This window comes from Oncorhynchus mykiss, chromosome 7 (assembly GCF_013265735.2).
Source record: "Oncorhynchus mykiss isolate Arlee chromosome 7, USDA_OmykA_1.1, whole genome shotgun sequence".
NCBI classification, from domain to species: domain Eukaryota; kingdom Metazoa; phylum Chordata; class Actinopteri; order Salmoniformes; family Salmonidae; genus Oncorhynchus; species Oncorhynchus mykiss.
In genome coordinates, this window is record NC_048571.1 from 45,079,094 (window position 1) to 45,223,272 (window position 144,179).

Sequence of the window (144,179 nt, forward strand, 5' to 3'; positions counted from 1 at the left end):
GCGATATCTTCGTCGCGTCCACCCGGTCTTCCATGTCTCCTGTGTCAAGCCCGTTCTTCGCGCCCCCGCTCGTCTTCCCCCCCCCCCCCCCCATCCTTGTCGAGGGCGCACCCATCTACAGGGTCCGTAGGATTTTGGACATGCGTCCTCGGGGCCGTGGTCATCAGTACCTAGTTGATTGGGAGGGGTACGGTCCTGAGGAGAGGAGTTGGGTTCCCTCTCGGGACGTGCTGGACCGTGCGCTGATCGATGATTTCCTCCGTTGCCGCCAGGCTTCCTCCTCGAGTGCGCCAGGAGGCGCTCGGTGAGTGGGGGGGTACTGTCATGTTGTCTTGTCTCTGTCCTTTCCCTTCACCCTGTCTCCCTCTGCTGGTCGTTGTTATGTTACCTTTTCTCCCCCTCTTTTCCCCAGCTGTGCCTTGTCTCCTCCTAATTACCCATTCACCCCGTTCCCCACCTGTTCCCTTTTTCCCTCTGATTAGGTCCCTATATCTGTCTCTGTTTCTGCTCCTGTCCTTGTCGGATTCTTGTTTGTTTGTTTATGTGTCTCATGCCTGAACCAGACTATCATCGTGTGTGCTGCAACCTTGTCCTGTCCTGTCGGAATCTACCTGTCCATCTGAGCCCACGTATGTTCGTCATTAAAGTACTCTGTTTGTTAATTCGCTTTTGGGTCCTCATTCACGCACCATAACACTCTGCCCACCAGTGCATATTTCCAAACAATGTTTGCATTCACTAAACTGGTTGTTTGAGTGTGACTATAATGACAATAGCATATCAAAACTATGTTGGTATTCTTTTGTGCATTATTTTATTATTCAATATAGATTTTTCTTATTAATATTGCTATTCTATTAGTAGGAGCCATAATTCATAAATGGCACCGTAAAGGGTTCTACATGAAACCATTTGGTTTGGTGAAGAAGAACCCGTAGGGTTTTATTTGGGTCAGTGAAGAAGAACCCTACGAAAGATTTCCATATATGAAGCAATCAATAGAACCATTTTTGGTTCTATTCTGCCAACCAATGGCTCCAAATTCCTCAATTTATGATAACTGTCACGCCTGCTCCTGCTCCCCCTCTCTGGCCCTCGAGGGCACCAGGCTGCCCTTCATTACGCACACCTGTCACCATCATTACGCGCATCAGCGCTCATTGGACTCACCTGGACTCCTTCACGTTGTTGACTGCCCCCTCTATTTCTGTCTGTTCCTCAGCTTTGTTCCCCTTATCAGCATTATTGTCGGGATGTTGTTTTGTTCCCTCCGTCCAGACGCTGTTCTTGTTTTGTTTGATGTCCGTTTTCCATTAAATGTTCACTGCCTGTACTTGCTTCTCATCTCCAGCGTCGGTCTTTACAGAATGCTGATTCCACTATTTGAAGCATCAGGGAGTTCTTGTTTTTTGTTTTTGGTGGTGACATCGGTTCTGGGTGCGGACGCCGATGGAACCGGGGGTGCTTCAGCTGGCTTGTCGGGCTTCCACGCCTGAGCTGGCTTCAGAGGTTTCCTTACATCGGTTGCCTCGGCAGGCTCCAATCCCATGTCATGCCTCAGCCGGCTCGTCAGGCTCCCAAGCCCCAGCTGGCCCATCAGACTCCCACGCCTCAGCGGGCTCATCAGGCTCCCACGCCTCAGCCGGCTCGTACGGCTCCCACACCTCAGCCGTCTCGTCCGGCTTCTACACCTCAGTGGGCTTGTCCAGCATCCATGCCTCGGCTGGCCCATCAGGCTCGCCCAGGTGGGACGCAGGGTGGTGCCCCTAGAGGGGGAGGTAGTGTCATGCCTGCTCCCACTCCCCCTCTCTGGCGCGTTCGAGGGTGCCAGGCTGCCCTTCATTACGCACACCTGTCACAATCATTACGCGCATCTGTGCTGATTGTACTCACCTGGACTCCTTCACATTTTTGATTGCCCCCTCTATATCTGTCTGTTCCTCAGTTTTGTTCCCCGTGTCAACATTATTGTCGTAATGTTGTTTTGTTCCCCCTGTCCAGACACTGTCCTTCCTCTCTTTGATGTCTGTTTTCCATTAAATGTTCACTCCCTGTACTTGCTTCTTGTTTCCAGCATCAGTCCTTACAGATAACCATCAGTTGATTTGGTATTGCACACACTTACACCCATACAATCCAACATACATTGTCCTGAACTGAACATGCTAACATTTACATTACATTTTTTTGTCATTTAGAAGACACTGTTATTCAGAGCGACTTACAGTGAGTGCAATCATCTTAAGATAGCTAGGTGAGACAACCACATACTGAGAGTGTCTGACACACTTAAACTCAATTTTATCTCGCTGTTGGTAAGGTAATGCTTTCCCTTTGAGTTCTAATCCTGTTTACCTTAAAGATTATGTCTCTGTCATAGCTCCCAGTCCTGAGACCAGCTTTATCAGTACTGAACCTTGACTATTCATGTGCATTTGCAGGCCAAGTAGCTTGTGCTATTTTGCAGATTATGAGTGCTTTAACCTGGGTCTTAGAACTTCTGTACCCTGCATCTTTTGAAATCCACTACTTATTCTCTTGAATATATATATTTAAAAAAAATCACAAATATTTGCTGATGTTTTGTGTGGACATGAGATCAGGACTTGGTTACTTCCATAATTCTAAGAGAGATTTAACGTTTTACCAATCACCGATTTCAACACAATCATCTCAACCATTCCAAACTATTTTCAACAACCAACAACAGAATTTGACTCCGACAAACAATCTTTATCACCGACATTATACAATATTGCATTTGCCTGGTCTTCCTCGAAACATTGAGTCTCATTTGTTTATATGCAGTGATCTTCCACCACTTCTGTGGTTATCTGTGAGAAATCTGGGCCAAATGTTCTCTGGTTGTTAATGCATAAGATTCATTACATGGCCTTAGGAGTGGCTGTCTAATCTGTCCCTACTTGAATTAACTGATCTCCATCTAACAGCTATTTAAGTATTGTCAAGAATAAGACTGCTATATGATTTAAGATTGACAGTGGACGGTGGTGGTGGGGGAACTCCATTGAAATCCAAGAAAAGCATGACTGGGTCGTGAAGGCCAATATAAATGGTGCAATAATCAGTAATTGTCACAGATCATCATTTTTTATAGTGGCATCTGGGAATCTGGTCAATGGTCCCATTCTTAATATACTGTACAGTGCCTTCAGAAAGTATTCATACCCCTTATTCAACGTCTTGTGTTACAGGCTGAATTCCAAATGTATTGAATATATTTTTCTCACCCATGTACACACAATACCCCAAAATGACAAAGTGAAAACATGTTTTTAGAAAGTTTAGCAAATTTATTGAAAATGAAATACAGAAATATCAAATGTACATCAATATTCACACCCCTGAGTGTGACAATACATGTTAGAATCACCTTTGGTAGTGATTACTGCTTTGAGTCTTTCTGGGTAAGTCCTTAAGAACGTGCACAGCTGGATTGTACAATATTTGCCCATTATTATTCTTAACATTCTTCAAGCTCTGTCAAATTGTTTGTTGATCATTGCTGTACCCCCCTTTCGACCCCTAATGTTTAATTGTCCGAGACTCCAGCCACCCTAGTCATAGACTGTTCTCTCTGCTACCACACGGCAAGCGGTGCCGGAGCGCCAACTCTAGGTCCAAGAGGCTTCTAAACAGCTTCTACCCCCAAGCCATAAGACTCCTGAACATATAATCAAATGGCTACCAATACTACTTGCATATCCCCGCCCCTTTTACACCGCTGATACTCTCTGTTGTTATCGTCTATGCATGGTTACTTTAATAACTCTACCTACATGTACATATTAACTCAATTATCTTGACTAACCGATGCCTCCACACATTGACTGTACTGGTAGCCCCCTGTGTATAGTCTCACTATTGTTATTTTACTGCTGTTCCTTATTTACTTCTTACTTTTATTTCTTATTCTTATTTGTACTGCATTGTTGGTTAGGGGCTCGTAAGTAAACATTTCACTGTAAGGTCTACCCCGGCACATGTGACTAATACAATTTGATTTGACAACAATTTTCAAGACTTGTCATAGATTTTCAAGAATATTTCAGTCAAAACTGTAGCTCGGCCACTCAGGAACATTCACATAGAACTGATTTGGCCTTGTGTTTTAGGTTATTGCCCTGCTGAAAGGTGAATTTAAACTCCCTGGTCTTTGTGGTTGAATCTGTGCTTGCAATTCACCACTCGATTGAGGGACCTTAATTTTATGTGCAGGGTACAGAGATGGGGAAGTCATTAAAAAAATCATGGTTAACTACTGTTATTGAACACAGAATGAGTCCATGCAAGTTATATGATTTGTTAAGCACATGTTTACTCCCGAACTTATTTAGGCTTGCCATAACAAAGGAGTTGAATACTTATTGACTCAAGACATTTCAGCTTTTCATTTTTTATTAATTAAAAATGTTTTCAACTTTAACATTATGTGGTATTGTGTGTACTGTAGATCAGAGACACAAAATCAAAATGTAATCCATTTTTAAATTCAGGCTATAAGACAAAAATAAACTTGGTTAAAAGGCTTGTGTATTACACTCTATGACACTTATACTGTATACCTAAACTCTGTCAGTGAAGAACATAACCCCTACTGGAGGTCTGCATCATATCTCTTCACAGTGTTACTGTGACAACAACCTTTTTGAAGGTATAGTATTGTATGTCCCTCTCAGGATATGAAGAAGCAATAACCACGATAAGACATTGGTACTATTAATTCACAGTTCATGATCGACATACAATACTGATGCTATACAGTGATGAAAAAAGAATTAGTTAAGAGATCAAGATCAATTCTGTTTTATTTAAGACATACTGTACCTTTGTGCAACATAACGTGACAGGGGACATTTTAAGTACACTTCTACTTTCATTCCAGACCTGCTTCTATTTTCAGGCGGCCTAGCGTCTGCTATGAAATCCCTGGGTATTCCACAGAGTTAGAGCAGTTCTCAGGAGATTAATGTCCATATCCAGACACTTACCTGTCAGCCAACCTGATACGATTATTCCAATGTGTGGCTGGCTGGAATGCACTTCCTCTACTATGGTGTAGTCTTCCTGTGTCATGCCTCGTCTAGAAAATGTCATCTGCCATGTGGTACACATAACTTCATGTATCGTTTGCTGACCTAAACATCATATTGAAAATGTTCCCCGGCACATTATAAAGTAGATCAATTTGTCTCTTGTCACGTTGACGTGCAATATATCCTAAATAAATAAATACAATATCAGATATCAGCATGCCAATATCATGCATTCAACATGACATTGTTTGTCAGGAGGAAACAACAATTAGACAAATATTTAACTGGATTCAAAACGGGCCCGTGGATTTCCTTTGTCCCCCGCTATTCCGATTACTGAATGTTTACCTCTGAATTCACCATTCTAATTGCTTGTTGCAAGTCAATTTGTTTTCTGAGAAAGTTGTTCTAATTGGAAAAAAATTACGAGAGCCTTCAATCATATGGTAGCAGTGTAGTGTTCAACAGACTTCATACAGGGGACCTGACCTCTGAAAACATGGAACATTTTGAAGGTTGATTTTCCTGTATCTGAAAAATAATCAATCATTTCTGTATTCATGAGAGGTTAACCTTGAGTTATTGATAATTAACCATCATTGTGCACAAGACTTTGAATGGATTGTCTCCAGGCAACCATATAGATTGGAAGCAGGATATTTGTTTCATGTGGGGAAGGTATATCCACACAATACCCATACGTTCAGCAGTATTGAGCTGCTTACAAATACCACCCTGGGTTAGCATGAAGGGAGACATTATTTCCTCTTGATACTTCTCAATGTTTTGACATCAGTGCATCTGATAATAGGGCAATATTAGCAAGAGCATGAAGGTAAGCAATATGTTCTGGTTTAACCCAAGTAAGGTTCAGTGATATTCTCGATTGACATAGCAGTTAACCCTAATGTCCTCTAAACCATTATGTAATCATGACGTGTTGGGAAAAAAAAACACTCTGGAAAGCACTGGACAACGTTTGTGGGTGCAACTGCCACTTTCATTAGTAGGGTCAGTGTCCACCGCAAGTTGCAGTGCATCAAATCAAAATCAGGTAATTCAATTCTGATTAAAACAATCTAAATTGCATGCACGAACAGACACTACAGGATTTGGATTTGTAACTGTTATGCTGAGCAAGGACCAAAGCATTCAGTTAAATGCTGATTGTGTTAAAAAAAACCTTGGCAAGGGAAAGCACAGCAACCATGCTGTCTTTCAGTGTTATGAGCTACCTGTTCATGGTAACTGAATGGTAACCATTAATGCAGAAGGGTGTCACACTGACTCCTGTGAATGATGGTTGTCATTCTCCCTGGCACTTTCAAAAGGGCACACACACCTGAAATGAAACACATTTAAAAAATATACATTTCAATTTGAAACATTTTATTCATTTTCAATTACATCTCACAGAGATACATTTTGCTTGTTAATACAATAGTATTAAAACAGTTATGCAACACCTATCAAGCACAACTCAGCCACAACTTGAACTATCTTGATTAAGAACCATGGAGAAAGAGTTGAATTAATCGAAAATGTTTGAGAAAATCTTTCCCAGGTACTGTATCAATGCACATTGACATGTTTTTCTGTATAGTTCTGCATATTGATCCAAGATGTCTGTGGTGGTCATATTTTTATTTAACCTTTATTTAACTAGTCAAGTCAGTTAAGAACAAATTCTTATTTACAATGACGGCCTACCCCGGCCAAACCCTCCCCTGACCCGGGCGACGCTGGGCCAATTGTGCGCCGCCCTTCGATACTGTTAAATGTTGACGATAGCATATGTGAATTTTCTTTCACGGAATCTGTCGGAATGTTGATGGCCGCCAGACAGCTCATACTGTCACTGTGCTCATTAAGGAATTAAAGGACAACCTCGGAGTGAACCATGGTCGTTCCCACAGTTGACTCATTCTTACAGAACATTTACAATAACAAACAAACAGGTCACAACAAAACACAGGGATGAGGCACACATAGGCAAGGTACTGTATCTCTACCATTAGAAAAGGACATCATGTCATTCTAAACAGAAGCTCGACACAGCCATGGGGAACTAAACATTTTGATTTGTAATTACTGAGGGACATAACAAACATCATTAAGGGGTATGTTTGCGCTTTCATTTGATTACTTTCATATATCCGCCATATAAATATCTCATGTAGATTGTTCTAAGGATTGACAATCTTCTCATATGTAAAAGCCTATCCTTTCGGCATAAAATCTAGACATAAAACACTCAAAAGCTTGGTTGACAAATTAATTTAAAAAATGCATACAGTAAGGCAATGCAGCTGCGTTGAATACTCTAAATAGTTAGCTGTTGATTTCACATTCTTGAGAAGTGAAAAGTACACGTAAAACACATCCTTTGCTGAGTACTTGACTCTGAAAGCTAGAGTTCATTAAAGGCAATACATGTTTAAGTCTTATAAAGTCAACTTTGAAAGTATAAAAAACATAACTGCACAAATCTTGCATGGAGCTGAGCTGAAATGGCCGTTTGAGTTAAGACCTGAAAAAGACAAAAACACTCATCAACAAACACATAGTACCTGTGGGATTCATCGTTATGAGACAGAATTTTGTTGAAGGCACTCTGGAAACCTTGAATCGATTGTACCAAAAGTGAATCCTGTGAATGGTGAAAGACAAAAACAGTTCTCTCTTACTGGACATCTTTGGTATCCTGATGGGGCCACTGCTGCTGCCATCCCCTCCATCACTCAGGGCTTTGATCTCAATGAGGTAGTCCTCACCAGAAGGGACCTGCAGTGCCATGCTGGTCCTGTTGGTCTCCACAACGCTGGTCTTCCCAAGCCAGTTCTGACGGTACAGCACCTAGAGACGGGAGAGGGAATATCATGGTATCTGATATCAATAATACAAATTTAAGTGACACAGTAGTTTGACATAAATGAGAAATTAGTTGTTTTTGGATAATGCCACTGTATTGTTTTTGAGGAGCTATTTTTTAGGGAAAAAATACAAAAGTATTTTTTTGTGCAGCCAAATAGTCTTAAGAAATTGTATTTGTATTTTTCAGAAGCCCCTTTCCAGAGGATGACATGAATTGCAAATTATAGTGTGAGGTGCTAGTGTGGCCCCCGTGGCGCTCCATGGAGGCTAGTGTCTGAGTGTGGAGCTTCACAGGCACTCAGCTGCTTCCTCACCTTCTCTTTCATATCTCTGAGCCATATCAGATCAATCAATTAGCGAAAGGTGCTCCATTGTAAATGAATACTTTAAAAGAAACCAGGACCTTTTCTGAGTCATAATCCTCTGCTGAATGCTCTCAGAGTTCAGATACTCAAGATGACATGAAACGCTTCCTGTTACGCAGGTTCAAACACTTTTTACTACTGAGCATTCAGAGGGATCAAAAGGCAGGAAAGAATGGATCCTCCGGGCGTTCCACCATTAGGGACGCCATTAGGGAAAGTGTTGCCTCAACAGCTATCCACAAGGACACATTTTGTGTGTTTCCATATCAGAACTTGGCAGACCTTCAGTCAAACATACTCAGTGGAAACCCAGAACAATGGAGAAACAGATTTGTTTTGTGTCATAACACCAGGAACAGTCTTTTTAATTTTGTACGGATTGTCCACACAATTTTGCATGGACAATCCATATGTGACACTGGAAGTGCTGAGGTTTATACTTCCACTGCGACCAGGGAGACATTAATAGATAAGACAGCTGTTGAGGTAAGCCAACAAACTGCATTTGTTTGGTTTTCAAAGATCCTGCTATTACACTGACAACACTCACCTTGTATCCTGTCACCTCAGACTCATTTCCCATTGCCTTGACATGTTCCCAACTCAAAAAGATCTTGGAGTTTGTCAAGTTCCACTCAATATTCCCTGGAGGTTGACTTGGTGCTGAAAGATATGCAATCATAAAGCCACACAAATTAATCACGTACGATTCCGTCAATAGCTGAAATTACTTCAAAATTACTTTCTCACTTTAAACATCCCCATAATCACTGCTGTTTGAAGGAACTACCCACTGGGCACACACTGGTTGAATCAATGTTGTTTCCATGTAGGGCTGGGCAATATGGCCAAAATATCATATAAAGGTATCTTTAAAAAAATGGACGGTATTTTATGTTTTGGAATAACAATAGTTCTATGTTTGCTTTATGGGTAGTGCAGGATCCTAGGGTGGCAGCACATACATTCTAAGTGATTTCAATGGGTCTTTCTCCATTCTACTTGTTTTATACTGTTCGATTAAACTTTTGCATTTCCTGCACTCATTTGAGATGTTGCTATTGCGATTTGACTTGCGATTTAGTGCAAAACACTTGGGTGAACTGTTGGTTCCATGGAAATATAATGATTATTCTAATTCTATAGGCACTTTGCATAGTGTTGTTTGACATGACGCTGAACGTAGATGCCAGGGAGGAGTTATTGTAACAGGGTAGGAACCAAACTGTTGATCATATGTCTCATAGGGGACCCTGTAATCTTTGGATTCATTGCATGTTCTCATATTCATGCTTTGCGTATTCCTCTTTGATTTGTAAGATACTGTTGCACAAACAACATGCTGATTTAAGTCTACACCATCACTGGTATTATCAGGCTGTTTAGCAAATTACATTTGCTCTGACTCATTTATTAGCTAGCTAGCTAGATAGACAGCTAACTAGCGATTGGCAGCTAACAAGATGTAGGCCAAACTTGCTAAAAAATACAAACTAGCTGTTTGCAGATGTAAGAAACACAAACTAACAATGTAATTATAGAATGCTAGTGTATTTATATTAAGAAGCAAAGTGAAAACGGCATCATAATCATCAACATTGTTGCATGTGCTGCATTGACCATGCAGACTGAACGCAAGTTTCTCGTGGTCGAGAACAACATTTGCGCTCATTGAGTAACGATCAGTGTTGCCAACTCCTCAGTAAGGAAAGTAGCTATTGGCTGTCCTAAAAGTCTCTATATGTCGCTAAATGACATCATCACCTAATTTGCATAATTGGCCATGTGCATGTAATTGTGATGGACTCTGTAGGAGAGAGGAATAACGTCGTGGGAGAGACAAAAAGTGAGTAAAAAATACCCTAAATATGTTGTTTGTTTTTTAGTTTAGTTTTTTACATCCCGCCCTGAATGTAAGCCAGGGCGGGAGCCAGCCAGCGGCGGCTTCCCACATTTTATTTATTTTTTATTTTACCTTTATTTAACCAGGCAAGTCAGTTAAGAACAAATTCTTATTTTAAATGATGGGCTAGGAACAGTAGGTTAACTGCCTCTTCAGGGGCAGAGTGTACCTTGTCAGCTCAGGGGTTTGAACTTGCAACCTTCCGGTTACTAGTCCAACCCTCTAACCACTAGGCAACCCCCCCATATGCGATTCATTTGCAGTCTGGACGCGGAGGGGTGAACATCTCCTGCTCTGACTGCAGCTGGGATGGACTGCTGCGCGAGGACTGGGCCGCCTGTGAGTGCTTTAGGACGGGGTGGTGGGGCCCACGGCAGCACCCGCTGCTCGTTTAGAAGAGTAAGAACGTTACGTGCTTTCACGTCAGAGTCTCCAAAAGTCTCCAATAACACCAGAAAAAGTTGCTAGATTTGTCGCTAGTCGCTTTTTTGAAAATGTGTCGCTAGATGGGTCTGAATACTCGCTAAATATAGCGACAAGGTCGCTAAGTTGGCAACACTGGTGACAGTGCGGGCTAGGAAAGTGCCATGGAGAAATGACGCAAGTAGTGAAGTAAACTCGAAAAATGGATGTTACACACTGCGTATCACATTTAACAAAACAAAAATTCAAATCCCGTTATAGAAGGTAAAGTAAAAAAAATTCCACGTAACCGTCTGCGCCGAGTGGGTCTCGAATAGAAGATAACACAAGAAGGAGGGATAGCTGATTGCTTTGTGATAGAGTTCGAGTTAGTAGTTGAATAATTGCATCTTACTCTGATAAGCTCATAAACACGCCTCCTCTCCCTGAGTTGTCAAGGTAAACAGCATCTTATCACCCATTTTTTATTTATTAAAAAACCCCAGAAGTGACTCTTCTTATCAACTGTTTTCATGAATGTGCTCAGTGTTGCCTTAAAAATGTAGCATTCTCTGTGTTGGTCTTGCCAACCCCAATTGTCTCACCTCTGAGAAGCAGAGGTTACATCATGTAGGTCTGATATCTGATTGGAGGTTAACTTTACAGTAATACTATTGGTCAACAACTCAGGTTTTGAATCCAAACAACTCAGATGCTTATGGAAGATCAATATTCATTTTTCTATCTCCTATTTGTTCCTGACCTTCTGTGGTGAGACACCTTCATTCTTTCTCTCTCCACACCATGGACTTTTGGGGCATGGCCTTTCAGGCTATGATTTCTGTCTCTCTCACTGACCATGCTTAGAATAATGCCTTGTAATGCTTGTTAATGACTTGTAACGTAAGCTTTATGCCTTGAATGTGAATCCATTCATTTTACAAAGTAGTTAAATACACTTGTATTTGGAATCCAGTCTCGTACCTTCCTTCATTTGCCTATTACTGTAACTCAACTCTCGCATATTGCTAATAATCTTTATGGAGTCAGATAAACATTTAAATAGGCCAATCGCATAGTCTTATTAGTCGCACGTGATGTATAATATACACATAAAAACATTTCTGGCCACTACACTGCTAATTCACATGTTTGTAGGTATGACATAATCCAATTCCATGCGCTAGTCTTGCAGTTAACATGCAGGCAAAACTTTACCCAGATGAGGATGTTTTGTCTCAGCAGTGCTGTTGATGTAGAGTATTCACAGAGGCTCTAAAGCCATTGAAGTTGTACTGTATACTGCTGCATTCCACCACAATTCCATTCATGTTAACCTCTGCTGGATATACAGGCTTCATATACGTGAAAGCAAACTTGTAAAGAGAAAAATGCTCAAACTGCATGTGACAACTGTTCCATCTTAGAGAATACTCACGTGGTTTCTTGGTGGTGACGTTGACTGCGGGGCTAGAAGGCCCTGCTCCAGCGCTGTTCTGGGCCCTGACTGAGATCAGATACACAGTACTGCCCTTGAGCCCAGAGAGAAGGGCTGCAGTGTCTGTGACCCTCACCATCTCAGCATCACTCTCCTGCATCCCCTCCTCCCAACAAAGGACCTGGAACCAAAGACATGAAGGTTATTCCAGACCTCCCGACAGCATTAAAACAGGATTAGAGACGCGTCCAGCATCGTTGTTTGTGGACCTGATAACCAGGTTCACAATGGGGGTCAAGCAACCTGGGCCTTCTCTACAGCCAGACAGTTCTGGGCTATATATACTAAGGGGAAAATGGGCAAGGATCCTCAGGGTGTTCCGTCATTAGGGACAGTGTTGGTTGTGGAGGAAATTGATATATGATGTTCACACTTGTGAGGGGAGATTTATAGAACACTACTCAGGCAGGGAAGCAGCCAGCGTATTAGGCTCCTTGGGAGACTGGAATAGCTGTGGACAGACCTCTTCACTCTAGATTAGATGGTGAGAAATATACCTTTGTATCCCAAGGTATTTTTCGGGGGAGGGGAAATTTCACGTTTTTGCCATTGGCAGTTCTATTTAAATGCATGCCAACCTATTGCTGAGTCAATCATCGTGAGGATAATACTGTATCTATCATGCTGTTTTCTGCTCTCTACCAGCATCATGATTCTTTGGATATTTTTCATACCTCATATCCAATGATCTTCCAACTGCTGGCTGTCTGGGTAATGGGTTCCCAGTACACCTCGATTTCAGAGGCTGACAGCGTCCGGGTCCACACTCTGGACGGGGGTTCAGAGGGCTCTAAGCATGACAAATTTAGACCAAGGACATTATCGAGAATGGTAAACATTCAAGTCAAACTAACCCAAAGCTTCCATTTCATCAGCATCTTGAGAAATAGTCAAAATAGCTAACCTTCCTCTGCGGAATACACTACAACCACATGGCTAGACGGGCCTTCTCCTTTGTTGTTGTAGACTCCAACTTTCACCTCAAATTGGGAGAGGGGAGGGACGCTGTCGTTCCTGAAGGTGTATCTTGATGCATCAGGTGAAGCCAGCACAGTCTGCTTCCATGTGCTTGTACCAAGAGGACGAAAAGCCACAACGTATCCAAATTCCTCTCCACTCTGTAGCTCCTCTGGTATTGGCTATGAGACAGAGACAATTTGACTGCATAAATTGTAGCAATTCTTATCCCTTCCCATTGGTTGAACTGAATATCAAATTACTACCTCATCTGGAAGTGTCAAATTCTGAACAGTGAAATACCACAACCTCAACATAATGCATTATATCCAAAGATATACACAGTATATACACATTCTGCATGATAAGTTCATTCCCTTTAAGAAACCCACAGAAACACCCATTCTGAGACATCGTCCTAGATTTATGCACAAACAATTTCCACCATCTCTGCATCTGCATTTTGATTTACACACCAGGGGAGCCATTTGGAACAGGCAAATAGCTAGGCAAGACAGCTCTTCTTTTAATTTAAACCCATTTAATTGAAGTCGCATCGCCGTAGAGAATTCTGTCAAAGCCCCATTCATGTCAGAAGAGTGATTTGAAATGTACATATTTGTAGGTATTGTATCTTGTAATTGTCCTTGACATACACAAGGAAAAACAAATGAATAATTTTAAAAAGGAAAGGAAAGAACACTGATCTGTCATAATAAAGATGTATTCTATAAGTCCGTGATGATCAGCAAGCTTACCTCCCATTGGATAACCAGTTCTCCCCGCCTTCCTCCTCCTCCACTCACATTACCTGGTGCTACTTCAGGAACTGGATGGACAAAAACAACAACAGTATCCAATATAAGTTTGTGTATTCCTCGGAGCAAAGGCATGTATTTGAATCCCTACTACTCCGAAACCATACGGAAGCCTTGATGTCACTATCATAGTGCCCCTCATCCTTGTACGGTTTCAAAGCAAAGGCTTAGCTTTTTGATGTAATTAACGAGCGCCAGTGCATGCTACTGCTGTTACTACAGTGTATTGCACTGCAGGAATACTCTTCCCTTGTGATTCAGTGGGCCAGGCGGAAGCACTCTGCTAACCCACTCAGAATAGACACTTTCAAGTCATTGCCTTATGGCAGGCGTGGGTATTTCACACGGCTCCTGTTGATGCTGCTGACATGAATTAATCATGGCAGAAATTCCTGAGTGCTGATGTGAACAGCGTCGGAATGCTATAAAAGGTATGATGCCTCCTGCTCGGGTAGTTCTAATCTGACAAGCAAAAGTTTCAAGTGTCAATATCCACATGGATAGATAGGCCACGTGGCCTAAACACACGAATAAATTATCTCTCACTTTCTTTTCCTATTAGGTCAATTATTAACATCTGTCTCTGTGTCAGTCAAATTGGAACAGAGCTGATTCTGTCTTCATTACACGTAATTAGCGATGAGAAAGACACAATAACCAGTGGACTGGCGTGAAAAGTGTATGTGGGTTCTACATGGTGAAATTCATCAGGGGCTGAACGGAACACTCCATGCAAAATGAAACTAATCAGACCGTTAAATTACATTTCCACCGTGGGGTTGATAGATTCACCACAAGAGGAAAAAGAGAAATGAGAATGTACCTGCCGCTTTTGTTCGAATCTGCTTGGATTGCATGCTGGGCTCTCCAACACCCACATTGTTGCTAGCCACCACCCTGAATTCGTAATCCACCCAGGGGTTCAAATCTATCACCGTTGCATGAAACATCTGTCCAGGCACAGAATCAGGAACTAGGATTAAAGAATTTAGAATTTAAATACATATTGATTCTCATCCACCAACAAAACACATTCATGTTATCAAAGACTGCCTGTGATACAATTAATGTCAATATAACTTATCCAAGAAGGCCCCCAAGATAACGAATGATTAAAGATAAATACTCCTGTTCACATCATTCATCCCCAAAGCTGACTGTTCCCACAGTATTCTGATAGTACAGACATTTTAAAGGGGAAATGACAAACTTCAGAAGCCCTTTTAAACCTCAAATACACTACACGTTCTACATTTCCTGCATTGCAAGAACGTTCTCCTGCAACCGGGTGATCAAATTAAGATCCTACATCTGTAAACAGTGTCTGTGAGGGATGGGCTGGCATTGTAGCTACCTGTCCTGACGGCCTGCCAGCCTATGGAGAAGGGGGTCCTGGCCTGGATGCTGTATGTGGTGACAGGGCTGTGGTTGTCAGGCCCAGACTCCCAGGAGAGCTGGGCAGTGGAGTCAGTGATTTCCCCCACAATAAGGCCCTCTGGGGCACCGGGAGGCCCTGAAATAACCAGCAGCACAGGCACAGAACAGGGAGACAAGGACAACCACTGTCAAATAGTTCTATTGTGTCAGCCAAAAAAAGGATGGCAAGGTTAGAGCAGTCTGCCCACAAAAGAGAGAGACATTTAATATTTCACACAGCAGAGATAAAGATCCTTCAATTGATGAGGGGAAATACAAAAGGATTCAAAAACGAAGGAGAAGAGGAAAATTTATGCATTGATTTTCAGATGCTCCTGTAGTCATTATTTAACACTGAATGAATGTCACGCAGAATAGTTGGCTGAAGTAAAGGGAATTAATAGAACGGGTGATCATGTCTGAGGTTGTCTAATTCCTCTGTAGATGAGTGCTACCCTAGATATGGTATATCTCTATGGGTGCTACAGTATGCCAGTACACCAAAGTATCATCACAGGGAGGAGGTGCGTGCGTACCTCTAACAATCAGGTGGGCTGCTGCTGAGACACTGTCCACCACAGTGTGTACCATGCACACATACTTCCCAGAATGCTTTAGCTGAATATTCCGGACCATCAGATCACCAGCTGATCCCTGATGACAATAGAACAGAAAACGTGTGCAATTTATCAACAATACTAGTGTCTCAAAATACAGTCATTCAATGTATATTTTTTTCCACATGTGTAGCACCTTTCATACCACTTATACAGTATACATTATGATAGATTTTTTTATCCCAAGTATGCTATTGCAGTAGCAGTGAGAGAAAAGAGCAGGTAGGAACATTGGAGTGACACTGATTTCAACACTCCTTGTGTTAAAAACAAAAAACACTTCCTGAAGTTTAAGAGCTCTGCCAAATGATGCTCACAGTGAAAATGTCAGTGTTATACAGGCCGTTTTAGTGCAGGGTCTTTGTGTGCTCAGCAGACCAGAGGATAAATCCTGTAGGCAGACAGATTTGTGTGCCTTTGTTCACTGGAGTGTCAGGTGATTTACTCATAAGATCAGCAACAGACTGGTTGTTTTAATCTTCATGTCCACAGGTTTTACCTGGCCAGGTCTCCATGTTAAATGCCTTAGTCTTGTCTGAGATGAACAGTGCCTTCAGAAAGTATTCATACCCCTTGACTTATCCACATTCTGATGTGTTACAGTCGGTATTCAAAATGGATTAAATATTTGTTTTTCTCACCCATCTACACACAATACTGCATAATGACAAAGTGAAAACATGTTTTTAGAAATGTTTGCAAATTTATTGAAAATGAAACACAGAAATATTCACCCCGCTAAGTCAATACATGTTACAATCACCTTTGGCAGCGATTACAGCTAGGAGTCTTTCTGGTAAGTCTCTAAGAGCTTTGCACACCTGGATTGTTTAATATTTGCACATTACAATTTTGTTTTATTCTTCAAGTTCTGTCAAATTGGTTGTTGATCATTACTATACAGCAATAGATTTTCAAGCCGATTTAATTCTAAATTGTAACTAGGCCACTTAGGAACAATTCAATGTTGTCTTGGTAAGCAACTCCAGTGTATGTTTGGCCTTGTGTTTTAGGTTATTGTCCTGCTGAAAGGTGAATTTGCCTCCCAGTGTCTGTTGGAAAGCAGTCTGAACCAGGTTTTCCTCTAGGATGTTTTCCTGTGCTTACCTCTATTCTGTTTATTTTATCCTAAAAAAAACTCTAGTTCTAGCCAATGACAAACATACCCATAACATGATGCCGCCGCCACCACAATGTTTGATGTGTTGTGTTGGATTTGCCCCAAACATAACACTTTGTATTCAGGACATAGTGCATTTCTTTGCCAAATTCTTTGCAGTTTTAATTTAGTGCATTATTGCAAACAGGATACATGTTTTTGAATATTTGTATTCTGTATAGGCTTCCTCCTTTTAATTCTGTCATTAAGGTTAGTATTGTGGAGTAACTACAATGTTGTTGATCCATCCTCAGTTCTCCTATCACAGCCATTAAACTCTTTAACTGTATTAAAGTCACCAATAGCCTCATGGTGAAATCCCTGAGCGGTTTCTTTCCTCTCCAGCAACTGTGTCAGGAAGGACACCTGTATCTTTGCAGTGACTGGGAGTATTGATACACCATCCAAAATGTAATTCATAACGTCACCATGCTCAAAGGGATATTCAATGTCTGCTTTTTTACCCATCTACCAATAGGTGCCCTTCTTTCCTAGGCACTGGAAAAACTCCCTGGTCTTTGTGGTTACATTTCTGTTTGAAATTCACTGCTCGACTGAGGGACCGTACCGATAATTGTATGTGTGAGGTACAGAGACGAGGTAGTCATTCAAAAATAATGTTAAGCACTATTATTGCACACAGAGTGAGTCCATGTGACTTGTTAGGCAAATATTTACTCCGGAATTTATTAAGGCTTGGCATAACAAAGAGATGGAATACTTATTGACTCAAGACATTTCAGCCTTCCTTTTTTATTAATTTGTAAAAATTTGTAATAATTCCACTTTGACATTATGGGGTATTGTGTGTTGGCCAGTGACACCAAATCTCAATTTAATACATTTTAAATGTAACACAAGAAAATGTGGAAAAGGTCAAGGGGTGTGAATACTTTCTGAACGCACTGTAGGTGTTGGTGTAATGATACTGTACAATTCAGGATGCTTGTGTGCGGAGGTTGTAAATATTCTAACATGTTCATATAAGGTGTTGCTTTACTGTCCAAGCTATGAAGCTTGTGAGACGAGACTACTGTGTGCTGTCTCCTGTACAGTACAGGTAGAAGGTACATACCACTCCTATCATCTCAAAGTGGTCCTGTCTGTTGAAATCGATGAGCTTGCCGTTGAAGAACCACTTAAAGGTGGGATCCAGGGAGGAGTCTCCAGACACTTCACATGGCAACACGATGCTCTCTCCCACAGTGGCATCCACACTCAGCGGTGGAACTGTTATCTTGGTTGGCTCTATTTGAGAATACAGAAAAACAAACACACAGGATCATGTTTACCTTGAATATGAATATAAACCTGCTGCTGGACAAAATGTACTTTAGACAAGATGTTTCAATGCAGTGGCAGCCTCCCCTACTACTAATGTAACAAATTGATCTTAAATTGCTCCCATTGGGAAGTGTCTTCCTCTCAATCCTATTACATGTTTTTTTTTCATGATGTTTTATTGATATAGTCTTGAGACTGAATAATTCAACTAAATGCAATCATGGTGTCAAATTAAGGGAAAAAAATGAATAATCCATGTATAACCATCAGTTATTAGAACAGCCACATTGAAATATGCCGCAGCAGTTCTTTTAAAATTAACATGCAATGTCTGACTTGGATGGAACAGAACATCTCTCTCCTCACTACTATAGATATAGGGATTTTCTACCCTCCGCTGTGTGACCAATAACTCACAGCTGACAAAACCAAGGATGAGTTATGTTTCTGTCAAACCAGCAGGAACATAAAACAACTATACATTTCATTATCAATTTCATGCTTGGCTTAGTATTTTTTTTCTTTCTCTAAACAGGTTTAAACCATCTGCTTAAAAGGTAGTGAAATCTGTGTCCGGAAAAGTACCTTTCACCACCAGAGTACCAGTACTGCTTGATGTCCCAAAGGGGTTCCTGGCCACACAGGTGTACCTCCCTCCGTCTGATTCGCTGATGTTGCTGATACGGAGAGTTCCATCCCCCATGATGGTCCGTCTGACAAGAATGAATGAACAGACAGCTGTTGTTATCAGGATCAATAATGATTTGATAGCCCTCACTGGGTTATATAGGGATTCGAAATACTATATTAGTGATTGATAATTGAGGAAAGGCATACAATTATATCAACACTTTCATATCACATCCATTCCGATATCCATGCTGTAGTTTGAATGACAACTATTTCATGAATAAAAACGTAATTATCTGGAAGATTGAATTCTCTACAAGCACATTTGCAGAGAGCAATTATCTTAGTTGAAGCAGAACAGATTTGCTGTAGGGTCGCCATGCTATTGACAGCACAAAAGATTAAATGCGTATTTTAATAGGATACACAGCGGGACACTAAGGCCAAAATGAGGACAGGGGAAGGAGAAGAGAGCAGCATAACGGGGAGAGATGATTCACTAATGGGAATCTTTACCTGCAGCCTTATCGTTATTCAACATGTGAGTGATTCCTCACGTAACCAGGACAAAAAAAGACCATGGTTTTAGAAACGTTCACAAAATACAATCCATAGAATGGTCCGTTGGAGGGATGTTGGCATACGCTGAGTGTACAAAACATTAGGAACACCTTCCTAATATTGAGTTGCACCCTCTTTTCCCGTCAGAACAGCCTCAATTCGTCGGGGCCATAGATTCTATAAGGTGTCGAAGGAATTCCACAGGGGATGCTGGCCTGTGTTGACCCCAATGCTTCCCACAGTTGTGTCAAGTTGGCTAGATGTTGTTTGGGTGGTGGACCATTCCTGATACACACAGGAAACTGTTGAGTGTGAAAAACCCAGGAGCGCTGCAGTTCTGGACACACTCAAACCTAGTGCGCAAGGCACCTACTACCATACCACATGCAAAGCAACTTAAATAGAAGGCTCCTGAGTGGTGCTGCGGTCTAAGGCACTGCATCTCCATGCTAGAGGTGTCACTACAGACCGTGGTTCGATCCCAAGCTGTATCTCAACCGGCTGTGATAGGAAGGCGCACAATTAGCCCAGCGTTGCCCGGGTTAGGGGAGGGTTTGTCCTGGGTAGGCAGTCATTGTAAAATAGGAATTTGTTCATATCTGACTTGCCTAGTTAAATAAAGGTTATAAAAATATATATATACACTTTGTCTTACCCATTCACCCTCTGAATGGCACACATTCTCAATTGTCTCAAGGCTTAAAAACCCTTCTTTAATCTGTCGACTCCCCTTCATCTACACCAGTGGTTCCCAAACTTTTTATAGTCCCGTACCCCTTGAAATATTCAACCTCCAGCTGCGTACCCCCTCTAGCACCCCCTCTAGCACCATCATTGTAAGCCTGCTACACACACACACTATACGATACATTTATTAAACATAAGAATAAGTGTGAGTTTTTGTCACAACCCGGCTCATGGGAATAATAATAATAACATAATAATAATCAAAAATGTTGCTCTTTATTTAACTATCTTACATATAAACCTTATTTGTTCATCGAAAATTGTGAATAATTCACCACAGGTTAATGAGCCGGGTGTGCTTGAAAGGATGCACATAACTCTGCAATGTTGGGTTGTATTGGAGAGAGTCTCAGTCTTAAATTATTTTCCACCAACAGTCTGTGTTTGTATTTCGTTTTTTTTTTATGCTAGTGAGGGCCGAGAATCCACTCTCACATAGATACGTGGTTGCAAAGGGCGTCAGTGTCTTAACAGTGCGATTTACCAAGGCAGGATACTCTAAGCGCAGCCCAATCCAGAAACCTGGCAGTGGCTTCTGATTCAATTACATTTTCACAGAACCGCTTGTTGCAATTTCGATAAGGCTCTCTTGTTCAGATATCGGTAAGTGGACTGGAGGCAGGACATGAAAGGGATAATGAATCCAGTTGTTTGTGTCATCCTTTTCGGGAAAGTACCTGCTGACTCAGGTGCTTCGCTATATCACATTTGACATTGTCGGTAAGCTTGAGTTCATTTGCACACAAAAAATCATACATTGATGGAAAGACCAGTGTGTTGTCCTTGTTAATGCAGACAGAGATGAGCTCCAACTTCTTAATCATAGACTCAATTTTGTCCTGCACATTGAATATAGTGGTGGAGAATCCCTGTAATCCTAGATTCAGATCATTCAGGCGAGAAAAAACATCAGCCGGATAGGCCAGTTGTGTGAGAAGCTTGTCATCATGCAAGCGGTCAGACAAGTGAAAATGATGGTCAGTAAAGAACTTTAAGCTCGTCTCTCAATTCAAAAAAACGTGTCAATACTTTGCCCCTTGATAACCAGTATGTTCTGTATGTAAAAGCGTTACATGGTCGCTGCCCATATCATTGCATAGCACAGAAAATACAAGGGAGTTCAGGGGCCTTGCTTTAACAAAGTGAACCATTTTCACTGTAGTGTCCAAAACCTCTTCCAAGCTTTCAGGTATTCCCTTGGCAGCAAGAGCCTCTCGGTGGATGCTGCAGTGTACCCAAGTGACGTCGGGAGCAACTGTTTGCACGCGCGTTACCACTCAACTATGTCTCCCTGTCATGGCTTTTGCGCCATCAGTACAGTAACTAACATGAGCAGCAGCTACGTTTAGCTACATACGGACCATTAGTGGGGGGATCCAATCTTGCAACCTTACAGTTAACTAGTCCAATGCATTAACGACCTGCCTCTCTCTCGTTGCACTCCACAAGGAGACTGCCTGTTACGCAAATGCAGTAAGCCAAGGTAAGTTGCTAGCTAGCATTAAACTTATCTTATTAAAAACAATCAATCATATTCACTAGTTAACTACACATGGTTGATGATATTACTAGATATTATCTAGCGTGTCCTGTGTTGCATATAATCTGACTGAGCATACAAGCATACAAGTATCTAAGTATCTGACTGAGCGGTGGTAGGCAGAATCAGGCGCGTAAACATTCATTCAAACAGCACTTTCGTGCGTTTTGCAAAAGCAGCTCTTCGTTGTGCGTCAAGCATTGCGCTGTTTATGACCTCAAACCTATCAACTCCCGAGATGAGGCTGGTGTGACCGAAGTGAAATGGCTGGCTAGTTAGCGCGCGCTAATAGCATTTCAAACTTCACTCGCTGAGCCTTGGGGTGGTTTTTTCCCTTGCTCTGCATGGGTAACGCTGCTTCGATGTGGTGGCTGTTGTCGTTGTGTTGCTGGTTCGAGCCCTGTGAGGAGCGAGGAGAGGGACGGAGGCTATACTTTTACACTGGCAATACTAAAGTGCCTATAAGAACATCCAATAATCAAAGGTTAATGAAATACAAATGGTATAGAGGGAAATAGTCCTATAATTCCTATAATAACTACAACGTAAAACTTCTTACCTGGGAATATTGAAGACTCATGTAAAAAGGAACCACCAGCTTTCATATGTTTTCATGATCTGAGCAAGGAACTGAAACGTTAGCTTTCTTACATAGCACATATTGCACTTTTACGTTCCTCTCCAACACTTTGTTTTTGCATTATTTAAACCAAATTGAACATGTTTCATTATCTACTTGGGGCTAAATTGATTTTATTGATGTATTATATTAAGTTAAAATAAGTGTTAATTCAGTATTGTTGTAATTGTCATTATTACAAATACATTTTTTTATTATAAATCGGCCGATTAATCGGTATCGGCTTTTTTGGTCCTCCAATATTCGGTATCGGTATCAACGTTGAAAAATCATAATCGGTCGACCTCTATTACACTTAAAGAAGGCCTGGGCGAGGCCAAAATGTCATAAATATGCCAAATTTGATTAATTATTTCTCAATTATGCTTTTAGATACAAATGTTTAAAAAAAAACATGTAAAAAATCCTTCCTCCAGAGGACCATTATATGTATTCAATTTCATGAAAATCCACAATGTGTGAGATCCTATCGAAACACTAAAATACATTTCCAAAAGGAAATGAAAGCAGATAGGACTAGAGAGCCATCTCTCTTGTAGCTGGGTGTATGGACTGAGAAACCAAGGGAACTAGAGCAACAATGGTTGAAAGGCACATGACTGAAATACTAATCAGGGACCATTAACAGCTGGGCAATTTTTTTCTCTCTCCATATTTCTATAAATTGACTGAAATATCACAATAACGATAAATGGAAGGATACGTTTATAACAAATGTGCACCGGTTAGCCTACACTTTAAAAGGTGCTATCTAGAACCTAAAAGGGTTCTTTCTCTGCCCCCATTAGAAAGCACTTTGAAGAACCATTTTTGGTTCCAGGTAGATCCTTTTTGGGTTGCATGTAGAACCCCTTCCACAGAGGGTTCTACATGGATAAGCAGGTAGCTTAGTGGTTAGAGCATTGGACTAGTAACCAAAAGGTTGCAAGATCGAATCCCTGAGCTGATAAGATGAAAATCTGTCGTTCTGCCCCTGAACAAGGCAGTTAACCCACTGTTCCCCGGTAGGCCGTCATTGAAAATAATAATTTGTTCTTAACTGACTTGCCTAGTTAAATAAAAGGGGTTCTCCTATGGAGACAAAGATTCCTTTTGAAACCCTTTTTTCTGAGTGTACTTTTGAATTATTACCGTACCCTTAGAACTACTACTACTACTTTGAATGTTGTAACTATCCATTGTAACTATCCATTGTAACTATCCATTGTAACTATCCATTGTAACTATCCATTGTAGCTATCCATTGTAACTATCCATTGTAGCCAATATAAGCAGACTTACAGTATTTCATTGAAAACTTCACATTTCACTAGTATAGGCTACTTATCATGACAGTAAAATGTCCTCGATAAATGGTTGGTACGGTCGGTGTCAATCATTTTTCTGTTTATCGTCCCAGCTCTAGGACCAGTGTTCTCTTTGATATTATTGACTTAATCTATTTGCGACATAATCCCCAATTATGTAAAGTGTTACAAACTAGATTAAAAAAGTGGTTTACATCACAAAAGCAACCTCATAACAAAGCAGTGGTTTCTACTCATTGTTTGCCATATTCCACAAACACCAGAGGCCACGGGGTGTCTAATGCTTGTACGTTATTTTAGAACGAACACAATGTAAACACATGCATAAATGATGCTGAGAACTCCTAGCTATCGTGACCTTCCGAGGCTGTGAGCTGCAAGCTCAGAAATCAAACAATTTCACTGCAGCTCTTAAAAATAAATACGTATTCACTCCAGCTGAGCTGAGACCCAGAGAGCATGTCTGACACAGGGTGCTTTGCGCTGATTTATTGACAAAAATATCAAACATTGAGTGATGGAGGCGCGTTGAGAACATGACCTGAGGGGCAATGAGCTGCAAAACAAATACAAAACCTAAAGAACTATCTGCTTTAAGAAAGAAACGCCGTTCCACGCCGTGCATTTTCTATTCTCGTCCAGATGCACAGCCTGTGTAATCACTTCTTTCTCCTTTTCTCCCATGACCGCTCCGTGGAATATGATACAGTAACTAATCAATCGCTCTGCTCACATGTTGAGGCAGGACCACTGAGTTACGGAAATACTATGGAAATGTGGCAGCACATATTGATTTGGGCCACAGCCCTAAAGCAGGAGACTAAGGAGAATAACAGAGCAGTATCACCAAGGCTCCTGTTCACAATCCGTCTGACTCAACCACACCACCCAAATTAAAGATGCAGAATTGGAGGGAGTATATGCCGGGGTGTGAGAGGAGTACAATAAACAGAATACTGCTGGTGAGAATAAGCTCTCACCTTTTCCCCCTCTCCTTTTCTCAACCACTCACTCATGCACACATACACACACTCACCCACCCACACACACACACACATTCGCACACACACACACCAGTATATAGCTGCTGAGTAAGATTAGAGAGTAAATCATAACCTGGGTGACTCATAAGGTAGGCAGTAGTATACTGGACATACACTGAGTATACCAAACATTAAGAACACCTTCCTAATATTAAGTGGCATGCCCTTTTGCCCTCAGAACAGTCTCAATTTGTCACGGCATTGACTCTACAAGTTGTCGAAAGCATTCCACAGGGATGCTGGCCCATGTTGACGTTAATGCTTCCCACAGTTGTGTCAAGTTGGCTGGGTGTCCTTTGGGTGGTGGACCACCCCTTGATATGTGAAACTGTTGAGTGTGAAAAATCCAGCAGCCTTGCAGTTCTTGACACAAACCGGTTTGCCTGGGACCTACTACCATAACACGTTCAAAGGCACTTCAAATCCTTTGTCTTACCCATTCACCCTCTGAATGGCAAACATGCATAATTCATGTCTCATTTGTCTCAAGGCTTCAAAATCTTTAACCTGTCTCCTCCCCTTCATCTACACTGATGGAAATGGATCAAACAAGTGACATCAATAAGGGATCATAGCTTTCACCTGGATTCACCTGGTCAGTCTATGTCATGGAAAGAGCAGGTGTTCTTAATGTTTTGTATACTCAGTGTATTATTCTCCCGCCCAGGCCTCTCCAATCCTGTTCCTGGAGAGCTACCCTCCTGTAGGTTTTCACTTCAAACCCAGTTGTAACTAACCTGGCTCAGCTTATCAACCAACTAACTACTAGAATCAGGTGCGCTAGATTAGGGTTGGAGCGAAAACATACAGGATGGTAGCTCTCCAGGAACAGGGTTGGAGAGGCCTGGGCGACTGCAGGGCCACATTTAGTACAGTAATTCCCCTGAGGCTAGTGTAGCTTCAGCAGCAGGGCCATGCAGCAGTGACACCATCCACACAACCCTTCTGGTGCTATGACCAGTACCTCAAATAAACTTGTGAGCTGTGAACCCGTGAAGCTGTGAGGCTTACATGAGAGGTTACAAGGAAGCATCTATAGCCACTGCTGAATACAAGATTGAAAGACCAAGGTCATAATCAACATAAAGCCCCTACCATAACGGTCACAGAACATCCCTGAATTCAGAGACATACAGAGAGCGATACAGTTCTTTGACATCAGCAAAAAGAGAGGGTGTTAGCAAAAAAAACGAACACTCGTCAACGTCAGTCCTCGTAAGTAGAGACATATAGGGTTGAGTCCTAGAGGCTAAGCATGGCCCCAGGAGAAGGGCCCTTTTACACGTGCCATCAGTGGCATGAGCAGCGATGCGTACTGTTCCTACGGCTGTTACTGTACCTCGTGCTGTCCTTCAGAAACTCTCCCCCTCTCCGCCAGGAGATGGAGGCCCTAGGGGACGCATGGGGACGGCACTCCATGATCACCTCCCCTCCTCTCTGGATCAGCATGGACTTCTTCACAGGACTGCTGGAGAAGTCGGGTGAAGAGGCTGCATGGGGAACAGAACAAACCCTGTTGCTACCATTCTGTTCTCTTTGACAAGGCACAGCAGCTAGCTATCGCATGTACTGTATGCATTAGCCAAACTGTCAAACGCATCCTAGTCAATTATATAAATTGGATTTCATGAAAAACCACTGGTTGGCTTTCTTTATCAAGTAAATATGCAAATGTGACTAAAAACCATGGCTCAGCTAATATTCACTGTTTTTGTTAATTTTCTTTTGGAGTTGGTTCTGCCTACTGACAGTGATTCTACACAAATGTCTTGACCTTGCGGTGTCTCTGGCTTCAACTTTCTAAACAAGACATAAACAAACACTCCAGACTAGAGTCCTCCAGACACGCTTACCTACAACTTTGAGTTCAGCGCTGGCATAGATGGCGCCATGTTCGTTCTCTGCCAGACACTGGTACATACCAGAGTCCAACAGGTTGATCCTGGGGACGGCCAATCGTCCACCTTCTACCAGTATCCTGTCCTGGTGGCAAGACATACACACCCTCATTAACACACTTTAGTATTGGATGTGTGATAAAACTATGTTTAAATTGATACTTTTAGAAATGCATAACCTAGGAAGATTAGTATCTGAACAATACAAAGGTTCATGCAAACGGTCAACTACAATTTAGATATTTTGGCCATGTAAGATTTAGCAAAAAAACAACAACTGTCAATCAGGATTTTTCTGCAGTGTAATATGGATATCTTCTATCTTGTGATAGTGTGACCTTTGCAGCAAACCTTGCGACGGGTAGACTTTTGAAATACAAACCGGCTTAATGTTTGATCTCATGCCTTTGATCTGAGATGAAAAAGGGTCTTAAGATGGGTAGAGTAGTTCTTAATGGAGTATAACAATGACACATACAAAAATGCTCAGTACAATGTTTAGCAAGCCATTCTCACCTCCGGCACCAAGGGCTCCCCGTTCTTCAGCCATCTGTACACAGGTTTAGGCTTACCGCTCGCCTTGCACTCCCACTGGAGATTAGCCTCGATGGCCATATGAACATCTTTCAACGTCTGGACCCACTGCAGATGTTCAACACCTGGAGAATAAAGAACACGATTTAGTAACAAAATGCCAGCCTTTATATTGACAGTTCCAATGCAGAACTGTTTTGTTGGGGGGGGGGGGGCTTAAGTCGTCCTAAAATAAATAATGGCACAAACAATAGCTCTATGGAAGAGCTGGAAGCTGCCTTAAGCTTGGGATGCCATTTGTATTTTTCTCTAAGGACCAACTGGCTATTGGCAGTATTCAAGTTGGCAAGACAACGGCTTAGCTACTTCAGAATGACTAAACAGAAAGGTTAATTGGTACAAATTAATTCCAGATTATCCTGTCATTATAATGGCCTTTCATACAGAAAAAGGTTTCCCAGGCCTGACTCATTATCCATAATTTATCCATAATTTATGGACTCGGAATTTTAATTCGACTTGTTTAGCTAAACGTTGACAAAAGACAGATGAACCCATTACCATTCAAGGAATTGTTCATTTTTATTAGTTATATTTAGGGATTTAAAGTTGAAAACCACTTGTTGGTTTGAATTGTTTCATTATTAAACAAATAAGCATTTATGAGCCTGGGAAATAAAATGAGGAAATCCTGTACTCTTCTGAACAGTTAAATGAATTATCGCCTATCACAAAAGCAACATACAACTGTTAATCTATATACGTTGTGATGTGATCATACTCTGGAATACGAGTTGTCCTTTGGCAACGTTCTTTCCTCTGGAGTTCTCTGCAACACACTCATATACACCAGCATCCTCCGGTCTGAAATATGGTATTTCCAGGACCCCGTTGGAATGATTGATTTTGATCTTGCCAGGGAGGGGATTCCCATCTGTTCTCCTCCATGTGATGGAAGGCACTGGGCTGGAGAGGTCAGGCAGGAAAGGTCACCACAGCCACATGCTTCACACTGACACTTAGTATTAATACATTAGCTGCCAGACATAGATATCTAACATTGTTGTGTGTCATGGGAGATGTCTGGCCAATGACTAATACAGTACATTTTCAGAATCTGAAATTCCATATGCAAAGACTATGTGATGCTGCTACAGTGTGCTTGCTAATGATCTCAGTTGATTAATGGTTACCCAAACTATCTGCACTGACCCTATCTTGCAATGACTCTATGCACACCTTCCTAATATTGAGTTGCACCCCCACACCCCGTTTTGCCCTCAGAACAGCCTCGATTATTTGGGGCACGGACTCTACAAGGTGTCGAAAGCATTCAACAGGGATGCTGGCCCATGTTGACTCCAATGCATCCCACAGTTGTGTCAAATTGTCTGGATGTCCTTTGGCTGGTGGACCATTCTTGGTACACACGGGAAACTGTTGATTGTGAAAAACCCAGCAGCGTTGCAGTTCTTGACACAAACCGGTGCGCCTGGCACCTACTACCATACCCTGTTCAAAAATACATAAATCTTTTGTCTTGCCCATTCATCCTCTGAATGGCACACATTGATCTAGTACTGCACATTGATCTAGTACTGGTACTCCATGTATATAACTCCACATTGATCTGGTACTGGTACGCCCTGTATATAGCTCCACATTGCTCTGGTACTGGTACTCCCTGTATATAACTCCACATTGATCTGGTACTGGTACTCCCTGTATATAGCTCCACATTGATCTGGTACGCCCTGTATATAGCTCCACATTGCTCTGGTACTGGTACTCCCTGTATATAACTCCACATTGATCTGGTACTGGTACTCACTGTATATAGCTCCACATTGATCTGGTACTCCCTGTATATAACTCCACATTGATCTGGTATTGGTACTCCCTGTATATAACTCCACATAGATCTGGTACTGGTACCCCCTGTATATAGCTCCACATAGATCTGGTACTGGTACTCCCTGTATATAGCTCCACATAGATCTGGTACTGGTACCCCCTGTATATAACTCCACATTGATCTGGTACTGGTACTCCCTGTATATAACTCCACATAGATATGGTACTGGTACTCCCTGTATATAGCTCCACATAGATCTGGTACTGGTACTCCCTGTATATAACTCCACATTGATCTGGTACTGGTACTCCCTGTATATAGCTCCACATTGATCTGGTACTGGTACTCCCTGTATATAGCTCCACATTGATCTGGTACGCCCTGTATATAGCTCCACATTGCTCTGGTACTGGTACTCCCTGTATATAACTCCACATTGATCTGGTACTGGTACTCCCTGTATATAGCTCCACATTGATCTGGTACTCCCTGTATATAACTCCACATTGATCTGGTATTGGTACTCCCTGTATATAACTCCACATAGATCTGGTACTGGTACTCCCTGTATATAGCTCCACATTGATCTGGTACTGGTACTCCCTGTATATAGCTCCACATAGATCTGGTACTGGTACCCCCTGTATATAGCTCCACATAGATCTGGTACTGGTACTCCCTGTATATAGCTCCACATAGATCTGGTACTGGTACCCCCTGTATATAACTCCACATTGATCTGGTACTGGTACTCCCTGTATATAACTCCGCATAGATATGGTACTGGTACTCCCTGTATATAGCTCCACATAGATCTGGTACTGGTACTCCCTGTATATAACTCCACATTGATCTGGTACTGGTACTCCCTGTATATAGCTCCACATAGATCTGGTACTGGTACTCCCTGTATATAGCTCCACATAGATCTGGTACTGGTACTCCCTGTATATAACTCCACATTGATCTGGTACTGGTACTTCCTGTATATAGCTCCACATAGATCTGGTACTGGTACTCCCTGTATATAACTCAATTCTTGTGTATTTTATTCCTCTTGTGTTACCGTTTTTCTTTATAGGTAAGAAAAACAACAACTCTGCATCGTTGGGTAGGGCTCGAAAGCAAGCATTTCACGGTTAAGTACACACCCGTTGTAAACGCTGCATGTGACAAATCCAATTTGATTTGATTTGAGACCTACTTTCCTAAGGCGAAACATTCCAGTTTCACTGATGTTCCTTTGGTGACATGAAGACTTTCGGGGAACTGAACTTCAATCTTTGGCTCATACTCTCCCATTACAGCTGTGTGAGGTGGAAGAACATCACATTAATTCAAACACAAAATGAACATTGCATTCTATAATTCAAATGAAATGCAAGAACTGTGGCACAGAGCAGGTTGGTAAAGGGCAAGCCTGCGTGTTAATATGCTTTACAACATCTCTGCTCCAGCTCAAATCTTAAGTGGCACACACTGTATAATCACTGGTAATGGGGTTGGTGAGGTGAATCTCACTGTGCAGAAATGTGTTTGTGTGCACGTGTGTGAGTGTGTCTGTGTGTGTCTATGCACTCTACATTTCCGGATATGTAAATGCGTAAACGTGTCTTTTCATGCAGAGGGAGAGATGGCTTTTCATGCCGCGTTCAAAACAACTGGGAACTCTGGAGAAAGAAAAACCGAGCTCCTACTGAGAAAAATCCCTTTCAACGGTCCTCCAACTCCGGCCTCTTTCTTAGAGCTCCAGTTGACCGACCTGGAGATCACTGGCGTCATGATTGAACCGTGTATTCTTTCGGAGTTCCCAGTTGTGTTGAACGCGGGCACCAGACCTACAGCTCGGTAGCGTGAATACTGCACAACCCCGATCCTGAGCAGCAGCTAAACAAAACACCGTTGCGCTCAAGACGACAAGATTTATCCCCTTAGCTTTTACTCCCCACCACGGTGCAGGCCAGGTCAGCATGCAGGATAAGCAGTAGCCAGTGGAGCCAGTGGAGCCAGCAGTGGAGCATGCTCACCGTCCCGGCGCAGCTCCACGGGGGTGGGCGAGCTGTACGCGGTGGCGTTGGTCATCATGTTCCTCACCACACACGTGTAGTTCCCCACATCGGAGGCCTCCACCTTGGCGATGTACAGGTTGCCGGTCCTCTGGGAGACGAAGCGGCGGGTATCCTGCAGCAGGAAACTTGGGCGTCCGTTGAAAACCCACGAGTATTTGATCTCTGCAGGGGAAGAGCACAGACAGCGACCGCAGAGGATCGTGGGCATTGACAGAGGAAGAGATACTTGTGCCAATGACATTACAAAATCTGCCAGTGTGGCGAAACTAAGGATAAACAAGAGATCAGGTTAGACTCTTGTACCTGTACTGTAGCTATAAAAAGGATGGAGACATGCAGTAGTTGCATCTTGTACTATCTATTAACATTGCACTTAGACAGTGTAATAAGACTTTGCCATTTCCAATGGCAGATATGTGCAGGGGGCAGTTCACAAAACAGTCGCACTAGCAGACGGTGGCACATCCGTGGCAGTCATGGCATTCTAGTCTGTGCCCACTGTTGCCCATCGACATACTCAACAGCAGTATTTCAAACAGTTTATCATTTAATAACGCGTCATTCAATCATGTTATGTTTTTTGTTGTTGTTGTTTTAGCTCGACAGCTTAACATGGCTGAACCTTGCTCTTTTCACGTCTCCAAGCATTTCAGAGAGCAAGCAGGGATCTGGATACGCTATTGAATTCCATTTTCAGTTAGAGGAGATAGCAGCCTCCTCCCACACGTACTACGGGTCAGTGCCACCGGCTTATGCCGATCACACAGACAGTGGAGAAAATTCTAAGTTCAAAAACATTATCGTAATCTAGGCTGGGTCCTTTTTGTCCTGACAGCCTTTAGACTCGGCGGCCCTTTAATGAGAGAGAGAGGGAGTGAAAGAGAGACAGAGAGAGAAGAGAGATGGACAGAGCGAGAGAGAGAGAGAGGGGGGGGGGGGGGTTGGAGCAGCGGGATCTGGAGACATCAATGTCAAATTAAGAGCTTCTTAAGAGACAGGGAGGGTAGGGTGGGCTGGGGTATTAGAACCCCTCTGATCAAGGAACACATTACATCCTGCAGTCAGTCTTTTGACTGGGCAGACAGTAAAGATCCTATTGCTTCCTTCAGGGAAACAGTGAATTAAAACGATCATAGTGAAAGTCAGGGCAGAGTGACAGACCTTTCATGATTAGAGAGTATTATGGAGTGGTTCTGCTTAAGGGTTGTGGTCTCACAGCAACAGAGGACTCGCAGAATTGAACACTGAACACAGACCATTTCAGAACACCTACTACTGATGGCTCAAAGTTGCTTGAAATAACATTGATATGGCTCTGCATTTCTGTATCAGCAATAACTTGCACTAAATTGGTTTGACATTACTACAAGTTATGACAGAAAACAAACATGTTTGCTTGGATCTAAAATCCACAGCGTTGTTCTCCAATTCAAAAATGTGTGCCTTCCCTCTGAAATCCACCTGGAGACAGCAGCATTGAGAAACACAATCCCATCAAATGTCTGGAAGAAAAACTAGAAAATATAAAATGAAGAGATGAAGGCATTTTGGGGAAAAGGAAGACAGATTGCAAAAAAAGGTGCGGTTTGAATCCCTCGTGGCCATTGATTCAGTTGGAAACAGAGAGTGGAGAAATGCTGGTACGCTGGCGTGAAATTGTGGTAGTGGCGCGGAATGGCTTCAGGAGTGCGGGGCACTTTGAGGGTCTGCTAATCAGCAGCACACAGACACGGAACAGACTCGCAGCTGTGCCACGGGATAAACGCCCCCCCCCCCCCCCCCCAGCACTGGAAGGAAGTGGAGCGCCGGAGGCTTACAAATGATAGCACGGTAGCGGGTCACACTGGGAAAGAGTGAGCTTGAGGCCATGAAGTGTGAGGGTATGAACTGGGGATGTAACGGCATTTGGAGTTTGGGGAGAGTTCAGGTAGATGAGGGATCCTGCTCCAGTCCAGTAGGACTGATCATAAAAGCCAATCCCACGGGAGAGGAAGAGAGAGAAAGTAGGATATGAAAGACTAGAAGTGAGAAGAAATAGTAGATATGAGATTAGAGACATGCAGCAGTGTTGGGGAAAGAAAGTGGGTGTGATTGTGAGGGGGCGTAAGATAGCTGGGGCGTGTGTGAAAGTGAAGCAGCATAGAATCAGTAAGGGTTGAGGATACAAAGCGTTATACACTCTCAGGAAAAAAAAGGGTTCCAAAATGGTTCTTCAGCTGTCCCCATAGGAGCACCCTTTTGGGTTCCATGTAGAACCCTCCGCGGAAAGAGTTCTACATGGAACCCAAAAAGGCTCTACCTGGAACCAAAAAGGGTTCTTCAAAGGGTTCTCCTATGGGGATAGCCGAAGAACCCTTTAAGGTTCTAGATAGCACCTTTTTTTGTTGTAAGAGTGTGGTACCTCCATTATGGGGTGGAGGGCCACAGAGCAGCACCACAGCCTGGCCTTCTCTCACTGACACTGTGTTCCTGGACTTTCTGCTGAAGTTCTGCAGATCTGTGGGGAGGCAAAGACAAAGTGGCTCTGATTACTTTCAGACGTCTATAGTTGAACCTCCCCTAAATTGCAGTGAGATTCTGGAGAGGGCATTTTCATTTTGAAGACCATGTTCCTCTCTATGCACATTGCTTGTACCTCATTTGCTTTACTTCCCTGCTAATACCACCAGTGACATGTGTGAACAGGGAGAGACATAAATACCTCTCTCTAAACCGGGGTTTTACGGATCACTTTCACTTTTCATTAAATGCTGCTGCATTACGAGGAAAAATAGACAGCTCCAGGGACCCCAAACCTTTGGAAATATCATTCAAATCCCAAGAGGGGGGCAGGCAAATATCAACAATAACAAAGTCTCATCTCATCCGAAGGCTTATCACCATTTAAATGAACATATCAAGTATGAGCACCCTTCCTGCATGAATAATACAAACCCCTACCCCCTGAGATTGGTTATAACTTCCCTAACGTAATGTGGGATTGGTTTGGTTTTGTTTAATTAGCTGGAGCCTGTCAGTAGACCTGCATTGTAAAAAGAAACAACATTGACATATGAACACCCTACCAGGTCTACCAAGGCATATCACTTAGGTGGACCATTCCAACTGGGTTCGTCTTGGCACTATCTCCAGAGATGTAAATACATGTGTTGATGGATTCATGGGAGAACTTTAGTCTGGAATGATGTTTATCTTTTCGCTGGCTACAGAGGGAGTGAATTTCACAGTGCATTTGAGTGAGAAGAAGAAGAGGTAAACGTGCCCATCTGTTGTTGAAAGCGCTCCAGATGATGTGATTTAGTCAGGGTGTAACATTAAGCCAGAGTTTAAAACCATTCGAAGATTCCGACTTACACTAATCACTAATGGAGCTGCAGGCTTAGTGCATGTCAACACGGCAATTACCCCAAAGTAACAGCTCTTCTCAAATTAAAACATGCTTCCGGAGTGAGAAGAAAACCCCTTTTGGGGTTCCTAACCTGAATGATTTGCTTGTGCTGTACTTAATCGTGCGTTAAATCGTGGAAAATCACATCTTCACTTGATGTGTCATGACTAGAGAAACAGACTGTCTCTCGAAGACGTGTCTCTAAAAAACACTAAATGTCTGAAATGGCAGTGTTTTGTTGTTCCTTCGTATTGCAGATAGGAGTCCAAATCTACTCACATGCAAACTGAACCTTGGCCTCCCTGCTGACGATGGTCCCAAAGACATTGGTAGCAATACACTGGTAAACGCCCCCGTGATGTGTTGCATGGGGGTGATTGATCAACAGGTTTCCTTCAACCAGGTTGTAGTTCAAATCCATGTCAATATATCTCCCATCAACCTTCCATCTGTAGAGCCGCACACACAAACACAAATGATTATTCCTCACGATCAGACAGTACAAACCAACATGGCCACAGGACAAAATAGTATTCTAAATGAAAATACTGACACGGGGAAAGGTATGAAAAGCTAAAGAGTTTTAAAGGACAGGCACCTACTTATAATGCGGGACTGGGTTCCCCTTTGCTTTACAATTGATGAACACCTTGTTGTCCTCAGACCTCAGGGGGAAAACGCTGTCACTTGGTTCTTGAGTGAAGACAGGTCCATGGCGTGCGTTTCTCTCTGAGTGAAAAGAGCTCCGCCGCTTTAGATTTACCTTGCTACCGACAACTATGCCTGAACGGCGAAAGCCAATCACTGAGGACAAATCATACATTGTGTGAACCTATACCCAACTATGTACCCAACCTGTTTTACTATACACACAGTAGTCTTAGGCTACAAGGACAGCCTCGCCACAGTGTTGACATGAGAGAGAACCAATACGACACTGACAATGAACTGATCCCATTCTCTACACCCTGTAGCTCTGCACGCATACTCGGACGCCGCAATTTACAGTGCACACGGACAAGTCATACAGGAAGTCCAGGGACATCTTCCACAGTATTCTCCTTCTTTCCATTTGAATTCCAACCAACGTGCAGTCTGTTGGCACACCCATGACACGGACGACAGCTCAGTCAAGTCTGCTGTTTTGGTAAGCTGCTGCCAACTTACCAATACACCAGAGTAATTACCCCATGTTACAGTAATTGACTCCACTGAAATGCAGCTATCGTTCCCTTAATGCGTAACCCCCCCCCCCCCCCCCACCGTCAGAACTAATCGTCTTCTCTGTTCCGACACACAGTAGGCTACAGGATCCTGTCGGTGGCTCTCCACAGCTACAGTCCAGGTTCTAATGTCCCCTTTGGAAATCAACAGTCTTTCATATGAACGATATGAGATTCTTTTTTTTATATATATATATTTTTTTACAGGTACCTAACCTTGAAGACTAGGACAAAGAGAAGTACTCCCTCCCGCATCATCATCATGCTAATGAGAGTGTGGGGGAGAAGCTTTGCCTGAGGTGAGGACCTCCTTTCCTTTCTCAGCCTCCAAGGGAGGTGCTTCATATCTCTGTCCTTTAAAGGAAATAAATGAATGAACCTTTTATAGCTGGTCTATTCAACCTGGGAAATGCTTGTGCTTCGTGTAATTTGGAGCGATCTCACCCTGGCTAGCAGTCACCCTCCAACTTGTCATCAAACTACACATGCACACTGAATATCAATTATATATGTATTTATGTAAATGTGAGCTCAATGATGAGGAAAATACATCAACCTGCACCAAGTAGAAGTCTTTGACATCTCCACATTCTGTTCCCCCCCCCCCCCCCCCCCCTCTCGTCATTGTCGTTTTTCTTTTCCAGGCTGCCTTGATCTGTACGTGTCCCTGAGAAAAGTGCTGACTGAAGATAAAATGCTAACTCAATGGAGATGGCAGCATAGATAACACAATAGCCACCTACTCCATACACTGTGTACATTTAAATACATTTGTCTGATGGCTTGTAAATATCCGGGCTTGACTTCCATTTAAATCTGTCAGCCAGGCGTGTCAACGTTAAATCCCTCTCCATTCTGTAGATAGTTCATAATACCCAGACATAACGTGTGGGAGATACACTGCTATATTGACACTCCAGATCTCTGTCTCTCGAAGGTCACTCCAGTGTACGGAAACAGAATTCAGGTTAGTAATTGGGACCTTGCAGGTGTTTGTTGAGTGGTATGGCTAAGAAGCTAAGGAAGTGTTATTGCCATGGAGATGAGCATAAAGCGAGACATACGACATGAAGAATGAGAAATACAAAATAGATTAGCATCATGGAAACCATTGTGTTGTGAGTTAATCACAAACCCTACGTCTTTCACTCCAAGTTTGGTCAAGTTTGACACATGATCCTTTGTGGTGGTATAGATCAAATGACGAGTGATGTCATACCGAAGGAAACCCCCTAACAGCATGCATCTTGGGTGAGAACAGCGTGATACTCTTTGAAGAGATAAGGAAATGATAAAACAGATAGAGGGGTGTATCGCTTGCAGAGGGGTGTATGCAGATCAGGTGTGGTATCAAAGGCAACGTGGGGGACATCTTACCAGCAAGGCAGTCCGTGAGTGACAGAAGGATTAACAGTTCCCATGGCAACAACATTTTCATTTTCCAAGGTCAAAGGCTTTCTTTCTTCCCATCCAATTGCCAGTGAGAGGGGAAAATTTCCTGTGTAAACTCTGCTCCTTGTAGCTGCGGAAAGGAGAAAAGACAAAATGGGCAATGTGACAACAATCCTTTTGCAATAGGCTATACACTGAGCCTGTTGAAAAATGGAGCTGGAATTGAGGAAAATCAGTCAACCATGAATAATGAATTCATCAAAATAAGCAGGGTCAAGATCCCGTGCCTGAGGGACAAGCTAGTAGCTGATCTACAGGAGCTGATATTTGGTGTGTACATTCTGCTGCTACAATATCTCCCAGGAGCACAAGTCAAGGGAGCGAGAAAAAAGATTCAAGGCTTACAGCAGCAACAGATGAGTAGCTCAACCGCCCTGCCAAAGGCCCTGTTTAGATTTCGCCGAAACTACTGGTTCAATACGTTTACACTGTGGAAAATAACGTGATACATACACAGATCTGCATGCATTTCTCTCTCCTCACAGCAGTGAAAAGGATGTGCCGGGGAGACGTCCGATGTGACTCTTGAAGGGCAGGGAATATGACAGCGCGGTGAGACATTTCCATTTAACCGGGCCTCTATTGAGAGAGCCAGAGAGAGCAATCCATCTCGAGGCAAGGCATGCAATCCACTTCGAAACACAGAGCAGACACAGACGATATCCTCTATGAAGCATCAGAGAGAACTATTATTGCTGTGAAGAGCAAAGAATTGCTGCTATACACATTCACAGGCTTTGATCAGCAGCTCCAGACAGAGAGGGTTAGGTATCAATAACATTAGCTCGTTATGATGTGCTGGGATTGGTAAATAAATACCTAGGCTATTACACAGGCCCGAATGGGAGACATTTGAATAGGTGCAAAACATCTCCGATATAAATTGAGACGGGAACACAGTTTTCCTAGCTTGTGATCATCTTCCGCGTGAACAGAATTCCATACACGGATAGGAAAGTAAAGTAAAAAGCTAAAAGGGAAGATAAATAATAATAATTCCCTCTGACACGAGGTGTTAAAACCATTACCTTTGTAAGTTACACAATGTGCCCAGCATGAAAAGCTCAGCATGAACTCCTACTGTACATAGGTAATGCAGGCTACTTCTTGACTCAGGTACTGCCCCTCCAGCTGTGGAGTTGAGCTAATGCCCACGTTGTACAGTTACACAATGTTCTTCCAGATGACTTTCTAACGTGAAGAACCAGATCATTTACGTTCGACGGCGACACTATTTCGCCAAACTTTTTTACATCCTTTTCTTTTCCCTCTTTGCAATCAGTGCAAGTCTCATTTCCTGTGGTGAGAAATAGCCATGTTGGAAACTTAATAGAAGAAAAGGGGGAAGAGTAGTAATCAGGAAAGATAAAAAGGGCTTAGATCTCAGTAGGGATGAGAAGAGATTCAATTAGATTCATTATCTTCTTTATCTTCTACTTTTTTTTAACCTGCTGCCTTTTTTCCCCTAGTCATTCTGCCCACAGCTTTTGCCCTGAATCGCAATCAACTACGGAGGAATAAGTCAGTAACAGGAAATTTGGCTGATGCCTTCCCTTATGGATGATGTATCTGTCTGACGTAGGGGAAAACTGACGCTGAAACAGTACCCATATAACAATAGACAGACCCCCCCCCCCCCTATCCATTGCAATACCATTTGTCTGAAATACCACCAGTCTGTAATACCATCAATCTACAGTCCTTGGTAGGGGTGTACAGTATGTACCATTTTGGTTATATTAAGTTTGTGTGCAATTTTCAACTCTCTGAATCCTTTTGGGAATATTTGCCAGCCAACTACCCAAAACGGCTATTTGCAATCAATAAATTATACATGCCAGCTACTGAGCTGAGTCATTCACAATCAATGTGATCTAAATTCAGGCAAGCTTGCCAAAAAAAATCAGAGCACACAATCCTCTGGCAGAGTGTGCGGGGCAAAGAAAAATAGACAGTAGAGATGTACATTGACCAAGAGGGGACATTCTTTCTTTTGGTCCAAGTAGATCCTACTGTAACGATGTAGAATCAGGGCTTTGAATACCGATCCCCAATCATCATATTCTGGCCAATCCAAATCATTCCATTTTCCAACTCCAAGAACTGCTGCTGCATGCTGTAGGGATCATCCTGGCACTCTTATCCACCCAGACAGGTGCTACACATTGTTCATGGCTGAGTTGATGTCAACTCAAACATACCGTAGAGCACCAAACTTGAATATGAATTGTGTAGTAGAGGAGTGGAATTAATCAAGCCATACCTGTGGCGACTAGGATCACTGAGGAGTTATCGCTATTTATGGGTACTTAGAGGATCGGGAGGGCAGGGGAACCATTGCAGTCCATTGCCGAGGTTGTCTAACAAGGCCCTGAAGCCTAAAGTCATTAGTGTCCCTGCTCTGCCAGATGATCGATGCTAATTTATGTTTGGTCTAGTCAGCTGTCCAGTTTCACTTTCAAGCTGATCAACTTTCTTTTGTCTCCTCGCTGTAGCACGTCCTCTCCCCCTGGCGCTCAAAGTCAAACTCATGGAGCTGTTTGCCTTTGCCCCATGGATGGAAGCTATGATTATGCTCAGCGTCAAGATGCAGAGCCTAGATTCCCGGAAGTGTACGGTACGACTGAGAGAGATGGCACTGTTCCTCTGTCAGATAGCACTGCTCTGTTTTTAACGATGCATACGTCCTGGGCATCCTTGGGGAGGATGTGTTTCTTGGTCACAGTCCAGAAATTTAAAGTAGTTGCTCATGATCCCCATGATTAATTTATATACCAGAGAAAAATACAATGGTAATAATTCTTGTGCCCAGCGGACGGTGGTCGCAGGTGTTGGAAACACCAAGTGGGATGAATCCGAGCTAATGGTGCCTGCAAGGGAAAATATCTGTCAGGGATTAATCCCTGATAACACTGTGGTTTAGATCACGTGCCTCTTCTCCCTCAATGGCCTCCCGAGATTAAGATAGCTAGCTGGAGAGAAATGATTCAATGAGGTATGGGTATCGACACGGCTGCATTCTGGTCTGACGCATTGGCTGGTTTAATGTTCATTACTGATGAGCAGCATCCCACAGTGGGATATGTAAACTAGGTGGAACTGAGAGAGAGGATGCAGTTGAACTCTGTTGAACAGAGTTCCACTTCATTAGTTCCTGAGTAATTGGCTATAACACGTGACCATGGAAAATTAACATCAGCGGCCTAGCCAGAGGTAATTAAGGCATGTTTTTGGAGCTTACCCCTGTAAATAAGACTAGTACACAAAATCCCACACTCGTGGTTTCAAAGGCCTCATTTTGTTAGGGTTAATCATGGCATAGAGTGCTTGGACCAGGCTGGACTACACACTTTCTCTGTGAAAGTTGCAACGCCAAGGAGGGGAGGGGAAGGGTGCACTCAAGAGATACAATGTTGCAATGGACAGACCTTAATTATTGCTATGAAATATTATACCGGAGGTACAGAATGAATTAAGTCTTGTCCATCCCCTTCCATTTATGGCCTTATCACATCAAAGCTCGCCTCTCCAAAACACTCCTGTAATCTCCTTGATCTCAGATTACTGTCAACCCGTTTCCATTCATGGGGGAGCTGGAGCTAGGCAAACACTATGGCGGCTGGATGTCAATCAGCATTTACTGGCTAAGGGCTAAACATGTTGCTAGCTAGATGAGAGGAAGAGTAACATTGACGAGTACCATCCTGTTATTTCCTGTCTTGCTCTTCAACATTCACGCCAACCCTAAAGTGACTTCACAGAGTCAACAGGCAACAAAGAGTGAAGGACGAAGATACAGTAGCTCAAATTAACCCACAGATGAATCTTTACACTCATACGAATGGCTGTTGTCCTTGAGGGGAAGAGAGCTTTTTTCAGTCAAAGTGTTACAAGGGGAAGGAAGTGGTAAGATAATGGTTATCTGGAGGGCAGTCATGCACAGAATTGAAAGTAACCCATTCATTCTAGTCCTTACAGCTTGAAATCTGTGATAAGACGATACTGTAAGTGCCGTCCCCAATAATGTAGCTAACACTGATCAGCACCAGGGACAGCTGCAGATACTGTATGTTGAATATTCACAGCCCACTATTGCTGAATGTAATGTGGGCGTAAAGACATGAATACGCACAAATTCACACGCACACATGCACACACGCGCACACACACACACACGCACACGCGCGCACACACACACGCACACACACACAACATAGAAAAATGGGATTACAGTAGCAACAGCAACAGCTCTTGTACCTTAAATAACACCCACAGTCGCAGTCTTTTACAGTATGAAATAAATCACCAGCTCCACTGACAACCATGTTTCCCACTGATTGAGTACTCACAGAGTAACTGGAGAGAGCCCTCTACTTCCCCAGGAGCTGAGACACAATCAGCCCCTTCCTTTGGTCTGCTAAGAGAGAGAGAGAGAGAGAGAGCTCAGAGACCGTGTGAGCTGAATCTGAAGCCGGACAGGAGCCACTGAAATGGTGGGAGCTCGGGAAGCTCTGTGCCTTGCTGCTGCTATCGGTCTGTAACACAGTGTGTATCCCTGATCACAGGGAACATTTCTTTGTGCCCTGCCCCTTCATGGCGCCGCACAATTATGGCACCACTGATGCCAGCAATCCACCACGGCAGGATTCAAGGATTGTCCTTGAATTCCTGAAGAAAAGAGTGTCTGGATGTGAAATAGTGATACAAACGTGAAAAACAACACTGCAAGTTTAATCCATCTGATCGACCCCAGATCATAATTTGTTTGACAGAGTTTGTGTATTAACAGAGCCGAAAATCAATAAGATAAATATTGCCCTTTTAACTTTTCTACTATGTTGTGTAGTGGTAAAATTCTATAAAGATATTTTGTACAAGTGGTAGCTACTTCATAGGGTATCACTATTTCTAAGAGGCATTGGTGTGATACACAAACACACGCGCGCCCGCACACACACACACACACACACACACACACACACACACACACACACACACACACACACACCAATCACAATGACCTGAATTCCTGTGCTAGCACCACAGAAGCCATTTACTCATTGTAATTTGGTTTCCAGCATGGCAGACACCAGCAGAGCTATCACAAAAAGACAGATTGTTTCTGCAGGTGGATAGAGCTTCGCTTGCAGTGGCCTTAATAAAAAGCACTCTGCATACATACTCTACAGTGCAACATCTGAAAAAGGGCATTTATTATCCCAAAATAAGCAAACAATTTCACAACAGTCTTAAAGAGGAGCATTGAGCAAGTTGCTGTGAAATGCCTGAAACACGCAAAAGGTGATACAACTGGTGAGAATTCATGTGAACCAAATTAGTGTATGTGTATGTTTGCTAGGCAATTTGACATTCAGCGAAAAAACCCAAGACTCTACAATAATAAGAAAAGATTACTTAACACAAACCTTGTGTCATTCTGATGAATGTTTGTTGTTTGTTGTTCATTTTTTGTATTGTTTATTTCTCTTCTGTTTATTATCTATTTCACTTGCTTTGGCCCCTTGAATTGAATAGAGAGAGAGAGAGAGAGAGAGAGAGAGAGAGACAGGCAGAGAGACAGACAGAGACAGAGAGAGAAAGGAGATAGAGACAGACAGAGAGAGAGAAAGGAGATAGAGACAGACAGACACAGAGAGAGAGAAAGGAGATAGAGATAGAGATAGAGACAGACAGAGAGACAGACAGAGACAGACAGAGAGATTGAGATAGAGACAGACAGAGAGAGAGAAAGGAGATAGAGACAGACAGACACAGAGAGAGAGAAAGAAGATAGAGATAGAGACAGACAGAGAGACAGACAGAGAGATTGAGATAGAGACAGACAGAGACAGAGAGAGAGAAAGGAGATAGAGACAGACAGAGACAGAGAGAGGAGAGAGAGAAAGCATGTCAGAAATCAGCTCAATGTAATTGAAGAATCCATAGACTCTAACCACTTCTGGAAAACACTAAACAAACAACAATATGAAGAATTATCTATCCAAAATGGAGATGTATGGGTAAACCACTTCTCCAATCTTTTTGACTCTATAACAAAGAATAAAGAGCAAAAACATATACATGATCAAATACAAATCTTAGAATCAACTATTATTCTCCAATTACATTGAATGAGTTACAGGACAAAATAAAAACCCTCCAACCCAAAAAGTCCTGTGGTGTTGATGGTATCCTTAATGAAATGATCAAATATACAGACAACAAATTCCAATTGGCTATACTAAAACTCTATAACATCTTCCTTAGCTCATCATCCCCAATATTTGGAACCAAGGACTGATCACCCCAATCCACAAAAGTGGAGACAAATTTGACCCCAATAACTACCGTGGAATATGCGTCAACATTAACCTTGGGAAAATCCTCTCCACTATCATTAACAGCAGACTCGTACATTTCCTCAATGAAAACAATGTACTGAGCAAATGTCAAATTGGCTTTTTACCAAATTACCGTACAACAGACCATGTATTCACCCTACACACCCTAATTGACAACCAAACAAACCAAAACAAAGGCAAAGTCTTCTCATGCTTTGTTGATTTCAGACCTGGGCCCTGACAGTAAATCTCAGTAAGACCAAAATAATGGTGTTCCAAAAAAGGTCCAGTCGCCAGGACCACAAATACAAATTCCATCTAGACACCGTTGCCTTAGAGCACACAAAATACTATACATACCCTTGGCCTAAACATCAGCGCCACAGGTAACTTCCAAAAAGCTGTGAACGATCTCAGAGACAAGGCAAGAAGGGCATTCTATGCCATCAAAAGGAGCATAAAATTCAACATACCAATTATGATCTGGCAAAAAATACTTGAATCAGTCATAGAGCCCATTGCCCTTTATGGTTGTGAGGTCTGGGGTCCGGACACCAACCAAGATTTCACAAAATGGGACAAACACCAAATTGAGACTCAGCATGCAGAATTCTGCAAAAACATCCTCCGTGTACAACGTAGAACACCAAATAATGCATGCAGAGCAGAATTAGGCCGATACCCACTAATTATCAAAATCCAGAAAAGAGCCGTTAAATTCTACAACCACCTAAAAGGAAGCGATTCCCAAACCTTCCATAACAAAGCCATCACCTACAGAGAGATGAACCTGGAGAAGCAAGCTGGTCCTGGGGCTCTGTTCACAAACACAAACACACCCCACAGAGCCCCAGGACAGCAGCACAATTAGACCCAACCAAATGATGAGAAAAAAAAAGAGAATTACTTGACACATTGGAAATAATTAACAAAAAAACAGAGCAAACTAGAATGCTATTTGGCCCTAAACAGAGAGTACACAGTGGCAGAATACCTGACCACTGTGACTGACCCAAACTTAAGGAAAGCTTTGACTATGTACAGACTCAGTGAGCATAGCTTTGCTATTGAGAAAGGCCGCCATAGGCAGACATGGCCCTCAAGAGAAGACAGGCTATGTGCTCACTGCCCACAAAATGAGGTGGAAAGTGAGCTGCACTTCCTAACCTCCTGCCCAATATATGACGATATTAGAGAGACATATTTCCCTCAGATTACACAGATCCACAAAGAATTCGAAAACAAATCCAATTTTGATAAACTCCCATATCTACTGGGTGATATTCCACAGTGTGCTATCACAGCAGCAAGATGTGTGACCTGTTGCCACAAGAAAAGGGCAACCAGTGAAGAACAAACACCATTGTAAATACAACCCATATTTATGCTTATTTATTTTCCCTTGTGTACCCTTAACCATTTGTACATCATTGCAACACTGTAAATATACGTAATATGACATTTGTAATGTCTTTATTGTTTTGAAACTTCTGTTTGTGTAATGTTTACTGTTAATATTTATTGTTTATTTCACTTTTGTATATTATCTACCTCACTTGCTTTGGCAATGTTAACACATGTTTCCCATGCCAATAAAGCCCCTTGAATTGAATTGAATTGAATTGAAAGGAGATAGAGACAAACGGAGAGAGAGAAAGGAGATAGAGACTGACACAGACAGAGAGAGGAGAGAGAGAGAGAGAGAGAGAGAGAGGAGATAAAGAGGAGACAGTGAGAGAGAGAGAGAGAGAGAGATGGGAGACAGTGAGAGAGAGAGAGAGAGAGAGAGAGAGAGAGAGAGAGAGAGAGAGAGAGAGAGAGAGAGAGAGGAGAGACAGTGAGAGAGAGAAGAGACCGAGAGTGGGAGCGAGAGAAAGGAGAGCGAGAGAGACAGAGAGAAAGTAGAGAGAGACAGAGACAGAGACAGAGTCAGACAGACAGACAGACAGACAGACAGAGTCTAAGACCTAGTTTACAGCCCTGCATTATATTTCTATTATGAAAAAAACCAATAAATTTAAGCAGCAGCAGTGATATTCAAGATCTCATTTTACTGGAATGGCTGTATCTCAAAAGGAGCGTAATGAGGAGGGGAACAAGGCAAGGCAATTCTTTATTAAATTAACATGATTTACCATAACGTGGGGCTGCTGATTACTATGCATAATCCTGCCTGTGACTGGTGGATATTTAATCCACCTTACATCAATGTCCTCTCTCTAGTTCCAGTAGGGAATGGATATGGTATGCTGTTCCCAGTTGGGTGCTATATAAAAGCACCCATAACAAGTCCCATCTATATTCCTTCCCTGTTGAGTTAAGAGGACGAGTGTTAGAGTATGGTGTTATGCTGCTCTGGACTAATATAAATGACTTTATATTTTAAGGGGTGACAGGTAATCAGGTTCATGCCATTGTTTCCAGTGAGTTGCTTTCGACATGCTATTTTTCACAGCTTGTTTTTTTTGTTGTAGCCTACTGTATCTTACTCAGTAACAAGTAGGTTGATAATGAGCACACATACGCCTATGTTATGCACAGTGAAAAGTTTCAAGGAGAATATGATTGCTTAGATTGAATTTTTAACGTGTAGTCTAGACACAGTAATTATCAACTATATAAAAGGGAAATGTCAAAGACCTTGGTGAAATGTTGCTGGTCTTATGAACAGCTCTGGTTTTACACTATGTTAATAATGTGAAATGGTGCTGGTCTTTATGAACAGCGCTGATTTTACACTATGTTATTAATGGTGCTGCTCTTTATGAACAGCGCTGGTTTTACACTATGTTAATAATGTGAAATGGTGCTGCTCTTTATGAACAGCGCTGGTTTTACACTATGTTAATAATGTGAAATGGTGCTGCTCTTTATGAACAGCGCTGGTTTTACACTATGTTAATAATGTGAAATGGTGCTGGTCTTTATGAACAGCGCTGGTTTTACACTATGTTAATAATGTGAAATGGTGCTGCTCTTTATGAACAGCGCTGGTTTTACACTATGTTAATAATGTGAAATGGTGCTGGTCTTTATGAACAGCGCTGGTTTTACACTATGTTAATAATGTGAAATGGTGCTGCTCTTTATGAACAGCGCTGGTTTTACACTATGTTAATAATGTGAAATGGTGCTGGCCTTTATGAACAGCGCTGATATTACACTATGTTAATAATGTGAAATGGTGCTGGTCTTTATGAACAGCGCTGGTTTTACACTATGTTAATAATGTGAAATGGTGCTGGCCTTTATGAACAGCGCTGATATTACACTATGTTAATAATGTGAAATGGTGCTGGTCTTTATGAACAGCGCTGGTTTTACACTATGTTAACAATGTGAAATGGTGCTGGTCTTTATGAACAGCGCTGGTTTTACACTATGTTAACAATGTGAAATGGTGCTGGTCCTTATGAACAGCACTGATTTTACACCGTTAATAATGTGAAATGGTGCTGGTCTTTATGAACAGTGCTGGTTTTACACTATGTTAATAATGTGAAATGGTGCTGGTCATTATGAACAGCGCTGGTTTTACACTATGTTAATAATGTGAAATGGTGCTGGTCATTATGAACAGCGCTGGTTTTACACTATGTTAATAATGTGAAATGGTGCTGCTCTTTATGAACAGCGCTGGTTTTACACTATGTTAATAATGTGAAATGGTGCTGCTCTTTATGAACAGCGCTGGTTTTACACTATGTTAATAATGTGAAATGGTGCTGCTCTTTATGAACAGCGCTGGTTTTACACTATGTTAATAATGTGAAATGGTGCTGCTCTTTATGAACAGCGCTGGTTTTACACTATGTTAATAATGTGAAATGGTGCTGGTCTTTATGAACAGCGCTGGTTTTACACTATGTTAATAATGTGAAATGGTGCTGGTCTTTATGAACAGCGCTGATTTTACACTATGCTAATAATGTGAAATGGTGCTGGTGTTTATGAACAGCGCTGGTTTTACACTGTTAATAATGTGAAATGGTGCTGCTCTTTATGAACAGCGCTGGTTTTACACTATGTTAATAATGTGAAATGGTGCTGGTCTTTATGAACAGCGCTGGTTTTACACTATGTTAATCATGTGAAATGGTGCTGGTCTTTATGAACAGCGCTGGTTTTACACTATGTTAATCATGTGAAATGGTCACAGAAGCAGATTCTACAATAGCGAACCAGACAAATACACTCAGACATTCATCGTATTGTATTCTTTATCAAAAAATCCTCATCCTGAGTACAGAGTTGTTCCTATTTATTCCATAATCCTCAGCCATAGTATCTGTGTTAACATTTGAATCTTTCTCACCATACATTTAAAATTGCTCTAGTTCCACAACTTCCTTACATGCTCAGCAGCCTTTTGGCAACGCCACTAAGTGCCCGAAGCAAGAGAGTCACATTACTGCAGCCCCGGAGATTATGAATGATAGGGAAACTCTTTTTACATTCATTACAGGACCTCCCATGAATAATTCATTGAATCAAATTACAGGCCCCAGAAATATTCAACTGTGTTGTATCAGGCCTTTCCTCTCCAATTGATCACTTCTTATACAAGTGATGTATTTGCCGACAAGGGAGCTGCAGCCCCATTCACCAGCTAGCCAGATAGGAAATAACTGTTACTGTAGGGCGAAGGGACATTAGGAGCAATTCCAAACTGATATAAAAAGGTGAGATCAAGAGAAATCTAACAGCAATGCTTATCTACGTCGTTGGAACCCTTTCATTCGTACTGTCAGACAAAATGTACGTTTCTGTAAATACTACTTTGCCCCGAGTCAAATATTACGTCCCTTTGAAAATAGATGCTGAGAAAAAGTGAGAAAAAATAAACTTCAATTTACAACTGCTCATACTGTAACACACGCATCATCACCGTGTATAATATCGCCAGGACTGCTCCGGGTTCTGTCAACACAGCCTGGTTGTGCGTCCCACTGGGGAATTGTAGCTGTCATTCACCTGAATAATGTGGGAGACAGCAGTGGTATTTCGGAGAAAGAAGAAGGAGTCCATCATATCTGCTAGGTCACAGAGTGAGTGACTAATTCTGTTAAAGGTTAGGCATGAACTGTGACCGCTTTCCTTGACAGGGGCTCTGACAAAGCACCCACACCCAACAAAACAGGTCAATGCCGCTCCGATTATTCCTCCTACATCCATAAGAATAGGAGAGATGATAAACTAGGTGGTGGGCTCAGAGGTCGGCAGTGAAGGACATCAAACATAAATGCACCTCGAGGGAAAAAAAGCCCAACAATAAAGTTACAATCTAAAAAATTCATGGCCTTTTGTTGCATCTGCTGGATGAATCTGTTCAGAGTTTCCAAAGGGTGCAATCTAGGTAGTAGAGCTCCGAACAGCTTTGCTCAGGAAAAGCGTCCCTCAGTTCACAGTCTTCAGATTACAGCCCCTGTAAAAGCTGCAGATACGATTCCATTGGACTGAAAATGTAAAAAGTATCTGAAACCCCTATCGACCGATCTACTGTACTCACCTCACCATAGAAATAACCTTTGGTAATGCAGAGTTCTTTACATTTTTTACAGATAACATTTTCATAATTTATAGATTTTAATATTGCACATTTTATTGTTATGTCCATGGCTCATATATAAAATGAAAGTGCTGTTTTCATAATCATATAATAATTAAATGTACTTTCAAAGTCAAGATATACCCTTGCTTAAGTGTTAACCAGCGAATTAACCTACTAGCGAATCTTTAAGGCGAGATCAAAAGGGCACGGCTGCACAACAAGATGGAGTCAAAAGGCAATTTCTCAAGGTCAAGAGTTGAGTGATTAAAGCTAGGTTTGGAAAAAAGATCACACAGATTGAAGTCCAAGAGTTGATGAGAAGGGGGGGGGGGGGGGGGGGGGGGAATTCCTCCAACTCCTCAAGCGTGAAATAATAATGCAGATCATTTAAAGTGGTCTTCCTACAAATGGGTTAGGTCGTTGAAATCATTAGCATTTGAGCAAGTAATACAGCTGCTAAATACTGCATGTCATTTTTCAATATTTTTCTTCCTCAGGGGTAGTCTACTTGTTCCAGTGAAACCATGGCTGCGCCATTGCCTGCTGCCGATGCACCCTAAACTCTCTGCAACCCCAATTTCAGAGGTCTCAATTAGGCTGTGTTTCAGTCTCCTTCAACTAGAGACCTCTAGTAACACACAGCCCCAGAGACATAAAGCCCATTAACACTAGTTCTCCAATTCCATTTGGAATCTAGCTCAGCCAAGAGAGGATTTTTTCTGACTTACCACCATGTATTTTAACCTCCTGCCTGACACTACCATACACACATCAAATAAGGGTGATAGAGTGCTAAGCAGGAGTGTGATTTAATCAAATTGTGTTAGTGGAGGTGTTTTGAAACCTATTTTTGAGATGCGAAACTTTATCAATTTGATGTTGTTCACACCATTGCCGTAATGATTCAAAATACAGCCTTGCAGTATAGGAAGTGGGAGTTCTTAAATTATTTATGTTCCACCAGATATTAAGTTAAGTTTTTCACAATTCCTGACATTTAATCCTAGTAAGAATTCCTGTCTTAGGTCAGTTAGGATCACCACTTTATTTTAAGAATGTAAAATGTCAGAATAATAGTAGAGAGAATGATTTATTTCAGCTTTTATTTCTTTCATCACATTCCCAGTGGGTCAGAAGTTTACATACACTAGTGGTCAATTAGTATTTGGTAGCATTGTCTTTACATTGTTTAACTTAGGTCAAACATTTCAGGTAGCCTTCCACAAGCTTCCCACAATAAGTTGGGTGAATTTTAAACCATTCCTCCTTACAGAGTTGGTGTAACTGAGTCAGGTTTGTAGGCCTCCTTGCTCGCACACGCTTTTCAGTTCTGCCCCAAAATTTTCTATGGGATTGAGGTCAGGGCTTTGTAATGGCTACTCCAACACCTTGACTTTGTTGTCCTTAAGCCATTTTGCCACATCTTTGGAAGTATGCTTGGGGTCATTGTTCATTTGGAAGACCCATTTGCGACCAAGCTTTAACTGATGCCTTGAAATGTTGCTTCAATATATCCACATAATTTTCCAACCTCATGATGCCATCTATTTTGTGAAGTGCACCAGTCCTTCTTGGAGCAAAGCAACCTCACCCCCGTGCTTCACGCTTGGTATGGTGTTATATGGCTTGCAAGCATCCAAACATAACGATGGCCAAACAGTTCTATTTTTGTTTCATCAGACCAGAGGACATTTCTCCAAAAAGTATGATATTTGTCCCCATGTGCAGTTGCAAACCATAGTCTGGATTCTTTATGGTGGTTTTAGAGCAGTGGCTTTTTCCTTGCTGAGCGGCCTTTCAGGTTGTGTCGATATAGGACTTGTTTTACTGTGGATATAGATACTTTTGTACCTGTTTCCTCCAACATCTTCACAAGGTCCTTTGCTGTTGTTCTGGGATTGATTTGCACTTTTCGCACCAAAGTTCATTCATCTCTAGGAGACAGAACGCATCTCCTTCCTCAGCGGTATGACGGCTGCGTAGTCCCATGGTGTTTATACTTGCGTACTATTGTTTGTACAGATTAACGTGGTACATTCAGGCGTTTGGAAATTGTTCCAAAGGATGAAACAGACTTGTGGAGGTCTACAATTTTTTTCTGAGATCTTGGCTGATTTGTTTTGATTATCCCATAATGTCAAGCAAAGTTGCACTGAGTTTGAAGGTAGGCATTGAAATATATCCACAGGTACACCTCCATTTGACTCAAATGATGTCAATTAGCCAACCAGAAGCTTCTAAAGCCATGACAACATCATCTTCTGGAATTTTCCAAGCTGTTTATAGGCACAGTCAACTTAGTGTATGTAAACTTCTGACCCACTGGAATTGTGATACAGTGAATTATAAGTAAAATAATCTGTCTGTAAACAATTGTTGTTAAAATGAATTGTGTCGTGCACAAAGTAGATGCCCTAGTCGACTTGTCAAAACTATAGTTTGTTTACAATAAATTTGTGGAGTGGTTGAAAAACTAGTTTCAATGACTCCAACCTAAGTGAATGTTAACTTCCGACTTCATCTGTAAAAGCCCATTTCAAAGAGAATGTTACAAACTGGACTATATGTAGTAACTTACTTTGAAGATGGTGATTGGGTCTAAATAGGTGTTTGGTGTTCGGTAGTCTAAAGTCAGTGTCCTTGTCTTTAAACTGCCATTTCCCTAAAGTCAAATTCTTCCCACACACCAACTCATTTTTTCTCAGCCTCAGAAGCATCTGCATTCACCAAATTGTGTGCGTTTATCCTTAGATGTTTTTCTCAGACTTACACATAGGGAATTGTTGATATGTTGTCACATTTTCATTCTACATAACATTTTCTTTAACAAAAAATGTCACCAAAAATGCATTTTTACGTACCTTTCTTTATTATTTTACACATAGAAAGATGAAAAGGGTATTCATTCACAATTTGCTATGCAGACCTCCAGTCCTGGAGTGTCTTAACAAAATGAAACCAAAACACTTAGGCTGACTTCATCCAGTCTCGATAAAAATGAATTTGCATGATATGCAAATATGCGCATATTTAGTGAGATATCACCTCATTCGCATATTTTCAACACAATATTACAGGAAAATAATTATACAAAAAAGACTTCTATTTGTGTCCACATTCAACAGTTAAAAGTTGACTGTGATATGATTAATGGGAAACAATTACTGTATTAGGGTGTGGTGGCCTTAAACCTGCAACAATTTCTCTCAGCTCCATGGCAAAATGTGTAGAAATTAGAAAATGAGCTTTAAAACGGAAACAAATGTATCTCAGCTCCATGTAGAACATGTTAGAATTGCAGGAAATTGACTTAACAATGAATTGGCAGTTTACATGTGCAGTGCACCAATCCACAGCATGTCCTGGATATTGTTATAAACTGCAACAGTGTAAGCTGTTCAAAGCTCAGAAACCACTGAGGAGACAGAATGGATTGTCTCAGTGACTGAGAGTGCGTGCCAGCCCCTCAATGCCCAATGTTTACTGCTCCTCTGGACTCCTGCCCTGAACTCCACTGTTACCCAAATCATCACGGCTTTGCCCTTTATCCTCAAGTCCTGTAACTTTCATCTCCTTGCCATCAATTAAGACATGGTTTACTCTGACTAAGTCCATTTGAAGCCTGCGGCAGTGCATGGTACTTCCGCTGAGCCCTTCACACTGGTGGCCTCGAAATATTCCTCAAGTTGTCACCCCATTAGACAGGCCCGCTCCTAATTGCAGTGACACTATCTTGCATGTACAGGGGGATGGTGTTGCTGCAGTCAGCAGTCCACAAGGCTCATTTGCACTTCTCCCTGTGCTTTAGCACCGTGGAACATAGAATTCCTCTGGAGACACAACTCACATCGTCGTGTCACTTTAATTGATGGCAAACTTGCTGTCGATGATCATTAACAACATGAAGGGCTTCTGACTGAAGGTGTCTCTATTTTAAAAGGGGGACTCACCTCATTTATCATCCAGAAAGCCTGTGCTACTGTATTGGACTAATCTGGATTCCTTCAGTAAATTATGCCATATACAAAGTAGATGTTCCATATGACATAACTAATTACAGGTCCATTTACCACCTCAGAGTCAACACATTTCTGAGGATGGGTCACAAATTGACCACCACAACCTTCAGTACACCTTATTTCTCGTCTGTCTTGTTTGATCATGCCGACAAATTACATCAAGAGCCTCGCTCCTCTGCAGTTCAGCGGGAACATTTATGATGGCAAATAACCTTACATGTCTGACATTTCCTAAGAAAAGGCTGCTTGGATGGGGTAGGGGACTGACAGAACCCTGGGTTGTGTCTGAAATGGCACCCTATTATCTACATAGTGCACTGCTCCGGGCAAAGGTAGTGCAATATATCGGGAATAGGGTGCCATTTTGGACACAGTCCTGGTTAGGTGCCATGACGCTCAGGGCTCCTGGGTTTGACCATGCCACATCACACCTGGCTGGGCTGCTGTTGCCTGGTGACTCAATCACTAGGCCTGAGGATTAGTATGCAAAGCATTCGGGCCTTGAACATGGTGTCTGCGGGCCTGTGACAAACTGTAATGAACCCAGCGGTAGCATATCAACGCTGCAGAAAGCAGCAATGATCACACCAGAACGAACAGTCAGCTGTGACTCAGACCTGAAGTGAAAATGCAGTGCGAGAAAAGGAACTTGGAAGAGTGAGTTCCCTTCTTGCGTTATTGACACAAAACCTCTACTATTTGGTAATATACAATGGGATACTAGTGCACCGTCCTTGCCACTGCATTACTACTATCCTTTTTTTGCTACTGCCAAATCCTTACCACATGCTCGTGTGCTCCGGTTGTGTCGTTGCTGCCAGAGGCACCACACACTGTAAGCCGTTTCTTCAGAGAAAATCTAAGCAAATAGGCAAGCAAGCAAACACTTTGTTGGTAATAGTACTCAATAATAACCATACAGTACACTCTTAGGGGGGGAAAAGGGTACCCTCTCGAACCTAAAAGTGATCTTCGGCTGTCCTCCTAGGAGAAACCTTAGAAGAACCCTTTTGGGTTCCATGTAGAACCCTTTCCACTGAGTTTTTTTTTTTTTACATGGAACCCTTTTGGAACTGTCAAACGTCCATTTATTTAGGAAGCGTTGTAATGTGGTTTCTTGGTCATAATCGGCTGAATCTGGTGGGCCTGTTATAAACAGACTTTATTACCACCAGGCAGCATGACATGTGGAATGTCAATGTACCTTTGATACACGCCTTCAATAAAAGATAATAAAAGTGACAATGAGATGAACTCCATTCATTCTAACAGGGCCAAGGTTTGATACAGGCCAAACAATCGTTCTCGATCCAATTATAGTATGCAAAGCTGGACAGTTCCCCTCTCATAGTCTCAATGATGAATGGCACAGTAGAGAAAATCTTGATACGATCTTCCATTATAATGCTTGTGCTCATACACAGAGCCTATCAAGAGACCTTTTGTGACTATGCCTGATATCATGTGTGTTTGAAAACTAACAAAATCCCTATCAGGGAAAATTAAACTGGGCATGTATATTTTTTAAATACAGCAATTTCCTGTTCTTTGCAAACGTTTAGGGTAATGTACATATATTTTTTTTAAATGAGTGATCTAAATGTTGCTTACTAAGCAAATCTCCAAAAACAATGGCTCTCTGATATTGGATCAAGACCACAGGCATGATTCAAGCACAGACTTTTGACAAAAGTGATGTCCCTTAATGGGAGACAGAATGTTTATGAAACGTTTGAATGTGGCAAGTGAAGTGGTTTCATGACAACGAGGTCATACTGAGGTGTCACATCAGTCGTACAAAGAAACGCAAGGCTGTATCCACTCTAAAATCATATTCTACTTTTACAACTAAGCAGAATGACAGCTGCAAGAAAGAAAGCGAGAGAAAAAGGAAAGAAAGGACAGTGAGTCATTTACATTCATAGCCCAAAAAACGGATAGCAACAAACTCCATATACATTTTTAGAACAGTAGGCATGCAGCTGCACCAATCAGTGGTTTGCCTAGCTTGTCAGAGCCTGCTGAAAAAAAAAAACATGTTTTCACACTAAGGCCAATTAGTTCGGAGGCAGAGCTCATTGGAATGGAACAGCTAAGATGCAGAACATTATCCAAACCGGTTCCTGGTAAAAGGGATGCCAATCAAAAGCATGTCCCACTATGTCTGACAGGAGGAAGTGGAACAAGAACAACGCTCACCACTGAATTTGAGTCAGAAACTCTCTACCGTTGAATAGTAAACCTGTTCACAATGCCAGAATAGCAAATAGATCATTCCCCAAGCCTACAATCACAGGAATATGGAATACATATTCAGGAAAGTAACAATTGCCATGTTTACCACAAATTTGAATCTGTCCTAGACGCCACCTAACAATGAGGTATGTTCGACCTTAGCCTTCAAGTCAGCAAAAAAAACAAAAAAAAATATGGGTGTATTTCTGTCAGGAGAAATTGTACAGAGCCCCTAAACTTCAGAGCGGTACCATGAAAAGCTGTAATAACTACAGATTATCTCACACTGTGAGTTCATTTCAATGTGGCTGAGGTGTTTCAAAAAAAAAAATACATGAGTTCAGCTGACTCACAGCTAAACTGTCAACAGTTTGGTAATCTCGTCTGGGCCATGTCTGACTTTGCTCGAAAACCTGGAGAACACAGCCTTCCTTTTCCATGAATCTAAATCTGACACATAATAGAATAGTGCAGTATTTCAAGGATGGAAGGATGTATCTTTCAAGCACTCGAAGAAGGCTTATTATGTTGTCTAACCCTGCCACCCCCCCCCCCAGCCAGTTTAAAACAACGTACCACAGACAAAGGAAACCCCTTCAGATAGGTCTTTACATATTCACCAGACTAACATCTTAGTCCTCATTCTCCCAGAGATGATTTTGCGTCTCTATTCTAATGTGTGTTTATCTGTAGGAATTGTTTACAAGGCGCCACTTGAATACAAGCAAGGGTAGCTGGGTTCTCCAAAACTCCTTAGCCGCTAGAGTCATACTGGGTAATTGGTTTTGATAGCGTCGAGGGGTCTCGAATGTTCCTTGACCTTTGCTGTGAGGGCGAGGAGTAGCTTGTTTTAACTGGATAGCTTTTAACCCCTCAACATATTTGAACCTCAAACTGTCAGAGGGATTTCTGGACCAAAGTGAAGGAATGATCTGTAGTTAAACAGCTTGAGCCCACAATGAGGATTTTAAATAAATTAAATGCAGACCCACCATAGCCCAGCCACAAACTACTGATATACAGTGAGTGTACAAGACATTAGAAACACCTTCCTAAAATTGAGTGGCATGCCCTTTTGCCCTCAGAACAGCCTCACTTTGTCATGTCCTGGGCTCTACAAGGTGTCGAAAGCATTCCACAGGATGCATGCTGGCCCATGTTGACTCCAATGCTTCCCACACTTGTGTCAGTTGTGCCTGGATGTCCTTTGGATGGTGGACCATTCTTGATAGACACGGGAAACAAAACCCAGCAGCGTTGACACACTCAAACTGGTGCGCATGGCACCTACACCAGGCACCCACTACCATACCCCGTTCAAAGGCACTTAAATATTTTCTCTTGCCCATTCACCCTCTAAATGGCACACATACTGTACACAATACATGTCTCAATTTTCTCAAGGCTTAAAAGTCCTTTCTCCTCCCCTTCATCTACAGTTATTGAAGTGGATGTAACATCAATAGGGGATCATATATTTACCTGGATTCACCTTGTCAGTCTATGTCATGAAAAGAGCAGGTGTCCTTAATGTTTTGTATTTGGATGGCTGCCGTTTCTTCATTAGACCACTGAGAAGTGGAGGACACTTTCATTTTCGAATTCTGAATTTTACTTGCATTCACATACTGTAGATACGGTATATAATAAGTTTGACAAAACAGGTGACTGTTGCATTTTGTAACTACTAATCTACTAGTATATAAACATCACATCACTAAAAAATACAACACATGGGAAAAGGTGGTTTCATTTTACTGACTTGTTTCCTGCTTTGGGTTTATGCTATTGTCATAACACAATGTCAAAACAAACCAAAACAATAGGCTATCTAGATAAAATACACAATCTAAACCCTAATCAAAATCAAGACATTTTTCAGTTTCTTTGCAATTGTATTTTAGTATTCCCTTTTAACTGCGCACTCTGTCAAAATAAAATACATATTTTATTCATTATACAAAGTTGGGAATTTTAGAAATCAAACATGTGCATTCTCTGAGGTCTATGTCTGGGTATAAACTTGCTGAATATTTATACTGGAATAATTGAATGACTATATGAAAATGAATGATTAAAATGTCTGCTCCATAGTCAAGTCAACTCCTTCACTACTTTGAACAAATCTCCAGACCTCGGGAGAATTTAACAGGCTCCTGAGTAAATGGCCGCCACATAAACACCAGCCTCAGGTTTGACTTTTGAGTAGGTTGTGTTCCCTGCGGGGGTGAAAGCTCCACCTCTTAGTTGGGGTCCTACTGCGGCAGCTGCAGTGCTCTAGTTTGTGTGCCCGACTGCAATGAAAGGTTTTTTATTTACCACTTCTATATATTCAATCATCCTGCAGACAACCGCCACTGACACTAAAAATACCCCTGCCCTGAGTTGCCTGCTACTTTGAGCTTTCAGCACAGACCACCATTCCAGAAATCACATTCAGTCAGTTCAATGTTCAATGGCGGCTTGTGGGGGGCAACCGGAGTGCTCTGAACTAGACTGACTTTGTGGACACTAGCTCAGATCTCAGACCACTTTTCTTTTAGTTTAAATCAAACCACAAAGTTTTTCCCAAAGCCCTCTATGATATCTTCCCTCTGCAAGCAGGAGAAGGAAGAGAGCTTCGGGAAACCTTTCCTTATGTGCCTGTCTCAAATTGGACCACTGGAATCCTACCACGAGTATCTACAGTTGAAGTCGGAAGTTTATTTAAAACACATTTTTCAACCACTCCACAAATGTATTGCGAACAAACTATAGTCGGTTTGGCAAGTCGGTTACGACATCTACTTTGTAATTTTTTCAACAATTGTTAACAGACAGATTATTTCACTTATAATTCACTGTATCACAATTCCAGTGGTTCAGAAGTTTACATACACTAAGTTGACTGTGCCTTTAAACAGCTTGAAAAATTCCAGAAAATTAAGTCTAGGCTTTAGAAGCATCTGTTAGGCTAATTGACATAATTTGAGGCCTACCTTGACATCATGGGAAAATCAAAAGAAATTAGCAAAGACCTCAGAAAAAAATTGTGGACCTCCACAAGTCTGTTTCATCCTTGGGAGAATTTTACAAATGCCTGAAGGTACCACGTTATTCTGTACAAACAATAGTACGCAAGTATAAACACCACAGGACCACGCAGCCGTCATACCGCTCAGTAAGGAGATGCATTCTGTCTCCTAGAGATGAACGTACTTTGGTGCGAAAAGTGAAAATCAATCCCAGAACAACAGCAAAGGACCTTGTGAAGACGCTGGAGGAAACAGGTACAAAAGTATCTATATCCACAGTAAAGCGAGTCCTATATCGAAATATCCTGATAGGCCGCTCAGCAAGGAAGAAGCCACTGCTCAAAAACCGCCATAAAAAAAGCCAGACTACGGTTTGCAACTGCACACAGGGACAAAAATTTTAATTTTTGGAGAAATGTCCTCTGGTCTGATGAAACAAAAATAGAACTGTTTGGTCATAATGACCATCGTTATGTTTGGAGGAAAAAGAGGGAGGCTTGCACGCCGAAGAACACCATCCCAACCGTGAAGTACGGGGGTGGCAGCATCATGTTGTTTGGGTGCTTTGCTGGAGTAGCTTCACAAAATAGATGTCATCATGACGGAGGAAAATTATGTGGATATATTGAAGCAACATCTCAAGACATCAGTCAGGAAGTTAAAGCTTGGTCGCAAATGGACAATGACCCCAAGCATACTTCCAAAATTGTGGCAAAATGGCTTAAGGACAACAAAGTCAAGGTATTGGAGTGGCCATCACAAAGCCCTGACCTCAATCCTATAGAACATTTGTGGGCAGAACTGAAAGTGTGTGTGAGCAATGAGGCCTACAAACCTGACTCAGTTATACCAGGTTTGTCAGGAGGAATGAGCCAAAATTCACCCAACTTATTGTGGGAAGCTTGTGGAAGGCTACCTGGAACGTTTGACCCAAGTTAAACAATGTAAAGGCAATGCTACCACATACTAATTGAGTATGTAAAATTCTGACCCACTGGGAATATGATGAAAGAAATAAAAGCTGAAATAAACCATTCTCTCTACTATTATTCTGACATTTCACATTCTTCAAATAAAGTGGTGATCCTAACTAACCTAAGACAGGGAATATTTACTAGGATTAAATGTCAGGAATTGTGAAAAACTGAGTTCAAATTAAATGTATTTGGCTAATGTGTATGTAAACTTCCGACTTCAACTGTATCTAACCTAGGATACATTGTTCTGTATTTAAAAGCAACACAAATTCATCCCTCATAGTACTAATGGTCGACAGATATGTATACTGAACAAAAATATAAACGCAACATGTAAAATGAAATTGTTCATATGCACAAAAAGCTTATTTCTCTTAAATTTTGTGCACAAATTTGTTTTCATCCCTGTTTATGAACATTTCTCCTTTGCCAAAATAATCCATCCACCTGTCAGGTGTGGCATATCAAGATGCTGATTAAACAGGGCTCCCGAGTGGCGCAGCGGTCTAATGCACTGCACTGGTTCGATTCCAGGCAGTATCACGTCCGGACATGAGTGGGAGTTCAATAGGGCGGTGCACTATTGGCCCAACGTTGTAAATTGTAAATAAGAATGTATTCTTAACTGACTTGTCAAGTTAAATTAATATAAAATAAAAAACAGCATGATCATTACACAGGTGCACCTTGTGCTGGGGACACTACAAGGCCACTTTAAAATTTGCAGTTTTGTCACACAACACAATGCCACAGATGTCTCAAGTTTTTAGGGAGCGTGCAATTGACATGCTGACTGCAGCTCCACCAGAGCTGTTGACAGAATTTTAATGTTAATTTCTCTACCATAAGCCGCCTTCAACGTTGTTTAATAGAATTTGACAGTACGTCCAACCTACCTCACAACAGCAGACCACATGTAGCCACACCAGCCCAGGACCTTCAGATCCGGCTTCGTCACCTGCGGGATCCTCTGAAACCAGCCACCTGGACAACAGATGAAACTGTGGGTTTGCACAGCCCCATGGTGGCGATGGGGTTATGGTACGGTCAGGCATAAGTTATGGACATGGAAAACATTTGCATTTTATCGATGGCAACCTGAATGTACAGAGATACCATGACAAGATCCTGAGACCCACTGTCGTGCCATTCATCTGCCACCATCATCTCATGTTTCAACATGATAATGCACAGCCCCAAGTCGCAAGGATCTGTACACAATTCTTGGAAAGTGAAAATATCACCGTTCACCAGACATTGAACATGTTTGGGATGATCTTGATCGACATGTACGGCAGCATGCTCCTGTTCAACTTCGCACAGCCATTAAAGAGGAGTGGGACAACCTTCCACAGGCCATAATCAACAGGCTGATCAACTCTATGCAAAAGAGATGTGTCGCGCTGCATGAGGCAAATGGTGGTCACACCAGATACTGACTGGTTTTCTGATCCATGCCCCTACCTTTTTTTAAGGTATCTGTGACCAACAGATGCATATCTGTATTTCCAGTCATGTGAAATCCATAGATTGGCTCAGTGAATTCTGGAAATTCGTCACGCTGGTATGAATGATTCGGGAGACAGGCGCTGGAATGCGTAATATTTTTTATTCCACCCAAATTACGGCGTGCCGTGTAAAGGCACAGGGACAAAGACCAAACAAACACTATACAAAACACAGGGTAGAAACACAAACAAAAGAGCGAGGATTACCTCAAATAAATAACACAAGAGCACAACGATTAACACACGGGACGAGACCCGTAATCATCTGCGCAATCCACAAGCCAAAACACAGAGCACAGGTACTCACACGCACCAATGGAAAATGTAACAATAATCGACAGGACACTAGAGAACAAAGGACACACTTTAGTAATACAATTACTAATCACTGGGAATAGAAGCCAGGTGTGCGTAATGAAAGTTCCAGAGGGATCCGTGACAAAATGGAAATAACTTGGAAAACTGACCATAAATTACAGCTCAAAAATGGGAGACTGTAAATTATCCATAATTCCTAAATGTATCTCAAAATAAATTGAAAAGATACCCAATTCACTTCAATTCACAAAACCAAGTAACAAGTAAACAATATCTCACGTAATGCTCATTGTTGCTTGGAACGAGTGTCATTCAAAGAAACACAGCGAGTTTCAGCAGAGAAATTCTCATGAGACATGCCAGGCTTTCAAAGCAATTATGACACTCTTATCTATATAAGCATGCACAACTTTCCATATTCTTTCTGCAAGAAATAAGTGTTAGTTCTACTGTCTGGACATTTGAGATAATCATATATTTGAGCTAGTCAAATGCTTAGCATATTCCCCGCAGGAAATAAGCTATTTAAGAGCACCTGCCAACTTGGAATGAGTTGAGCTATGTGAAATCATGGTTCACATGAACATAAAGCCGATGTTCATATAATAAAACATTCATGATCAGTGGCTTGCTTGAGCATATGTTAATATACAACCTATTATCTCACAATTCAATATGACATATTCCAGCCTGTAGCAATAGAATAATTGTTCTTGGTTGAAATGTGATGCATTGTTTGTCAACATACTGATTACACATCTGGTAGTGATGGAAAATAATGACATAATGAATAGTGAATGATGAAACTATGATTCTAATGGTTTTGGAATATGCAAACAGAACTGTGACTTCATCTGTCCATATTAAGATAAGCATGAGTGAGGAGTGAGGAGCTTAGGGGAAGGGAAGGGGAGCCTTTCAGTGGGATGCTGCTGATTTGAATATGATTAATGGAGGGCCAGCTCCTGGAGTTCCATCCAGCACACACAGCCAGTCAGCCGCTGATAGAGTATAACCCAACATTTTCTCTGCCATTACCAGATACACTGCTTCTATTTACCCAGCACTCAGGACCGTAGACGCCTGTGCTCAGTCTTAAGCCCATAATAAGACAGTGAGGAGTCTGTACAGCTGGAAGAGGAGCTGAAGACCACTGGCACCAACGCCACATCCAGGGCTCAGTCCAGGGGAGGCCAGGCCATCTCTACCACACAGAGGACAGGACAGTGTTGTGACAACAGCAGTCCCTTCCCCTCTGTGTCACTTCAAAGTGCTGGAATCGAAAGCCATGTCAGAGGCATGCATGTCATCATCACCATCAGGACAGGAAGCACTACAGGCATCAAGGTCAGCCCTGACAAAGTCACCATTCTTCAGGCACTGCAGTGACGCACAACATGAGCTCAGTCAGTGACCTGCGTGGAACTGGGTTTTAAATTGCCCTCACAAAAAAATATGCAAAGACAGAGCATCACTTACAAAAACGGAATTGAATGCCTCATAGGCCCGTAGGCTATATCTAAGATTGAGCAAGCTGTTGTGCTAAGAGGTGTAGAGTACTGTAAAAAAAAAAAAAAATTGGCCATCACATACTAGGACTTACTGTCATTCAAGCCTTTATGTATCTTACTATGCATACGTATGAGAAACACCATTTGGTGCCCTGATACAAAACCAGCTTAAATAAATTAAATATTATTAACGTACTTTCACTTTTATCTTCATCCCGCGACGACAACAACGACAACAAAAAAACTCCCTGTCGTCTCATACATCATTCCAGCCTTGCCATGTCTACGGCACCATGTGGACAAGGTCTCAAAGAGCTCTGACCTTCCGTGTGTTGATTTCACTTAACCATCTGGCTGCTTGAGACCAACAAGGTCACTTCTCATTCCCATTCACCGGCTCAGCTTGGCCTCCTCTCCGTACAGGCTGCACTACAGTACCTGGAATAATCATGGAAGTTGTGCTTGCTCCCAAACTCTACAAAGTTATTACAGTAGGAAAAGGTGTAGCACAACTATGAAGTTAAATTGTAATACAATTTCCACGCATTAAATGCTGGGTATTACTCTGCCTATATGATCATAAAGTGTGTCTGGTTGACCACATGATATGCCAAAGCAATATCCTACACAGGAAAAGCTGAAGCCAAAGGGTGCAAATGTTATGGATACAAGAGCCTCTTGGTGCAGAAGCCGGATGAGTAAAGACGGTTCAGATAACAGCACTTAAAGGGCCAATCTGCAGTTGCTACAGTTGAAGTCGGAAGTTTACATACACTTTGGTTGGAGTCATTAAAACTCATTTTTCAACCACTCCACAAATGTCTTGCTAACAAACCATAGATATGACAAGTACGTTAGGACATCTACTATGTGCATGACACAAGTACATTTTCCAACAATTGTTTACAGACAGATTATTTCACATATAATTCACTGTATCACAATTCCAGTGGGTCAGAAGTTCACATACACTAAGTTGACTGTGTCTTTAAAACAGTCCAAACCTGAAAGGCCGCTCAGCAAGGAAGAGGCCACTGCTCCAAAACCGCCATAAAAAAGCCAGACTACAGTTTGCAACTGCACAAGGGGACAAAGATCGTACTTTTTGAAGAAATGTCCTCTGGTCTGATGAAACAAAAGTAGAACTGTTTGGCCATATTGACCATCGTTATGTTTGGAGGAAAAAGGGGAGGCTTGCAAGCCGAAGAACACCATCCCAACCGTGAAGCACAGGGGTGGCAGCATCATGTTGCGGGGGTGCTTTGTTGCAGGAGGGACTGGTACTTTTCACAAAATGGGAATGTGATGAAAGAAATAAAAGCTGAAATAAATCATTATCTCTACTATTATTCTGACATTTCACATTCTTAAAATAAAGTGGTGATCCTAACTGACCTAAGACAGGGAATTTTTACTAGGATTAAATGTCAGGAAAACTGAGTTTGAATGTATTTGGCTAAGATGTATGTAAACTTCCGACTTCAACTGTACCTCCATTTTTGGACATACACATGAATGATTGATTCTTGAAGATTTTAAGTTCTACATGCCTCATGAGCTTAGTTTAACTCTTGTACCCCATCAGAACCCCAAATATAAGCTTTTTTTTTTAAATGTCAATGTGTGTAAACAAAGTACATGTAAACAAACACTGTATAGCCTCAAAACACAGTTAAAACTATAATTTCTTGCATCCATAGCTCTGTCTATGAATTTCAAATTGGTTCCATTTTGCCAGATCCATCCCTTTCTACAGAAACCATGCCAGGGAGGCCACTTTGTCATTGCATTCAACGGTGGATTGCCCCTTTAAGCACTCTCTCCCTCATTAAGCAGTGGAAATGTTGAGATGTTGAGTGGGCTATTTAAGGCTACTCAGAAATCCATAACTGTTTACTGTATGTTGCCAGAAATTAGGGACTAAGCAATTTAAAGTTGTCTTACCAATGACTTTGAGGTTAATAGCTGCAGTCGTGTCTAAGCTCACATTATTTTTTATATGAGAAATGTATTGGAGTGTGTCTGAGGACCGAGGAGTCCTCATAAAAAAAAATCTTATACTGTGGGCCAGCTGAGGGTGACAGGTGAGTATCTTTAATTTTGTATATCTTGCTTCCCACTCAAATAGCCTCCCTGTCTTCATATTTTACATCATAAAAAATGACAAGCAGTCACAGGTGGGTCAAGTGTGAATGACATAAACGGAAATAAACATTCCAACCTCTTAATATGCAAAATCCCAATTTATAATTCATCATACTGTATGTCATTCGCACCAAGGTGTAACATATGATAGCATACCATATGAGTTATGAATATGTCAATCATTCATATTTTAATGAAACTGTTTGATTATTTAAGAAAAGGTGTGTACAATTGATTGGTAGGCTATCAAACTGTCCTATCACACCGTGATCATAAACACTAGCTCTGAACCATACTAGAGGAGAAAGGTTATCTAATGGCTTTATAAGCACCAGTATTATGAAAGGCAGCAGTATCATGTAAATAATAGCAGGAAGAGAAGCATAGGTTTTTTTTTTATAGACAACTATTGATGCACAGTAAGAGCCAAACCTTTTAGCTCATAAGCATTATATGTGCGTCATAAAACACATAATGCATGTTTAGACAGAATGTGGGGATATGAAACAGAATAAATAAGTAAATAACAAGGCCAATGAAACTAAATCAGTGTAATTGTGCATGTAAAAGTGACAGGGTATGGATTATTATTGAGATTCCTGAACCCACGGTGTTGTGAAACGATACGTCTTTAAGGTGGACAGGGGAGATGAGGGAGACATTGCGTCAAAGGCTGCTACAGGCTCGGCATAAACAACCCTCATTCAACATCCACCCAGGAGGCATTTTCTGTTCATCCTAACAAAAACAACACCTGTATACTGGCATGGGGAGTGAATGTAGGATAAGAATGTGTGTTTTTATACAGTATTTTCTATCCACTCTTACTGCATACCACAAATACTCAAGGAATATATGAAATATTTGTTCACCAGGGAAGAAATATATGAATATCTGGGGGGGGAAATGTGTCATTGGAAGCTATCTATCTTGGGAATGGGTACACTAATGGATTCTACAGCCCACATCGAACTGCTGAGAGGATACAGTGAGCATACGCAATATGTCCTTCAAGACATCTAGGTACTGTAGGTTGGGCGTTGGACCAACAGACATCAGAGGAGCATGTAATGTCTCTCATCATCATAGGACACGTCTGTCAGGGTAGTGGCATGGAGCCAGAGAGTGCTCTCTCATCTCTGGAACTGACCACGAGCACAAAGTAATGAGATCATCCTGGGCAAAGTGATGCTGAGAATAATCTCCTCTCCATCCCTCCATGGCACGGTGGACACATTTCTCCAGGCCCTTCTGCCGATAGTCCATCCATCCTCTAGCAGAGGCCAGTGGCACCGGAGTGATCACTGCCTGGAATAGCCCAGCCCCCAACACAACATCTGACTAGTCAAATCATAGCAGAAACAGAGGAAGGATGGAGTTCAATCATATTGACAAAATGAGACATCTGAACCCCCCTTTAGAGGAGCATTTTTCTTTTCTCACTCCCCACTGTCATCTAAATGACCATTGTCCGACCTAAGTAAGGCCAGGTAATGATATTTGCTGGTTGAGATAGGTATGGCAGGATTGTCGATCTACAGTATTGCCAGTGCATCTCCGGGAAATGTTTTCTACTAAGAGGGCAAAGAAAGGAAATGGTTATTCCAGATCAAATCTATTTTGCTTTTGGCAAAAAAAAGTATGAGAGAGCATTTGTGGGTAAATCACAATGCAGAACCAGTGGTGAGGCTGAGGGATGGCAGTGGTCTTAATCCATTAGGCCTGGCAGCCATTGAGAGACTGACTAAAGCCTTCTTTATGCTGCCCCTATATTTGGGGACACATTATTGATAAATCCCTGCAAAGAGGGGCTTTTGAAGACAGACACAAACCTATACAATCCAGAGAAAGTAAAAAAGGGCCACAATGTGGCCCTGAAGATAAAGATAAATCTATCACAGGCCAGTAAGTGTAACGGTAAAAAGACCGTTTAAAGGTTTAGAATAATCACAGATGTCAGGAGTTATTTTTCACCGTGTGAGGATGTAAGTTGTCTTAGAAATATAGAGTCAACTAACGGTGAGGTGCTGTGATGTCTGGGAGAGTTCTGTTGATGGATGGGCTGGGCCAGCGCCCACAGTAGCCTCACAAAGCCAGAGTGAAATGGCACAGGGCATAGGGCAGAATGACAGACCATGACACAAGCAGACAAAATCAGTAGAGCCAAGCTATAGGGACAGACAGCACACACTGCCACAGACAAATAGGCCTTTGACCCACTCTGTCTGCCCCAGAGAGTTGTAGCCACACAGTGGACTGAGCCAGTCACAGTCACATGCTTCACAGAGAAGAATCACATGCCAAAGCCATTACTTCTCTGACTGATGACTTATTCTCCTCACGTTCACACTCACGGACCTAGTTGTTTGGTTTGCAAATTCCAAGATAAAAAAGACTGGGAGGGAGGCCCTAAACTGGAGGCAGGCATGTGCTGGTTTATTGCAAGTGTAAGCAGCTCATCAGAAGATTGGTTCATTGCAAATCCATGTAGTGTGCAGTGCATTAATCATGCTGCAGCCTGCACTGCCTCAGTATTTATGTTGTGGTGTAGTTTCTAGCGAACAGGAGTGGTGAAAATGCTGCCCAACAGCAAGGAAACTCTCATTATGTTTGTCACATCATTCATTGTCCCAATATCGTTAATTTTGTTACACATACTGATTTACTTGTCGTGTTTGAATAGCGCATATTAATAGACTTCAAAATATACACCCACACTGCTCGGCAATCCAGTCTGTTACAGTAGATGTTATTCACAAACAGTACCTTCGGAAAGTATTCAGACCCCTTGACTTAAAAAAATAAATAAAATAAATACATTTGATTTATTTATTTAACTAGGCAAGTCAGTTAAGAACAAATTCTTATTGTCACGACTTCCGCTGAAGTCGGATCCTCTCCTTGTTCGGGCGGCGTTCAGCAGTCGACGTCACCGGCTTTCTAGCCTTCGCCGCTCCATTTTTTCATTTATCCATTTGTTTTGTCTTGTTCCCTGCCCACCTGGTTTTCATTCCCCAATCCCCCTACATGTATTTATTCCTATGTTCCCCCTCATGCCTTTGTGTGAGATTGTTTTGTGTTACGTGTCTATTTTGATGCGCTATACTGGTAGGCATTTATTCCGTGTTTTATTTCACGAGGTATGTTTATTTGTTTGTACATAATTATTGTGACTGTTTGCACTTTTGCCAATTGGCTGGAAGTTTTGACGCAGTGGTGTCCGTCTGTTGGTTTCTCCTGTCTAAATAAAGTGTGTGCCTGTTCACAACTCTCTGCTCTCCTGCACCTGACTCCGCACACCATTGACACTTATTTTCAATGACGACATAGGAACAGCAACTGCCTTGCTCAGGGGCAGAACGACAGATTTTTACCTTGCCAGCTCAGGGATTCAATCTTGCAACTTTTCAGTTACTAGTCCAAAGCTCTAACCAATAGGCTACCTGCCGCCTTATTCTAAAATGTAATAAATAGCTTTTTTTCCCTCATCAATCTACACACAACGACAAAAAACAAAGCAAAAACAGTTCTTTTTTGTGTGCTAATTTATACAAAAATATATAAAAACATATAATATTTACATTATTATTCAGACCCTTTACTCAGTACTTTGTTGGTGCACCTTTGGCAGCAGTTACAACCTTGAGTCTTCTTGGGTATGACGCTACAAGCACCTGACCGTGCTGCTGCTCCAGTTTCAACTGTTCTGCCTTATTATTATTCGACCATGCTGGTCATTTATGAACATTTGAACATCTTGGCCATGTTCTGTTATAATCTCCACCCGGCACAGCCAGAAGAGGACTGGCCACCCCACATAGCCTGGTTTCTCTCTAGGTTTCTTCCTAGGTTTTGGCCTTTCTAGGGAGTTTTTCCTAGCCACCGTGCTTCTACACCTGCATTGCTTGCTGTTTGGGGTTTTAGGCTGGGTTTCTGTACAGCACTTTGAGATATCAGCTGATGTACGAAGGGCTATATAAATAACTTTGATTTGATTTGATTTGGAAAACCTGTATTTGGGGAGTTTTTCCTATTCTTCTCTGCAGATCCTTTCAAGCTTTGTGAAGTTGGATGAGTTGCTGCACAGCTTTTTTCAGGTCTCTCCAGAGTGGTTCGATCAGGTTCAAGTCCTGGGTCTGGCTGGGCCATACAAGGACATTCAGAGACTTGTATGAAAAACACTGAAAAACACCCCCACAGCTTGATGCTGCCACCACCATGCTTCACTGTAGGGATGGTGCAAGGGTTCCTCCAGACGTGACGCTTGGCATTCAGGCCAAAGAGTTCAATCTTGGTTTCATCAGACCAGAGAATCTTGTTTCTCATAGTCTGAGAGTCTTTAGGTGCCTGTTGGCAAACTCCAAGCAGGTTGTCATGTGCCTTTTACTGAGGAGCGGCTTCCGTCTGGCCGCTCTAGCATAAAGTCTTAATTGGTGGAGTGCTGCAGAGATGGTTGTCCTTCTGGAAGGTTCTCCCATCTCCACAGAGGAACTCTAGAGCACTATCAGAGTGACCATCGGGTTCTTGGTCACCTCCCTGACCAAGGCCATTCTCCCCCTATTGCTCAGTTTGGCTGGGCGGCCAGCTCTAGGAACAGTCTTGGTGGTTACAAACTACTTCCATTTAAGAATGATGGAGCGCACTGTGTTCTTGGGGGCTTTCAATGCTGCCAAAATGTTTTGTTACCCTTCCCCAGCTCTGTGCCTCGACACAATCCTTTCTCAGAGCTCTACGGACAATTCCTTCAAACTCCTGGATTGGTTTTTGCTCTGACATGCACTGTCAACTGTAGGACCTTATATACACAGGTGTGTGCCTTTCCAAATCATGTCCAATCAATTGAAATTACCACAGGTGGACTCCAATGAAGTTGTAGAAACATCTCAAGGATGATCAATGGAAACAGGATGTACCTGAACTCAAATGAGACTCATAGCAAAGTGTTTAAATAATAATAAATGTGCAAACATTTCTAAAAATCTGTTTTTGCTTTGTCATTATGGGGTATTGCGTGTAGATTGATGAGGCATTTTTATTTATTTAATACATTTTTGAATTAAGGCTGTAACGGAACAAAATGTGGCACAAGTCAAGGTTCTGAATACTTTCCAAAGGTACAGAAAGCTATCAAAACCATTGACTTATTCCACATTTTGTTGTATTACAGCCTTAATTCAAAATGGACTAAATAAATATTTTTTCTCACCCATCTACACACAATACCCCATAATGACAAACCACATATTTATTGAAAATTAAATACAAAAATATCTAATTTACAGTACTAGTCAAAAGTTTGGACATGCTACTCATTCCAGGGTTTTTCTTTATCTTTACTATTTTCTATATTGCAGAATAATAGTGAAGACATCAAAACTATGAAATAACACATACAGAGTCATGTAGTAACCAATAAAGTAGTAAACAAATCAAAATATATTTTATATTTGAGATTCTTCAAAGTAGCTACCCTTTGCCTTGAAGACAGCTTTGCACACTCTTGGCATTCTCTCAACCAGCTTCCTGAGGTAGTCACCTGGAATGCATTTCAATTAACAGGTGCCTTGTTAAAAGTTATTTTGTGGAATTACTTTCCATCTTAATGCATTTGAGCCAATCAGTTGTGTTGTGACAAGGTAGGGGTGGTATATAGAAGATAGCCCTATTTGGTAAAAGACCAAGTCCATATTATGGCAAGAACAGCTCAAATAAGCTATAAGAGAAACAACAGTCCATCCTTACTTTAAGACCTGAAGGTCAGTCAATCTGGAACATTTCAAGAACTTTGAAAGTTTCTTCAAGTGCAGTCAGATGAAACTGGCTATGATTAAACTGGCTCTCATGAGAACCACCACTGGAAAGGAAGACCCATAGTTACATCTGATGCAGAGGATAAATTCATTAGAGTTAACTGCACCTCAGAATGCAGTCCAAATAAATGCTTCACAGAGTTTATGTAACAGACATCTTAACATCAACTGTTCAGAGACTGCTTGAATCAGGCCTTCATAGCCGAATTGCTGCAAAGAAACCACTACTAATTGACACCAATAATAAGAAGAGACTTATTTGGGCCAAGAAAAACGAGCAATGGATATTAGACATTAAATCTGTTGTTTTTGTCTATTGAGTCCAAATTTGAGATATTCGGTTCCAACCGCCGTGTCTCTGAGATGCAGAGTAGGTGAACAGATGATCTCCGCATGTGTTTCCCACCGTGAAGCATGGAGAACGAGGTGTGGTGGTGTGAGGGTGCTTTGCTGTCACTGTCCGTGGTTTATTTAGAATTCAAGGCACACTTAACCAACATGACTACCACAGCATTCTGCAGCGATACACCATCCCATCTGGTTTGCGCTTAGTGGGACAATTATGGACAATGACCGAAAACACATCTCCAGGCTGTGTAAGGGCTATTTGACCAGGGAGCGTGATGGAGTGCTGCATCAGTTTGGGTTTGGGATGAGTTGGACCGCAAAGTGAAGGAAAAGCAGCCAACAAGTGATCAGCATATGTAGGAACTCCTTCAAGACTGTTGGAAAAGCATTCCTCATGAAGCTGGTTGAGAGAATGCCAAGAGTGTGCAAAGCTGTTATTCTACTTTGAAGAATCTAAAATCTAAAATATTTTGACTGTCTGTCTGGGTAAGTCTCTAAGAGCTTTTCACACCTGGATTGTGCAACATTTGCCCATTATTTCTTTTCAAAATTCTTCAAGCTCTTTCAAATTGGTTGAAAGTTTGTTGAACCTTGGTGGACAACCATTTTCACATCTTTCCATAGATTTTCAAGTAGATTTAAGTCAAAACTGTAACTCGGCCACACAGGAACATACAATGTCTTCTTGGTAAACAACTCCAGTGTAGATTTGGCCTTGTGTTTTCGGTTATTGTCCTGCTGAAAGGTGAACTCATCTCTCAGTGTCTGTTGGAAAGCCGACTGAACCAGGTTTTCCTGTGAGATATAGCTTGTGCTTAGTTTTATTCCATTTCTTTTTAATCCTGAAAAACTCACCAGTCCTTAACGATTACAAGCAGACCCATAACATGATGCAGCCACTACTATGCTTGAAAATATGGAGTGTGGTACTCATTAACATCTTGTATTGGATTTGCCCCAAACATAAAGCTTTGTATTCTGGACGTGAATTGCTTTGCCACATTTTCTGCAGAATTACTTTAGTACCTTATTGCAAACAGGATGCATATTTTGTACAGGCTTCCCTCTTTTCACTCTGTCAAGTAGGTTAATATTGTGGAGTAAATACAATGTTGTTGATCCATCCTCAGTTCTCCTATCACAGCCATTAAACTCTGTAAACTGTTTTAAAGTCACCATTAGCCTCAATGGTGAAATCCCTGAGTGGTTTCCTTCCTCTCCGGCAACTGAGTTATGAAGGACGCCTGTATCTTGGCAGTGATTGGGTGTATTGATGCACCATTCAAAGTGTAATTAATAGCGTTGCCATGCTCAAAGGGATATTCAATGTCAGATTTTTTTTCTTCTCCAATGCGAGGCATTGGAAAATCTCCCTGGTCTTTGTGGTTCTATCTGTCTATGAAATGCAGTACTCGACCAAGGGAACTTAAAGATAATTGTATGTGTGGGGTACAGAGATGAGGTAGTCATTAAAAAATCATGTTAAACATTATTATTGCAAACACAGTGAGTCCATGCAACTTATTATGTGACTTGTTAAGCACATTTTCACTCCTGTACTTGCCACAACAAAGAGGCTGAATACTTATTGACTCAAGACATTTTAGCATTTCATTTTTTATTAATTTGTAAACATAATTACACTTTGACATGATGGGGTATTGTGTGTAGGCCAGTGACAAAAAAACGAAATGTAATCCATTTTAAATTCAGGCTGTAACACAACAAAATGTGGAAAAAGTCAAGGGGTGTGAATACATTCTGAAGGCAATGTACGAGTTGATATCGGAGTTTTATTGTAATAAGTTCGGTACAAATGGCAGTGGTGTGTACGGAATCAATATACAGTATATTCCACCCCATTCAAACGCAGTGCCAGAAATGAATCATCCACTCAAGAGAGAGGTGTTATGTTTTAAGGCTGTAATTCTAAACCCTTTGTGGAGGTAGATGGAGATATTACTGTGTTAATATGAGACTTGCAATTTCCCATCCTATGGGATCTCAATTACATCCTTGCGGAACTGCATAGAGTGTGGCACTGACATTACTTTCCTAGTTAATGTGATGTTAATACATCCACAGAATAAGATTGCACTACAAAAAGGTTACGCGAATTAACCCGGACATAAAAATAACATGCATACATTGACGCCCCTCTCAATGTCTTGCATTGTCAAGATTAATAGGTTCCTAGGTGCGAGTCAAATTTTTTTATTGGTAGCATCGGTACAAGCTGCTCATTCTACGTGGTCACCTCACTCCAAACTTCCTCGTTTTATTAGGATTTGGTCAAACAGTAATGTGCATTATGCTCATGATTCCTTTAATGAAAGTCTCTGCCCTGCCCCTGTGCCTGTTTCACTTGGGCCTGCTGCTGAGATGAGTGAGACACTCACCATTCCTTTCCCCCCTAGCCTTTGCTGTCCAAAGGGAATATGCCTTTCTCTCGTTTCCAGGGCAGGGACATCTGTTTTTGGGAGATACTGGGAAATCTGGTCTAAGGCTTACGGTCTAATTGAGTTCTCACTGCTTCCAGTATACAGAATTGATGTCATGTTGCTAGATAGCCAGCTAGCTTCCCTAATGTTGCTAGCTAGCAAGCCAGAAATTGAAGAAAGTCCTTTGCCTACAACTAGCTGGATAATTTGCTAGCTAGCAATATGTAGGCTGTCCACCCACTCTGCCTAGAGTGATGAAATTTCAAAAATACATTTTATCAAGACAAATATGAATATTAATTTTCTGAATCACTCAGTGGGGTCTTTCTCAAACACACTGTATCATTAAAATGATATGCAAAAAGTCTGATTTTGTATCCTAACACATCTGATAATAAGCACCGAGCTCTGTTGACATAACTTTTGAGGAATTTAAATGTTGTGGTTTTGTGGACTTCATAGTTAATGGGTTGCAAAAAGCTGAATTAGCATGACACAAACTGAATTAAATGTAAAAGTCTTTACTAAATAAAAAGCTTAGTAAACCCTCAGTGCTCCATTGACATTTCACAGAGATACACTTGTTTTTGTGAGAAAACTTTGAAAAATAACAGGAATTTTCCATCCTGAACTCCAATCACTTTTACACGGATTATGATAGAGATTTGAGGTTAGGACCATTGGTTTTTATTACAGAATGAACATATTATTTAATCAATTGGTCAAAATATGCTTTTTGATTGGACACCCTAAAATATGTTGAACAAATAATTGAATTCACCTTCACCATGCTGTAATGCACATTGCTCCCGATTCCAGGTAACCAAATGTTTAGCTAAACGGTTAGCGTCGTCACTAGCATAAACGTTTTTTTCATTTTTTAATTAACATTTATTTAACTAGGCAAGTCAGTTAAGAACAAATTCTTATTTAAAATGACGGCCACCAGAATACAAAAGGCCTCCTGCAGGGCCGAGGGCTGGGATAAAATAAAAAAATAAAAAAATAAAAAATATAGGACAAAACACACATCACGACAAGAGAGACGCCACAATCCTACATAAAGAGAGACCTAAAACAACAACATAGCATGGCAGCAACACATGAAAACAGCATGGTAGCAACACAACATGACAACAACATGGTACTGTAGCAACACAACATGGCAGCAGCACAACATGGTACAAACATTATTGGGAACAGACAACAACACCAACACAAAAGGCAAGAAGGTAGAGACTAGAGGTCGATTATTTAGGGCCGATTTCAAGTTTTCATAACAATCAGTAATCTGCATTTTTGGACACCGATTTTGACCAATTACATTGCACTCCACGAGGAAACTGCGTGGCAGGCTGACCACCTGTTACGCGAGTGCTGCAAGGAGCCAAGGTAAGTTTCTAGCTAGCATTAGACTGATCTTGTAAAAAACAATCAATCTTAACGTAATCACTAGTTAACTACACATGGTTGATGATATTACTAGTTTATCTAGCTTGTCCTGCGTTGCATATAATCAATGCGGTGCCTGTTAATTTATCATCGAATCACAGCCTACTTCCTCAAACGGGTGATGATTTAACAAGCTCATTTGCGAAAAAAGCACTGTCGTTGCACCAATGTGTACCTAACCATAAACATCAATGCCTTTCTTAAAATCAATACAGAAGTTAAAAAAAATGTAAACCTGCATATTTAGTTAATATTGCCTGCTAACATGAACTTCTTTTAACTAGGGAAATTGTGTCACTTCTCTTGTGTTCTGTGCAAGCAGAGTCAGGGTACATGCAGCAGTTTGGGCCGCCTGGCTCGTTGCGAACTGTGTGGAGACCATTTCTTCCTAACAAAGACCGTAATTAATTTGCCCGAACTTTACATAACTATGACATAACATTGAAGGTTGTGCAATGTAACAGCAATATTTAGACTAAGGGTTGCCACCCGTTCGACAAAATACGGCACAGTTCCGTATTTCGCTGAAAGAATAAACGTTTTGTTTTCAAAATGATAGTTTCCGGATTTGACCATATTAATGACCTTAGGCTCGTATTTCTGTGTGTTTATTATATTATAATTAAGTCTATGATTTGATATTTGATAGAGAAGTCTGACTGAGCGGTGGTAGGCAGCATCAGGCTCGTAAGAATTCATTCAAACAGCACTTTCCTGCATTTGCCAGCAGCTCTTCGCTGTGCTTCAAGCATTGCGCTGTTTATGACTTCAAGCCTATCAACTCCCGAGAATAGTCTGGCAATACTATAGTTCCTATAAGAATATCCAATAGTCAAAGGTATATGAAATACAAATGTATAGAGAGAATTAGTCCTATAATTCCTATAATAACTACAACCTAAAACTTCTTAACTGGGAATATTGAAGACTCATGTTAAAAGGAACCACCAGCTTTCATATGGTCTCATATACTGAGCAAGGAATTTAAACATTAGCTTTTTTACATGGCACATATTGCACTTTTACTTTCTTCTCCAACACTGTGTTTGCATTATTTAAACCAAATTGAACATATTTATTTATTGATTTGAGACTAAATAGATGTTATTAATGTATTATATTAAGTTAAAATAAAAGTGTTCATTCAGTATTGTTGTAATTGTCATCATTACAAATATGTATGTGGAGGTTGAGAGCAGCAGTAGGTGTCTCAGATAGGGGGAAGTGAGGCCTAAGAGGGTTTAATAAATAAGCATCAACCAGTGGATCTTGCGACAGGTATACAGAGATAACCAGTTTACAGAGGAGTATAGAGTGCAGTGATGTGTCCTATAAGGAGCATTGGTGGAAAATCTGATGGCCGAATGGTAAAGAACATCTAGCCGCTCGAGAGCACCCTTACCTGCCGATCTATAAATTACGTCTCCCTAATCGAGCATGGGTAGGATGGTCATCTGAATCAGGGTTAGTTGTGCAGCTGGGGTGAAAGAGGAGCAATTGCGATAGAGGAACAAGTCTAGATTTAACCTTAGCCTGCAGGTTTGATATGTGCTGAGAGAAGGACAGAGTACCGTCTAGCCATACTTCCAAGTAGTTGTGTGAGGTGACTACCTCAAGCTCTAAACCCGCAGCAGTAGCAATCACACCGGTGGGGAGAGGGGCTTTCTTCTTACCAAACCACATGACCTTTGTTTTGGAGGTGTTCAGAACAAGGTTAAAGGCAGAGAAAGATTGTTGGACACTAAGAAACAATTGTTGTAGAGCATTTAACACAAAATCCAGGGAGGGATTATAAGAGTATAAATCGGTATCATCTGCATATAAATGGATGAGAGAGCTTCCTACTGCTTGATGTCAATTGTTGATGTCAATTGAAACTGGCAGGTTGACTTAATTACTAACCTTGCTTGCCATGGCCTTGGCTACTAGCTAGCATACTAATTAATTAATTAACATTATACATTTTTTTATTGTATATACTGTACATTATCATAGTCTTAGCAAACTCCTTGGCAGCAAGCTAAGCATGTTTTATATTTAGGTACCTAGCTAGCTAGCTTTGCAAACATCAGCTTAGCAAGCTAGCTACCGGTCTCAGACTGCTGGATTCCTAAGTGACAGTGGTTGAAAAATCAAGAGTAGGCAATAGAAAAATGGCTGTAAAATCAGTTCTAGCTTAGATTAGAAGAAAGTCTGATCTAGGTCAGGGGTCCTCAAAGTGAGGAGGTACTGATCTAAATATATATATATATATATATATATATATATATATATATATATATATATAAAACTATATATATCTACCGACAACATATTAAAGACATTTTGGCTAAGGGATTCGTGGAATAAGTTTAGAGTGTGTAATACAATACAATATTATTAATCTCTTATGTTCTTAACCCTGGCCAACATAGGCCTGGGGATACTGGTATCCACAGCACTCCACTATTTTTACATAAATGCACTGTAATTTAAGCTTTAAAACTGCAATCTTTTCTGTCTGCCTCCTGGAAAATGTGTAGAATTGCAGGATACTAGCTTTAAAGCTGTACCAACAAAACATTTCTCTGCTCCATGACAAAATGTGTGCAATTACAGGAAATTGGCTTGGAAACAACATAATTATCTCTCCATTGCGGGCCAAGAAACAGGCCTTTAAAATGTTCCTTCCCAGGGCCCGAGCCCCAGGGCCAGACTTGGTTCGTCCGGCCATGCACTGCAGAAGTCATAGTAAAACTTTTTTTTTCTCACTCGAGTTGTGTTCTGGTTATGAGGAGGTCCCTGATGAATTTGCTATCACAAAAGGGTTCTCCAGACCCCAAAATTTTGAGAACCCATGATCTAGCTAATTTGTTTTGCGTTTCCACTTACTCATGTGGTGAATTAGCCCCAAATAAATGAACCTATGATATGTGACTAATTTCAGAATACTAGGTGTATGTCGTGTGTCACTACTTTACAGAAGAGACATTTGAACATTAAAAAAAAAAGTTGATCTAAACACATTTATTGGCAGAAAGGCCTTCTGTAACATGTGAATTGTCATGTGCCTTAATAACAAACTTGTATGCCATCTGTAAAGCTGAATAATATTGTTAAATTACTAGCCTAGTTGGTTTAGCCACAGAAAAAGTCAGAAACCTTCCCGCTAGCCATGAGTGGCTGAGATAATAAGTGGGCTGGACATGCCGAGAGATGAGTTTGGATTATTCTGCCATGTAGTACACTTCTGTCTATTTGAGCTGGTCAGTATGTGTAGGTAATCCTGTCTCATGCTGCTTTCAAAAATATATATTGCCTAGTAGAACTGCATAAGTGTTGCTCTCCACTTTCTGGAGGACTGAGTTTTGAAATCAGTGGAATTAGAATATGATAACTAAGGAGATGGAGAAACCACCTGTCTCGGGATTACATCTTCAAACTAAGGGCAACCATGGCATCAGTGAGAGAGTTAAATATCTTCCAGATATTACATGCCTAATTTTGTCAGAAAGTCATTTTCATTTCAAGTTAAAGTGTACTGTTAGCTAGCTAGCTAAAGTTAGCTGGCTGGCTCGCTAGCGAACATAACATGTATGATCTGTGTAGTAATAGTATTCGTACTTCAGAGCCATTTGCATTGCTAGTTATAGACTAATGTTAGCTAGCTAACATTGAACCTGGTTGGGTAGCTATCTGCAGATTCATGCAGGGTATTAACGTCATGAGTTGGGATTATGGTTAATTGTTTACCTAGCTACCTACATGTCTTAACAAAAGACTCCAGTATGCAAGTAACCATTTCAAAATCATTTGAATGATGTCACTGTGACAACTGTTGATAGACGTAGCTGGTAAAGAGCAAAGAAAAACTGACACATTTACGAACGCTCAACACCTGTTGAATATGGCCGGTGTCAGTAAACGTTGGCAAAAAAAGTGTAAATTGTTGCCAGCAGCACAGCTGCAGTCATGGATAAACTAAACATAGCCTAAACAGCTCTGCTAGAGCGAGTAAAATGGTCAGCGAGCTGTTTGTGTCTGGAAGTAGCTAGCAAGCTAGCCAACTTTAGCCAGTTAGCTTGGGTGCTTGACTGCTGTTGTTAGGACAGAATGCTCTAATCAATCCTCAAAGAGATGGGTGGGGCTAAGCTTAAGAGGGTGTGAACAATGCTGAATGGGTGTAGACAGAGAAGAGGTATCTCTATTTAACTACATACCATTCTGGAGCCCTATTTTAACAGTAAAACATAACAACAATAGCCTAATTGTCAACCCAACATTCCTGACAATCACTGTATTAGGTTGCACATCAAAATATTTTGAATCATGCATTCTTGCATGGACGTGTTACATGCTTAGAAAAAAAGGTGCTATCTAGAATCTAAATGGGTTCTTCGGCTGTCCCCATAAGAGAACCCTTTGAATAACTAGTTTTGGTTCCAGGTAAAACCTTTTTCAGTTCCAGGTAGAACCCCTTTGCACAAGGGTTCTTCTATTGGGACAGCTGAAGAACCATTTTGGAACCCTTTTTTCCTAAGAGTGTAAATGAAACAATGTTCTTCTTGATACTATGTCAGTGGTCAGTTACACCTCTTATTAAAAACTTGCGAATTACTTTCTAGAACAGTTACACATTTTGTCTATTGCGACCAAATTACAGGCTGGTGCCAACAACTGAAAAAGTTGTAAATGTTAGTCTGGTGCCCTGGTCTGAAGCATCTTCAATTATGTGTGGTGATGAACTAAATGATCTATCACCTTAAAGCTTTAATTAGTATACAGTACTAACTGTTCATTATAACCCCACACATTTCCATTAAACTGTGAACCAAGCAACATAGAGTACACACTCTCTTTTCTTACTGAGAGGACACTGAAAGCCTGCATATGTTTTACAAAGAGTAGAACATACAGTTCCATACAAAATGGAGCCTGAAAGAGACACACTTTTGTCAACCATCACCCCCCAATTCATTATGATGAGATATGGCACCATTCACTATTATTATATCTTGCTTAATCTAAATGTAATGTTCAGTTCTATGATGTTAACCTTCCTATTGCGAGTGTGTATGGTTGAGAATGGGGGACATTGATAACGCAGTAAAAGGAAACATAAGTGGAAAAGAGGTGCTTGTAACGTGTGAGCTAGCAGCGCAGTGTACAGTATGCAGAGGTCAGGGCCTGTCAGATACTATCTTCACAAACACAACTGCATAAGAAATTCACATAACGGTAAATGTAACCTTTTAGCAACTGGAGGCACACTGCCAGAAATAGTGTACTGAGACCATTGGCATTAAAACCAGTAGATAGTGACAGCGCTGACGTCATCAACATATTCCTATGGAAAACTCCTGATGGCGGATGAAGCCAGAAGTATTTGAATTTGAAGTGCGCCATATTGCTGAATGGGGCTGAATGGCACCAAACAATCGCTAAGGATCATGGTGAAAGTGGCCCTAACTAGCAAAGGATCATGGTCAATGTAGTCATTTTCATCCTGCCTGAGAGAGTCAGCCTTAATGTCTCCTTGTGATTGGTCTGTGTCAGCAAGTGGTCCTGTGTGATGACACATGCATTAGTCAGAATGGATCTTATGACCCGATCTATCTTAATTTGTAGCGAAGTTAAAATAATTCACTGTTGGGATGAAACTTATTTTAGAGGCCAAAAACGTCTGTTTAAAAAAAAATGTTGTTTGGCAGTTCTTGCGATCGTAATTTAGATAAGCTTTCTAGGGCAGACCAGGCCTTTTGCAATGCTAGGTTTCTACGCAGTAGCCGACCAGCAGAGCTCATGACTTCAAGCTCCAGACTCGAAAACCGGGGGCCTGGTTGAAAGAAGTATGAGGCAATGGTGTGACACTGGCATATATTACAATACAGCAATACAGAGAGTAACACAACGCTGCCATGCTACTGCTACTGCTACTGGGCTATACTTGGGACAATGCAAGTGGCAAACCCTGAGACATACCCGAAAATAAGTTTTGAATTCTGCACGTCACACTGAAATAAAACATTTTTTAAACTGTCTTACAGTGCTCAAAGAAGCACCTGTGAAATTCCTCATCTTGCAGGTGGATGGTGAAATTACTGACAGGAGGTAGGATTTCAAAGATGAAGGAGTGAAATATGCAAAACCGCAGAAGAGTATGGAGAGAGAAAGTGTAGAAGTGTGAATCTGAAATATGGAATAGATGATGCATACAGGAAGATTGAGAGCTATGGGAGTTGAGGTTATTTGAGATTTGACATGTGTTTTTGTTTACTTAAAAAAAAACATAACTTTAAATGCAAACTAAAAATGTTTATTCGCCCAAGTTAGACATGTACTTATGTACAGTATTTGTAAACATTACCCATAATATGTTTCTGAATGTATGTTAGGTCTATGAAATTAATTTGTCAACAATTAAGAGAGCAGAAAATAGAGACAAAAATGTGCTCTGTATTTGCTACTAGAAGAAGCAATCACAAAACACAATGGTTTGTATGTACAAGCTCCAAAGATTATTCAGCCCCGATCTGACTGCCTTGGGAGCCTTGACCAAAACTCAATTTCCAGAATACATATTGAATCCTCTGAGACATTCCTCTGAAAGGAAGTCTCCAAGTCTCAAAAAACTGTCCTTCAGCCCAAGTCACTACCCCGGTGAACCTCAAACTTATACTTGACACTTTTTGAAGACATAAATTCTACATGACATGTTTTAGATTTCTGTTGAACTGGACATTTCTACTGTTAAAATATAATTTGTGAGGGTTTGTGCAGTATCTGTCTTGCGTGACAGGCCAACACGCAGGTCCTCTTTTAGGCTGATGCAGGTGGCCCTGGACTCAGTCGAGTCTCTACTACAGTATATAAAGTGCCTTCCCAAAGTATTCATACCCCTTATTCCACATCTTATGTTACAGCATTAATTCAACATGGATTACATTTATTTTTTTCCTCACCCATCTACACACAATACCCCACAATTTTATTTATTTTTATTTCACCTTTATTAACCAGGTAGGCTAGTTGAGAACAAGTTCTCATTTACAACTGCGACCTGGCCAAGATAAAGCATAGAAGTGTGAACAGACAACAACACAAAGTTACACATGGAGTAAACAATAAACAAGTCAATAACACAGTAGAAGGAAAAAAAGAGTCTATATACATTGTGTGAAAAAGGCATGAGGAGGTAGGCGAATAATTACAATTTAGCAGATTAACACTGGAGTGATAAATGATCAAATGGTCATGTGCAGGTAGAGATATTGGTGTGCAAAAGAGCAGAAAAGTAAATAAATAAAAACAGTATGGGGATGAGGTAGGTAAATTGGGTGGGCTATTTACCGATGGACTATGTACAGCTGCAGCGATCGGTTAGCTGCTCAGATAGCAGATGTTTAAAGTTGGTGAGGGAGATAAAAGTCTCCAACTTCAGCGATTTTTGCAATTCGTTCCAGTCACAGGCAGCAGAGAACTGGAATGAAAGGCGGCCAAATGAGGTGTTGGCTTTAGGGATGGTCAGTGAGATACACCTGCTGGAGCGCGTGCTACGGGTGGGTGTTGCCATCGTGACCAGTGAACTGAGATAAGGCGGAGCTTTACCTAGCATGGACTTGTAGATGACCTGGAGCCAGTGGGTCTGGCGACGAATATGTAGCGAGGACCAGCCGCCTAGAGCATACAGGTCGCAGTGGTGGGTGGTATAAGGTGCTTTAGTAACAAAACGGATGGCACTGTGATAAACTGCATCCAGTTTGCTGAGTAGAGCATTGGAAGCTATTTTGTAGATGACATCGCCGAAGTCGAGGATCGGTAGGATAGTCAGTTTTACTAGGGTAAGTTTGGCGGCGTGAGTGAAGGAGGCTTTGTTGCGGAATAGAAAGCCAACTCTAGATTGGATTTTCGATTGGAGATGTTTGATATGAGTCTGGAAGGAGAGTTTACAGTCTAGCCAGAAAACCTAGGTACTTATAGATGTCCACATATTCTAGGTCGGAACCATCCAGGGTGGTGATGCTAGTCGGGCGTGCGGGTGCAGGCAGCGAACGATTGAAAAGCATGCATTTGGTTTTACTTGCGTTTAAGAGCAGTGACCAAGTGAAAACATGTTTTTAGAATGTTTTTAGAAATTGTTGCAAAGGTATTGAAAACTAAATACAGAAATATATCATTTACATAAGTATTTACACCCCTGATGTGACTATTGTCCTCCTCCTCCTCTGACGAGGAGGAGTAGTAGGAATGATCGGAGGACCAATGTGCAGCATGGTACGTGTTCATATTGCTTATTTTTAATAGAACACTGAAAAGTACAAAATAACAATGTGAATAAATGAATTAAACGAAACAGTCCCGTGTGGAACAAACACTGACACGGAAAATAACTACCCACAACTCAAGTGGGAAAAACAGGCTGCCTAAGTATGGTTCTCAATCAGGGACAACGATAAACAGCTGCCTCTGATTGAGAACCATACCAGACCAAACACAGAAATACCAAATCATAGAAAAAAGAACATAGACTGCCCACCCAACTCACGCCCTGACCATACTAAATCAAAGACATCACAAAGGAACTAAGGTCAGAACGTGACACCTGAGCCAATACATGTTAGAATCACCTTTGGCAGTAACTCTCTTAGAGCTTTGGACACCCGGATTGTACAATGTTTCGTTTGCACATTATTTTTTTTTTAAATGTTCACACTCTGTCAAGTTGGTTGTTGATCATTGCTAGACAGATATTTTCAAGTCTTGTCTTAGATTTTCAATCCGATTTAAGTCAAAACTGTAACTAGACCATTCAGGAACTTTTAATAGCATCTTGGTAAGCAACTCCGGTGTATATTTGGCCTTGTGTTTTAGGTTATTGTCCAGCTGAAAGGTGAATTTGTCTCCTAGTGTCTGTTGGAAAGCAGACTGAACCTAAAGATGGCGCCGGAGAGTAGGGCTGCCGTCTTATCGGCTCTTAACCAACCATGCTATTTGTATGTTTTTCGCATTGTTCGTAATTTATTTTGTACATCATGTTGCTGCTACCGTCTCTTATGACCCGAAAAGAGCTTCTGGACATCAGAACTGGGATTACTTACCTCAAATTGGACAAGGAGTTCTTCTTCAAAGAGTCGTACGCGAGGGATATACTGCAGACACCCGACCAGGCCCAGATCCCCGTGATTCGCTGGAAAAGGAAACGTAGGTTTTGCGGAGAGAGATGACAAGTGGCTAACCTGCCCTTGCCTTCCATTCTGCTAGCTAACGTTCAATCGCTGGAAAATAAATGGGACGAACTGAAAGCATGTATATCCTACCAATGGGACATTAAAAACAATAAAATCTTATGTTTCACTGAGTTGTGGCTGAACGACAACATTAAGAACATACAGCTGGTGGGTTATACACTCTATTGGCAGGACAGAACAGCAACCTCTGGTAAGACACGGGGCAGGGGCCTATTCATATATGTTAACAATAGCTGGTGCACGATATGTAAGGAAGTCTCAGGGTGTTGCTCGCCTGAGGTAGAAAATCTCATGATAAGCTGGAGACCACACTATCTACCTTGAGTTTTTTCATCTGTATTTTTCGTAGCTGTCTGCATACCACTACAGACAGAGGCTGGCACTAAAACCGCACTCGATGAGCTGTATTCCGCCATAAGCAAACAGGAAAACAATCATCCAGAGGCTGCTAGTGGCTGGGGACTTTAATGCAGGGAAACTAAAATCAGTTCTACCTCATTTCTATCAGCATGATAAATGTGAAACCAGGGGGAAAACAATTCTAGACCACCTTTACTCCACACACAGAGACGCGTGAAAAAGCTCTTCCTCGCCCTCCATTTCACAAATCTGAGCGTAACTGTATCCTTCTGATTCCTGCTTACAAGCAAAAGTTTAAGTAGGAAGCACCAGTGACTCGGTCTATAAAAAAGTGATCAGATGAAGCAGATGCTAAACTACAGGACTGTTTTGCTAGCACAGACTGGAATATGTTAAGGGATTCTTCCGATGGCATTAAGGAGTACACTACACCAGGCATTGGCTTTAACAATAAGTGCATTGAGGACGCCGTCCCCAAAGTGACCGTAACTACACACCCCAACTAAAACCCATGGATTACAGGCAACATTCGCACTGAGCTAAAGGGTAGAGCTGCCGCTTTCAAGGAGTCTAACACGGAAGCTTATAAGAAATCCCGCTATGCCCTCCAACGAACCATCAAACAGGCAAAGCGTCAATACAGGACTAAAACTGAATCGTATTACAGCGGCTCCAACACTCATCGGATGTGGCACAGCTTGCAAACTATTACAGACTACAAAGGGAAGCACAGCTGAGAGCTGCCCAGTGACACGAGCCTACCAGACGAGCTAAATAACTTCTATGCTCGCTTCGAGGCAAGTAACACTGAAACATGCAAGAGAGCATCAGCTGTTCCAAATGACTGTGTGATCACGCTCTCCACAGACGATGTGAGTAAGACCTTTAAACAGGTCAACATTCACAACACCGCTGGGCCAGACGGATTACCAGGACGTTTACTCCGAGCATGACCAACTGGTAAGTGTCTTCACTGATATTTTCAACCTCTCCTGTCTGAGTCTGTAATACCAACATTGTTCAAGCAGACCACCATAGTCTCTGTGCCCAAGAACATTAAGGTAACCTGCCTACATGACTACCGACCTATAGCACTCACGTCTGCAGTCATGAAATGTTTTGAAAGGCTGATCATGGTTCACATCAACAACATTATCCCAGAAACCCTAGACCCACTCCAATTTGCATACCGCACCAAGAGATCCACAGATGATGCAATCTCTATTGCAGTCCACACTGCCCTTTCCCACCTAGTGCCCTCAAAGCTCATCACTATGCTAAGGACCCTGGGACTAAACACCTCCCTCTGCAACTGGATCCTGGACATCCTGATGGGCTGCCCCAGGTGGTAAGGGTAGGTAACAACACATCCGCCACACTGATCCTCAACACGGGGACCCCTCAGGGGTGCATGCTCAGTCCCCTCCTGTACTCCCTGTTCACTCATGACTGCACGGCCAGGCACGACACTAACACCATCATTAAGTTAGCTGATGACACAACAGTGGTAGGCCTGATCACCGGCAATGATGAGACAGCCTATAGGGAGGAGGTCAGAGATCTGACCATGTGGTGCAAGGACAACAACCTCTCCCTCATTGTGATCAAGACAAAGGAGATGATTTTGGACTACAGGAAAAGGAGGACCGGGTACGCCCCCATTCTCATCGACGAGGCTGTAGTGGAGCAGGTTGAGAGCTTCAAGTTCCTTGGTGTCCACATCACCAACAAACTAACATGGTCCAAGCACACCAAGACAGTCGTGAAGAGGTTACGACAATATCTATTTCCCTCAGGAGACTGAAAAGATTTGGCATGGGTCCTCAGATCCTCAAAAGGTTTTACAGATGCACCATCGAGAGCATTCTGACTGGTTGCATCACTGGCTGATATGGCAACAGCTCGGCCTCCGACTGCAAGGCACGACAGGGTAGTGCGTACGGCCCAGTACATCACTGGGGCCAAGCTTCCTGCCATCCAGGACCTCTATACCAGGCGGTGTCAGAGGAAGGCCCTAAAAATTGTCAAAGACCCTCAAAAGACTGTTCTCTCTGCTACCGCACGGCAAGCGGTACCGGAGCACCAAGTCTAGGTCCAAGAGGCTTCTAATCAGCTTCTACCCCCAAGCCATAAGACTCCTGAACAGCTAATCAAATGCCTACCCAGATTATTTGCATTGCCCCCCCAACCCCCTATGCTGCTGCTACTCTCTGTTATTATCTATGCATAGCCACTTTAATAACTCTACCTACATGTACATAATTACCGCAATTACCTCAACACCGGTGCCCCCCGCACATTGACACATTGACTCGGTATATGGCCCTGCCATTGTTATTTACTGCTGCTCTTAATTATTTGTTATTCTTATCTCTTATCTCTTACTTACTTACTCAACAAGGAAAACAGTACTCTTACTTACTTATCTATTACTTTTTTTTAGGGATTTACTTAAAACTGCATTGTTTGTTAAGGAATTGTAAGTAAGCATTTCACTGTGAAGTCTAATACAATTTTATTTTGATAATGAATCCAGTTTTTAGCAAGGATTTTGCCTGTGTTTAGCTTTACTCTGTTTCTTTTTATCCCAAAAAACTCCCTAGTCCTTGCCGATGACAAGCATACCCATAAAACAAAGCCACCACCATGCTTGAAAATATGAAGAGTGGTACTCAGTGATGTGCTGTCTTGGATTTGCCCCAAACATAAAGCTTTGTATTCAGGACATAAAGTACATTTCTTTGCCATGTTTTTTGCTGTATCACTTTAGTGCCTTATAGCAAACATGATGGTTTGGATTATTTTTTATTCTGTTTAAGCTTCCTTATTTTCACTCTGTCATTTAGGTTAGGATTGTGGAGTAACTACAATGTTGTTGATCCATCCTCAGTTATCCTATCACAGCCATTAAACTTCGTAACTGTTTTAAAGTCACCATTGGTCTCATGGTGAAATCCCTGAGCAGTTTCCTTCCTCCTTGGCAACTGAGTTAGAAAGGACACCTGTATCTTTCTAATGACCGAGTGTAATGATGCACCATCCAAAGTGTAATTAATACTTCACCATGCTCAAAGGGACATTCAATGTCTGTTTTTTTTTTGTTTTTTTACCCATCTACTAATAGGTGCTCTTCTTTGCAAGGCATTGGAAAACCTCCCTGGTCTTTGTGGTTAAATATATGTTTGAAATGCATTGCTTGACTGAGGGACCTTACAGATACTTGTATGTGTGGGGTACTGAGATGGTATACTATTATTGCACACAGAGTGAGCCATAACAAAGAGGTTGAACACGTATTGACTCAAGACATGTCCGCCTTTTAATTCATTTGTAAACATTTCTAAAAACATCATTCCACTTTGACAATTATGGGTTATTGTGAGTAGGTCCGTGACACACAATCTCAATCTCAATGGAATCCAGGCTGTAACTCAACCAAATTTGGAATAAGTCGAGGGGTGTGAATACATTCTGAAGGCACTGTAGCTAGCGTATCCTCAGCATGGTTTCTGCACCGCCTCCTCCTCTACCACCAACGTGTTACTGATGCCTGTGAGTCAGAGGATTTGTTAGATGTAGCTAAGCTCAGCTCCCACCTTATTTCTAGGGTATTATCCTCAGGCATCTTTCTCTTAAACCACAGAGTCTGCTCCAACTTCTCCACTGCATACCCCCGGATTGAGCAGACGCTGGATTAATACTCTGTCTGTACTTTGGCGTTAAAATGTGAGGTCATTTATTTCCAAGTACTGTGTCCTGTTTGAGAATGGTTTGAGTTAAACCTTGTTCCGTATTCTAATACTTCTACACTGCTATTAGGGTTGATGACGTAAAACTTCCTAAGTATTTTCCAGAAAATCTAGAGCTGGATATTTCATACAAATATTAGTGTACCTACATAACCATTACTCGCAACAACAACAACAAACACTATTAATCAAAATGAATCTCATGAGAGCATAATCTATCTATCTATCTCTTTGGAAATATATGACGACAAGTTAATGTGCGGCATGGCATGATGAATAATGTCTAATGTCTACTAAGAAGATTACAACCAGGAGTGACCACAGTGGAGCCAGCCATTTTACATAAGGTGTAAGTAATTGAGGAATATGTGTTCAAAACCCTTCCACAAAGACTTATGGCTTCCCAGTCAGGTTCTGATAAATAATTGATAGTGACAGTATCATTATGGAAAACAGAAAAAACAAGGACAACAATTATTCATAAATTCCACATAAAAAACGAAATTCCAATGATAATGTTTAGACAGTACTTTAAATGGTCTGGGGTGGGTATTTTTTAGTGAAGGAGGAGCAGGAAATAGATGAAAGTACTTCCCAGTTCAGAATTGTACAGTACATGATAAGTCCATTCCCTCTCCCTCAAAGCACTGACAGTGAGGCCTCTGATTTATTCATGAGCCTCTGCTTCCGAGGAGTATTAAATGAAAGAGGTTGACTGAAAGGTAAGGATTCTGCTGAGAAAAGCAAATGACAAATCAAAACAAATCAAACGTAGGTGCACCCACCCGTTGACTTGACAGGAATAACTGTTTGCCTCGACATCAACAATTAATGCTGCGCTGCCCCAACCTCTGCATCACTCCGGGTGTCAGGGGAGAATGCCAATCGTTCTTCTGTTTCAGATAAAGGACTGAAATGGAGACCGCTTATCGTGTTCTTTCATCACCCGAAAGGTTATTCAGTAAGTTCTAATAACTTGGTGTGAAATGTTGAGGGCAGTTTTTAAGGATTGTAGCAGCACCAGAAATAAATCACAGTGGTTCCTGTCACATAGATCAGCCTCCACCCACACTCCAATCAGTCTCCATCAGCAGGTGAAGGTCACCAGTCTGTCCTCTTTACTGTACCTGGCCTCCTGCAGACCCACCACATGTCCTCTCCCTGCTCCTTCAAATATCCTTGCAAGATATTTTGGCATTCCGCTTTCCATTGGAGATGGATTCTTAAAGTGAAAATATATACTGATGATGTCAGAAATAAACCCTTTTGAAGAATTGTGCAGATCAGGTAAAAAAATCAAGAGTTTTTTTTTTCTTTTACAATTTTCAAGGGCATTTTAGCTGTAGGTGTTCTTGATCAAGAAGGCTACTCCGTGCAACCTTACCTTCTGAAGATGGTATTAAATTGTAATTTTGCTAAATGCATTGTGGCATTGTATTCATTAAGGATGCATCAAGGAACCTTTGTTGATAGCTTCGGGTAGTCTAAAAAGGGTGTTATTATCCTTCTATGCCACACTTCCACAACAATGGTGACATAAAGCATGATTCAGTTGGCAATGAGTCATCATTAACTAATTGCAAGAACATTTCCTTCCATTCCAATCACCAAACAGGGCCATATAAGTAAGCATCATTGCTCACTTTCCTCCCTATTTTAGAGTACTGAACTTTCCAAAAAAACGCACTTCCTGAAGACATCACTGAGAATGTAGCCCACACGTCACAATAACATCCTGGCTGCCTGCTGGCTAGCTGGCGGATGGCCAGGGAAGCATTTCACTTGAAGTGTGCGAGGGACTGACAGGCGCCTGAGCAGCAACACAGCATTCATTAAAACATCTGTGGCCGTGAATACAGAACCAGCCTGGCTCACATACACACCTGCAGCTATTAACACTGCCAAGATCCCGGGTATGAGGACGGGTGGAGGGAGAGTGGAGCTGGCTGAACTGGCGGTCTGATATCACAGGCCTGACCCCGGCAGACAACACTGAGCTCAGGATGTTAAACCTCACCAGCCGCTCCATCTATCAGTGTTATCTCTCTCTATCGCCCAAGTGAAGATTAGGCCTCAGCTAGATACTTGCCCTGGCCTGCTGGCCTGCACTGAACTCACTGCCATGCAGCTTCATATCCCAACACAGGGAACTGGGGGGAACATGCATAACGCATGATACCTCAGAGAAATGTCATGTCTACTCAACTTATAAGACAACTCAGTGATAGTAGCATTGGTGAGATAGTTACAGACACAGACAATTTCACCCCATACATATATACGAAAAACATTGAGGCTGTCTGTTGGTCAGTGCAACACACCATGTTGTCATTCGGATCATGTGTCTATCATATGCATACATTTGTCAGCCAATATTTTCCTCTCTAGAACAATGACCAAATGGATCACTTATTTTATGTTCTAATTCATTTCCTGTGGATGGTGGAAGATGGAGTGATTTCACATCTGTTGCAATTTGGTGAGAGCAGGCTGAATGGTCGGGCCGCAATGGGCCACTGCCAGTCTGTCTGCTGGGCATGAGCAACTGAGGGGGCCCATATGTATTCTCTCAATGGCCCTCCTGAGACTAATCGACAGGGCTGCAGAGACGTGGCAGATTTATTAAGTCACTGCTTTAGAAATGAAGCCACAAAGTGGTATATTAATAATTGTTTTGCCAGACTAAGTGACTGAAGAGCGTGATCATGGAATAAATATGTTGAGTTACATTTGAAAGAAAAACAGCTAATGATACATTATGCTTTACCTTCCTGTAAGGGGTTGAACTTTATGGTAATCATGTCAGAAGAGAGGATGGTATATATTTCCTGCCAATCATGACAGCAGACTTGGGTGTCATTAATAAGAACTGCTCCTGGTGACCAAAGTCCCACCATACCATTATCGAAGTTGAAAGCAGTACATATGCATAACAGATCTGACACACGTGAACATACACACACTGCCTGTCACAGAGAGAGAGAGAGAGAGAGAGAGAGAGAGAGAGAGAGAGAGAAAATCAGCACCGTGGACAGCTCAAGCACTGGTTGTTTCAAACAGAAATACATTGTACCGCTTTAGGAGAGTATAGGAGCTACCCACTGGAGTATGACATGTACAGCAATTAGGCTATAGCCTACCTGAACAACTTCAGAAACCCAGAAAGAGATTACGAAATGGGTACAAAAGCTGTGTGAAATTCTTTAACGTGATTCACCAAGCTACCCCGTTATGTGATGCAAGTTGAAACAAAACCCCATAGTTCGCCGAGTCTTTCACAGAAGCGTTGGAAAGCATTAGTGCACCAACTGTGAAGGTATGAGGCGGGGAGATCAATTAAAACGACTGCTATACTGACAAAACTACGACGGATAACCTTCCATTTTGAATGTATTGACAATATGCTTTGAAATGCAATTCCGATTGACAAATGCTGCTTGTACCGAAGTGTAGATCCGAATGAAGCGCGCGAAATGCTGCCGCCGACTGTTTTTTTTGGGGGGGGGGGGGGGGGGGGAATAGGAACTTTATCTTCATGTACCCGGGAGATAAAGCATTAATTTGAGTTCAATGCATGGCAATCTAAGGTTTTTCATGAAAATGCGCAAATCAACCAGCTGTGGTGCGACTAGGTAGCCTAGCCTAGGCTACTAGTTATACCTGCTGCTATGCGTTTACTCAAATTGTAAGTGGAGTGAACGCATTCACCACCGAAGTAGCCTAACATTCTTCATTCACATATTAACTTTCATGCAACCTTACCTTCAACAGAAAAGACAGGACAGGTTGCTTCAGGCGAATGGAAAGGTTCTTAAAAACCAAGAGGATGCTGGAGACGATGACAGTGGAGACGTCCGGGACACAGGGATCTCAAGCCGCTTTTGATACAGAACCGCTTGATGTCCGAACTGTTTCTCAAGTGAGTCTGGCTTTTTACGGCAGAAAAACGCCACACCATAGACCCCTCCCCCGTATAAATCACAATCTGTATCAAATAATGGTTGTTCTCATGAATAGGCTATACTAATGATCTCAATACAGTTTTAATATAACATCAGACTATTGAGTATGAAGGTGAATGTGTGGTGTAGACTACACAATAGCCCATCTATTTAAAGTGTAGGCTAATTCTTCATAAATTGGGACAAATTGTTTCGCTTTTTTAGTGAATGACAAAACTACGGGAGGCTATAGCCTACACCTATCCTAGCCTACCACCAACATTTATCAATCAGCAATGTTCTATTCCGCACCTTTGTTATGTCCATTTACAGCAATGTGTCCATACAACCTGGTCTCATAGACTAGACGTAACATATTAAGTCAGGGACACATTAGTATGATATGTTACATTTGGTATGGTTACATACACTACCAGTCAAATGTGTGGACACACTTACTCATTCCAGGGGTTTTCTTTATTTTTTACTATTTTCTACATTGTATAGGAGACTACCTCATGAAGCTGGTTGAGAAAATGCCATGACTGTGCTAAGCTGTCTTCAAGGCAAAGAGTGGCTACTAACACTTTTTTCATTTCTACGTGATTCCATATGTGTTATTTCATAGTTTTAAAGTCTTCACTAATATTCTACAATGTAGATAATAGTTTAAAACTCGGAAGTTTACATGCACCTTAGCCAAATACATTTTAACTCAGTTTTCACAAACATAACGATGGTTATTGTGGCCAAACAGTTCTATTTTTGTTTCATCAGACCAGAGGACATTTCTCCAAAAAGTATGATCTTTGTCCCCATGTGCAGTTGCAAAACATAGTCTGGATTTTTTTTATGGTGGTTTTAGAGCAGTGGCTTCTTCCTTGCTGAGCGGCCTTTCAGGTTATGTCGATATAGGACTTGTTTTACTGTGGATATAGATAATTTTGTACCTGTTTCCTCCAGCATCTTCACAATGTCATTTGCTGTTGTTTTGGGATTGATTTGCACTTTTCACACCAAAGTACGACCATCTCTAGGAGACAGAACGCGTATCCGTTCAGGCATTCAGGCATTTGGAAATTGCTCCCAAGGATGAACCAGACTTGTGGAGGTCTATAATTTTCGTAACATATCATACGAATTGTAATTCGAACATATGATACGAATTGGATGATGGATATGCACAAATGAATACATACAATAAGAAATGTAACATCATACTAATTGTAGTGTCCCCCGGTTTACATTTATTATGTTACGTCTACCCTTGAGTCTATGTTGGTCCATCTGAAACTAGGTCTATTTAAATGGAATTTGCTACTGAATAGCTGTACACCATGCACTATCAAGATAATTGAAGATGAGCGATAAACAGTCTGATATTATCTATTGCTCTATGCTACATTGACAATTCACACAGCGTTAATCTAATTATAGCATACCATATTAAAAGTGAAATAATAGGTGAAATATCTCTCATAAGCATAACATATTGCATAATGTAGCCTAACATACAGTGCCTTCAGAAAGTATTCGTGCCCCTTGACTTTTACCACATTTTTTTGTGTTACAGCCTGAATTTAACATTTTTTAAATTTAGATTTATGTTTCTCAAAATAGGTACATATTAATTAAAAACGAAAAGCTGAAATGTCTTGAGTATTCAACCCCTTCGTTATGGCAAGTCAAAATAAGTTCAGGAGTAAAAATTTGCTTAACAAGTCACATGATAAGTTGCATGGACTCACTCTGTGTGCAATAAGAGTGTTTAACATGATTTTTGAATGACATAATGCATAATATCTGTACCCCACACATACATCTGTATGGTCCCTCAGTCGAGCAGTGAATTTCAGACACAGATTCGGCCACAAAGACCAGGGAGGTTTTCCAATGCCTCACAAAGAAAGGCACCTATTCGTAGATAGGTAAAAAAGCAAACATTAAATATCCCTTTAAGCATGGTGAAGTTATTAATTACACTTTGGATGGTGTATCAATACGCCCAATCACTATAATGATACAGGCATCCTTCCTAACTCCGTTGCTGGAGAGGAAGGAAACCTCTCAGGGATTTCACCATGAGGCCAATGGTGAGGCCAAACAGTTACAGAGTTTAATGGCTGTGATAGGAGATCTGAGGATGGCTCAACAATATTGTAGTTACTCCACAATACTAACCTAATTGACAGAGTGAAAAGTAAGAAGCCTTTACAGAATACAAATATTCCAAAACATGCATCCTGTTTGCAACAAGGCACTATAGTGATACAGCAAAGAATGTGGCAAAGCAATTACATTTTTTTCTGAATACAAAGTGTTGTGTTTGGAGTGAATACAATACAACACATTACTGAGTACCACCCTCCATATTTTCAAGCATAGTGGTCCCAAGCAAAAAAAAAGGTTATTTTAATATACTGTATTACAAGTACAGTGCATTCGGGAAGTATTCAGACCCATTGCATTTTTCCAAACCTTGTAACTTTACAGCCTTATTCTAAAATTGATTCCATTTTTTGTCATCAATCTACATACAGTAATGACAAAGTGAAAACAAGTTTTTAGAAATATTTGCAAGTTTATATAAAAAAACACAGAACTACCTAATTTACATAAGTATTCAGACTCTTTGCTATGAGTCTCGAAATTAAGCGCAGGTGCATCCTGTTTCCAGTGATCATCCTTGAGATGTTTCTACAACTTGATTGGAGTCCACCTGTGGTAAATTCAATTAATTGGGCATGATTTGGAAAGGCACACACCTGTTCCTAGAGCTGGCCATCCAGCCAAACTGAGCAATCGGGGGAGAAGGGCCTTGGTCAGGGAGGTGACCAAGAACCCGATGGTCACTCTGACAGAGCTCCAGAGTTCCTCGGTGGAGATGGGAGGACCTTCCAGAAGGACAACCATCTCTGCTGTACTCCACCAATCAGGTCTTTATGGTAGAGTGGCCAGATGGAAGTCAAACCTCAGTTAAAGGCACACAGCTCACTTGGAGTTTTCCAAACGGCACCTAAATGACTCTCAGACCATGAGAAATGAGATTCTCTGGTCTGATGAAACCAATATTGAATTATTTGGCCTGAATGCCAGGCATCACATCTGGAGGAAACCTGGCACCATCCCAACGGTGAAGCATGTTGGTGGCAGCATCATGCTGTGGGGATGTCTTTCAGCAGCAGGGACTGGGAGAGTAGTCAGGATCAAGGGAAAGATGAACAGAGCAAAGTACAGAGAAATCCTTTATGAAAACCTGCTCCAGAGCTCTCAGGACCTCAGACTTGGGCGAAGGTACACCTTCCAACACGACAATGACCCTAAGCACACAACCAAGACAAAGCAGTAGTGGCTTCAGGACAAGTCTCTGAATGTCTGAATATTAGGTAAAACTTAAACATAACATTTTCTAACTGTTCTTGTAATATTCTGAGGACCTCCAAGAGAAGGTCCAAGAGATGGTCAAATGTATATTGCGTGATTATCAATGGAATATTACGCTCCTCCCCCCCAATTTTATGATATCCAATTGGTAGTTACAGTCTTGTCCCATCACTGCAACTCTTGTACGGACTCGGGAGAGGTGAAGGTCGAGAGCCATGAGTCTTCAGAAACACGACCCCGCCAAGCAGCACAGCACCAATGTGTCTGAAGAAACACTGTACAGCTGACGACCGAAGTCAGCGTGCATGCGCCCGGCCCACCACAAGGAGTCGCTAGAGCGCGATAGGACACATTAATCCCAGCCGGGCAAACCCTCCCCTAACCCGAACAACACTGGGCCAATTGTGCGCCGTCTCATGAGTCTCCCGGTCGCGGCCGGCTGAACCGTGATCAAGACAAAGGATATGATTGCACCTGCCCATTCTCATCGACAGGGCTGTTGTGGACCAGGTTGAGAGCTTCAAGTTCCTTGGTGTCCACATCACCAACAAATTATCATGGTCCAAATATACCAAGACAGTCGTGAAGAGGGCACGACAAAGCCTATTCCCCCTCAGGAGACTGAAAGGATTTGGCAATGGTCCTCAGATCCTAAAAAGTTCTACAGCTGCACCATCGAGACCATCCTGACAGGTTGCCTCATTGCCTGGTATGGCAACTGCTCTGCCTACGACCGCAAGGCACTACAGAGGGTCGTGCATACTGCCCAGTACAGCACTGGGGCCAAGCTTCCTGCCACCCAGGACCTCTATACCAGGCGATGTCAGAGGAAGGTCCTAAAAGTTGTCAAAGACTCCAGCCATCCTGCAAGCGGTACCGGAGCGCCAAGTCTAGGTCCAAGAGGCTTCTTAACAGCTTCTACCCCCCAAGCCGTAATACTCCTGAACAGGTTATCAAATGGCTTCCCAGACAATTTGCATTGTCCCTCCCCCTCTTTATGCTGCTGCTACTCTCTGTTTATTATCTCTGCATAGTCACTTTAACTCTACCTACATGTGCATATCACCTCAATTACCTCGACTAACCTGACCACATTGACTGTACCGGTTCCTCCTGTATATAGCCTCACTACATTGATTTTACTGCTACTCTTTAATTATTTGTTATTTTAATTACATTTTTTACTTATCTATTTTTACTTGACACTTATTTTTCTTAAAACTTGATTGTTGCTTAAGGGCTTGTAAGTAAGCCTTTCACTGTAAGGTCTACTACGCCTGTTGTATTCGGCGCATGTGACAAATACAATTTGATTTGATCTGTAGTGACGCATCTAGCACTGCAATTCAGTGCCTTAGACCGCTGTATTGTGAATAGTTATGTAAATGAAGTGTTTCTGTAGTTCATTTTCAATATATTTGCAAAAGTTTCTAAAAACATGTTTTCACTTCGTCATTTGGGTCATTGTGTGTAGATGGGTGATATAAAATAATATTGAATTTATTTTGAAGTTAGGCTCTAACACAGCAAAAAGTGGAATTAGTGTGTTTAACCCCCCCTCCAAACCCCTATTTTATGCTGCTGATGCTCTCTGTTTATCATATATGCATACACTTTAGCTATACAGTCATGTACATATGTACATACTACCTCAATTGGCCAGGCCAACCAGTGCTCCCGCACATTGGCTAACCGGGCTATCTGCATTGTGTCCCGCCACCCGCCACCCACCACCCCCTCTTTATGCTACTGCTACTCTCTGTTCGTCATATATGCATAGTCACTTTGACCATATCTACATGTACAGTACATACTACCTCAATCAGCCTGACTAACCGGTGTCTGTATATAGCCTCACTACTTTTAAAGCCTCACTACTGTATATGGCCTCGCCACTGTTTTTCACTGTCTTTTTACTGTTGTTTTTATTTCTTTACTTGCCTATTGTTCACCTAATATCTTTTTTGCACTATTGCTTAGAGCCTGTAAGGATTTCACTGTAAGGTCTGTTGTATTCGGCGCACGTGACAAATAAACTTTGATTTGATTTGAAGTCAAGGGGTATAAATACTTTATGAAGGCTCTGTATGTTTCTTATCTCCAAGTCAAATGTCAATTTCGCAACACTGGAAAATATTGGCCACAAGAGTCCAAACATAAAGCTGTTTTACTTCAGGACAACTCAAGTGCAGAAAATCAACTCATTCTATTACAGTAACATAATATGCAACTTTAATTTCAACATATTGTAGGCTCATATTGTAGGCTCACATTACAAGCACCTCACATTACATTGGCTGTCAAGAAACAAGTGTAATATACTTTTTGGACAACCCATTGAAGGGCATTAGTTCGCAGAAGAAATATATAGTTTAACTTGTATGGACAATTTAATACATGACACAGTTAGAATCACATAACTTTACTTCAAAATCAATGTAAGGCTGTACACAAAAGGACTAATGTGGCTGGTCAATATTAACTTCACTGTTTAAAGACTTTAAACCTCTACAGGATTGTTGGGTCCCCCTCGGTACAGTTAAGCTAAAGTAGGGTAATGCGATTAGCATGAGGTTGTAAGTAACAAGAACATTTCCCAGGACATAGACATATCTGATATTGGCAGAAAGCTTACATTCTCTAACTGCACTGTCCAATTTATAGTAGCTGTTACAGTGAAAGAATACCATGCTATTGTTTCAGGAGAGTGCACAGTTATGAATTTGAAAAGTTATTAATATACCAATTAGGCACATTTGGGCAGTCTTGACACAAACATCTGAACAGAAATGCAATGGTTCATTGGATCAGTCTAAAACTTTGCACATACACTGCTGCACATACTCTGCTGCCGAAATTTAAATTACACTGGGCTGGAATAATACATTACGGCTTTTCTCTTGCATTTCAAAGATGATGGTACAAATAAAATACAAAAAAAGCACATGACTGTTTCTTTGTATTATCTTTTACCATATCTAATGTGTTATATTCTCCTACATTCATTTCACATTTCCACAAACTTGTTTCCTTTCAAATGGTATCAAGAATATGCATATCCCTGCTTCAGGTCCTGAGCTACAGGCAGTTAGATTTGGGCATGTAATTTTAGACAAAATTGTGTCTGATCCTTAGCCTTACACCTTTTTCCCACTATGAGATACGAAGGAGTCTGAGGAGTGGGGTGGCAAAAGAGAACTCTACTTTTATGTTCACATTACATCCATGCGTTACTTTTCATTCAACATTTTTGGCCCGCAGCTCAAATTGACTGTAAATATCACAGTAACCGCTAACCAGTAAGCACAAATTATTCAATGACAGAAGCTTTTATTCTAAAACATATTACACTATTGAATAATGCAACCAAACCATATTACACTCTTGAATAACGCAACAATTCACAAGCATGTCTGTGCAGACAATTAAAGAGTTTATCTTCTCATCTGTAAGCTACTTATTACATTTTATCATCAAGACAAAAGCACAGAGTTGCTAACATCATGTGCTCATCAAGTAATGTTAGCTTATCAAAAATGATAGGCTAAGTGGGTCAGTGCAGCCAGCAGCTACTGCGTCATTTTCAGAATGTACAGTGCCTTGCGAAAGTATTCGGCCCCCTTGAACTTTGCGACCTTTTGCCACATTTCAGGCTTCAAACATAAAGATATAAAACTGTATTTTTTTGTGAAGAATCAACAACAAGTGGGACACAATCATGAAGTGGAACGACATTTATTGGATATTTCAAACTTTTTTAACAAATCAAAAACTGAAAAATTGGGCGTGCAAAATTATTCAGCCCCCTTAAGTTAATACTTTGTAGCGCCACCTTTTGCTGCGATTACAGCTGTAAGTCGCTTGGGGTATGTCTCTATCAGTTTTGCACATCGAGAGACTGACATTTTTTCCCATTCCTCCTTGCAAAACAGCTCGAGCTCAGTGAGGTTGGATGGAGAGCATTTGTGAACAGCAGTTTTCAGTTCTTTCCACAGATTCTCGATTGGATTCAGGTCTGGACTTTGACTTGGCCATTCTAACACCTGGATATGTTTATTTTTGAACCATTCCATTGTAGATTTTGCTTTATGTTTTGGATCATTGTCTTGTTGCAAGACAAATATCCGTCACAGTCTCAGGTCTTTTGCAGACTCCATCAGGTTTTCTTCCAGAATGGTCCTGTATTTGGCTCCATCCATCTTCCCATCAATTTTAACCATCTTCCCTGTCCCTGCTGAAGAAAAGCAGACCCAAACCATGATGCTGCCACCACCATGTTTGACAGTGGGGATGGTGTGTTCAGCTGTGTTGCTTTTACGCCAAACATAACGTTTTGCATTGTTGCCAAAAAGTTCAATTTTGGTTTCATCTGACCAGAGCACCTTCTTCCACATGTTTGGTGTGTCTCCCAGGTGGCTTGTGGCAAACTTTAAACGACACTTTTTATGGATATCTTTAAGAAATGGCTTTCTTCTTGCCACTCTTCCATAAAGGCCAGATTTGTGCAATATACGACTGATTGTTGTCCTATGGACAGAGTCTCCCACCTCAGCTGTAGATCTCTGCAGTTCATCCAGAGTGATCATGGGCCTCTTGGCTGCATCTCTGATCAGTCTTCTCCTTGTATGAGCTGAAAGTTTAGAGGGACGGCCAGGTCTTGGTAGATTTGCAGTGGTCTGATACTCCTTCCATTTCAATATTATCGCTTGCACAGTGCTCCTTGGGATGTTTAAAGCTTGGGAAATCTTTTTGAATCCAAATCCGGCTTTACATTTATTCACAACAGTATCTCGGACCTGCCTGGTGTGTTCCTTGTTCTTCATGATGCTCTCTGCGCTTTTAACGGATCTCTGAGACTATCACAGTGCAGGTGCATTTATACGGAGACTTGATTACACACAGGTGAATTGTATTTATCATCATTAGTCATTTAGGTCAACATTGGATCATTCAGAGGTCCTCACTGAACTTCTGGAGAGAGTTTGCTGCACTGAAAGTAAAGGGGCTGAATAATTTTGCACACCCAATTTTTCAGTTTTTGATTTGTTAAAAAAGTTTGAAATATCCAATAAATGTCGTTCCACTTCATGATTGTGTTCCACTTGTTGTTGATTCTTCACAAAAAAATAAAGTTTTATATCTTTATGTTTGAAGCCTGAAATGTGGCAAAAGGTCGCAAAGTTCAAGGGGCCGAATACTTTCGCAAGGCACTGTACATTAACAAGCTGATTCGAGTAAAAACAAGTCTCAAATAGGAAAATGGCTATACATTTCAGCTGTTTCAAAAACATTGCTCTGCTATTACCAGTAGGAGTGTTGGCTCAACGAGACAATTCTGTTTACGCTCCCCTTCTTCAAGGGGGGCAACTGTCAGGCAAGTTATGCGCACTTCCTCCGTAGGTACTGGTCGAGACGTAGCAAGTACATAAGTTTACATTTTAGTGATATGTGTAGCCCACAGTATTTTTACAAAAAATACCCCTTTCTCATGCAAGTGTGCCACAACAGGCAAGTATTCTTCAAGTAATCAAGTAAGTTGTTCAACTAAAGCAAACAGAGGAAAAACTGTAAAGACCCATCATTTTTTTGTGCTATTTTAGATGGTATGAATACCTCAATGTCTCTAATGCTAATATCTGCCAGTGGAGGACAATGGACTAAATTACGCTAAGCCTGATAGAAAGTCAAGTTGCCTCTGGAATACAATATATTATCTTGAAGGGTAAACACAAAACTTGGCTTCCATCAGGAAGGCTAAGAACAATTGTCTTTGATCAATTGCAATCATGTTCCTTTATTTGTGTGTAATATACCTGTATGTCAAGAGGAGAACTGCTGGATAGTGATTTGTGACTATCAAGCCTAGAACAGGCTTCTCATGTAAATGTATAAATGTCACAGGTATTTCTTGAAGCCTTTTTGCACATTATCAAATTTGAAATGCCTCTCTGCTACAAGATAGGATCAACAAGGCATTTACATTTCATCTTGAATCACTTGACACCAGGTATTCTAACAGACATAGAATGAGAGCTAGCTGCTCCTTACTGTCATCTAGCCTATAGGTAAGACTTCCTCAGCTTATATCCAAAGGTGTTTTACTTCCTCGTGCAATTATTTCCTTCCTATTGAGATATGAGGTACTGAGATAGAAAATAAAATCCCTAGACATTTGACTTATACTGAACCATTATCTTTCTCTATTCTCTTTCATGCAATCTTACTATAACAAGCAATGGGTTACCATCTGATTTCAGCCCAAGGTCTTTTGCCAACAAGGTAGTGGGAAAAGACAGTGTAGTCATTAGCATAATGGATAATAACTCTGGGGGCATTCATGTAAAGAGAAGTCCCCTTGAAGCTATCTCTTGTGCCGTCCTGTTAGCATATCAATACTCCCAGCTCCCTAGTGAAAATCCACTCACCAGAATAGAAAGGATGTGGCAAGGGCAGATCCCAGTTTCATCATCAGGAAATAATAAACTACACCACAGCTATCAGAAGCGTTTACATAATTACGGTATACATTTCATGTAATTACTGCAAAAATCCAGTGACACGAAGTGTTACATTATGAACAGTGCATTTGGAAAGTACTCAGACCCCTTCCCTTTTTACACATTTCAAATAAAATCTCATTTTATTTGTCACATGCGCCGAATACAACAGGTTTAGACCTTACCATGAAATCCTTACTTACAAGCCCCTAACCAACAACGCAGTTTACTAAATAAACTAAAATCAAAAATCAAAAAGTAACACAAGAAAATTACATAACAATAACAGGTCTATGTACCGGTACCGAGTCAATGTGCAGGGGTACAGGTTAGTTGAGGTAATTTGTAAAATTACTATGCATAGATAATAGACAGAGAGTAGCAGCAGTGTTAAAACAAGGTGGTGGGGGGGTGGGGGGGGGGGGGGGGGGGGGGTGGGGGGGGGTGACTGGACTCTGTGGTGGCATATTTCTGCTTTACCAAATGAGGAGAGTTACAAACTTCACACACCAGTCAGAGTTATACTTAAACTACATCTTTAATAATAAGAGCTTTGCAATAGCCTTTGACTTTCAATGATGCGCCATCTCTAATGAACCATTGAAAGTGACAACAGAAAAATACAAAGATCTTTTATAGCCAAGATACACCCCTCTCAACCACAGATCTTAGGAACACTTCACAAAGGGACTTTAATTGAGAAAGGAGTATCCCTTAGCCAGAAAACATTCACTATAAATTATCGTTCAGTTTGGTCCCTAAAACGAGGTTCTAATCTCGTTCCTGGTACTTCATAGCACAGAACCATTACCTCATCCAATGGCATAACAAGTGTTAACTCTAGATACTCCCATCTCAAGTAAACCCCCTCTTGACCCCACTCCTGGACAAACTCACTGAGGGGAGTGAGCCTCTAGGTCGTACACTATCCCAGGATAAGTGCAACATCAGAGAGAACATTTAATAGTTCCAGACAGTGCCATAAACCTCCCCCAATGCCAAAGGAGGGAGTGACTTGCGCACAGACATTGTGGAGACAAGTAATTGGTTCCCCATTAATCACGCCATCCATTCAAATGGTTTAACAGATACATTCACATACGAAGACAATGTTCCACCCTGTCCTCTTCCCTTTCTGATATTCTGCATAGCACCAGAGACATGTAAAAGACAAGCCTGACCTCTCCCCTCTCTGGGCCTCAAGTGACTGTGCCCCAGCTGAGGGAAGAAATGCAACTGCCAACACTAGAGTCTATTAGAAATACATTGTAATAAAAAGTATATCACACAAGAATATTATGCAGATATGACATCTTAATTACTTATGTTACCCAACTAATTCTGATTCATCCACCACAAGTCTTTGACCATTTTGTGTTGGGCCTTCCTCTGACACCACCTCTGACACCTTCCTCTGACACACCTCCTCGATGTCATGAAGCTTGGCCCCAGTGATGTACTGGGCCGTACGCATTACCCTCTATAGCGCCTTACAGTCAGATGCAGAAAAGTTGCCATACCAGGCGGTGGCTCAACCGGTCAGAAAGCTCTCGATAGTGCAGCTGTAGAACTTTTTGAGGATCTGGGTACCCATGCCAAATCTTTTCAGTCTCCTGAGGGGGAAAGGGTGTTGTCGTGCCCTCTTCTCAACTGTCTTGGTGTGTTTGGATCATGATATTTTGTTGGTGATGTGGACACCAAGGAACTTAAAACTCTCTACAAGCTCCACTTCAGCCCCGTCGATGTTAATCTTCGAGATCAGTGTCCCTTCTATGGGATGGTTGAGCTAACGTAGGCTAATGCAATGAGCATGAGGTTGTAAGTAACAAGAACATTTCCCAGGACATAAACATATCTGATATTGACAAAAAGCTTGAAATTCTTGTCAATCTAACTGCACTGTCCAATTTATGGTAGCTATTACAGTGAAAGAATACCATACTATTGCTTGAGGAGAGTGCACAGTTTTGAACATGAAAATGGCTACGAATAATATAGATGGGAACTCTCTCGGTAGTGTGGTCTGCAGCAATACATCGATACTTCTTTATTATTAGACATCGTGCATCAACAATTATTGACAAATAGACACACACCCCGCCCCTTGTCTTACCAGACGTAGCTGCTCTGTCCTGCCGATGCATGGAGAAGCCAGCCAACTTCTCAGTCCATCGCAGAAGCTTGTAAAAATTGATTAAATAGAACATTTTCCCCATCAATCTAATCACATACCCTTTGCTATGAGACTTAAAATTGAGCTCAGGTGCATCCTGTTTCTATTGATAATCTTTCAGATGTTTCTACAACTAGATTGGAGTCCACCAGTGGTAAAGTAAATTGATTGGACATGATTTGGAAAGGCACACACCTGTCCTTATGAGATCCTACAGTTGACAGTGCATGTCAGAGCAAAATCCAAGCCATGAGGTCGAAGGAATTGTCCGTAGAGCTCCGAGACAGGATTGTGTCAAGGCACAGATCTGGGAAAGATCTGCGCCTCGACAGAGCCCCAACTGTTTTGAGCCCCACTTGTTTAGCTAAAAGAAAATGTGCACCCTGATTGGCTCAGTGTCCTGTCACTCATGGGGACATTATGTCACTGCAAAATCTCTTGGGAAAAATCTAAAGTTAAGCCCCCTTTGGTGCTGCCATAGATTTACATTATAAGTGCCCGTTCAAGAAGGCTCAAGGTCATTGGCCACAGATGAAATGATGGCAAATCACGTTATATCTGCCGTAGCTTAGATTGGACTGATCATGTCAACATCATACGTTCAAAATCTTAGCTAGCAAGCTAGACAAGCAGTCATCATCCTTAATCATGTTGACAATCCACTGGCAAATACTTGTCAATCCTTGTCATATGAAGAGAAATAATGAAGAGAAATTATAGATGAAACGTATCGGTGCTCATTGGACATTGGACATTGGACATAAACATTACACAACAAGTTGGAATTTGCAAATTCAGTGGTTTGGAAGGAATCAGTGGCTAACTGCAAGCATTGCAAAGCAATCACTATTTTGCTTCCTCTGCCTGCTATTTGGTGGAGAGGGTGTGTGGTTCAAGTCTGGGTTTAAGGGTCTCTTTTCCAAGCCTTAAACAATAAACATTCACACGCAGCATCATGGACCAGGAAAAGTTGAATACATTGGCCGTGCTGTCAATCCAACATGGCTTCTGCCGTGTTCAAAACAACTGGAAACTCGGTACTGGGAAATCTCCGAGTTTAGTGAGTTGAAAAACACTGCGAACCTGGAAAATAAATGTTTTAATTGTCACCCAACTCGGAATACCAAGTCGGGAACTCAAGCTTCTTTCTAGAGCTCCAACCTGAAGATCACTGACGCCATGATTCGACCTTGTTTTTTGCAGAGTTCCCAGTTCTCTTGAAAGAACCATAAATCCAGAGAATGCTCGACTTTGATGAAAAAGTTTCATGACAAAGTTTGCCCACAAGAAGGTCCGTTGTTCCACCTTCTTTTTCAAGTGAGTACAGTACAACGGTAAGTCATAAAATGTCTTGTATGCTGCTGCATAAATTATCTAGTATGCCAGCGAGGTATGTAAACTGTAGCTAAGAAAGTAATACTAAGTGGATGTTGTGTAGTAAGCTGTTAGTAGCCCATGTGCCCTCACCCTAATAATTTGGTCCCATTTCCCCTCTCATAATTTAGACTACTGTTCTTACTTGGTGGTGCACATGTATCCTATGGACTGTTTTAGAGAAACGTCATCATCAAATATTGTAAGAGCTTTCATTGTCTGCTCATATGGCCCCTTTATTTATCCTACGGTTCTGACTTGGTTTACAGGAAGAACACTGTAAGAACGGCCCATGTTCTGAATTCTTACGCTGTACATTTAAAAATGGCTGAACAAATAGTTATATTGACTATGTCTGTCTTAGCTCGCTTAGCTCGCGCTTAATCAAAATGACAGGTGGCCTCTTATCCGCTTGTCGTCCCCTTATGCCATAGTTTGTTAATCTCAATTGCCAGTAGAAATCACATTTGTTTAAGAAAGTCAACCATATCAGATATGTTTTGTTTTAAGGCTGAATGAACTGTTTTGCTGCCAGACAAGGCTCTGCTGATAGCCAGGTGTATTGGTGGTAAGGATTCACTCCATGGTGCTGAAAAGAAAGCTCTGCTGTTGGGACAGCTTTATGTAGGCCCTAACAGTTTGTGGGCACCGTTTGTCACCGTTATAGTGCAATTAATGTATTATTTAGTGTTGTGTTGTGTAGTGGCTTTGCTGGCATGCATTAAAAAAAATTGGGGGAGTTTTCCCCACCAAGATTTACATGCTAAAATCGCCACTGTATGTAATATTAGATTGTTCCAGTAGTTTGAATGAGAAAGTGACTTTTAAACACTCAGTCAGGCCAGTGTCTCCTCATTGTGGTTCTTCGGTCATGTCTACTGTTTTACTCCTCTGACCATGTATGATATTGGCAAAGAAAATTAAAGAGGAATAGAACCTGATGTGCAATTTGACATCTGCATAATCATGTTTGCTTCAACAAGGGATAAATTGAAAAGATGAAAAATAAACACACAATTGTACTGAGCCATTACACTTGACTGCAGATGAAAATTAAACCCCAGACTGATTGCATTACACTGACCGTGGACCGTCCTTAGTCTCACATTCGTGCTCTAATTTACAACTCAAAGGACTCTGCCGTATTCCTATTGTAAAATGTCTGAAGCGCAGTATCTGTGCTTTTGCCTTTGCGATAGACTGTCCCAAACTACATACAACCTCGTGTGTTAGAGTAATACATGTTTTAATGTTGCAACCCAGTCTTATTTCCAGAGGAAATGTATAAAAAAAAAAATAAAAAAAAAAAAGACAGATTCTCAGTAATGGAGGACAAGGCATTATTGTTCATTAATTATTTTACAATCAATTAGAGTTATCAATGTTGTGTTGTGATTACCTGTGGCAACTGGCTGCCATCCGGACAGATATTGGTTGAGTCGACATGCATTGTTTTTTCAATTTACTTTATCAAAGTAATTCCATTGCTTCACAATGGCTAGTAGGTTTGGTGTATTTCAATTTGAATTTCACTTTGGTTGACAACCCAAATGTCAACCAAAACTGGATGTTGACCTGACTACTTTGCCCAGTGGGTAGACTATTGGACCCACATCTCCCACTGAGAGATGTATAAAGTGCACTCAGTAATGACATTCATCTTGTGTACCTGAAAGGGCAATATCTTACTAACTTGTCAAAGAGAATATCCTTCATGTCTACTGTGATCATGTTGTGCTATAAACACATTCACAACTCACAAACCTTGCTGTTGTCACTTTGCATGTCACTATCATGGCTGGTTCAGCTCACTGGCAACATGACCTTATCAACCTAGCAGATGACATAGAGAAGAGTAGAATGAAAATACGAATACTGTTGAAGAGGGAATTAGGTATTGTTTCATTATTTAAGGCCAACTTCAGAGTCCTTTTATGCTACTAAGCTATAAACTCCATGGCACTAATAAGTTGATGTTTATTTCCTCTTTAGTCACCTTACCTCTGATAAGCAATTTAAAAGCTTACCTATGCCAAATTAGCTGTATTCATCATCAGATAGAGTTAACAATTCCTAACTAATGTTAAGATTCGTCTTCTATTTTAAAGAGACATTTTAAAGTTCATTATTTTCCAAGTTATTTATATAGATGATATGCTTTTACTGGGCGGTCTTCTCCATTCTCAAGAGGTAAACACTTTTCAAACACTACTCAAAGTTCCTCCGTTTAAGGTGGCTGTGAATAATGAATCATGGGAACTCTCCACCGTGTGAGTGCAGACACTATTCGGCAGAAAGAGACAAATCAGAGAGGTGTTTTTTATATGTAGACCTTTCAATCAGAACCTGACCCACCTCTAATAAGTGACATCCCAGACTAGCTGTGTAATTTATGACCTGCCTCAGCAAATTGCTTCACAAGGGACCAGAGGAGCACCTCTCAGGCAGATGAAACCCATGGAGACTGAGCCTCGCACACAGGGACACAATGCTCTGCCTTGCTTTCACACCACCTCATGCCAATTTGACAAACTGTGTAATGAGATAATCATATTTATACCCCATCCCTAAACAGCTATGGTAACCTCAAAAGCTGCTTAACGAGGTCTAATTATTCGTATTCATATGGATTTGCTTCAGTTTCTCTTCTTGTAATGGCTGTTGTTGATTTCACATGATTGAGAAAGAAAGCCTGTGAATGTGGTTTGCTAGGGCTTCTATTGTTGCCTGAAGCCATAGTGTTGTGTTATTACGTTTCTGAAACGTTATTTGCTCTTGGAAATTACTCTCATTTTTCCATCTAATTGTCTCTTTAGGGAGCGGAGCATATTAAAGTCTGGTCCTTGACCCAGTTTTCTTCCTGACCTCAAGACCTTCTGACCTAGCATCACCCTTTCAGCCAGACTAGCCAGCACTGGAATCATTTACCCACAAATAAAAACCATTGGGTTGAAGATGACAAATGGGTTGTTTTTGTTTGTCGGAAAACTGGCGTCTTAAAACAAAATTGGTCTACAGTTCATGTTGCTACGATTTTACTATTTGGTTCTCTCAGCATGATGTCCCAGTTAAAGGATGGCATGTCAATAGGAAAAGGTGTCTGTTCATTACATTACACTCAAATCCAAATGGAAAAGCATTTTGGAAGTGCAGCACCAAGACCTCATTTCCAAACACTCAGTGCACCTGGAATAATGGGGTGTAACCATGACACGGAGCTCTCTAAATATATGGCAATGAAATTACGAAAAGTATTTCAGAATTCAAAGAGCAATTGTTTCCGAGCACGTAGTTGGGAAGATGAATTGCTGTTTATACCCTGAGAAGTGCATCCAAGCTGTTGCTCTCAAAGAACATATCGCTGAGGTTTACTTAGCCACAGCTTCTCATCAACACAATGAGAAACTGGAGAATAACCGTGAGAAACCCAAGCCTCTGCTGCGTACATGCTGGAGACTATTCATGCTGAAAACCAAAAGGCCAAATGCAATCAAACCTGCCTTAACAATTATTATGTAGTATATTTCTTCACACGGCTATGTCGGAAATGGTTAGTAATGATGGATTAACTGCATTGTGAATTTATTAAATTGTGCTTCATTTGTCTAATTGAAGTAGTTTCAGAATGACAATAACAAATCAACAGCACTGTAGGTCATTCTCAACTAAATCACAACCAAGTTATCTCTAAAGAGTTGTTTAGTTTTTATGTGAAATGTTTTACATATATGGCTATACATGAACATGCCTATTTCAGCATCATTCTGAAGACTGAGCTGAGGGAGCCAATGTCAACAGGAACACAATCTCAGGTCCTCACCTTTCGGAGAATGTGCAGCGTGTGCTCCAGTTTTAAAAGTGGTGAATGATGCATAATTTGTCATGAAACGCTATCCTTGTAAGAGTGTCTAGTGTTGTGCTTTCGGCACCCCCTGAGTCTCCAGGAGGCGTCGGTCCCTGGCCAAAGACAGATCACTGGAGTAGGTTGATTTCCTCAGAGTTTGCTTCCTGCCTGCCTCCACTCTATTTTAGGGAGCCACTTGAAGGTTGCACTGAGAAGATAACAAAGTCCCCTTTGAGCTCCATTAAAGTGTTCATTCCCGTGCTGCGAATGATCGTTGGATAACAGGTTCTGGCTTTAAGTAATTAATGGTGGTAGTTTCCTTCAAAGTGAGTTGTTAGTGAATAAAAGCAGTTTTGGTTTGACCATAGTGGTACAGTACATTGAGTGTTTTGTGTGTAGTAGGTAGTAATATAGACAGTCATCCTCTTAGACATAGAAAACAACACGAATGAACACATTCAAACAGAAATATGTATCGTAACTGTAACATAGTTAACCTACTATCCCACTGGGTTCCTTCAAAATGCTGATGAGTTGTACTGCAATGTTGATTTGATCAAGTAGCGAGTAGCTGCGAGCATTTGCATAAGAATTACTCATGTTGGGTGTTGATTTAACATATACCATACTCATCATAAAATAAAGGCACTTGGAAATAATTGATATTAAATTAATTAAACATGTTTTCTGCTCTACACACAAAATGGTCCATAGTTCCTTATTTTAATTTTGAAAACAGGCTGTAATAAAATACTTGCTTTAAATTAACCGTAATCTTTCCCCGTGTTGCTTAACACTTTGCTGGAGGCACAATTGGGTTACCGTGTCAACAGTTCTGTGGCATGCCTTTGAGAGGCCGAGGCTGCTCGCTTCAGGGGGAGGCTAGCTTCCCACTTCCCTTGTCTGATCCTGTGATGAAACGTGAGTGAATAAAGAGAAGAGAGGTAGACACACAACCAGAAATCCCAGCATGACAGAAGGGGAAGACCGAAGCTCATTAATGGCTGCAGCCTGGAATGATCCCTCACTGAGTCAAGGGAATAAGGGGTGGCAGGTAGCCTAGTGGTTAGAGCGTTGGACTAGTAACTGAAAGGTTGCAAGATCAAATCCCTGAGCTGACAAGGTAAAAATCTGTTCTGAACAAGGCAGTTAACCCACTAATCCTAGGCTGTCATTGTAAATAAGAATTTGTTCTTAACTGAATTGCCTAGTAAAATTAGAGCCAACTTGCTCCATTACTGAATAGAGGCAGACTTCAAAAGGGCATGAACATCTGGAATGATCCTTAGTTTGAGTGCCTGAGAAGAACTCTCTGTTTTACTAGTGCATGCTCATGTAGCACATCTGGTTTGGCCCATGTTCGATATCTGATGGATCACATTGGTGCCATGACCTGGATCACACAGTTCATGTTTATCAGTTACTGGTGTTGTAGCAAAGGTGGGGTTCAAGTGTGGTATGGTGAACTACACATGCACAAAGAGTTACCTTGCCAGAAGACTCTTCCAGAGCTAATCAATAGAGTAACCATAGTCTTTAGGCGGGGAACGCCCCGGTTTCGATACCCAGTTGGTCACATTGGTGCTGTGACCTAGATCACAAAGAAGTATCAGTATTTTTAGAAAAATGTACTTTCTGTTGGTAAAACAATTCATTTTTGTGTAGTAAATGTGCATAACATCATTACAAAGGCACACAATTATTGATCACTAATCAGAAGCATGCATGTGTCACTGTGCAGTAAGTTAGAGAAGACTCTGAAGTGTTGGTCTAACAGTACAGTTTCCAGGAACCCTCAGGTGAAAGATATGGAGAAAGCTAGGTGAGAACTCTGATGGTCAAGGAGATTTGTATCCAGTCTTGAGATGACATTTGTTCCCCAAGGACAAATGGCTTCATATGAAAAATTGATACGGGGCAGAAAATAGACTTCCAGTCAGATATAGAGGGAGTCTGACTGAGAGACCAGCAGGATTCCAAGTTACAGCGGCCCAATTTACCTGAATCAATTATTCACTGGGCAGCAGCCTGATATCAGCACCTAAAAGCACAACTACAAAGACCAGAGGTTGTTTAAGGATATATCTAGAAGAAAAATAATGAAGAATGACATATTGATTGATGGTAGCATCTTAAAGCCATTTGTTTGCCTTCCGGAGGGCTCCACATTGGCTGGACTACTACTTTCCTTTGGCAAAGGAATGGGTGTCTTGTTGTAACCTGCATCCTACCTTTTAAGCCCGTCACTAGCACGTCATATAAAAAATTGACATAGCCTCTTTAGATGTGCTAAAATGATTTGCATTCAGTAGGGTTGTCAGAGTTAATCAGTTAACTCGAGTTCACACATTTTTATTATCGTGTTCAATGGTGTTCAAAATATAATGAAAACGTCCAAAATAGCAAGTACTGCGCTTAACTTGATTACATTTTTCAGTAATTTGACAGCCCTAGTTTTCAGACAATACTTCATAAGTAGTAGCTAGGTTTCCAGTAGTATTCCATGGTTTCCATAAAGAAAATATGTGCATTTTCCCACCAGTGGTGTGTTTCCACCAAATGGACTTGTTGTGGATAAATATCAGTGTGTGATGATGCACTGTAGTGCACACAAAAGTACTTTATCGCTTATTGCTTTCATGTACTGAATAAAAATCGAAAGTTCAATGTGTTTCCATCGCATTTTCAACTCCTACCGATAGTTTTGTCACAAAAACTGTTGAGTTAAATAGCAAATGTGCCTACTCTGGTCCTGGCAGGTGTGCTCTAGCCAACAACAGCTCACAGATATAGTGAAGGTAGGCTGTATGGATAGGCTAGTCTACAAAATGAGATTATTAGGGAAAAGAGCAATCATTTTTTTATTTGTCAAAGAGCAGTCAAGCATCGCTCATCATGTCATCAGAGTAAGACTTGATATTTATTGGAAAGGAGCATCAAGCTCATGACCGTGCACTTTCACCACCCTGTGAAGATCATCATAATTTATTTAATCTGACTGTTGCCTAATAAACTCCACGGTTTCCCGAGTCATAGTGGGAGGACCACACACCATATCATCATGTGACTCCAAGTTTACTTCGATATGATATCTATGTCGTGACGTTGTATTAGTTCATGTGACGACTGCTGCTCATCAAATATTAAAGGTTTATAATTGCGTGATTAAAAGAATCAGGCAATTATTAACTCATTAACCTGGGGCACCATGGGGAAATGAGTTTTATTGAGTTTCTATTCCCAAATTAACTCAAAGAATATCAGAATATCGATTTGACAACAGTCGCTAATTAATCAATTTCCTCTACAGTCTCATTCTGAACGTCGCATAATCCGGGAATCTGCACAAACCCGAGTCTCACCAATGAGTTCATACCACACCAATTTTAGTTGATTATTTATTTAGTAGAAAGCTAAAATGATAATAAAAGATACACATACACAAAAACGTCACGTCACGAGAAATATACATTTGGGTGCATTTATCAGCTATTCATATTTTAACCCTAGCCTTGCCCCGAACTTCCGCTCTTATGGGTCAGAATATAATGATGTAATTACGTGTTGAAGGTCTCCACTGTGTGTCTCTGCGTGGACTGTTTCATCTTCTTGGATGGCGCACTTCTCTGGTGCAACTCTCTGGTTGTCCACACAATGTCAGTGTCCTTTTGGCTTAATAGTCTGATTCCTCGCCCTCGTTCTGAAAGTGGTCTTCTGAGGACAGCCAGCGTAGGAATGAAACAGTGTAGATGAAACGATTCGATGGGGAGCGGAGGCTAGGTGGTCCGGCTTGAATTCACCCGCTTAGACGCAGCTACTCCTCCGTAGCATGGATAGAATAATGTTCCTTTGTCTTCAACCTCGTGTTGCGTTTTGAGTTCGTTCACTACTCAGATTTTTTTTTTTTAAATGGCATTGTTTATGAGTGCAAGAATGAACTTCAGAGGAAATATGCACGTAAATGCTAGAACGGGCCAATAGGATCTCACTAGCTCGTGCTTGGCTCCATCCACCTCCTTGATTGTTCTGCCCACTATGATTTGTTTAATCCAATTGGAAACGACAGGCTCTGGTCTATCTTAGGTTAGTTATAAAAATCTTTGATATGACTTTACTCACATTAAAAACTGTGGATGGAAATGTGGTTAGTAACCCTTACATATTGCCTTTTCTTTGCAGTGGTAGCTACATGTATGGAGCCCAACAAGAAACAGTCACTGCTAATGATAAATAATCCACGATGTATGTCCATCTTGTATGACATTTGCAGAGAGAAAAACAGCCAGAACAAAGCCAATTTTCTCCTGCGACATCTAACAGACAGTGCTGCCTAGATGGAATCAATTATAGAGTCAGACAAATAATCACTGCATCAGAATGACATAATATGTGTGTACTTTATCCTGCACATAATAATAATCGTGCTCCCTGACTCTAGGGAACTGGACTAAATGTTTCATAAGTGACAATTTAATAAGTCAGCGACCAGATTGCAGATAATAGTGATCTGGGCTCAAGGCAACTAGGCCTACATCACAGGAGGATGGTGGCATCTCAATTAGGGAGGACAGGATCGTGGTAATGGCTAGAGCGGAATGAGTGGAATGGTATCAATACATGCAATGGCGACCCGTCATTCAGGGCAGGTGGGGCAGAGACTCACCTGTTTTGAGCCCCACGTTTTCAGCAACATCAAAAAATATACAGTATATGTAAAATATTTATTTTTTGGTGCTTGCCTGTTTTAGATTTTATTTTGGTGTTAATATGTGTTGAATATCAGTTTGCAAACAATGAGTTAATAAAGCATGCAAACATGGTCTCTTTTTTTTTTTTTTTTTAGTAAGGCAGCTCCAAAATGCAGGTGTTTCAGCCTAGCTCAGTGCTTTCTGTGGTGGTGGGGTAAACCAGCAGAAAATATGGAGCTTTGCGCCGTGGTTGGCTCAGTGTTTTGTCACTCATGGGGTCACTCATGGGGTCATCACCGCCAAGTCTAAGGGTAGACCTCGAAAATTCAAGCTCATTGGGTGTTGCCATAGAGTTACATTAGAAGTGCCCATCCAAAAAAGATCATTGGCCACAGATAAAATTATGTCAAATCACGTTATATCTACAGTAGCTTTGATTGGACTGTCAAGATCATACTTTCAAAATCTTAGCTAACCATCATCATCATGAATAAAGTCGACAATCTACTGGCAAATCCTTTTTAATCCTTGTCATATGAAGAGAAATAATTAAGAGAAATTATAGATATAACGTATCGGTGCTCATCGGACATTGGACATAAACATTAAACCACCAGTTGGAAATTGCAAATTCAACAATGAGTGGTTTGGAAGGAATCAGTGGCAAACTTCAAGCAATGTAAAGCATTCATTAGCCTGCTATTCAGTTGAGTGGCTGTGTGGTCCCAAGTCTAAGATTAAGGGTCTCTTTTCCTAGTTTAAAATGATAAACATTCAACATTGGTCATGCTGTCAACGAGTCATGATTTGTGCCGCACACCAAACAACTGTTAACTCGGAACTGCAAAATATGACTTTAGGGAGTTCAAGACAACTGGGAACTCGGGAAAAACGAGCTACGACTTGCAAAAATAAGTTTTGAACTTTCATCCAACTCGGAATTGTAAATTGGGAACTCGGGCCTCTTTCTAGAGCTACAGTCTACAGTCTATGTTGTGTAGTAAGCTGTTAGTAGCACATGTGCCTCACCCTAATAATTTGGTCTATTTTCACCTATACATTTCACCTACTGTTCTTACTTGGTGGTGCACATGTGGCCTTTAACCTGTTTTTGAAAAATGTAATCATTGAATATTGTAAGAGCTTTCATTGTCTACTTATATGCCCCTTTTATTCATCCTATGGATCTGAGTTGGTGTACAGGGAGAACACTGTAAGAACGGCCCATGGTCTGAATTCTGTCGCTGTACATTTCAAAAGTGCTGAACAAATAGTTATATTAACTACGTCCGTCTAAACTCACTCATTAATGTCTTAATCAAAATGACGGATTGCCTCTTAACCCGGTTGTCGTCCCCTTATGCCATAGTTTGTACATCTCAATTGTCAGTAGAAATCACATTTGTTTAAGCAAGACAACCATATCAGCTATTTATTTTTTAAAGGCAGTAAATGAGGCTGAATAAACTGTTTCGCTGCCAGACAAAGCTCCGCTGATAGCCAGGTGTTGCAGTGGTAAGGTGTTGGGACTCTGCTGTTGGGACAGCTTTATATAGGCCCTAACAGTTTGTGGGCACCGTTTGTCATCATTATAGTGCAATTAATGTATTGTTTAGTGTTTTGTTGTGGCTTTGCTGGCATGCATCCCACTTTATTTATTTTTTGCCCCACCAAGATTTACATGCTAAAATCGCCACTGGTTTGACACCATTCCATTTTCCTCTGTTCCAGCCCTCAGCAGCCTCCTGTGGCCTACATACTGTAGATAATCAAAGCATGACAGCAGATTTTACATTTTAAATAACCCACAGTGCATTACCAGCAGTTATTTACAGTGTAAGCACTGCTCACTAATTTTTAACAAGCCCTTAAGGTCCCAGTCACAGACAGAGCTGACAAGCAAAGCAGGAGAATGCAGTTGTTGTTTTACCCTTCACAATATAAAACATAGTAATGGCTCTGAGTATTGGTAAAGTAGGACACCTAGCAAAGTGGGATACTTAAGCTTTGCAATGGATTTTTAAAATGTGTACAATAACATAACCACCAGTCAATGCCTGTGTGTTAGGAAGTATGTGATGATAAACAATGGGTTCAGTGAGTATGACATCATCATTGTGTGCGTGACACATGTAATGACACATGACGCCAGAGGCATAATGGTAAGTAAAATGTACAGAATCCCTGAAGCCCCTCAAAAATACAAAAACTTGCAGAATTATCTTGTCTGAATGACATTTCCAAGCACTCCGTGTTGCATCGTGCTTAAGAACAGCACTTAGCCATAGTATATTGGCCATATACCACACCCCCTTGGGCTTTATTGCTTAAAGACGTAGGCCTACATCTGGCCACCTCTGTATTTCTAAAATTATATCAAATTACTCACTCATCTTACTTAAATGATAGTACGTGAGTTTAATGTTTCATATTTTTGATGACATTTTGAAATAATGTCACCAAAATAAATGAAAAAAGCCAACATTTGATGACTTATGACATTAACAAAAATATAGTTCATTTTTTGTCATTTAATTCCTGAAGTAAGATTGATTGTCATCCATTCCTAGACTTTCCTTGTGCTTCCCATGACAAGCCCGTGGAGATGTTAAAACAGCTGCGACAAATGTCGTTCCCTGCCACAAACATGATGCGTCAGGGAGCACCACAGACTTGAGCACCACAAATGAGATCACACACCTGCCATGTCTCCACCATCCACGCTGGCACTGTATTGAGTGTTAGCTGAGGCACACAGGTGTGTCTCTGCTCTCCGCAGTGGAGGTGAGGCTGTGACAGCATGTACCTGGTGGTCTTCCTTTCTGGCTCCTCTGCTACAGCTTTGTAATCTCATTACCGATGCATGTCTCATTAATTTCCGTCATGGCCGAATGGCCCACCATTCTTGCTGTCACTGCCTGGGACCAGTCTCCTGCCACCACTGCTAGGAATCCAAGGACCTGGATCCAAAGCAGATGAAGGGGAAAACGATGGCCTGTTAAAATGGCCATCGATGCTGAATCATCAATGATGATCTGTCCAGGTGGAATTTGAAATGTTAGCAAGGGTTCATGAAGATGACAAATCCAGCTGCCAAATTTGTCAAAAACATGTTTGCTTGGGGGTAACTTTTGAGAGAAAAAGTACATTTTCTATGATTTAAACAAACAACCAAGTCAAGGGAGAGAGGCAGCGCAGTATGAGTACATTCATTTGGCAGATGAATGTGGCATTGATGCTGTGCTATTCATATTTGTTCTGTAAAAATAATATAATAACAAAATAAATAGTAATACAAAATAAAATATGTGAAAGACACATTCAAATGATTTCATGCAGCACTTCATGGCAAATGTGCTGTATGTACATGACTATGTGCTATATGTACATTCTCATTGAAGGGGCTGTAGTGAAGCAGGTCGAGAGCTTCAAGTTCCTTGGCGTCTACATCACCAACAAACTAACATGGTAAAAGCACACCAAGAGGGCACAACAAAACCTACCCCCCCCCCCCCCCCTCAGATTTGGCATGAGTCCTCAGATCCTCAAAACGTTCTACAGCTGCACCATTGAGAGCATCCTGACAGGTTGCATCACTGCTTGGAATGGCAACTGCTCGGCCTCAGAACCGCAAGGCACTACAGAGGGTAATGTGTATAGCCCAGTACATCACTGGGGCCAAGCTTCCTGCCATCCAGGACCTCTATACCAGGCAGTGTCAGTGGCCCTAAAAAGGCCCTAAAAATTGCCAAAGACTCCAGCCACCCTGGTCATAGACTGTTCTGTCTGCTACAGCACCGCAAGCAGGACCGGAACGCCAAGTCTTTTACGCTACTGCTACTCTCTGTTATACCTACATGTACATACAGTATTACCTCAATTATCTCGACTAACTGGTGCCTCCGCACATTGACTCTGTACCTGTACCTCCTGTATGTAGCTTCACTATTGTTATTTTACTGCTGCTCTTTAATTACTTGTTACTTTTAATAATTTTTTTGTGGACATTTTTCTTAAATCTGCATTGTTTGTTAAGGGCTTGTAAGTAAGCATTTCCACTGTAAAGTCTATAACTGTTGTATTTGGCGCATCTGACAAATAACATTTGATTTCATTTGATGTAAAGCTGATGTGGGCATAAAATAAGTTTGTCCATTGTAAAACCCAGGGGGCTATGGCTTGCAATATTTTGATGTAAGTTTTGTAGGCCCACAATAATGAGGATGCTAATGATGCTTTAAATGTGTTTGTTGAGATTTTAATGGCTTGGTGTTTCTGTTCAGTTCTTTTTTTGCATGGAATGATGACTGAATCCAACATCACTTTAAGTGGTGATATTTGTTATCCTGCTGGTCATAGGAATCAATTATGAGGCTGTGTTTGTGAGGTAAAGTACATTTCTTCTGTATACAAGGGAGGCTTTATTTCAATCTAAACATACTGTTTCTCAGAAAACTTGCAGAGTGGTTATTGAATTTGAATGTTCAGTGATAACTACAATAAAACAGAATGTGAATCTCACACACAATTCAACCATTCTAGCATATTTAATTGTTAACTTCCATACCAAGAATACATGTTAATCCTGGCAGAAAAGACTATTCATGTAAAAGTGGCTATTTCATCATACTTTTTGTTGTTGTTGTTGTGCTGATTGTAAACACAATCTGGCCTCCCTTGTTGTACTTCCCTGTTCTGTTATAAGACAAGTTCCTGATGCTTGCTCAAGGTTGGCATTAAATGAAACATACACAGATTGTCCTTGCCTGAGGCCTTTTCACATTATTTGAAATGCAATGTTCAAATTCCCCTTTGTCAGTTGGTGGTCTTGTTCGTTCTTCAAAAGGTTGTTGTTTGATGTTTTCCCTTTGCCACTTGCTCATTTACATTGTCCGAATTGCAAAGAATGCTTAAATTCTCAAAGTCGCAAACATTGACATGCTTTTAGGCATGCTAGCAAGTGCTTAAGGTTTGGGTAAGTGTTTGGGAAAGGTTAAAACCTCTTAAGGATCGGACCCTTTTTTCACCTAACTTTTCACCTAAAATTACATACCCAAATTGAACTGCTTGTAGCTCAGGACCTGAAGCAAGGATATGCATATTCTTGATTACCATTTGAAAGGAAACACTTTGAAGTTTGTGGAAATGTGAAATTAATTAGATCTGGTAAAATATAATACAAAGAAAAAAACGTTTTTGTTTTGTTTTTTTGTACCATCATCTTTGAAATGCAAGAGACAGGCCATAGTGTGTTATTCTAGGCCAGGCGCAATTTAGATTTTGGCCACTAAATAGCAGCAGTGTATGTGCAAAGTTTTACACTGATCCAATGAACCATTGCATATCTGTTCAAAATGTCATATCAAGACTGCCCAAATGTGCCCAATTGGTTTATTAATACATTTTCAAGTTCATAATTGTGGATTCTCCTCAAACAACAGCATGGTATTATTTCACTGTAATAGCTACTGTAAATCGGACAGTGCAGTTAGATTAACACGAATTTAAGCTTTCTGCACATATCAGATATATCTATGTCCTGGGATTGTTTTATTTATTACTTACAACCTCATGCTAATCACATTAGCCCACGTTAGCTCAACCATTCCTCGGGTGGGACACCGATCCCTTAGAAGTGATGCTCCAGAGCTTTTGGATAATTTCAGACAGTAGTTTTGAAAGTAGTGCTCACAAGCAAAAATGGGCCCCCAAAAACTGTGCACAAATGTGTGCTATGTAAGGTTCCTCAGTCGAGCAGTGAATTTCAAACAAAGATTCAACCACAAATACCAAGGAGGATTTCCAATGCCTTGTAAAGAAGGGCACCTATTAGTAGATCGGTAAAAATACAAATTGACATTGAATACCCATTTGAGCATGATGAAGTTATTAATTACACTTTAGATGCTGTATTTTATCAATACACCCAGTCACTACAACGATACAGGCGTCCTTCCTAACTCAGTTGCCGGAGAGGAAGGAAACCATTCAGAGATCTCACCATGAGAACAATGGTGACATTAAAACAGTTACAGGCTGTGATAGGAGAACACTGAGGATGGATCAACAACATTGTAGTTACGCCACAATACTAACTTAATTAACAGAGTGAAAAGAAGGAAACCTGTACCAAATACAAAAATTCCAAAACATGCATCCTGTTTGCAACAAGCCACTAAAGGAATACTGCAAAATAATTGGCAAAGAAATTACATTTTTGTCCAGAATGCAAAGTGTTACTCTGCATATTTTCAAGTGGCTGCATCACGTTATGGGGTATGCTTGTAATCGCTAAGGACTGTGGAGTTTTTCAGGATAAAAAATGGAGCAAAGCAGAGGCAAAATCCTAGAGGAAAACCTGCTTCAGTCTGTATTCCACCAAGACACTGGGAGATGATGTCACGCCCTGACCTTAGAGATCCTTATTATTCTCTATGTTTGGTTAGGTCAGGGTGTGACTCGGGTGGGAAATTCTATGTTTTCTATTTATTTGTTATTGGCCGAGTGTGGTTCCCAATCAGAGGCAGCTGCCTATCGCTGTATCTGATTGGGGATCATACTTAGGCAGCCCTTTTTCCCACCATTAGATTGGGGGATCTTGTTTTCTGTTTAGTGTTTCTACCTGACAGAACTGTGCACTTTCGTTTTTTTGTTATTTTGTTTGAGTGTTTTTGAAATAAAATAATCATGGACACTTCCTACGCTGCGCTTTGGTCCAATCTTCCTACCACTAACGAGAGCCATTACAGATGAATTCACCTTTCAGCAGTACAGTCGTGAACAAAATAATGACAAATATTAAGTTTTACTAAGTCTGCTGCCTCAGTTTGTATGATGGAAGTTTGCATATACTCCAGAATGTTATGAAGAGTGATCAGATGAATTGCAATTAATTGCAAAGTCCCTCTCTGCCATGAGAATCATGTCAGTGATTCTCTCGTTAACACAGGTGTGAGTGTTGACGAGGACAAGGCTGGAGATCACTCTGTCATGCTGATTGAGTTTGAATAACAGACTGGAAGCTTCAAAAGGAGGGTGGTGCTTGGAATCATCATTCTTCCTCTGTCAACCATGGTTACCTGCAAGGAAACACATGCTGTCATCATTGCTTTGCACAAAAAGGGCTCCACAGGCAAGGATATTGCTGCCAGTAAGATTGCACCTAAATCAGCTATTTATCAGATCATCAAGAACTTCAAGGAGAGCAGTTCAATTGTTGTTAAGAATGCTTCAGGGCGCCCATGAAAGTCCAGCAAGCGCCAGGACCATCTCCTAAAGTTGATTCAGTACAGAGCTTGCTCAGGAATGGCAGCAGTCAGGTGTGAGTGCATCTGTGTGGCGAAGACTTTTGGAGGATGGCCTGGTGTCAATAAGGGCAGCAAAGAAGCCACTTCTCTCCAGGAAAACATCAGGGACAGACTGATATTCTGCAAAAGATACAGGGATTGGACTGCTGAGGACTGGGGTAAAGTCATTTGATGAATCCCCTTTCCAATTGTTTGGGGCATCCGGAAAAAAGCTTGTCCGGAGAAGACAAGGTGAGCGCTACCATCAGTCCTGTGTCATGCCAACAGTAAAGCATCCTGAGACCATTCATGTGTGTGGTTGATTCTCAGCCAAGGGAGTGGGCTCACTCACAATTTTTCCTAAGAACACAGCCATGAAAAAGAATGGTACCAACACATCCTCCGAGAGCAACCTCCCCCCAACCATCCAGGAACAGTTTGGTGATGAACAATGCCTTTTCCAGCATGATGGAGCACCTTGCCATAAGGCAAAAGTGATAACTAAGTGGCTCAGGGAACAAAACATCAATATTTTGGGTCCATGGCCAGGAAACTCCCAGACCTTAATCCCATTGAGAACTTGTGGTCAGTCCTCAAGAGGCGGGGGAACAAACAAAAACACACAAATTCTGACAAACTCCAAGCATTGATTATGCAAGAATGTGCTGCCATCAGTCGGGATGTGGCCCAGAAGTTAATTGACAGCATGCCAGGGCGGATTGCAGAGGTCTTGAAAAAGAAGGGTCAACACTGCAAATATTCACTCTTTGCATCAACTTCATGTAATTGTCAATAAAAGCCTTTGACACTTATGAAAAGCTTGTAATCATACTTCTATATTCCATAGTAACATCTGACAAAAATAACTAAAGACACTGAAGCAGCAAACTTTGTGAAAATCATTATTTGTGTCTTTCTCAAAACTTTTGGCCACGACTGTACAATAACTTAAAACACAAGACCAAATATACACTGGAGTTGCTTACCGACATGACAATGTATGTTCCTGAGTGGCAGAGTTACAGTTTTGACTTGGCAAGACCTGAAAATGGTCATCTAGCAGTGATCAACACCCTATTTTACAGAGCTTGAAGAATTTTAAATCATAATGGAGGAATATTGTACAATCCAGGTGTGCGAAGCTCTTAGAGACTTACCCAGAAAGACTCACAGCTGTAAGTCTCTAGCACTTTCATTTCCATTGAAATGCATTTGAAGCTCATTTAAATATTATTTTAGAACAAAAAGTATAAATGCTTTCAAAAATATTTTCTCAAGCAATTTACGTTGGGCCAGTCTGAACATTTGAAAGTTGGTTTTGTTTTAATACCTTGAATCGTTTAAGCTCTAGAGCTGGCTAAATGAAACAAGTAATGATAACACGAGTATGCAAGAAATCTAGAGTTGAGCTTTGCCTTCAATTATTACGGTACCCAGTGTTTGATATGTTACGAATTCCAATTCGTACAATATGCTACAAACTTGTAACTGCTTAAGTTGTAACTGCTTTCATGCAGTCAAATGACCTAGTGGCCTCATGGGTGGAATGTTCTTAATATCCTTCATAATTTTCATAAAGCATAAAATCTGGTGTTTCTATGTCAGTATATACAGTATAAATGTCAGTATATAAAGTGTAATATTGAGATGCAAACACAAAATGTGATACATTTCAACTCTATATCTGACATGGTACAGGTGGATTTTTTTTTTTCAGACTACCAAGAATCACTCTTTGTGACCCTGATTTAGCCCACTGCAGTAAAAGGTTATTAAGATTAGGCATGCTAGCTTAAGTTTAGGCCAGGGTAAGGGTTAGGGTACAGTTTGAAAAGAAAAAATGCCTGGATTCAAACCTCTGCCACTTTTGGAGTCCTTCACTTTACACTCAGAATTCAGAATTGTGTTACAACTTGGTGACTGACAGTGGTCAAACATTACTCTCTGTAAATTGAAAAATAATGTTGTTGCTGCTCACTGGATAAAGTGTGTTGATGCACATCATCTGACAAATCAAATGATGTATTGCATTGTCGAGGTTGTTCTTAAAACAGTCCAATCAAAACCTTTCACATGCAGATAAAGCGCATCGCTGTGGGAAATCATTACCGGTCATGGAGTTCCTTACTTCCCCTTCTCTCAAACAAAAAATACCCATATTCAACCGTTAGCCTTCACATTTACGAAAGTCTCAGCTAAGAAGTTCTCAAAACTCAAATACATTTCAAGATAATGTAGTAAGCTGGATATAGTCTATGCCTAGTCCTAGCAATAGACCCTTTACAAGTAGCTAAGAGCGACGCTGTTGTTGCTACTCTTTGACTAGCAGGTGAGTAAAATGACACTCTTTTCCTCACTGCTCCTGGGGTCACATTGTACCAAAAATCTAACAGAATGATGAAAGCTTTGTGCCACCTCGTGTAAGTACATTTTCCTGACAGAAATCAGCCCTTCAGAGAGGGACATTTTAAAGAGCCTCAGAACAGCTTGAGGCTTTAAAGATCACAGTTTTTTTGATGGGGGGGGGGGGGTTCTTTGTTGTTGTTGTTAGTTGATGATAAAAAAAAAGAATTAGGCTATTTTTCACTTTGCTGATGACAATAACAGTGCTCCAAGCCATGACATACACTTAATGTGAAATTGCACCTAATTTGCAACTTATGAAAGCTGAGCGGGGCAACATGTATGTGATCGTTAGCAGGTGAAGATAACTGCATAGATACACGTTTCTAGTTTCCTTTCTCTCCTTTTTCAGTTGCATGAAAGCACCAACGAAGACAGCCTTGTTCTTCCCTTTTCTTCGTAACCCCCCCCCCATCCAAAAGTCCCCAGAGAGGTTCAATTTTCAGACGACTTTGGTAAAGCAATTCTTGTGCACCACAAAGAACTGACACTTACTACTGAAAGAGAGTTGCATTTATATCCATAGAGATGTTGGGGGGAAACTGCTATAGCTCATCTAAAGAGAAACCTTACAATAGAAAGCATTTTAAATTAGAGGATGGCCTCAGACACAACTCGAAGTTGTGGTTGCTGGATTGTTCAATAAGCAAGGATTTCACCTCAGGAGACTGAGTGAATCCAAAATCCATCCTTGAGAGCGGGGCTGTTCTCCAGTGACAGCCTTCAAAGTGCATAGATATGAAAAATGAAATGCGGCACCTTTGGGAACACGGACACTATTTTGAAAATTAAGTATTGTGGTTTTTCAAGGCATTGTTTGTTTAGTTTAGAAACACAGCCGCACTGCTTCTTAACACAGTGCGCATCCAACCCAGCCGCACCAATGTGTCGGAGGAAACACCGTGCACCTGGCGACTTGGTTAGCGTGCACTGCACCCGGCCCGCCACAGGAGCCGCTAGTGAGCGATGATGCAAGGATATCCCTACCGGCCAAACCCTCCCTAACCCGGACGACGCTAGGCCAATTGTGCATCGCCCCATGGACCTCCCGGTCACGGCTGGCTGCGACAGAGCCTGGGCTCGAACCCAGAGTCTCTGGTTGCACAGCTAGCACTGCATTGCAGTGCCTTAGACCACTGTGTTACTTTTATTTTTTTCCTTCTTTTTTTTAAACTGCATTGTTGGTTAGGGGCTCGTAATAAGCATTTCACTGTTGTATTTGGGTCGTGTGACTAATACAATTTGATTTGATTTGATATGATATACAGTGCCTTTGGGAAGTACTCAGACCCCTTGACTTTCTCCACAATTTATTAGGTTACAGCCTTTTTCTAAAATGTATTAAATAGTTTTATCCCCTCATCAACCTACACACAATATCCCATAATAAAACATTAAATTTTTTTGCTAATTTATTAAACGTAAAAAATGGAAATATCAAATTTACATATTTATTCAGACCCTTTGGCAGCGATTACAACCTCGAGTCTGGGTATGACGCTACAAGCTCGGCACACCTGTATTTGGGGTGTTTCTCCCATTCTTCTCTGCAGATCTTCTCAAGCTCTGTTATTTTGAATAGGAAGTGTCGCTGCACAGCCATTTTCTGGTGTCTCTAGAGATGCTCAGTCGGGTTCAATTTCGTGCTCTGCCTGGGCCACTGAAGGACATTCAGAGACTTGACCCGACGCCACTCCTGCGTTGTCCTGTTTGTGTGCTTAGGGTCATTATTCTGCTGGAAGGTGAACCTTTGCCCCAGACTGAGGTCCTGAGCACTCTGGAGCAGGTTTTCATCAAGGATCTCACTGTACTTTGCTCCGTTCATCTTTCCCTTGATCCTGACTAGTCTCCCAGGCCCTGCAAATGAAAAACTTCACAACGGCATGATTCTACTACCACCATGCTTCAGCGTAGGGATGGTATTGCCTAGGTGATGAGCGGTGCCTGGTTTCCTCCATACGTGACGCTTGGAATTCAGGCCAAAGAGTTCAATCTTGTTTTCATCAGACCAGAGAATATTCTTTCTCATTGTCTGAGAGTCTTTAGGTGCCTTTTGGCAAACTCCATGCGGGCTGTCATGTGCCGTTTACTTAGGAGTGGCTTCCGTCTGGCCACTCTACCATAAAGGCCTGGTTGGTAGAGTAATGCAGAGATGGTTGTCCTTCTGTAAGATCCTCCAATCTTCACAGAGGTACTCTGGAGCGCTGTTAGAGTGACCAACAGGTTCTTGATCACCTCCCTGACCAAGGCCCTTCTTCCCTGATTGTTCAGTTTGGACAGGCGGCCAGCTCTAGGAAGAGTCTTGAAGGTTCCAAGTTTCTTCCACGACAATGCCTATTGTGGAGGCCACTTTGTTCTTGTGGACCTTCAATACTGCAGAATTGTTTTTGTACCCTTCCCCTGATCCGTGCCTCGACACAATCCTGTCTCGGAGCTCTACGGACAATTCCTTCATCCTCATGGCTTGGTTTTTGCTCTGACATGTACTGTCAACTGTGAAACCTTATATAGACAGGTGTGTGCCTTTCCAAATCAAGTCCAATCAATTGAATTTAACACAGGTGGACTCCAATCAAGTTGTAGGAACAACTCAAGGATGATCAATGCAAACAGGATGCACCGGAGCTCAAACCTAGGATCTACCATGTGGTTTAGCCAAAATCTATATATTTTTTAAGAAGAAAAACAAAAAACGTATCTCAAAAAATTCTTAACCTGCTGAGCACAAACAACATGGTTTCAACTTAATTTGTTAACATACTGTGATGTGGAATCTACCTGGAAACACATTGGATTTGCAAAAGTCAACTGTTGTTTTGACTTTGAAATTTCAACCACAGGATTATGTCATAATGGTAACCAATTTTCAACACAGACAAACTTTGTACAAAATATGTTGATTTTGAACCTTTGAAACAACATTATATCCAGTATCAGAAAAAAAACATACGTCTGGGCAGCACCTACTGGAGAGTTGATCTATCTAGAGCTATCCATTTGATCTCCCATCCAGGGTTTTAAACAAGCCCAGCTTTGATATTTGTCACTGACTACTACCAAAGTGCTATTTTGAGAATGATTATTGAGAGCTCTCTTAATAGATTCACTGTTACTATTGAAGTCATTCCAAAGAGTAGGTTTAACAGAGCAAATTAAACGTTACCATACTTCAAATTTTATTGGTCACATATAGTGTTTGGCAGATGTTATTGTGGGTGTAGCAAAAGGCTTGTGCTTCTAGTTCCAACAGTTCAGCAATATCTAACAAGTAATATCTAACAATTTCACAACAGATCCCTAATACACACAAATCTAAGTAAATGAATAGAATTAATAATATATAAATATATGGATGAGCAATGTCAGTGTGGCATAGACTAAGATACAGTAGAATACAGTATATCCAGTGCCTTGCAAAAGTATTCACCCCCTTTGGCGTTTTTTTTGTTGCATTACATTTTTTTTGGATTTCATATAATGGACATACACAAAATAGTCCAAATTGGTGAAGTGTATTGAAAAAACGGACTTGTTTAAAAAAAATCCTAAAAATAAAAAATGTTAAATTGTTGCATGCATATGTATTCACCCCCTTTGCTATGAAGCCTCTAAATAAGATCTGGTGCAACCAATTACCTTTAGAAGTTACATAATTAGTTAAATAAAGTTATTATGTGTGCAATCTAAGTGTCACATGATCTGTCACATGATCTCAGTATATATACACCTGTTCTGAAAGTCCCCAGAATCTGCAACACCACTAAGCAAGGGGCACCACCAATCAAGCGGCACCATGAAGACCAAAGAGTTCTCCAAACAGGTCAGGGACAAAGTTGTGGAGAAGTACAGATCGGGGTTGGGTTATAAAAAAAGATCAGAAACTTTAACATCCCACGGAGCACCATTAAATCCATGATTAAAAAAAGGAAAGATTATGGCACCACAACAAACCTGCCAAGAGAGGGCCGCCCACCAAAACTCATGGACCAGGCAAGGAGGGCATTAATCAGAGAGGCAACAAAGAGACCAAAGATAACCCTGAAGGAGCTGCAAAGCTCCACAGCGGAGATTGGAGTATCTATTCAAAACTATTCACACTATTGGGTGAATGGTTATGCACGCTCACATTTTCAGTTTTCTTGTCTTATTTCTTGTTTGTTTCACAAAAAGAATATGTTGCATCTTGAAAGTGGTAGGCATGTCGTGTAAATCAAATGATACAAACCCCCCCAAAAAATACATTTTAATACCAGTTTGTAAGGCAACAAAATAGGAAAAATGCCAAGGGGTGTGAATACTTTCGCAAGCCGCTGTACACATGAGACAAGTAATGCAAGTAAACATTATTAAAGTTAAATTATTAAAGTGAACAATGATTTCAAGTCGAAGTCATAGATCATAAATTACTATTTTGGCCTTTATCCCAGATCACTATATATTTTTTGTACAATTATTTTGCGTATATTTTGTTTTTAAAGCGACTTTGAGATTCTACTTGTAATGAAAGTTCTAAATAAAATGCATCTATTATTATTATATTGCATTTGCAAAGTCATTGACAGCTATTGTTTAAATTCAATCCAAGGTTCAAATAAAAATGAAACATATATATAGGCCTAGGCTTTCAAGCTTTGGTTGATTTCCAATGTAATCTTCAAGTTAATAATTAACATGTAGGATTCACGTCTCTATCTGAACAAAACATGTAAGTGAAAGAATAGGACCAAATCAAACTCAAAATGCACTTTAATTAAAGTTTGATTTGATTTTAGTCCTATTCTTTAACTTTTGGTTGAGATGGAGACCTGAATCCCACATATAAATTATTAAAGTAACTGTCCAGTGCAAATCTAAAGTTAATATTTTGTTAACTCACGTTGAAATAATGTTGTTGACTCGTCCTATACTCGTATTTGTGGCCAAAGCATAATTTGGAGAAAAAAAAACACTTCAAAAACCCCAATTCAAACTTGTATCTCAAACAGACCATTTAAAAAGGTCACGCCCTGATCTGTTCCACCTGTCCTTGTGATTGTCTCCACCCCCTCCAGGTGTCGCTTATTTTCCCCAGTGTATTTATCCCTGTGTTTCCTGTCTCTCTGTGCCAGTTCATCTTATCTGTTCAAGTTAACCAGCGTGTTTTTCCCATGCGCCTGCTTTTTCTATTCTCTTTTGCTAGTCCTCCCGGTTTTGACCCTTGCCTGTTTCTGGACTCTGTACCCACCTGCCTGACCATTCTGCCTGCCCTGACCTTGAACCTGCCTGCCACACTGTACCTCCTGGACTCTGAACTGGTTTTGACCTTTTGCCTGTCCACAACCATTCTCTTGCCTACTCCTTTTGGAATATCATAAATATCAAAGACTCAAACAATCTGCCTCCTGTGTCTGCATCTGGGTCTGGCTTGTGCACTCATAGAAAATGCTTGCTATTTCATCATAGAACATGATGTCATGTTGGCTCATTTGCTGAGCTGGCCAAATCAGCAGTTTACTGGATTTCATATATGCCAATGCCATTCTGTTGTTGCGGTATGACCACACCACTCCAACACAGAAAAGCATTTTTTTTACATACTTTATTACAATTTTTGGGTGAAGGAAAGCTATTTCACTCATATAATTAATTATAGGTAGTATTTAATATACAGCTGGAAGCACTGGACAGTTACTTTCATTTGTAGACAAACTGGAATTAAGGCCAGAATAATTCAGACAAATTAAAGCCAGGCTTGTCATCTACAACCAAACACAATTCAATATTACCTTTATAATACAATAAATAGCATAACGTTAAGGAGATCCCACAAACTAAAATAACAGTATTTATTCAACCTTAAAATGGCCACATTTTGAGGTTCCAGTATCTATAAAGGTATTATGTAATCACAGAAAGCATGCATGTTCAAGATAGCGTACAAAGGTCACAGGTTTGAAGATCTTCACAAATGCTGTAATAATCTGACACGAATCTCGAGCAGCATTGATTACGTGCGCTATGCACTTTTAATGTAATCTCAACTGCAATCCAGGTCATTTGGTTGTGCTATTAGATGGAGCACAGCAATAACACATTATGTTGTTGTATAAATACAAAATATATGGCATTGTATTCCCATTTGAACTCTGTTGTGCTTTTGAATGGTTGAAAGCACAGTGATAACACATTTAGACCAAAAATCAGACATTGTTTTTCCATTGACATTTGGTTGTGCTTCTAGATGGTCGAAAGCATAACGATAACACATTGGGAATTCCAAAAACTTCTGGCTGTCTTTTTGAGTGGGGTGAATAACGGTTCAAATCAGTTGCTAACGGATTGTTTTTTTTGTCAGAACAACTGCTCTAGAATTACCTGTGCCTATTTTTTCCCATTCCTTAAGAATCAACACAGATGCTATGGATTTATGACATGACACTCCCACGTTGTGAAAATGTTGGATAAAGATTGTTTGAAGGACAATTGACCACGAAAGTTTGCATGTGAACCAAACTTAGGTCACCTTTTACCAAATATTGTTTATGCAACTGCTACAGGAAAACGTCTGGAAATGTGTGCTAGCAGTGATCTTTTTGTATGGAGTTTAACACATGGATATGTTCTTTCCATTGCAGATGTAGTTTATCATTATATTTCAGTCTAAAGTAGGATTCTAATTAACCTCATTGCACACAACCTGCAGGCAATGATTATCTGGTGAATACACTCTTCATTAACATGGCTTTATAAAAACAATGTTTTGTTTTAGTCCTTATCTTGAGGCAATGATGCAATTATCTTCACAATTACGTGTTCTTCGTAGTGATAGTGTGTCTATTATTGTAGTTTGGCTCATTATTGTATTCAGTGTGCGTGAACACTCCACATATCCTCCTTTGCTATAGCTCACCCCGTCCAGGATGATAATTTCTGCTACACTATGGATAATTATACTAAACTATAATTGAAACTTCATTAAGTATTATATTGTCCTTGCTTGGCATTGTGTAGTAGTGGTTGCAATGTCAGACTGGTGCAGACTGAAAATCTTGTTCCCTTTGTGACACATGAGGTCCTAGCAGGCTGCAATGAGCTCCAGTAGGCCTACCTAAGAGTACACCACCATGTCTTCCTTGCTGTATGCCTCCGACAGTTTCATCAGCTCATGAATAAGATGAATGATGTGGAAGTGAGTAGTACTTACATTGGAAGCCTTTCTGTCCGAGGCAGTGGCATGGCCCATAGCCATTTGTCACCGTTTCGATGCACCAACATCTACAAGCCAACCTGTCCTCTCATTCATCAAACCTAAAGCTGCTAACTTACTGTTTGCTAAAATTAGAAGAGAACAAGAATGGACATGTTGAGATGTCCCAATAACATAAATAGTGTTTCTTTGTCATGAAAATCCTACATTAACAATGACCCACATTCCCACCATCTCTCCAAAGACAAAATACATAATTTGCATTCAGATGTATTGTTTATTAATATTGCCTCAATCAGCCTCAGTCCTCAAATTTAACAAGCACATATTTGCAAAATCCCAAACAATTATACAAAAGAAATGCATGACACCAGTGGTGACACTTCTTTTCTGTCTGGTTGGCGTGAGCTTCTGAACAATCAGCACAGCAATAGAGTATTCAATTGGCAGGTTGGGATAAGATTCCTGGCCTTGTTTGTAATTTGAGTAAATGTGACTGAATTCAGGAAGGTGAGCTCATATGTACAATTTTCAAGATTGGCTTTTTTTTCAGACTCAGAGCTTGGTATATGGTATATCATACATTGCAGTTGTTCAATGTGAAAGTTATGCTTCTTTGAAATTTGATAAACTTGTTATCGCACGTTGGAGACAAGTATGAGCAAAATGCACTTGAAAGATTTTCACACTTTCTAGACTAGAGAGTTCTTCTTTGTTCACACCCTCTTAAGCCTTAGCGCCGCCCATCGCTTTAAGAACTGACATATAAAGGCATGAGTCAACATGGCATCGTTCTCCAGAAAGTAGTCTCTACCTTCCACCTCCTCCATTAAATCAAATTGAATTGTATTGGTCACATACACATGGTTAGCAGATGTTAATGTGAGTGTAGTGATCATGAATTCTGCCTTGTTTCTGCCTTGTTTCTCTCAATATAGCTCAGAGCTTTCTCCTTGGCTAAACTAGGCTCATCATTGAAATGTTTTATTCATATTTATGGATCCTATACAAGTTTGTAATTAAGGCATATGAAAGTGTATATGTTCCACAATACATTTCTGCACAAAATATAAATAGAATTACTGCCCTATTATGGATGACAAATTAGCGTCAAACAGCCATGATCCTGAATCGTTTCACAAATGCTGATAGTGTTGTGTTCCTGTCTCTTATTTTGCAATGGGGTTTTTTGCAATTTGGCATCTTACATGAATGATTACTAATAGTGGGGCACTTTTTAAAGAGAAGCTTTCCATTAGTAAACTCTTGAAGCCAATAAAAATAAATCGAGCAAATCCTATGATTGGTTGCCAGGTCAACATGATATCAGATATGTTTTGTTGATGAAATAATGACCAGAAAGACCTATCGTGTAAACCCTGTTTTATTGTTGTTTTTGGTTTACATCCATGCAGTAAAAAGCAGGTATTTGGGGTGTCTGGCTCTTAAAACCATATCTAAACAACGCCAGACATGACTCTGAGCAAAAGCAACCCACCACACCCATGGAATGGATCACGTTCTGTGGGCAGCAGAGACATTCACAATCACCACATAATCTGACAATAATTGTGCCAATCATCCACTAATTAATGAACTAATGCAAGTCATTTCATCATTCAAATTGTAATTTATCACACCTGTAACTATCTTACAGAAAGTAAGAAGGCAAGGAACCACCTGGAATGTGGTCAAGAAAACCACCCAGAACAGAGTTCGCTGTAGATGCACAGCTGAGGCCCTTTCCTCCACTAGGAGCTGAACGGTATAAGTCAAGAAGACAGTCAAGTAGACCTAACTGTTATAGGTAGACAGTACTGTCTTAATCGTATTGAGCTTTATCAACTGAAGGGATGTTTTTAGGATGCCAAAAACACCCAATGCCTAAATATCTTTTTTATGTTTAGCATTTTTTTGCCAGGGTAGATACCTGTCACTTCTGTTCAAACTTCACACTAATCACAGATTCAGGAAGTTAAAAAACAGCACTAATCCAACATTAATCAATCACCACTCAGCAAACCATCAAAATAAAAGCAAATATGCTGTCTTACATGAACCATTATCCTCCTAAGTAGCTGCAACAAATTGTTTCAATTTGTCATCCTCTGATAAAATGAGATTATATTTTTGTCCATGATGATCTGTTCGTACAGTGCCTTCAGAAGGTATTCACGCCCTTTGATCTTTTCCACATTTTGTTGTGTTACAGACTTGTTTGTAGATTTTCTTTGTCACTGGCCTACCTACACACAATACCTCATCGTGTCAAAGTGTACGTTTTTATTTTTATTAAAATATATATGTATTAACTAATTAATAAAACATATAAAGCTGAAATGCCTTGAGTCAATAAGTATTCAAACCCTTTGTTATGGCAAGCCTAAATAAATTCCGGAGTAGAAATGTGCTTAACAACTCACATAATAACTTACATGGACTCACCCTGTGTGCAACAATAGTGATTAACATGATTTTTGAATGACTACCTCCTCTCTGTACCCCACACATACATTTACAGTGGCTTGCGAAAGTATTCACACCCCTTGGCATTTTTCCTATTTTGTATCGTTTGATTTACACAACATGCCTACCACTTTGAAGATGCAAAATATTTTTGGGTGTGAAACAAACAAGAAGTAACACAAAAAAACTGAAAACTTGAGCGTGCATAACTATTCACCCCCCAAGGTCAATACTTTGTAGAGCCACCTTTTGCAGCAATTACAGCTGTAAGTCTCTTGGGGTATGTCTCTATAAGCTTGGCACATCTAGCCACTGGGGTTTTTGCCCATTCTTCAAGGCAAAACTGCTCCAGCTCCTTCAAGTTGGAAGGGTTCCTCTGCTATACAGCAATCTTTAAGTCACACCACAGATTCTCAATTGGATTGAGGTCTGGGCTTTGACAAAGCCATTCCAAGACATTTAAATATTTCCCCTTAAATCACTCAAGTTTTGCGTTAGCAGTATGCCTAGGGCCATTGTCCTGCTGGAAGGTGAACCTCAGTCTCAGTCTCAAACCTCTGGAAGACTGAAACAGGTTTCCCTCAAGAATTTCCCTGTATTTAGCGCCATCCCTCATTCCTTCAATTCTGACCAGTTTCCCAGTCCCTGCCAATGAAAAACATCCCCACAGCATGATGCTGCCACCACATTGCTTCACTGTGGATGGTATGGTATTCTCGGGGTGATGAGAGGTGTTAGGTTTGCGCCAGACATCTTCCGTAAAGCCTAGTTCTGTGGAGTGTATGGCTTAAAGTGGTCCTATGGACAAATACTCCAATCTCCACTGTGGAGCTTTGCAGCTCCTTCAGGGTTATCTTTGGTTTCTTTGTTGCCTCCCTGATTAATGCCCTCCTTGCCTGGTCCATGAGTTTTGGTGGGTGGCCCTCTCTTCACAGGTTTGTTGTGGTGCCATAATCTTTCAATTTTTTAATCATGGATTTAATGGTGCTCTGTGGGATATTCAAAGTTTTGGATATTTTTTATAACCCAACCCTTATCTGTACTTCTCCACAACTTTGTCCCTGACCTGTTTGGAGAACTCCTTGGTCTTCATGGTGCCCCTTGCTTAGTGGTGTTGCAGATTCTGAGGCCTTTCAGAACAGGTGTATATATACTGAGATCATAAGACATGTGACACTTAGATTGCACACAGAAGGACTTTATTTAACTAATTATTAACTCTTTTCCGGTTTAAATTATTATTATTTTTTTCATTTCACTTCACCATTTCGGACTATTTTGTGTATGTCAATTACATGAAGTCCAAATAAAAATCCATTTAACCTACAGGTTGAAATGCAACGAAATATGAAAAATGCCAAGGGAGATGAATACTTTTGCAAGGCACTGTAATTATCTGGACGTTTGCCGGAGAGGAAAGATACCGCTCAGAGATTTCACCATGAGACTTTAAAATAGTTACAGAGTTTAATGGCTGTGATAGGAGAAAATAGCTCAACAACATTGTACTTTAGTTACTCCACAATACTAACCTAAATGACAGAGTGAAAAGAAGGAAGCTTGTACAGAATAAAAATATTCCAAAATATGCATCCTGTTTGCAAAAAGGCACTACAGTAATACTGCAAAACAATTGGAAAAGAAATTCCCTCTTTATAATGAATACAAAGTGTTGTGTTTGGGGAAAATCCAATACAACACATTACTGAGTACCGCTCTCCATACCACTTTCCATAGTCAAATCAAATCCAATTGTATTTGTCACGTGCCGAATTCATCAGTGAAATGCTTACGTGCAAGCCCTTAACCAACAATACCGTTTTAAGAAAAATAAGTGTTAAAGTATTTACTGAAATAAACTGAAGTAAAAAATAAATAAAAAAGTTCAAATAAAAAAGTTGAAATTTAAATTGTCATTTGATTAGCTGTTCAGGAGTCTTATGGCTTGGGGGTAGAAGTTGTTAATAAGAAACCTTATGGACCTAGACTTGGCGCTCCGGTACCACTTACCGTGCGGTAGCAGGGAGAACATTCTATGACCAGGGTGGCTGGAGTTGGTCATAGTGGTGTCTGCATCATGTTATGGGGTATGCTTGAATGAAAGTTTACAACGTAGGTGCACACAGGTCGAGAGAAAAATTTGAGTTGACAGACAGTGACACATGGACAGACAGTGTCACATTCAATTTTGCCTTGCACACGCATGCCTGCATCTAGCTGATCTAGGGTGTACTCATTAGTTCAACAGTTGCAAACGAGAGCTTCTATTTAACAAAATCTGATATGTTTATACCTGTTTCATTCTTTTTGCTTCCGTTTAAGAAATGTTTTTCAACAGAATTGGTGCAATGAATACACCCCTGATCACAGGTAAAAACTGTTTAAAAACACTTTCATAGCAGCCACGTTATATTCCTTCTCGCATCTACATGCTCTCCTCCTCTCACCTTTACCCTTGGCTTTTGAACTTCAATGCACAGCACATCCGCTGTATGTGACCAGGTGAAAAAACAATTCTAAGCCGAATCACATCATAACCTCTACACACAGCCTATATTAGCTAAAGTAACGTCATAGTCAACATAGCTAATAGAACCAACATGTTTATAAACCCGCTACAATCACGCAGTACATTCAGTAAGCAGTTTAGCAGTTAAACCGGCGGGTCCCAGTGGCAAGAAATTAGTCAAACCAAAAGCTTACCTAGACTTGGAAAAGTTCCAGTGTTGTGTTGGATAGTCATAGCCAGCTAGCTAACATAGCATCCCTCTGTTTGAGCTGGGTATTTGAGTAGGCTAAATTAGCTAGCTGCATTTACCAGCTAAGTAAAGGAAAGTGAAAGTGAAAAAAATGAAATATGTTTTGCTTCTACTTAATTTTTTTATCAATTCATTTGTTCAAAATGGTTCACCTATTGTCTTTCTCTCTTTGAGTCAGCTACTCACCACACGTTATGCACTGCAGTGCTAGCTAGCTGTAGCGTACGCTTTCAGTATTAGATTCATTCTCTGATTCTTTGGGTGGACAACATGTCAGTTCATGCTGCAAGAGCTCTGATAGGTTGGAGGACGTTCATTCGGAAGTTGTCATAACTACTTCTTTTTTCCCCCAGTTGTCATAATTACTGTGTAAGTCTATGGAAGGGGGTGTGAACCATGAGGTTCCTAGGTTTAATATTGAAGTCAATGTACACAGAGGAAGCTAGCTGTCCTCTGGCTACACCATGGTGCTACCCTACAGAGTGCTGTTGAGGCTATGGTTGCAAAATTGTGTGTTTTAATAAATTATTTGGTGAATATATTTAATATAGTTTTATCTAAAAAGGAAGACATTTGAAATGTTTCACTATTTTCATGAAATTCACTGAGGAGAATGGTTCCTCCCTTACTCCTCTGAGGAGCCTCCACTGCCTCCACTGCTGTAAATTCACCATTTAGTCATAATGATTATTCAACTTGCCTATTATATGAATTACCTGCTAAAACAAAAAAAACATCTGTGAGAAGGATCAAGGATGTGAAGTTGGAGCTACTGAAAAATATGAGAAGACAGAGAATCTCAAGAGAAAAAGATAATATTTGTTGGGGAAGGCAAATTGTCCAAAGGATATCAGTCAAAGAGATTGCCTCCAAGGTAAGCAGACAGACAGCAGGCCTCTCAGTCAGAAGAGCACTCTTCCATGGTCATGTGTCTGGCTATACCTTAAATACTCAGGCACAACATAACCTGTCCTTTTCTTTCTTAGGAAGAGAAAGGGTCTGTTTTAAAAAGATACACATTTCAAAGAATTGTATGACGGTTTGACTGTAAGAATGTAACAGACAGGACTACTCCAAATAGGCCTTGAAGCTAGCTCTACAATCTCAATGACTCAAAGGGTGTTACAATCCCACTCACTTGCTAAAGGTCTTTTTATGGCACCAATATAATATAATGCTCAGTAGCCTTGGTTTCAGGTCTCAAGCCCTCTGTCACAATATTGGAACTGAAGTCCACCATCGTCCAAAATGGTTTGAAAACCTCTCCAGTCATCAAATGCCTTTTTGGTAGATGCTGAAGGATCTCAACCTCGTTCTCTGGTGACTGACTTTGCTGCTGACTTTCATATTGTGTTTGAAGACTTGGTGAAGTTCTAGCTCATTTTTATATTAAAATCATATGGAATGAAATGTGTTGTCATAAACTAAGCAATTTCAAATCCATAAACATTTCAATCTCTTTTGTTTCAACACATTTATTGTCTTGCTAATTCTGTGTGAATTACTGGAGGCTGTTAGACATCAACTATAAAAAGGAAAAAGGAACTTGGATTTGAGAAGTGTTATATGAACTATTGATCATTTGTCTCAGATCTGTGACTTCTTAGTCACCTTTAACGAGAACGGCTGCAGTGAAGGAAGAGAGAGAAACATTGTACAGTATGTTTAGAAATGCGACATGTTTTTGATAACCACCTTGGAATTGTTTTCTCAATCTGCCTTGTTGTCTGCACACATACTAGTCCTGTGCCTAATCTCCTGGAGCACTCAGTTGCTCAGTGGGTGTGAAGGGTGTGAGAATGGCAAGTTGCCACAACATGCTGCTTCTGGTGGTTTATGGACTTATTGGACCATTTCAGATGTTATAAGTCATGCAAATGTAAACGAATGTCAGGAAATTGTTGTATGAGTTTCATTGCAGTTTTGAATCAAAAACATTTGTTAAAAAAGAACACATGCTAAATATCATCAACAAAGAGAAATATACTGCAGTCTGCATATGCAAGCAAAACGTATACATATACTAATCTATTCACAAGCTGCCTATCAGTTTTCCTATTCTCGTCAATGTTTAAAAAGTGGGGCAAAAAGTATTTAGTCAGCCACCAATTGTGCAAGTTCTCCCACTTAAAAAGATGAGAGAGGCCTGTAATTTTCATCATAGGTACACTTCAACTATGACAGACAAAATGAGAAGAAAAAAATCCAGAAAATCACATTGTATGATTTTTAATGAATTTATTTGCAAATTATGGTGGAAAATAAGTATTTGGTCAACTACAAACAAGCAAGATTTCTGGCTCTCATAGACCTGTAACTTCTTCTTTAAGAGGCTCCTCTGTCCTCCACTCGCTACCTGTATGAATGGCACCTGTTTGAACTTGTTATCAGCATAAAAGACACCTGTCCACAACCTCAAACAGTCACACTCCAAACTCCACTATGGCCAAGACCAAAGAGCTGTCAAAGGACACCAGAAACAAAATTGTAGACCTGCACCAGGCTGGGAAGACTGAATCTGCAATAGGTACGCTGCTTGGTTTGAAGAAATCAACTGTGGGAGCAATTATTAGGAAATGGAAGACATACAAGACCACTGATAATCTCCCTCGATCTGGGGCTCCACGCAAGATCTCACCCCGTGGGGTCAAAATGATCACAAGAACGGTGAGCAAAAATCCTGGAACCACACGGGGGGACCTAGGGAATGACCTGCAGAGAAATGGGACCAAAGTAACAAAGCCTACCATCAGTAACACACTACGCCGCCAGGGACTCAAATCCTGCAGTGCCAGACGTGTCCCCCTGCTTAAGCCAGTACATGTCCAGGCCCGTTTGAAGTTTGCTAGAGAGCATTTGGATGATCCAGAAGAAGATTGGGAGAATGTCATATGGTCAGATGAAACCAAAATATAACTTTTTGGTAAAAACTCAACTCGTTGCGTTTGGAGGACAATGAATGCTGAGTTGCATCCAAAGAACACCATACCTACTGTGAAGCATGGGGGTGGAAACATCATGCTTTGGGGCTGTTTTTCTGCAAAGGGACCAGGATGACTGATCTGTGTAAAGGAAATAATGAATGGGGCCATGTATCATAAGATTTTGAGTGAAAACCTTCCATCAGCAAAGGCATTGAGGATGAAACGTGGCTGGGTCTTTCAGCATGACAATGATCCCAAATACACCGCCCGGGCAACGAAGGAGTGGCTTCGTAAGAAGCATTTCAAGGTCCTGGAGTGGCCTAGATCTCAACCCCATAGAAAATCTTTGGAGGGAGTTGAAAGTCCGTGTTGCCCAGCAATAGCCCCAAAACACTGCTCTAGAGGAGATCTGCATGGAGGAATGGGCCAAAACACCAGCAACAGTGTTTGAAAACTTTGTGAAGACTTACAGAAAACGTTTGACCTCTGTCACTGCCAACAGAGGGTATTTAACAAAGTATTGAGATAAACTTTTGTTATTCACCAAATACTTATTTTCCACCATAATTTGCAAATAAATTCATAAAAAATCCTACAATGTGATTTTCTGGATTTTTTTTCTTCTCATTTTGTCTGTCATAGTTGAAGTGTACATATGATGAAAATTACAGTTCTCTCATCTTTTTAAGTGGGAGAACTTGCACAATTGGTGGCTGACTAAATACTTTTTTGCCCCACTGTATGTATGATTCATTGGAAACAATTACAGTTTCAGAGTTATCTAGAATCATCAAAATATGACTCAAATGAGCTGTGTAAAACCTCCCAAAAAACAATACATTTTCATCATGGAAATCAGATGTTAGATGTTTGAGAGGCTTCACAATGAATAACACTGTCAACGTCGTGTGTATAGGTGACAGGGAAGTCAGGCGAAGGAGAGTCAAAATGGAGTGTAATTGAAGTCTTTTAATAATTGACCACGTAACACGCTCCATAACACAAAAAGAGGTACAGACATAAACAAACATGGGTACGAGGACCCGACGCGCACCTATACAACATAAAACTACACTGACAAAACAATCTCTGACAAAGACATGAGGGGAGACAGAGGGTTAATGACACAACAGGTAATGAGTTGAGTTGAAAACAGGTGTGTGGGAAGACAAGACAAAACCAATGGAAAATGAAAAATGGATCGATGATGGCTAGAAGACCAGTGACGTTGACCGCCGAGCACCGCCCGAACAAGGAGAGGCAACGACTTCGGTAGAAGTCGTGACAAACACATGAGATGGCTTCTCACCTGTAGGCTAGATATCTGTATTCAGGAGACTGAGAGGCATCACAATGAATAACACATGAGATGGCTTCTCACCTGTAGGCTAGATATCTGTATTCAGGAGACTGAGAGGCCATTTTGGGATTGAGTTCATGAGTTCCTACTCCGGGTTTATACAGTATGTCCCTGATATTCCATGTTGGGCATGTAGCAAGCAAATCAAAACAGAGAAAGGAAGGCAATACCTTTCTGCTTACCATGGGCCAGGCTGGTCATTTATTTTTGAGTTTCAAGTTGTATTGTCATGTGCACGAGTACAGTGAAATGCCTTTTTTGCAAGCTCATTTCCCAACAACGCAGTAATGAATATCAATATGCGTAACACTTCATTTTAAGCGGTCCTTATCATAATGTAATTACCAAGGTGTAAAAATGAAGGCTTCTTACCATGCTTGTGACAAATGGGCAGGTTTCTACTAAATCCAGCGACTCACTTCTTCTCAGCTGCATACAGTAACAATGGTCACACAGGTTGTGGTCCCTTGTGGAGGCGCTGGGTGTCTGAGGAATGATAGCCTACAGTATGCTCAATAGGCTCTATGTACTTACCCTTGAACGTGCACTGTTCGAACTATATCTCCATTCAGTGTTGTTGATACAGTAACCCCCCCCCCCCCCCTCGAAATACACTATTTCAGTACATGCAATGTTTGCCTACTTACAATGTAATTACTAGTTGTTACACAGGTTTTGCTCATTTGAATGAAGTGTATGTTGAGGGGTACTTATACAGTACATTACCCATATTGACAACCTGGCTCTTATTTTACAAGAAGGCACAGGAATGAAGTGAAACTTCCAGAAGCTTTAAAATGAGGGTGAGGTTGTCAGGATGGGTAATGTACTGTATAAGTACACATGAATTACAAGTAAGTACCCCTCAAGACACATTTCACTTTAACTAGCTAAATCCTGTGTAACAGATAGTAATTACACTGTACTTATTCAGAACTTGCGTGTACTCTGTAGTGTACTAGTGTGTATATCTTCCCGCTAGGATCTCACTTCCAGCAGCTTTAAAATGAGGGCCAGGTTGTCAGGATGGGTAGTGTACTGTACACATGAATTACAAGTAAGTACCCCTCAAAACACACTTAATTTAAATCCTGTGTAACACCTAGTAATTACATTTTGCTTAGGCAAACATTACATGTACGATGCTTTGGAATAATATTTTTCCTCAGCTGGGATGACCAAATGAACCCAGATGGTGCACTTTATTGCTGGCAATAACGTTGAGTTATTTTCAACAGTGCATATTTGTGGGTAAGTAATTAGAGCCTATTGGGCATAATCTCTCGGACACCCAGTGCATCCACGAGGGGTCACCACCTTTGTGACAGTTGTTACTCAACGAGATGGCAGCTGAGAAGAAACACGACACTAAGTTTGTGAATTTAGTGGAAACCTGTCCATTTGTAACCAGCATGGTAACACGCATGGTAACGCCGCAATGTTGCTATTACAGTGTAACTATTGGTTGTTACAGTTAACGACAATACTTGTTACAGTGTAATTGCACATGTAATTACACTGTAATAAGAACCCCTTAAAATGCAGTGTTACCCAATATACTGTACAGTAGGAAAAAATTCAGTAAAGCAGAAAGAAAAGAAAAAACGCATGAGAAATAGAAATAACATGAGAAAGTAAGTAAGCTGTATAAAGTGTCAGTTCCAGAGTCAGTTCCAATACCATATTTATAATGTGCAGGGATACTGGAGTGATAAGGGTAGACATGTATGAGGGTAAGGTGACTCGACATCAGGAGCAGCAGCAGGTATTTGATGATGATTGTAGGTGAATGTGTGTACGTGTGCTTAGAGTCAGTATGAATGTATGAGCGTCTATGTGTGTGTGAGCAAATTAAGTGACGCGAGTGTGTGTTGGAGTGTCAGTATGAGTTTGTGTGAGTGAGTGTGTAGAGTCCTGTGAGTGTGCGTAGAGTCAGTGCAACAAACAAAAAAAATGACAAAATAAAAGGGTCAATGCCTTATGACCGAGTAATGAAGAATAATGTTGTTGAGTTTTGGCCAGACCAATGAAATAAAAAGGGATTTTTCCTTTGAAAAATAGATTCAAATGGAGGACATTTGTACTGCTGGGTAGAAAAGCATTTCGCTATGGCAATCAAATGAGCCCTGCTGGCTCAGCAGACATGTGATGATAAAAAAAGATGCCTGATGCACATTTGATTGTGAAGTCCCGGCTATAAAGAGAGGATAAAGCGATTCTAAATCAACCATAAAATTGCAGATGGTGGTCCAGTATACGCCAGTAAATATGTTAAATGACTGTCATCATTACCTCCATTCCTTGCCTGACCTGTGGCATACATCATTACCTCATCAATGAGTTGTAACGCCAACGCTCTTGGATGAAAATATTTTACTTTCACAACAACGGAGACCTTTATTAAAAATCTTGTTTGATTAGCATTATTTTTCATTATGAACTATGGTTTAAGCACCAGATGGCTCTCTTTTCTTCACTAAGTTATGTGATTTAGCGCACTTTGCTCGAGTGCCGCATTGTGTGGAGAAAAAAAACGACAATAACAAAACAAACAAATTCATCTTTCATTTGATTTATTTTCGACACACTCACTATACTGAGTGGATCAGTTTTTACTATTATATTTCTATGTCTGTGTCATACTGTATGAGTCATAGGCGATTTAGGCTATTGAATAGTGGTACATAATTATGCATAATGGTCGTCCACTTAAATCAGTTTTCAATGCCGTGTCAGAGAACAGAGAATGTTACACCCTGCCCAACCAAGCGAAAGAGTAGTCACTGCACATTTGGTCAAACATGGACAAATATCCTGCCTCCACGGTGTGTTCATATTTGCAGTCTGGAAATAGTTATGGTGAAAGCAAGGTAAAAAAGCAGTAACTACCGTCATTCACATCAGTTACTGACTTTTATCTTGGTTTCACCAAGCTTTGGGCTGCAGTGTCTGCAGTTCACCTTGATTGTTCTTTGCTGATACAAGTATCAAGCTACAGTTGAAGTCGGAAGTTTACATAAACTTAGGTTGGAGACATTAAAACTCATTTTTCAACCACTCCACACATTTATTGTTTAACAAATTATAGTTTTTGCAAGTTGGTTAGGACATCTAATTTTGTGCATGACACAAGTCATTTTTCCAATAACTATTTACATTATTTCACTGTATCACAATTCCAGTGTGTCAGAAGTTTACATACACTAAGTACTGTGCCTTTAAACAGCTTGGAAAATTCCAGAAAATTATGTCATGGCTTTAGAAGCTTCTGATAGGCTAATTGACATCATTTTAGTCAATTGGAGGTGTACCTGTGGATGTATTTCAAGGACTACCTTCAAACCCAGTGCCTCTTTGCTTGACATCATGGTTAAATCAAAAGAAATCAGCCAAGATCTCAGAAAAATAATTGTCGACCTCGACAAGTCTGGTTCATCCTTGGGAGCAATTTCCAAATGTCTGAAGGTATGTCTGAAGGTACCACATTCATCTGTATAAACAATTGTATGCAAGTTTAAACACCATGGGACCACGAAGCAATCATACCGCTCAGGAAGGAGACACGTTCTGTCTCCTAGAGATGAACGTACTTTGGTGCGAAAAGTGCAAATCAATCCCAGAACAACAGCAATGGACCTTGTGAAGATGCTG

At 41.0% G+C, this 144,179-nt stretch overlaps 1 protein-coding gene across 4 annotated transcripts; it reads right to left on the minus strand.

Moving 5' to 3' along the window:
* Window positions 1–6,426: 6,426 nt before the first annotated feature.
* Window positions 6,427–92,313, minus strand: LOC110527866 (contactin-4). Of its 4 annotated transcripts, XM_036983333.1 has the most exons (24): window positions 92,006–92,313; window positions 83,985–84,073; window positions 37,163–37,307; window positions 35,165–35,291; window positions 34,842–35,011; window positions 33,576–33,671; window positions 31,133–31,336; window positions 30,310–30,412; window positions 28,032–28,216; window positions 27,233–27,375; window positions 26,672–26,801; window positions 26,158–26,308; window positions 18,936–19,063; window positions 18,142–18,314; window positions 15,827–15,944; window positions 15,229–15,387; window positions 14,698–14,847; window positions 13,815–13,885; window positions 13,004–13,238; window positions 12,774–12,889; window positions 12,040–12,220; window positions 8,847–8,959; window positions 7,745–7,913; window positions 6,427–7,587 (listed from the first exon to the last, which is right to left on the minus strand). In XM_036983333.1, the coding sequence occupies exons 3-24, from the start codon at window positions 37,221–37,223 to the stop codon at window positions 7,502–7,504; spliced, it is 3,069 nt and encodes a 1,022-aa protein (XP_036839228.1). In that variant the 5' UTR covers window positions 37,224–37,307; window positions 83,985–84,073; window positions 92,006–92,313; the 3' UTR covers window positions 6,427–7,501. The 4 variants fall into 4 exon arrangements, with proteins under 4 accessions (XP_036839228.1, XP_036839229.1, XP_021465118.2 ...); XM_036983334.1 differs by lacking the exon at window positions 83,985–84,073; XM_021609443.2 differs by lacking the exons at window positions 83,985–84,073; window positions 92,006–92,313 and adding an exon at window positions 41,587–41,718.
* Window positions 92,314–144,179: the final 51,866 nt, after the last annotated feature.

Coding starts and splice junctions, on each gene's coding strand:
- LOC110527866 (XM_021609442.2), bottom strand. CDS start 35,385: ATGTATGATTTGTCCTCAGTGATTGGCTTTCGCCGTTCAGGCATAGTT. Junction 18,315..18,935: donor TGGTACTCTGGTGGTGAAAG/GTACTTTTCCGG, acceptor ATTCTCAAATAG/AGCCAACCAAGATAACAGTT. Junction 12,221..12,773: donor GGAAGATCATTGGATATGAG/GTATGAAAAATA, acceptor CTTTGGTTCCAG/GTCCTTTGTTGGGAGGAGGG.